The 125,415-nt window shown below is 43.3% G+C and overlaps 2 protein-coding genes across 5 annotated transcripts; both read left to right on the top strand.

Annotated features, from left to right (window-relative positions):
- The first annotated feature begins 10,710 nt into the window (after positions 1 to 10,710).
- On the top strand, positions 10,711 to 95,661 carry LOC148778126 (uncharacterized). Of its 3 annotated transcripts, XM_088835669.1 has the most exons (5): positions 83,952 to 84,145; positions 88,418 to 88,537; positions 90,400 to 90,491; positions 93,359 to 93,441; positions 95,443 to 95,661. In XM_088835669.1, exon 5 carries the CDS (start codon positions 95,455 to 95,457, stop codon positions 95,659 to 95,661), a length of 207 nt encoding a protein of 68 aa, XP_088691795.1. In that variant the 5' UTR covers positions 83,952 to 84,145; positions 88,418 to 88,537; positions 90,400 to 90,491; positions 93,359 to 93,441; positions 95,443 to 95,454. The 3 variants fall into 3 exon arrangements, with proteins under 3 accessions (XP_088691796.1, XP_088691795.1, XP_088691794.1); XM_088835670.1 differs by lacking the exons at positions 83,952 to 84,145; positions 93,359 to 93,441 and adding an exon at positions 10,711 to 10,984; XM_088835668.1 differs by lacking the exon at positions 93,359 to 93,441.
- BCL9 (BCL9 transcription coactivator) lies at positions 95,621 to 111,216 on the top strand. 2 transcript variants are annotated; one of them, XM_088835667.1, is made up of 7 exons: positions 95,621 to 95,755; positions 96,689 to 96,783; positions 98,438 to 98,627; positions 99,519 to 99,618; positions 103,346 to 105,587; positions 106,772 to 107,032; positions 108,378 to 111,216. In XM_088835667.1, exons 1-7 carry the CDS (start codon positions 95,703 to 95,705, stop codon positions 109,493 to 109,495), a joined length of 4,059 nt encoding a protein of 1,352 aa, XP_088691793.1. In that variant the 5' UTR covers positions 95,621 to 95,702; the 3' UTR covers positions 109,496 to 111,216. The 2 variants fall into 2 exon arrangements, with proteins under 2 accessions (XP_088691793.1, XP_055258028.1); XM_055402053.2 differs by having other exon boundaries at positions 96,689 to 97,005.
- The last annotated feature ends 14,199 nt before the right edge of the window (positions 111,217 to 125,415 follow it).

The following is a 125,415-nucleotide window of genomic DNA, read 5'->3' as shown; positions in this document are numbered from 1 at the left end:
GGTCCACAGCCTTTTTCTGCAAAGGGTCAGATAGAAATAGTTTAGATTTTTTAGGCCATGTAGTTTCTGTTGCAACTAGTTCACTCCAAGGTTGCAGTGTGAAAACAACTGTACACAGTATGTGGAGGAATAAGGGTGGCTGTGTTCCAATAAAACTTTTTTAACAAAAAAAAAAAAAACACTTTATTAACAGAGAACAGAATTTGAATTTCATGTTATTTGCACATGTCATGAACTATTACTCTTTTGATTTTTTCCAGACACTATTTTAAAATGTAAAAGTTATCCTTAGATTGCAGGCTGTACTGTATAAAAACGCAATAGGCTGGATGTGGCCCATGGATCACAGGGAGCAAACCAGCTTGTCATTCTGAAGCCTGGTTGAAAATTAGAGAGGCAGTGAAGTGTAGAAGTAATATCTTAATATAACCTTCCTGCCTTCTCAGTAGGAAGTACCATTTCCTCTGCTTGAAATGCATTATCCCACCAAATCCACTAAAATCCCACTCAAGGTTTAGATCACATGCTGCATCCTTGGTGAAATCTTCCCAAAATTCCCCTGAAGAAATCAATCCTGTTCCCCTCTCAGATTCTTTTAGCACTTCCTTTATAGTACGACACACTGTACTTTTTTCCCCTACCAGAATCCCTACTAGGCCTCAAAGTCCTGTGAGTTCAATTTATTTGATGAACATCTGGAACTAGTACAGTGCTTGGCAACTGAGAAGGACTGAACCAAATTACTGAGCTTCACACTCCCTCTATTGGGTGCAAGAAAAAGGAACTCATTAACACTAGTTTAGGAGGAGGGAGATGGCCTTCCCTGTGGCTCGTGGTAAAGAATCTGCCTGGAATGCAAGGGACACAGGAGACTGGGTTCCATCCCTGGGTCAGGAAGATCTCCCGGAGGAGGGCATGACAACCCACTGCAGTATTCTTACCTGGAGAATCCCATGTCCCACAGACAGAGGAGTCTAGCGGGCTACAGTCCCTATGGTCTTGAAGAATTGGACATGACTGAGCATGCATGCAGTGGGAGGGAGGGGAGTGATTTAGAATCAGGAACATTTAAAGAACTTAAGTTGAGGAAGCCACCATCAGAGCTAAAACCACACTTTCCTAGGCTAACAACCAGGGAAACTCTCTCTCTCAGGCCACATGGACTCCCATCTCTACTTCTTTGACTAGGCTGATTTCATTACTTTTCTTTTTGGGGCAATCCTCTCAATTCAACAGCTCACAGATCAGCTAGCTTCTGAGAGTCCTAATTTTAAATTTCTGGGAGAGAGAATCTTATTGGCTGGGAGCACTGGATGCATGTTGTAAACAAAGTGCCGAAGATCTGAGTGGGTAGTCCAAGAGTCACTGGCCAAGAATGGAGGGAATGTGTTGGGCAGATACCTCAAAATGCCTGTGATACTTTCTGGCTTCATTTGTCACATGATGGCTTGTGTTGTGGTTACTTGTATGCACGTCTGTCTTTTCCACTATCTAGAAAGCATGCTCCTTTAGAACAGGGACAGAGCCTCACTCATTTTCAAGTCCCCAGTTTCAATACAATGTTTTGCACCCAGCATGTATTAGCAACTGCTTATTGAATTGAAAACATCACCTTCTATTCAATCTTTAAGCATCTTTCATCTTTATGAAAGATACACATTCCATTGCTAGGTAAAAGACATGTGGCATAAAAGATAAATTTTCTTTTCCTGGCTTCATTTTTTTTTTTTTTTTTAATTTTGTTAAATTGTCTTTAGCTCAGATAATTGCATTATTTCCATTCCAGGTTTTCAGAGGTCAAAGAACCTCAGGTCCAGATGTATTATGAATGCAACTATAGTAGTTTCAGAGCAATTATCTCCTTCCAGCTCCACAGGGAGAAGCAACTCAAACTCTGGAGCCAGGCTAGCAAAAATCCTTTCATAGAGTCAGCCCAAAGTGAAGTCTAGGCCAGTGTGAGCAGAGAATTACTTAGCTGTGGTTAGTGGCCTAGGTATGTGCTATGCTTGCCATGCAGTCAGTCGTGTCTGACGCTTTGCGACCCCATGGACTGTAGCCCACCAGGCTCCCCTGTCCATAGGGATTCTCCAGTCAAGAATACTGGGGTGGTTGCCATGTCCTCCTCCAGGGGATCTTCCCAACCCAGGGATCGAACCCAGGTCTTCTGCATTTGCAGACAGATTCTCTACTGTCTGAGCCAACAGGGAAGCCCTAGGTATAGCTGCTGCCTATGCTGGCTTCTACGCAGGTCCAGGAGCAGCTAAGTGCCCCAGATCATACCTGAATCCTTCTGCCCTTTTATCAAGGCCAGGAAAGCTCAGCCTCCGCAGCCGCCAAGGTCAGTCAGGAGAGGCGGCCCTTTCCTGGCTGTCTTGTAACTGCTGGAGAGTTTCTCTCCATCGCTTATTATTTCTCCTCTGATCTGCTCCCTTGAGGGAGAAGTTGCCTCATTGTTTACCAAAACCAGTTGCTCCCACCGGTAGCTTTGCTGCCTCTTTCTGCTCTGATGAGCTGCAAGCTTCAGGCAGAAGTAGATCTCAGGGAAGAGGCATTTCAGACAGCCCACAACAGATGCACCCTGTGCTGGTTTCTGCCTTCCTTGCTTCAGATGAAATCGATTCCTGAGGCCCTTCTCAGGGTCTTCTGTGCTCCCTTCTATATCCTGGTTAGAAGGGAGAAGACTCAAGACAAAATGGCCTATCCATCCCACTAAAATGCCAGTTGTATTATTACATACATAGTCTGTTCATAACAGACAGTCTAAGACTTTCATTGTTGGGTGCTTAATGTAGTTCAAGGCTGGTCTTTCTCCCAAGAGGATGGTGCGTGGGTGTGTACATACATGGTGTCACATCTCATGAAATGCATAGAACTCCAATTTATTAATTACCCCCATTTAAATAACAGTTATAAAAATAATATACTTTGAACTCAAGCAAATCTCTGACTATCCTTGATCACCTAATCAGACTCCTTTAAAAGCACCCACAGGTCTTTGGCAACAATTAGAGGTTTTTCGGAAAGTTGCCTGGAGAAAGAAAAAAATAAAATAATTGAGCTTTAAAAAGTAGTGTTAAGATCTTCAGTTCAATCATTCAGTCATGTCCGACTCTGCATCTCCATGGACGGTAGCACGCCAGGCTTCCCTGTCCATCCCCAACTCCCAGAGCTTGCTCAAACTTATGTCCATCGAGTCAGTGATGCCATCCAACCATCTCATTCTCTGTTGTCCCCTTCTCCTCCTGCCTTCAATCTTTCCCAGCATCAAGGTCTTTTCCAATGAGTCAGTTCTTCCCATCAGGTGGCCAAAGTATTGGAGCTTCAGTTTCAGGATCAGTCCTTCCAATGAATATTCAGTACTGATTTCCTTTAGGATTAACTGATTTTATTTTTTTTCTAATTTCCTTTAGAATTGGGGGCATTTAATCTGTTGGCTGGAGAAGGCAATGGCACTCCACTCCAGTACTCTTGCCTGGAAAATCCCATGGATGGAGGAGCCTGGTAGGCTGCAGTCCATGGGGTCTGGAAGTCGGACACGCCTGAGTGACTTCACTTTCACTTTTCACTTTCATGAATTGGAGAAGGAAATGGCAACCCATTCCAGTGTTCTTGCCTGGAGAATCCCAGGGATGGAGGAGCCTGGTGGGCTGCTGTCTAAGGGGTGGCACAGAGTCGGACACAACTGAAGTGACTTAGCAGCAGCAGCAGCAATCACGTCCAGAATGGTTATCCTCTCAGCCTACCCACCTGTGAGTCCATTCTCCTAATTTATTGCTGTTCAAAAAGAATGAAGAAGCTGTATTCATTTGTTCTGAAGGAGCAAGGAATTTCTATTTCTCTCTACAATGATGTTCTATTTTTACCTGCCATCTCTCACCAGAGTTGAGTAATGTGAATCTCTTGTTAATACATGTATTTTAACTTTGTTGTTTAAACTAAGTTCTTTAAACATTTTTTTGCCCTATAAAAACTGTAGTTCACAATTTTCTGCTGCTGCTGCTACTGCTAAGTCGCTTCAGTCGTGTCTGACTCTGTGTGACCCCATAGATGGCAGCCCACCAGGCTCCTCTGTCCCTGGGATTCTCCAGGCAAGAATACGAGAGTGGGTTGACATTTCCTTCTCCAATGCATGCATGCATGCTAAGTCGCTTAAGTCGTGTCCCACTCTGTGTGACCCTATGGACAGCAGCCCACCAGGCTCCTCCGTTCACAGGATTCTCCAGGCAAGAATACTAGAGTGGGTTGCCATTTCCTTCTCCATCGCAATTTTCGACCCATCTTATAGCATCTTATAGTTTGTGGGTTACCTGGGTGCCTTATTCTTCTTTCTTCTAATCTGTAGCTTTTGAGCACTAAGTGCTCTATATTGACCTGAAGCTTAACTACGAAAAGAAGATGAAGGAATTCCCTGGTAGTCCAGTAGTTAGGACTCCGTACATCGCTGCCAAGAGACTGGGTTCAATCTCTGATCAAGGAACAAAGATTCCACAAGGTGCGCAGCATGGCAAAAAAAAAAAGAGAGAGAGATGAAATTTAAACTAATAATTTTTTTATTTCTAAAACATGAGTTTGTCACAGTGCTTTTCTGAGATGCTTGAACTATGTTGATCAACTATGTTGATCTTTTCAAATAGTATTTTTAAGTAATAGCATTACTTCTCTAAGATGCTCTGTATGGAAAATATTTTCCCTGAGTGCTTATGTTTGCAGACTAATAGTTCAAGTGGGAAGCTAATAAAGGTAAAACAAATGATGATGCAATTAGTATGTCCTTTCAGTTATCTGTGGTTCAGAAAAGTCAGTGGCAAGACAGACGATATAAAAGAACAGTAAAGAGCAAGAGCTTGGATTAAACAGAACCAGGTTTTGGGTCCCTTATGTTTACAGGCTGTATGACCTTGGGCAAAGCGCTTAATCTCAGCAAGTCTGTAAAATGAGAACTAATATGACATCTAACATTTGTTGATTACTTTTTATGTGCTGGGCACTGGGCTAATTATATCGCGTGCATTCATTATATCATTTCATCCTCAAAATAATCCTATGAGGCAGATGCTATTAATATGCTCATTTACAAATGAAGAAACTGAAACTCAGAAAGGTTGAGTAATTTTTCCAAAATCACAGAGTGGCAGAGTTTGTAACTCAATGCCATGTCTGGCTCCAGAGGCCAAGCACATAAACCATACTATATTGTGTCCCTGTAGTAGTACTCTTCTCATAAGGTGAGTTATGAGGATTAAATGAGCTAATGCATGAGAAGAGCATGGCTGGCTCATAGTTAGTGCCCTTATATTCATATTACATATTACTGCATATTAGCAGCTAAAACTTGTATTTGTTTTTGTTGTTTAGCTGCTAAGTTGTGTCTGACTCTTTTGCAACCTCATGGACTGTAGCCCGCCAGGCTCCTCTGCCCATGGGATTTCCCAGGCAAGAACACTGGAGTGGGCTGCCATTTCCTTCCCCAGGGGATCTTCCCAACCCAGGGATTGAACACTATCTCCTGCATTGGCAAACATATTCTTTACCATTGAGTCACCCCTCTTTATTAAGCTCACTGATATAGTAGCTCATTACTTCATGATACCAAGTGAAGGATCATAAAACTGTGGCTCAGAAAGGTTAAAAGTTTTGGCCAAGTTCACTTAGCTTATAAGCACACTGAAACAGGAACTCAGATCTTTTTATTCCAGAACACAGAAACCTCATTGTCTTTTAATCATGGTGGGGGCAGTATGTTTTTATATAATTAATTTAAATAGTTATTAGAAGATGTGGCTATTTCCAGATTGAGTTCTAAACTTCCCTGCCTCTACATTGCTGCTTTATCTTGGTAAATCTGAAAAATTCCTCTGTTTCTCATACTTTATGCCATCTTTTGTTGTTGTTCAGTTGCCAAGTTGTGCCGACTCTTTGCAACCCATGGACTGCAGCATGCCATGCCTCCCTTTCCCTCACCATCTCCCAGAATTTGCCCAAGTTCATGTCCATTCCCATCTTTTAGTCCCCTTTTATCTTCTCTTGCTCTGAGTGACCTCCAGATCAGGCCTTCCTTACATTAAGGAGTCCTCTAAATTCTAAAACTATCTACCTGCTCCTCTCTCATCTTTCCACTTCACCCTCTGATCTAAATGGCTATTGGGAGCTTCCCTGGTGGTCCGTGGTTAAGAATCCACCTTACAATGCAGGGGACACAGGTTTGATCCCTGGTCCAGGAGGATCCCTCATGCCTTGGAGCAACTAAGCCTGAGTGTCACAACTACTGAAGCCCACACACTCTAGAGCCTGTGCTTAACAACAAGAGAAGCCACCCTAATGAGAAGCCTGCACACCGCAATGAAGAGCAGCCCCTGCTAGCTGCAACTAGAGAAAACCCAAATGAAGCAACAAAGACCCAACAAAGCAAAGCAACGAAGACCCAACATAGCCAAACAGTAAAATAAATAAATATTAAGCGAAGACCCAACACAGCCAAGCAGTAAAATAAATAAATATTAAGCAGCTATTGTATATGAACTAAGGGTTTGGAGGAAAACAGACTAATAAAATAATTCACACTGAGGTATAAGAAGCTGATTTCCCTTATCCCTGCTAGAGGTTTGCTTTTTTAAAAGACTATTAGTTTTAGACTCACAGACATAGAGATCAGACTTGTGATTGTCAAGGGAGAGGAGGGGAGGGAGATGGATGGATTGGGACTTTGGGATTGGTAGATGCAAACTATTACATTTAGAATGGATAAACAACAAAGAACTACTGTATAGCACTGCTGCTGCTGCTAAGTCACTTCAGTCGTGTCCGACTCTGTGTGACCCCATAGATGGAAGCCCACCCGGCTCCCCTGTCCCTGGGATTCTCCAGGCAAGAACACTGGAGTGGGTTGCCATTTCCTTCTCCAATGTGTGAAAGTGAAAAGTGAAAGTGAAGTCGCTCAGTCATGTCCGACCCTTAGCGACCCCACTGACTGCAGCCTACGAGGCTCCTCCATCCATGGGATTTTCTAGGCAAGAGTACTGGAGTGGCGAACTATAATCTCCTGGGATAAACCATAATTGAAAAAATATATTTAAAAAACAATGCATACATGTGTAAAACTGAGTCACCTTGCAGCACAACACTAACTTAACACTTCAATTTTTAAAAAATATTACTAGTTGAGCATGTACATTCATCTTGCAGTGAAACAAAATAAAGTTAAAATAGCTGCTATGGAGAGGGTAGTTTGGAAGTGATGTGCCATAATACGGGGAGACCAAGCCAACAAGGTTCTTTCTTGCCCAATCCTTTCATGCCACCGACCTCTCCAGTACACATATATACACATGCATCCAAACACACATCGTATCAGCTACCTTGGCTGCTAATCTTTTCCTCATCAAATGGGCAGTTACTAGAATGATGACATTTCAGCACTGGAGAGGGTTGTAAAGCTAATGTCATTAGTTCATTATATAACTGAGGAAACCAAGCTCAGATACAAGGGCCTGGTGAGTGGTAGAATTAGCATTAGGTCTTCTGTCCAAGAGTCTAGGGTATTTTCTTCTACAATCCATGCTTAGCATTCAGAAGTCTCGCAAAATAAACTCAAGAATACTCATTGACCTTGTTCACTTATCCACTTGGATTGTCTTTTCTTTCTCTGGACTCGGTAGGTAGAAGTCATCACTGCCGGAGGCAAGGTAATCTGACCTGTTCTTCCTGCCAATATGTTTTGACCCGGAGGCTGGAGAGTCTCTGTCCTCTACCAAGCGGGGTTGTGGAGGAATTTGAAAACTGGGGCTATCCGGGGGCCCCAGTGCATGCTTTTTGCTTCATTAGCTACTCATGGAGATCATTGAAAATATGAGGATTATTACTGCCTCTTTCCCTTTTCTCTCACTGAGCAGTTAGATTTTTCACTCTCATAATTGAAACTACTCTTTTCACTTCTTCAGCAGTAACAGAAGAGTGGGGGAGAGCATGGTCTCTGGGGAGGCAGGCTGCCTGGGGCCATAGCTCAGCTAGCACTTCCTGACTGAGTGAACTCAGCCTGTTACTGAACCTTTGTGCCTCGGCTTCTTCATCTGGAAAACAGGAACAATAACAGTGTATACCTTATGGGGTTGTTTAATATACGTACCTGCTCATTACATGTTACCAGTCATCACCGTCAATATTACCATCAACGACTTGTGGGTGTTTTTAGTTTGCTTTGTATATTTTTTAAAGAAGGAAAGCCTTTCTGGTCTTAGCTGCCTTCCTCTGCTGCCTGGCAATCAGTAAATCATACAATCATTAAAGGTCAAGCTGACCCTTTATGCAATTCTTGCCTAGAAGGCCTCATTGTATATAGTGAGTCACCACCACGTAGAAGTGGTTGGTGAGTCAGTAGTCTGTTAAGGAGAGGTCAGAAGGTCCCCTGGCTCAAAGTGAGAGGATCCAAACCTGGCTCTGGGGTGCAGAAAGAAACAAGGCACTTCTATGGCTGAGTGGACTTGGGGTGCCATGGAGAACATGTGCTACCTAGATCAGAGGATATAAAGTGATGGGTAAATGCTGGAGCTTTAAAACCACACAGACCTGAGTCTGATTTCAGCTTCATCTCTACCTTGCTGTGTGACCTCTGGCAAGTTATTTAGCCTCTCTGTGCTTCATTTTTTATCATCTGTAAATAGAGATGGTCTTAAAAGAAGTGACTTCATGGTATAAATGCTTGGAAAATGCTGAGAATCAAGTAAATACTCAATCCAAAGGAATTATTTTCATTATCGTCATGAATGTGGATCGGAACAGACAGTTAAAAGCATCTGCCACAACGGAGGAAGGGAAAAGGTAGTAGGAACAAGGATGTGTCTGACATGGTAAGTTTTATGTAGTGACAAGCCATTTAGCTAGTTAAAAAAATATTTATTTATTTATTGGCTGTGCTGGGACTTCTGCTGTGTGGGCTTTTCTCTACTTGTGGTGAGCAAGGGCTAGTCTCTAGATGCGGTGTGCTGGCTTTTCATTGCGGTGGCTTCTCTTGTGGAGCACCGGCTCTAGGGCATGCAGGCTTCAGGAGCTGCTGCATGTGGGCTCCATAGTTGCGGCTCCCCGGCTCTAGCACAGAGCTCAAGAGTTGTGGCGCACAGGCTTAGTTGCTCCAAGGATCAGAGGTCGAACCCGTGTTTCCTGTATTGGCTGGCGGATTCTTTACCTCTGGGCCATCAGGGAAGCCTTATAGCTAGTTTTAAATGTAAAAAGTCATAATTTAGTTCTTGTTGCACCCCAGCAAAGGAATGAGTGATGCATGTTCACGTAATTTGCATGTGTAGAGGAAGAGTCAGAGGACTAGAGTATAAGCGACTTTCCTGCAAAGCCACAGATCTGGTAGCTCCAGTTAGGAGCGGAGCTCCCATTCAGGTCCTGCCTGTAGAAGGGTAACCATCCCAGCCCTGGCAAAGGAGACCTTATCAGGTTTATAGCTCCACAAGAGGCTAAAAATACGAATGTCACATAATCATTCTGTCCTTCTTGATCTCAACTGGCTCTCCTGATTTCATGCCATCTGCAAATTTGCACATCCTTTGTGCTTATTTTTGCTCACATTTTATGCCTTCTTTTGCCATCTCATTTACTCGGCACGTTTCAATATCTGGGCTTCCATTTTTCTTCTTCCTTTCTCATGCAGTGTTTTTTTTTTTCTCCCTCCTTTCTCTTCCCTCCTTTACACCCCCACCTTCCTCCTCCCTCCACACCAATCAAATTCCTGCTTGCTTCTTGCCATATTCATTATTCTACCTCATTCCCCCTTCATTCCTCGAAAACACAGAGCTCACAGAGACTCACCCTTCCCCCCTCCAACTCGCAATGCCCACCCTCCATAAATTCCAGCAGCCTGGCAATCAGTAACTTTCGCATCACACTTCACAGCTCTCAGAGTTTACACTACTTGTTACTATTCTCCTTGCTACCACTCTCTAGGGTTTCTGCAAAAAAAAAAAAAAATCCACTTAAAAATATCTTAGGTACAAGTTGAACCCACAGTTAAGTTTCCTCGCACATTTACACATTTCCTGGTTTTATTTTAACTAGTGGTTCAGGTTTAGGCTCCATTATGCAGTGAAGAAAGACTAGCTCCATAGGGAATACTTTTTTTTTTTTTCTGCTATGAAGAAGAAAACCATCTAAACATTTCAACAGAAACCCCAGCCCTGGGTCCACCCACTCTTATCTCCCCACTCCCCCAAGCTGCAGCTGACCGGCCGCGGCTTTTTCCTTTGTGGAGTCATTGATTGCACTGTTTCTGGAGCTCAGACTGCCTCCCAGTGTGTGTCTGTGTGCACACGTGTGTGGCCACTGCTGTTTTTGCAGGGGGCTCACCTCTCTTCTGCCATTTTACCAGGACACAGGAGGCGGCTCTACGTCTCCCTCTCTTTCTCTCCCTGCCCCCAACTCAGCCTAGGCTTTTTCCTGTCTCTTAACTCCACCAGTGCAGCAGCAACTAGCTGAGCTGCTTGCGTGAGAGAGCGTGTGTGTGTGTGTGTGTGTGTGTGTGTGTGTGTGTGTGTGTCTGCCTGCGCAGCTAGGCCAAGCCTGCGAGCCTGCCTGTCACTGGAGAGTTTTAGTTTGCATTCAGAAGAAAGGAGGAGGGGAGGCAAGGAGGGGGGAGGGAAAGGTGGAGGGGGGAGGAGTGGGGGGCGCTGAGAAGGGAGGGAGAATGTCTTGTTTGTGGCTTGTCAGCAATTGCTTGAGACAAGCTTCCATGTGTGAAAGCTACTTGGCATGAATGCCTGGGCCGTACCAAGTGTCACCGCAGCAAGAGGGGGAGTCAGAAGAAAAACAGATCAGACCAGAGCAGACAATAGGCCCCTAAAGTGTTCCCCCTAAGTTGCTTTGATGTTGTCCTAGTGTCTTGATACCAGGAGGCCAGGGATTGCAGGAAAAGGGTCTTTTTTGTCTTCACTCACTTTCCCCCCTCAGTTTCTGAAATGATTCTCCAGAATTTCTCCTCATAAAAAAGGTAAGAGCCCTAACAATTCCTTCTTCTGTGGCAGGCTGGTTCGCCCGTGCCTGGAAGTGGGGGTCTCATTCCTGCGCTGCTCAAGAGGAGCGCTGGGAGCCTGCGATTGGAGCTCTAGCCTTGCCCCTGGAAGTCTTTGCAGGCGCTCCGGGCTGGGGATGGCCCCCTCTTTCTAGGGAACCCCAGTAACACGATCTGCGCCTCTGGGTTGATGGGGGAGAAGGGGTGGATGGAGAGGAATGGGAGGAGGGTGTGAGGTTGGAGGGCGTGAGGGGGGAAAAAAGAGAGAGCAGCCTGAAAGAGAGGCAGAGAAGGGCAGAGCCCTCGTTCAGAGCAGCCCCAACCAGGAGCCCAAGGAGGGCCTCCTTGCAAGCTTGCGCTGTGCATTCTCAGGCTGAGCAGGGGCCGGCGGGGGCTCCGCCGAGTGCCTGCAGAGATTACACGGAGCTTTGTGTGTGTGCGAGTATGCTTGTGTGCGTGTGCGTGTGTGTGGACTTCCCACACCCTGCCCTGGCGTGCCTCTTCGTGAAGGGGAGGTACCCCCATCCTTACCACCGGCGCCCAGACTCTCCGGGAGGAAGAGCGGCATGGCAGGCAAGGAGGGAGGCTGAGAGAACTCTGTCGCAAGACGATCCAGAAACTTTTCCCGTCTCAGGGATCTCTCTGGTGGTAGAGACCGTGAAGGAGTTGTGGGCGGCCCCGTGCCTCAGTTTCCCCAGCTGTAAAATCCAGAGAGCCGCCCGGGGATGTTGCCCGCCTCTCTGGGATCCAGTGAAAACGGAACAGATACCCTTCTGTCTCAAACGCGTTGAGAAATCTTCGAGCTAGCAATGCTGTGGCATCACAAAGTAGAAGTGTTATCATTGTTCTTGATCGTCATCATCATGATAATAAAACCATCATTAAGACACCCTGAGACAAATAGACCGGGGAACACCGATCAAGTGTCTGAGCATTTCTAAGGAAACAAAAAGCCTTTTTCCACCTGTTGGCTTCTGTCCTTTTCTCTTGTGTCTTTTCGTTAGATTTATTGGCCGATTTGTACAGAGAATGGGTGGGAGGGGTTGGGTTTTCCCCTTTTCTCCTCCCTGGTACATATTTTTTTTTAAAAAAAAGGTCAGTGTAAGATGCTTGAGAGAGAAAATGTGTCTCCCGTTACAGGAGTTTTTTCAAGACCTTGTGTTTTCTGGCTCTAGCAGGGCATGCAGACACATCTGTAAACTCTACCTTGGAGGTTAAAGATTTTTATTGTGGCTTCTAGAGATTAAATGAGATTTATTTACAAATGCTGTTTATCAGAGAGTAAATATCTTACTGTGTGTGTGAGGGTAAGAACGTGAAGGTTGTTTACTCACTGGTGGTTTTGTGGATAAAACCTTTGCTTTTTAAAGTGACATCTTGAGAGATGGGACTAGAGGACGAAAATCAGTTCCTAATATTAATTTTAAAAATGTTTAAGAAAAAAATATGTCTGCTTATTTTCTCAAATTGTGGGTTTCCTTTCTTCTGTTCTTATACAGTGATTGTTTCAAGACTGTCAGTTGTTGCTCTCTCTGAATTCTCTGGGGGAATTTCTCTTTCTTACCTAATTCTAGGTTTTCTGTGCCTCTCCTACTTGTCCATAAAAAAAAAATCTGTAAAAGTCTGAGAGGCTGTGCTTCCTTCCATTCTAACTGCAAATGTTTATCTGACCGACTCCCTGTGATAGCTAGAGATTGAAGCAAAGCGCCAGCTCTTGTTGAGAATATTTATGTTCTTCCCATTGAGGCCTAGAGAACCTGACTTCTGGGTGTGAAAAAGGATGAAGAGAAAGTATTAACTGGCTTGGATCTGGCAAGAAGTCACCCCCCGCCCCACCCCAATAACATTTCATTGAACCAGAACTGAACTTCGTATTTTAGAAATTGTTTTCAACTTTGTAAGCAGAAGGTCTTACCATGGTTTGTCTCTGGCAAGATTTCAGGGTCCAGAAATCTTCCTAAAAGGTTAGAATTTCAGAACTGCAAGGGAAAAGAAAGATTATTTCTCAAGTCTTATATGAGGACACAAAAGCCCAGAGAAGATCATAAATGATCTGAAGGGGCTCAATGCAAGTGTAGTTGCATCTGGATCATACCCTGGGGTTCAGAGTGCCCTGAAGGTCAGTTGTTATGCCAGCCATCCATCCCTGGCCTCCACATTTGATTTTGTCTGCCCCATCATTGAGCCAGCCAAGGATGGGCACCTTTTGGAGTTTTGCCTGCTGTACTGAGTTGTAGCAGCACACTCAGCCTTGCTCATGGCACAGACGTGGCAAATATGCGTCACAACATGAATTTGCATGAATTCATACATGTATTCATTTGTTTATTCAACTAATATTCAGGGGCACTTGCTATGTGCTGAGCATCTTGCTGAGAACTGAACTGTTCTTTCTTCTTGGGAAAGAACAAGGCAGATGCACCTAGACGTCTCTCAAAAAACTTGCAGTCTTATTGGTGTAATCAACATGAACCACACAAACAAAGTAGTAATTATAATATTGATAATATACATTGAATGGCTTGCAGATTCTGTAATGCAGGGCATAAAGTTGTATAAGTCATTGACCTGAAGTTTGTAATTAGACATAAACTAACTGTCTTTTTGGGTTTGTGGCTAGGTTATTACCCCTGGCCAACTTCCATTCCCTGGTAGCATTTCTACTCACATAGAATCCAGTGTTTGTAAAGACAGCGGAAAATTACCTCTTTCTCTTTCCCTCCACCCTCCTCCACACAATACAAAAGAGTCACAAATACGTCTGCTAACCCTTTACACATGTACTATTAAATAACTTCATACTCATTGTGAGCCAGCCTATTTAACAGTCATTATCTGGGTGATTCACATTAGCTATAGCGTCTGTGCGCGGTTAAACCAAATAGGCATTGGAGGGGACATGTGTTTAGGGAGACTCTTGTCTCGTTGCACTTGTTCCATAGTTCTTCCAGTTGATACTAAACACTTAGCTGCAGGACACGCCACCATTATCACTGTCATCTTAGAATTCCAAAGACATTTGTGTACAAAATGGCTTTTCCCTTTCCTACCAACAAGCACACATATCTAAAAAGGGGGAAAAAAGTAAAGCCTCTTCAATGGGTCCACTTTGGATTGATTTGTTAAAATCTCACTGGTTTTATGAAGTCAAAGGTAGGAGAATTCCCCCCACCCCCACATTTATGGTCCTGTTCGGAAAGAATATTTTGTTGAAATGCCAGTCATTTCCTTGGAGGCAGATTTGTGTTAACGCTTATACCACCATTTTCTACATTGTGTCTTTTTCTGGTACTCACAGGTGTTAAGTCTTCAATGTTGTCAATCCATCCTTTAGTAGTTTAAAAGGAAGACAGACATGCCCACCCACACGTAAATCATAGGTTTGGCGCCTGTCCTTTGGGGACCTACACAGGTTGTGTGGTCACATCATGTTAATAAGGGGCATTTCTATGTACCCATGGTTGCTAGGCAGTGAGGTAGTCGGCACAGGTTGTAGCATCTACCCTTTCCGGAGCTGGGGTAGTTGTCCACATTTGGCACCTGTGGCCATTGCCTTCTGTATGACTTAATTTGCAAGTCTTTGATCACTTCCGAGACACTCCCCCCCCCCCACCTACTCCCTGTTAATCACTGGGGAGCTGCCTCTGGGGGAGGCAGTCTGAGTTGCCTTGGAAGAGTAATCCAAAGAGAGGAGTAATCTGAGTGGGGAGTTAAACAGTGAATAAAACAAGAATCTGGTTGGGGAAAACACTTAACAGAGCTAGGGAGCCAGACAACAGTGATCCTGGTCATCCTTAACTCTAGAGAAATAAGAAGGAAGCTTGTGATGATATTTTAAAAAGGTACAATGGGTGGATATTTGCATAAATAGAAATGCTAGAGCCTCTAGTCCTCCTGAAAGAAAAGAAAGTGAAGTCATTCAGTTGTATCTGACTCTTTACAACCCCATGTACAGTAGCCTGCACCAGGCTCCTCTGTCCATGGGATTTTCTAGGCAAGAGTACTGGAGTGGGTTGCCATTTCCTTCTCCAGGGAATCTTCCTGACCCAGGGATCGAACCCAGATTTCCTGAATTGTAGACAGACACTTTACAGTCTGAGCCACCAGGGAAGTCCGGCTGAAGGTAAAACCAATACAACATGCAAGACATTCCTCAAATGCCTTAGATACAAATACTGCTTTTGCATGTAGTTTTATTGAAGGGAATTTTGTGTCCTCCCAACCCCCAAGAGACATACATATAAGATGTAAATTGGAAATTTTCTACATTCCTTTTAAGTCTTGACATTTTGATGCAGTTTAAAATGATATCTGCTTAGATCTCTAGTAATATTTTTTTCTATTTTTGATCGCACCATGTGGCATTTGGTATCTTAGTTCCCCACCAGGGGTTGAACCTGTGCCCACTGCAGTGGAAGCACAGTGTCTTAATCACTAGACTACCAGGAAAGTCACAGACTTCTCTTGTATTAATAATATTGTTTTAACTAAACAGTACTTAACTAGTATTGTTGTTGTCCTTTTGTTTATTTGAGTAAGGTTATGTAACTCACCTAAAGACGCACAAGAAAATAAGGGGCAAGATGGCCATCTGATTAAATCTCCCCATTAGACTAAATCTCTTCAAGAGTTGAGAAGCAAAGAAGTGAGGCAATCACCGTGCTAAAATCAGGTCAAAGGTACTGTGTTGACAAGGCATTAAGATAGCTGCCTTAGTTTTTTAAATATATTTATTTAATTTTTGGCTGTGTCGAGTCTTGGTTGTATCATGAGTGCTCTCTTGTTGAGGTGCAGGGGCTCAGTTTCCCCATGGTAAGTGGTATCTTAGTTCCCCAACCAGGGATTGAATCCATGTCCCCTGCATTGAAAGACAGATTTTTAACCACTGGACCAGCAGGGAAGTTCCTGACTGCCTTAGTTTTGGCCCCTTTTTTAAAGACTAAGATTTAGAATGTTGGCCAAAAGAGAGGAATTCCCCAATGGGCTTCCCTGGTGGCTCTGATGATAAAGAATCCACCTGCAATGCAGGAGACCTAGGTTCGATCCCTGGGTTGGGAAAATTCCTCTGGAGGAGGGCATGCAACCCACTCCAGTACTCTTGCCTGGAGAATCCCCATGGACAGAGGAGCTTGGCAGGCTGCAGTCCATGGGATCGTAAAGAGTTGGACACAACTGAGTGACTAAGCACACAATTTAATAATTACTTTTTTTTTTTTTACAAAGTACATTGGACCAGTTTCTGGTGTTGGTTTTGCCAATCTGTTTCTCTGGACCTCTTATAGAATGAAGTGCTGTGCTGTGCGAAGTCACTTCAGTCATGTCTGACTCTGCCACCCCATGGACTATAGTCTGCCAAGCTTCTCTGTCCATGGGATTCTCCAGACAAGAATACTGGAGTGAGTTGCCATGCTATCCTCCAAGGGAACTTCCTGACCCAGGGATCAAACCCACGTCTCATGTCTCCTGCATTGGCAGGTGGATTCTTTACCACTAGTGCCACCTGGAAAACCCCTGTAGAATGAAGGGATTGGACTAAATCCTCTCTAAATTCCCTTCCAGCTCTGTTATTCAGTATTTCTGACTCTATGAATAGGATCTTCCATGAGTCTGGTCTTTTAGTTACCTTACACAAGGCCCAATTCAAGAATTATGGTTACCAAAAGGGGAAATGTGAATTTTGTGGGTGTATGAGATTTATTCCTGTACATCCAAAGTATGTTGACATTTTGAAGTGGAAAGCACAATAAGGAAAAGTAGGGTTTTAACTTATGAATTTCAAGAGAATTTGCCAGTCAGCATGCAGACACATGTGGAAGGAGACTTAAAAACCATTTTCAAAAGACATGCATTTTGAATACGTCTTTCTGTATAATAAGTATGAATTTAAAATGGCCGGATACTGGGTACATCTCTTAGCTTCACCATTCTTATGCTTTTTCATAGAAATTGTGTTATTCCTTTCTGCATTATGTTTACCTGTTGTTTTGAGGATGCAAGGGACCAATTTAAGCAATTACAGTGTTTATGATACATGCTGTGTGTTTAATGTTATGCTTTTGGGGATGATCTTTATAATATGCAACTCCTGAAGGGTATTGCTGAAGACTTGCTGATGTGATGACAAATAAATAAATAAATGTATGTGTGCATATATATATATGTATATATATGATATGTTTAGAATGTGAGTAATAAATTGCTTCTAAAGTGCGCCCAAGAGTGGGACAGAAAATGAGAGTAAATGACGTTTTTATTAATCACGTTTTCTATGAGTAATTCCATGCACTGTTCTTTGGAAATTGGTTAAAGATTTGGAAAGATATAATTGGAAAATTTCACATAGCAGCTTTTAATGCAATTTTTAGAATCCCAGAGTAAGTTCTTCTGCCATGTTTTAGAAATATCATCTTGGCTTGTTGCAAGAGTGACCAGTTCAAGGCTGCTTTGACAATTAGTAAATCCCTGACTCTCTTTGAATTGGTCTTATTTTCTATCTGAAAAAGAAAATAGTGTATAAGATATGATTACTTTCTAACTGGAGAAGAGAATTTTAAAAACAACATATAATGATTTTTTTCACTTATATTGTTCTTTATTCTTGGTTGCTTAAATTTTCTAATTTTGGATATTTTGCTTAATCTTACACATCAATCCTTAGAAGTAGATATATAAGAGAAAGGCATTATTGACTTTAAAGATGGAAAAACAGAAATAGGTTTGTGAAATAGTATAATGGCATGCTTTTTAGAATATAAGAATATACTCTGTAGAAATACGTGAAATGTTTGGTTATTGGTGAGTATTAAACTATTATGGAAAATAATGTTTTACATATTATTGTGGTCAACTAATTTTTAATAATATAAATGATTATCAAAAGTATTTTTGTGCTATTCACTTGAAGATTCAAAATGCCTCTAAAGTTTTGGAGAACTTTAGTGATTTCCATGAAAGCCAGAATCACTTTTTCTTGAAAAATAAATGCACAAATTCAAAATTAACAATAACATAATGACAGTTGAAAGAAGCCAGGCCATTATTTGCTCAGAAGAGAAACTTGTGAATCTTGAGGTAGCTTTATCTTGCCTAACACTAGATCTGTTGGACTATTATCCTTGGGGCTTGTGTAGTTAGTACATGTTTGAGGAGGAAATCTTTGCAGAGGGTCTGTGGACAAGGGACTTTTTGAATGCAGGTCCAGGACACACTTACCCTAAGGATGCCTAGAGTGGAGAATTATTATATAGCAATCCATGATATACTGGGCTGTTTAAGACAACCATACTCTAAAGAAGGCAGAATTTTAGTTCTTGTGCCAGTTCCCAGGTCTTCTGCCTTGTCTTTTCCAAGCCAACTCCCGCTGCTCCTTCAAGATCATACTGGCCATTTCTTCTGGAAAGTTCCTTAGTGTCTAAGGAACAAAGCACCCTACCTCTGCTCCTGGGCTGGTCGTGTACTTATATGGCCCTCATCACCCTGCACTGAAATGATCTGGCTTCTGCTCTGGGCTGTGGTCCCAACAGGGACTGGGGCCATCTTTGGTTTTTGTACCCCTAATGCCTAGTTAGGGTGAAACAGCAGATGATCCATAAATGTTGTTGAATGGGTAAAAGTTTTTATACAGAAAGAATGACAGGTAAAAAGCTTAGATTATATAATCTTATGTCCCAAGTTTAAAAAACAGGAAATTTCTTATATCAGGGTAGTTACTCTTTTCCTCCTTTGCAAATAAGTTACACATTCATAATGAAGTATTTTTCTACCCTTGAACGTTCCTATTTCTTACGTCCAGTTTTTCTCCCCTAAAGCTTGTCATGTTTCCCACTCTTAAACCTTGTGCTTCCCTTACTTAAGAGTTTATTTTTTATGTCTAAGAATGTGTGCTCAGTCACTTCAGTCGTGTCCTACTCTTTGCGACCCTATGGACTGTAGCCCGACAGTCTCCTCTGTTCATGGGATTCTCCAGGCAAGAATACTAGAGTGGGATGTCCTACCCTTCTCCAGGGGATCTTCCCAACCCAGGGATCAAACCTGCGTCTCCTGTGTCTCCTGGATTGCAGGTGGATTCTTTACCCATTGAGCCACCTGGGAAGCCCTTATGTCAAAGAATCCCTTATGGCAAATGAGTTGGTGAAGTTTGTCTTGATAGTGGTAGCTGAAGAGAAGTTTATTCTACCTCAGTACACGGAAAATAAAGAGATATTTGGGGAAGTCAGGAAAATCAGAGCATAGTGAGGTAAATGACTGTCTTCCAGGAAACTGCAGTTGTGACCCATCTGAAACAGAGAAGGGGAATAGTGCAATCTAACTTTTCTCTTCTAGAAAGGGTTTTAAGTGCTGAACCCTCTAACAAAGGCATTGTGGTTGCAAAGAACTGGACCAGTGAAGTTTCCTCGAGAAAAGGGGTTTTCATTGTGAGGATGCTCAGAGATGGAACCTGGAATTAGAACTGGAACTCTCCGAGCTGCTGAAGAAACTCTAGGCACCACCTCTTGTCTTCTATCAGTCCTGTCCTCTCAGGGTGTGTTTGCCTTCCTTGAGCTCCTTTTGCTGCCTGCTGGTTTGGTCTTCTAACGTTATTCTGAATAATCACTCTCAATCTCATAGCTTTTGTTTACACCTAATTGTTGCTTCTTTAACTTGCCAAGGACCCCCCATGTCGAGAACCCTACTCCCTTTCTCCCTTACTTGCTTCGTGGCTTCTTCCCCATGGCTTCTGTCCTTGTATCCTTTCATTTGTAGCGTTCCCTGTGAATTACTTCATTCTCTCAGAATTCCCTAATTTAGATTCCCAAGAAAGAATCCGACTGAGCCTTTCATTGCCCTGTCTTATAGGACTCTAACCAGTCTATGATTGGCGTTGCCCACAGATCAGAAGTGCACCTTTAGTTCGGGATGCTGTGGCAGAGGGTGGTGGGTAGGAACAGGCGGGTTGTCAGTTAGTATAAAACTGGATTGCCTTTTAGTCGGAACTATGGAAGGGCCATGTTCCCTTCCATATAGCTCACAACAAATGTACTTGACATATCTATTATGAGTCCATTAGGGAAGTCTGAGAAATTAAGGATAACCAGATTATTAAAAATTAAAATGTTTCATGGATGATGGTTAGTATAACTGAGATAAGAAGACCGTGGAAACAAATAGCAACTTATAACCAGGAAAGAAATTGGGAGAGGGAAGTGTATTAGAGTTAGTTCTTAGATGAGTGGCATCATTTCATACATTTATTAAAGAATGAAGGTAGATAAATAGTGAAAGTGAGACTATAGTGGCGTGAAACCCAGAGGCTAGTTTAAAAAGCAAGCATAATCCTGGAATTGAGGCCCAGAGTGAGGATAGATAGGAATACTAAGCTTTTTAGGGAGTTTCTCCCTATCTTTTCTTCCTGTATTTTATCCCTCTTCTTCTCTATTCTGTACTTGATCCCTCTTAACTTTAGCTTCTGGAACCATCTGTCATGAATTAGTGATGTGACCTTGGGCTGGTTATTTATTCTCTCTCAAACTCAATTTATTCATCTGTAAAATAGGGCTAATGATTATTATTTCAATAGCTTATTATATGAATTAAATTAGATGGCATAATATATTTAAAGTGACTGGTACACATTACTTAGAATATCTTAGGTACTCAGTCAATTGTAGCAATTACTCTAGCACAAAGGAAGGAAGGAATTGACTAAACAATGTTCTCAGCAAAATTTTGCTTGTCATATCATTTATTCCTTGTGATAATCCCACAGGACTTGTATTATTTCTACTTTTTCTTTTACTGAGGTACAAGTACAGTATTATATAGTTCATGTGTTATTTCTACTTTATGAGTGAGACTACACTAATAATATTTACTTGGTATTTGCTATGAGGAAAGTATTGAGCTAAACCTTTTCTTGTGCTGTCATATTTGAACCAAGATAGATACTGTTCCTGTCTTCATCTCCTAGTTGAGGAAACTGAGGTCTAGAGTTGGGAAGTTGGTTGGCAAGTTCAACTTGCCACAAATCATACATCTGCTACTGCTGGTGCGAAGTCGCTTCAGTTGTGTCTGACTCTGTGCAACCCCACAGATGGCAGCCCACCAGGCTCCCCTGTCCCTGGGATTCTCCAGGCAAGAACACTGGAGTGGGTTGCCATTGCCTTCTCCAATGCATGAAAGTGAAAAGTGAAAGTGAAGTCGCTCAGTTGTGTCTGACTCCTAGCGACCCCATGGACTGCAGCCCACCAGGCTCCTCCGCCCATGGGATTCTCTAGGCAAGAGTACTGGAGTGGGGTGCCATTGCCTTCTCCGAAATCATACATCTAGTAAGTGATAATCAGAGCTTGGGTGTAAGTCTATCTGAACCTAGGCCAGTCTGACCGAAGTTTTCCAAAGTCACAGAATCAACGAATGTGAGTGTGACTGAGTCAAGACTGAGGTCTTGGTGAGGGCAGTAATTCTGCAGTTCACTACCAGAGCTACACGCTGATGAAGAATAGTGGTGGCCGTACACACCCTTGTGCTGCATCCGAATCTGAGTGCCATGATTGGATTGCAAGGGCAAACTTTGGAAAGGGTACAAAGGGAAAAATTTTTTTTAAATAATTGAAATATCTTAAGTTCTCTCAGACCTGCCGAAATGATTTAACAAACATGTGTTGGAAATGTCTATTGTGTGTCAGGCAATGAAAAATAGGCTTGGCACTGTGGAAATGCAAGATGAGGAAGGCTGACTCCCTGCCTTTAAGGTGCTTTCATTCTGATGGATAGAGATAGATACTTACCCAACCTCTGTGATAAAGCAGAGGGCAATAGATGAAAGAACTGTGGAGTCAAGAGAGAACATTAATTTGGTGGTGAAGGGTATGTTGGTGGAAGGAACTTGGGAAGTCTTCGTGATGGAGATGGCATTTGCAATGGTTTTTGAGGGGACAGATATGGAAGTACTGCCTTCTATAGTTTCCTTTTTCTTCACACCAAGGATTTCATAAAGGGTGGTATAAAGAAGATAACTACTGTGGTAATACACGGCTAGATTATAGGATTTCAAAGAGTAAATTCTTTGACTAAAAGTAGAGAAACATCTACTCTGATTAATCACAAAGAATAAACAACAAGGTCCTATTGCATAGCACAGGGAACTAGATTCAATATCCTGTGATAAATCAAAATGGGAAAGAATATAAAAAAGAATATATGTATGCATATACCTGGATCAGCTTGCTGTGTAGCAGAAATTAACACAACATTGTAAATCAACTATACTTCAATTAAAAATGATTTTTAAAATTAAAGGAAAAAATCATAGAGGTATATTGGCATTTTTCTGGTCTACAATTATGTATATTTTTATTGAAGGAATCAGAATATGGAATCCTCTATTCTGTGCATCCTCAGTTGGGGATCTGTAGTTGTCCAGCCATCCAGCAAGAGCCTGCAAATCCCTCCAATGGCCAAATGGTACACCAGTAGCTCTTCTCAGCTATATTGAGTGGTATTAAGTAGGTATGAGTGCATAGGTTATTTATCCATCTACACTTTGATTAGAGATTTTTTTCTGTAGCTGGGAATTCCCAGTTTTCCTTACATACATTATCAGGCTTTTTGAATTTTTTTTCAAGACAGTCCTAATTGAAAACGTTACGTTTTGTTTTCCATAAATTTATTTGTGATTAGTAGTCTGTTTCCAAATGTTCTTTCAGGTTGTTAATTAGATGGAGTTTCCACATCTTAATCCTGTTTACAGAGGCCAAGTAGACGTCTTCCACTTATGGACCTTATCCACTTGCAGTGAGAACGTCCATATTTGTGTTTATGCTGTGAGGTAGAAACCCAGCTTCGAGAAGGCAATGGCAACGCACTCCAGTACTCTTGCCTGGAAAATCCCATGGATGGAGGACCCTTGTAGGCTGCAGTCCATGGAGTCACGAAGAGTCAGACACAACTGAGCAACTTCACTTTCACTTTCATGCATTGGACAAGGAAATGGCAACCCACTCCAGTGTTCTTGCCTGGAGAATCCCAGGGACTGCAGAACCTGGTGGGCTGCCAACTATGGGGTTGCACAGAGTCGGACACGACTGAAGCGACTTAGCAGCAGCAGCAGAAACCCAGCTAAAAAGATCTATTGTTTTGATTTATTTTGGTTCTTTGCTCAAGTCCTCTTTTCCCAAGCTCTGTCTTAATGCTCATCCTTTTTTTTCAAGGTCTGGCTCAAATGTCACCTTATGACAAAGTCTTTCTCAATTTCTAGAGCCCAAGAAATCTCTCCAACTCTATGGTAGCCATGTTATCTTGTTCTTTTCTTTGAATGGTCATAATAGCTATATGTGTTTGCTATCACAAATCCCTTAATACAAGAGGGCAGGGCCTTGAGTTCTAGTCATTTGTGTGTCCCTCAAAATACCCAACAGGGTCCCTCCTTTACAGGTGGTTGATGTTCAGAGATGTTTATTGAACTGAACTTAATTGTAGTCTTGGTTTTATTGGATTGGTTTTGGGTATGGTAACCTTGTTGTCTCGGAGAAGGCAATGGCAAGCCACTCCAGCACTCTTGCCTAGAAAATCCCATGGACGGAGGAGCCTGCTGGCTGCAGTCCGTGGGGTCGCTAAGGGTCGGACACGACTGAGCGACTTCACTTTCACTTTCCACTTTCACACATTGGAGAAGGAAATGACAACCCACTCCAGTGTTCTTGCCTGGAGAATCCCAAGGACGGGGGAGCCTGGTGGGCTTCTGTCTATGGGGTCACACAGAGTCGGACACGACTGAAGTGACTTAGCAGCAGCAGCAGCAACCTTGTTGTCTGAACCCCAGTTCCCTTTTGCAAAAGAAATGTTGCTTTAAAAAAAAAAGTATCATCTTACCGATTTTAGGATGAAAGAAATCATGTAATAAAAATAGTAATTATAATTACTATTAATAAGCATCATTACCATAGCATGGGCAGATAGGGTTATTTTCTTTACTTGCTTTTGCTGGCTGAGTGGGCAGGCTTGGTAAACTAACTGGTCTTTTCCATCTCTAATATCTATGATTCCTTGAAATTTTATGTAGACAAGTGCAAGCTAATGTATACTGGAAGGAACAATGGAAACAGCTCATACTCACTGATGGGCTCTGAATTACTCTACTTGTAAGTGCTCAGGAAAAAGATCTTGGATTCATTGTGGATTGCTCAATGGGGACATCTGCTCGCTGTGTAGCAGCAGTCAGAAGAATGAATGAGATATAATAGGCTGTATTAACTTTGAGAATGGGATAAAGAATAATGCAGAAGATAATATAGTGCACATAATTTGGCATTGACTATTTCTGTAATTACAATAAAACATTTTAATGATATACATTGATGTTATGACTTCACCTTCAAATCAGAATTCTGCATTGAGTCCTTTCATTTCCGAGAAAACAAAGCAGAAATATAAAGGATCCAGAGAAAAACAACAGACTGTCTCCAAGACATACAAGGGATTTGCCTGTAATGAGAAACTGAAATGACAAGGACATTTTAATTTGGATAAAGGGGGGAAAATGACATTGTATAAATTTATTTAAAATTAATGAAAGTTTCAGAAAATTGCTAGAGCTAGCTTCTGATTATCCCTGGTAATGGAGGTCAGAGATAGGCAGGATAATTGAAATCCCTGATAATCTGCAACCCTCATTTCAGATATTAGTTGTAGGATCCAGTCCTATGGAAAGTTTTAACAGATGAATAAATACAAGACATAGCAGCCCAGGGTTTGTCAACTAAATGGCTCATGAGAAGAACAGTGTGGGGTGTTGGGGAACACACAGAATTTGGGATAAGGTGAACAGGGTTCTATTTTGTCATTTCTGTTCATCATCCATACAACCTTGAGTGATATGCTTAACTCCTATGTTCCCTCATCTGCAAAGTGAAAGATCTGTAAAATTATAGTTTGTTGGGAAAACTACGTAAGTTCATTGAAAGCGGTTGGTGAGTGGTGATGTATGAATTTGAGAGCTGGTTGTCAAGAGTACTGTCCCACTTGATTTGCCAATCTTGAAGGCAGACATGGCTCCCAATACCAGGGAGGAGAAGCGGGGCTCACACCACTCTTCCCTTCTCTTCAATCTGCTCTCGCTTGTGCTCATGGTAGGAGGTTTTAGAAGTATGCAACATTTAATTCATCTCCAGAACCATCTGCAGCATGCCTACTTCCTTGCTTCCAGAAAACCTTAAGATAACTTTGCATATGTTTTTTATTAACACGAGATTATTTAAAGGTCATCTCCTGTGATTTTCTCAATAGCCCTGTAAGGCTCATACTGCAATTATCCTCACCTTCCAGACTGCAGATACTAAGGCACAGACACCTTGCTTAGGGACACATAGTAATGGCAGAATACAGAGTCAAACCTATGCTTTCTTGCTTCTGGGTTGATTTTAAAAGTCTAGAAAATTGTCTCATGTGACAATATTGATCCCTTTCCTGGGGAGTGGCTGGGCTGCCATTTCCTTATTTCCCTGGGAACTCCTACTCTATCCTTTGGCACACAGTTCAGGATTCATCACCAGAAGTCATCTTGTCTGCCTTCACACCCCTATCTTGTAGCTCTTAACAGGTTATTATGTTAACAACAGTAGAAATACTTTTACCCTGTTCAATGAATAGTTGGTGACTTAACTGAACAAGTTAGTTAAAGCAGGAATCATACAAAGTGATGGAATCATCCCTTAAGCCTTTATTTCCACTTAAAACATCCCTCAAGTTTTTGATGTAGGGCCAAGGCCTGTCTTTTGAGTTTAGGGCCTCCCAGTAGCACTCCTCATCCTAATTCTCATTTAAGCCACACCTCCAAGGCTTTCACAGTCATTTTGTCTCAGTTTCTTTAAAGTGGAGCTGGATCTTAAAGACATTCTGTGAGACAATCAGATTTTTCCAGATTTACTGTTGGCTCTTCCCTGGTGGTTCACTGGTAAAGAACCCGCCTGCCAATGCAGGGAACGAGAGTTCAATCCCTGGGTTGGGAAGGAAATGGCAACCCCTCCATTATTCTTACCTAGAGAATCCCATGGGCAGAGGGGCCTGGCGGGCTACAGTTCATGGGGTCGCAAAGAGTCAGACATGCCTCAGTGGCTAAACAGCAACAACCCCCACAACTTAAGTTGACAATGCATTTTTTAGTAACTCACCTTTAATGTGCTTTTCCCAAACTTTCAACTTATTGATAGATCTCATAGAAACAATTTTCTCCTGTGCACTCATATTTCATTATTTTCCGTTCCGTTCCGTTCCTTCGCTCAGTCGTGTCCGACTCTATGCGACCCCGTGGACTGTAGCCTATCAGGCTTCTCCGTCCATGGGATTCTCCAGGCAAGAATACTGGAGTGGGTTACCGTTTCCTTCTCCAGGGGATCTTCCCGACCCAGGGATCGAACCCGGGTCTCCCACATTGGAGGCAGACGCTTTAATCTCTGAGCCACCAGGGAAGCCCATTTCATTATTTTAAGTAACTTTAATTAAATTGTGGAATGATGATAGGAAGAACTAGTATAAATAGTTTTCTCCACTGGTGGGAGCAAGCAGGGTGCAGGCCTCCTGGAGTAGCCACTCTTGGCTGTGATCAGGCAGCATGCCGTGGGCCTGGTCTTTACATTGGCAGAGGGAATGGAGACCACAGATGAGTCTCAGTTAAGTGCTGGCCACTTAAGAGAGCCCTGACTCGGTATGGCTTCTGTTCCATGTCTGGCCTAGAAGATGAATACCTTGAAACTTTAGCTTTTATCTTTTTGGTTAGTTCCAAAACCCAGTACAGTGATAGGTGTGTGTATGTGCTCAGTCATGTCCAATGCTTTGCAACACCATGGGCTGTAGCCCGCCAGGCTCCTCTGTCCATGGAATTTTCCAGGCAAGAATACTGGAATGAATTGCCATTTCCTATTCCAGGAGAAGAAGGCAATGGCAAGCCACTCCAGTACTATTGCCTAGAAAATCCCATGGATGGAGGAGCCTGGTAGGCTGCGGTCCGTGGGGTCGCTGGGGGTCGGACACGGCTGAGCGACTTCACTTTCACTTTTCACTTTCCACTTTCACACTTTGGAGAAGGAAATGGCAACCCACTCCAGTGTTCTTGCCTGGAGAATCCCAGGGACGGGGGAGCCTGGTGGGCTTCCGTCTATGGGGTCACACAGAGTCGGACACGACTGAAGTGACTTAGCAGCAGTAGCAGCAGCAGCAACTCCAGGAGATCTTCCCAACCCGGGGAATTGAACCCCAATCTCTAGTATTGGCAGGCAGATTCTTTATCACTGCACCACCTGGGAAGCCCAGTGGGTGTATAGTGGACCCTCAATTAACACAGATAAACTAGCTAATTGATTACACCAACAAAAGCAAAACTCAGCTTTGTTGCTGCACATCTTATGGTGAGGGTCTTAAGCACCATCCTCTGTGCAGAAGTTGGATTAGAGAGAAAGAGTTAGCAAAAGAATTCCTAATATTGTTGTAGGATAAGATGATATATACCATTAGGAGTTGAATGGAAGGCAACTACAAAGAAGTGAATTTTGTATAATATGTAATTAACCTGGGTAACTCACTAGCACAAAATAATAGTGAGGCAGTGCACTTGATAACATCTTATAAAGGATTAGATAATAGTCTTACATGAGGAAAAATTCACACTTACAACCATAGTATCTGGCTATGAAAAGCCTCTCTGATGATTACTTTCAGAGAGTCAAGAAAAAATTTCCCTGACTGACATTTCCTTGCAACGTTGAGTTTATGATATGCTTCTTGTGACAAACTAAATCATCATGAATTGAGCACCAGAAGAGGAAAAAAGTCAGATCTGAAGGATATTAAACTTGATGGCAGATTTGGGAGATGTAGGTAGAATGTTGGTGAGGGCAGGGATATCCTCTTTCCTAAGATAAAGGAAATCAACCCTGAATATTCAAGCACTGATGCTGAAGCTCCAATACTTTGGTCACCTGATGCAAAGAGTTGACTCATTGGAAAAGACCCTGATGCTGGGAAGGACTGAAGATAAAAGGAGAAAGGGGCAGCAGAGGATGAGATGGTTAGATGGCATCACCAATTCAATAGATGTGAGTTTGAGCAAACTCCAGGAGATAGTGAAGGACAGGGGAGTATGGCCTGCTCCAATCCATGGAGTCGCAGAGTTAGATATGACTTAGTGACTGAACAACAAGAAGATAGAGTGGGCAAAAACATTTAGCCTTGTGCTCAAAAAATGTTTGAAGCAAAATTAACAGAGCAAGCATAGTTGGAAAAGTACAGAAAGTTTCTATGTTGAGTAAATGGGATGAGAAAAAGTATCAGTTCAGTTCAGTCGCTCATTTGTGTTGACTCTGCAATCCCATGGACTGTAGCACACCAGGATTCCCTGTCCATCACCACTTCCTGGAGCTTGCTCAAACTCATATCCATTGTGTTGGTGATGCCATCCAATCATCTCATCCTGTCGTCCCCTTCTTCTCCTGCCTTCAATCTTTTCCTTGCATCGAGGTCTTTTCCAATGAGTCAGTTCTTCACATCAGGTGGCCAAAGTATTGGAGCTTCGGCATCAGTCCTTCCAATGAATATTCAGGACTGATTTCTTTTAGGATTGACTGGTTTGATCTTCTTGCAGTCCAAGGGACTCTCAAAAGTCTTCTCCAACACCACAGTTCAAAAGCATCAATTCTTCAGAACTCAGCTTTCTTGTGGTCCAACTCTCACATCCATACATGACTACTGGAAAAGCCATATACATATATATATATCTCCACACTATATATATATTTACTTATTTGTGTATATATATATATATACACCCATATATATTTGCTTATTATATGTATGTGTGTATATATACACATATATATACACAAATAAGTATGTATATATATACGTATAGTGTATGTGTGTGTGTATGTATATAGTAGAAATGACACTCCATAGGATCTGATGTGAATCTTCTCATTAATTTTCCATATTGTGTACCTGTTGGCCAATTCCTATAATTAATTCTTGAGGACCTCCCTAATCTTCAAGAGGTTATGAAGCAATTATCTAGAAAAGGAAGAATGGAATTAACCCTGTATTGAGCACTCATTGTGTACCACTTATTATGCTAAGTATTTAATATAGCTTAGCAAGCCACTCCAGTACTCTCGCCTAGAAAATCCCATGGATGGAGGAGCCTGGTAGGCTGCAGTCCGTGGGGTCGCTAAGGGTCGGACACGACTGAGCAACTTCACTTTCACTTTTCACTTTCCACTTTCACACATTGGAGAAGGAAGTGGCAACCCACTCCAGTGTTCTTGCCTGGAGAATCCCAGGGAAGGGGGAGCCTGGTGGGCTTCTGTCTATGGGGTCACACAGAGTCGGACACGACTGAAGTGACTTAGCAGCAGCAGCAGCAGCAGCAGCATATTCCTTTGAATATAAGTTGCAGTTGATTTTTTAAGATCAACATTGCTTTATGTGCCACTATGAAAGAAAAAAAACAAAAACTCCCAATTAAACATAGCACACCGTCAATGTTAAAATATATCTTGATTTCAGAGCTATTCAGTTCAGTTCAGTTCAGTTCAGTCGCTCAGTCGTGTCCGACTCCCCGCGACCCCATGAATCACAGCACACCAGGCCTCCCTGTCCATCACCAACTCCTGGAGTACACTCAGACTCATGTCCACAGAGTCGGTGATGCCATCCAGCCATCTCATTCTCGGTCGTCCCCTTCTCCTCCCTCCCCCAACCTTTCCCAGCATCAGAGTCTTTTCCAGTGAGTCATCTCGTCGCATGAGGTGGTCAAAGTATTGCAGTTTCAGCTTTAGCATCAGTCCTTCCAATGAACATCCAGGATTGATCTCCTTTAGAATGGACTGGTTGGATCTCCTTGCAGTCAAAGGGACTCTCAAGAGTCTTCTCCAACACCACAGTTCAAAAGCATCGATTCTTCGGCGATCAGCCTTCTTCACAGTCCAACTCTCACATCCATACATGACCACAGGAAAAACCATAGCCTTGACTAGACGGACCTTGGTTGGCAAAGTAATGTCTCTGCTTTTTAATATACTATCAAGGTTATTAAGAAGTGAAAAATATGCATCTTAGAGAATCAGTGAGATATGCTAAGTCGCTTCAGTCGTGTCCGACTCTGTGCGACCCCATAGACGGCAGCCCACCAGGCTTCCCCGTCCCTGGGATTCTCCAGGCAAGAACACTGGAGTGGGTTGCCATTTCCTTCTCCAATCAGTGAGATATAGTATCTCATTTAATCCTCCCAATGACCCTTACATGAAGAAAGTGAGGCTCAGAGAAGTCATTTGCCTAAAGCCAAGTAGCAGGTAAGTGTAGAATTGGAGTTGAACCCAAATTTATCTGTCTCCAAATCCAGTGCCCTTTCCGTAGTTCCATAGTTCAGTGCCCTTTTCATAGTTGTATAGTTCTATGCTGCTGATGGAAACCAGTGCTTGCCCAGGATTCAGAGATTTTAAAAAATAAATAATAAAAACAATGTATTCTACTAAAAGCACTCACCTTTTAACTTGTCTCCCCAAAACCTTTCCTCAGGGGAAACCTGAGTGACACTAGAGTCAGTAAGAGCCATGGACTTCTTAGAGTAAAAGGACAATTTGAGTTCCTCGAGTTCAGTCTATGTCTTGTGGATGAACGCTGATGATAACACCCCCCCAGGTGTTCTATGAGAAGGCCACCCCCCTGTGGCCTATGAGAAGCACCAGCAGGGCAGGGCCACTTGGGCAGCTTGTTGCACCTTTGTGAGCTTTGCTTTCCTCTCTTCACTGGTCCGATTCTGTGTGTGGAGAGTTTAGAGTTGGCCTCACTGTCTTGGCACCACATGGCCCTTCCCATATTTGAGAACAAGTATGAGGGCCCCTCCAAGACTTGTCTTCTCCAAGGTGAACCTTCTGAGTTCCTTACAGGACATGGTATAGAAGTCTCTCTCTCTGCTCTTCTGTTGTCTGTATTCCTTTGAAAAAAGAGCCATTCAAAAGGGTTTCTCAGGTGGCTCAGTGGTAAAATAATCTGCCTGCCAACCCAGGAGTCACAGGAGACACTGGTTCAATCCTTGAATCGGGAAGATCCCCTGGAGAAAGGCATGCAACCCACTCCAGTATTCTTGCCTGGAGAATCTCATGGACAGGAGAGACTTGCGGGCTACAGTCCATGGGGTCACAAAGAGTTGGACACGACTGAGCAGGCATACTCAGTCATTTTGTTTCATATGGGATAGAGATCTGTCATGTCCCGAATCTGCCTTTAATGTGGGAGACCTGGGTTAAATCCCTGGGTTGGGAAGATCCCCTGGAGGAGGACATGGCAACCCACTCCAGTATTCTTGCCTGGAGAATCCCCATGGACAGAGGAGCCTGGTAGGCTCGCAAAGCATCTGACATGACAGAGAGACTAAGCACAGCACAGCACATCTCTTGGCACAAGCTGTGAGTACATTTGATGTGTGCAGAACCTCATCACAGAAGTATAGACTTCTTCCTTCTTCTTGCTCCACCCCTCCCCCCAGCCTTTTTCTTAACACCTACTGCTATGTAGGCCATCTGAACTTTAAAATTTATTTCATTAGAATTGATTAAGGATTTTTTACTTTGGGCCTGTGTTTGCTTTGTTTTGTTGATTTTTTTTTTTTTTTTTTGGCATTTGATACTCATCTCCTCCAATTTTGTAACGTCCACAAGTGAGATTTTTTTTTAAAGGTTTTTCAGAGCATTAATGAAAGCATTGCAGCACAAATTGAGCAGCGTAGGGACAAAGACAAAGCTGGCTGGGAGGTCATAGAAAATCTTTTAGTTGTTCAGTTACCAGTCCACCATATTCTTCTGTCCTATCTTTCTATGTCCTGTATTTCCCTATCTTGTTTATAAGAATATCAGGGGCTTTACACATGCCACCTCATTTCACCTGGGCAAAATGTCCATAACAAGATATGACCGTCCCTGTTTTCAGTTCAGTTCAGTTGCTCAGTCGTGTCTGACTCTTTGCAACCCCATGGACTGCAGCATGCCAGGCTTCCCTGTTCATCACCAACTCCCGGAGTTTACTCAAACTCATGTCCATTGAGTAGGTGATGCCATCCAGCCATCTCATCCTCTGTCGTCCCCTTCTTCTCCAGCCTTCAATCTTTCCCAGTATCAGGGTCTTTTCCAATGAAGCAACTCTTCACATTAGGTGACCAAAGTATTGGAGCTTCAGCATCAGTCCTTCCAATGAATATTCAGGACTGATTTCCTTTAGGATTGACTGGTTTGATCTTCTTGCAGTCCAAGGGACTCTCAAGAGTATCCTCCAACACCACAGTTCAAAAGCATCAATTCTTCGGTGCTCAGCTTTCTTTATAGTCCAGCTCTCACATCCATACGTGACTACTGGCAAAACCATACCCTTGACTAGACGGTCCCTGTTTTACAGTTAGGTAAATTGAGCCTCAGGCAGGTGAAGGAACTCACCCAGGAGTGTTTGTTAGAAGCAGAACCAGGATTTTCAACCCATGTTTTCACATCCTTCTCCTCTCCTGTGGACGTACCCATCACAAATTTTTTTTTTTTTTGCTGAAATTCAGAAATGGCATTTCTACCTCATTTTCCTGAACTACAGGACAGCATTTCTGACCTCAAGGAGCCAGATGTCATAAAAGAAGTGCCCTCTGTTCCTCCTTCCCCAGAGAACCACAGGCAAGAGACTGGATAGCTTGCTTCTCTCTAAGGATGGGAAGTTCTCACACCCTTTCCTTTCCATTGACTTCTCTTAGAAACAGGCACAAAAACAGTGTTTGAAAAAGAAGATTCTTTCCTGAACAGTACAGGGCTATTGAGCAGTATTTCAGTTCAGTTCAGTTCAGTCGCTCAGTCGTGTCCGACTCTCCACGACCCCATGAATCACAGCAGGCCAGGCCTCCCTGTCCATCACCAACTCCCGGAGTTCACTCAAACTCATGTCCACAGAGTCAGTATTTGGACCTAGAGAAAACAGAAATTTTAAGAAGCTGGTAATAGCCAGTTGCCTAAACTCTTGGTAATAAAGTCACCAGAGTTAGAAAGCCTTGCTCTCTCTCTGTCCCTCAGCACATGCTGTGATGACTTCATATTTCAAAATAAATTACAATTATAAAGTTAAAAAATAGAGAAAGAACACAACATAAATGATTCAGGGAAGATGCAGAGAGCCAGCCCTGCTGCTCAATCCACGGTGGGTGAGCATGGATGAGATGCATAAGGGGCTGCCAGTCCAGGGGCAGGTGAGTCACGCGCCGAGGTGTTGACTGTCACGCTGCTTTCTCGCTGAGGGACTGGCCTTTGGTGGATTCCTTAAAACATTCTAGGAGGAGTCTTTTAAACCACAAAATAGTAATAAAAACTGGGTACTATAGTTCATGGGAACATCCTTTTTTATACATAAATGATCTCAAATCCTTTTAAGATAATTTTCTTTATTTTGGCTGTGCTGGGTCTTTGTTGCTGCGTGGCTGTTTCTCTAGCTGTGGCGAGCCGAGACTACTCTCCAGTTGCGGTGCTAGGGCTTCTCTTTGCAGTGGCTTCTTTTGTTGGGGAACATGGGCTCTAGGGGGCGCCAGCTTCAGTGGTTGCGGCTTCCGGGTTCTAGAGCACACGCTTCAACAGTTGTGATGCACCGGTTTAGTTGCTCCGCAGCATGTGGAATCTTCCTGCACCAGGAATCGAACCCGTATCTCCTGCACTGGCAGGTGAATTCTTTATCACTGAGCCACCAGGGAAGCCCCATAGGAGCATCTTGATTCTTAAACACAATTAATAATAGATACAGTGTGTTAGTCGCTCAGTTGTGTCTGACTCTGCAACCCCAGGGCTGTAACCTGCCAGGCTCCTCTGTCCATGGAATTCTCTAGGCAAGAAGACTGGAGCGAGCTGCCATTTCCTCCTCCAGTAATAATAGATGGTTTACAACTAAGCAATAAGAATACACAGAAGACGAAGATAATCACGATAGGGTGATCACTCACCTGGAGCCAGACATCTTGGAATGTGAAGTCAAGTGGGCCTTAGAGAGCATCACTAGGAACAAAGCTAATGGAGCTGATGGAATTCCAGTTGAGCTATTTCAAATCCTGAAAAATGATGCTGTGAAAGTGCTGCACTCAATATGCCAGCAAATTTGGAAAACTCAGCAGTGGCCACAGGACTGGAAAAGGTCAGTCTTCATTCCAATCCCAAAGAAAGGGAATGCCAAAGAATGCTCAAACTACCGTACAATTGCACTCATCTCACACGCTAGTAAAGTCATGCTCAAAATTCTCCAAGCCAGGCTTCAGCAGTTTGTGAACCGTGAACTTCCAGATGTTCAAGCAGGTTTTAGAAAAGGCAGAGGCACCAGAGATCAAATTGCCAACATCCGCTGGATCATGGAGAAAGCAAGAGAGTTCCAGAAAAACATCTATTTCTGCTTCATTGACTATGCCAAAGCCTTTGACTGTGTGCATCACAATAAACTGTGGAACATTCTGAAAGAGATGGGAATACCAGACCACCTGACCTGCCTCTTGAGAAACCTGTATGCAGGTCAGGAAGCAACAGTTAGAACTGGCCATGGAACAACAGACTGGTTCCAAATAGGAAAAGGAGTACGTCAAGGTTGTATATTGTCACCCTGCTTATTTAACTTCTATGCAGAGTACATCATGAGGAACGCTGGGCTGGAAGAAGCACAAGCTGGAATCAAGATTGCCGGGAGAAATATCAATAACCTCAGATATGCAGATGACACCACCCTTATGGCAGAAAGTGAAGAGGAACTCAAAAGCCTCTTGATGAAAGTGAAAGAGGAGAGTGAAAAGGTTGGCTTGAAGCTCAACATTCAGAAAACAAAGATCATGGCATCTGGTCCCATCACTTCATGGGAAATAGATGGAAAAACAGTGGAAACAGTGTCAGACTTTATTTTTTTGGGCTCCAAAATCACTGCAGATGCTGATTGCAGCCAGGAATTAAAAGACGCTTACTCCTTGGAAGGAAAGTTATGACCAACCTAGATAGCATATTAAAAAGCAGAGACATTACTTTGCCAACAAAGGTCTGTCTAGTCAAGGCTGTGGTTTTTCCCGTGGTCATGTATGGATGTGAGAGTTGGACTGTGAAGAAAGCTGATGGCCGAAGAATGGATGCTTTTGAACTGTGGTGTTGGAGAAGACTCTTGAGAGTCCCTTGTACTGCAAGGAGATCCAACCAGTCCATTCTGAAGGAGATCAATCCTGGGTGTTCATTGGAAGGACTGATGCTAAAGCTGAAACTCCAATACTTTGGCCACCTCATGCGTCGAGTTGACTCACTGGAAAAGACTCTGATGCTAGGAAGGATTGGGGGTGGGAGGAGACGGAGACGACAGAGAATGAGATGGCTGGATGGCATCACCAACTCGATGGACATGAGTTTGAGTGAACTCCGGGATTTGGTGATGGACAGGGAGTCCTGGCGTGCTGTGATTCATGGGGTCGCAAAGAGTCGGACTCGACTGAGCGACTGAACTGAACTGAACTGAACTGAATATACTAACAATATGTATAATTTAAATAACACTGGGGACATGCAGTTATCCTCCTTCATAAAGAGAATCAAGGTCTGTGCATTAAGCAAAAGATAGGGAATGAGGAAAGGTCACCTTGTTGCTTCCCAAACAAATTTGTGCCCATTTTCTACACAAATAGAAGCCTTTGCTCCGTGAGTAAGTTCATTCAGTACCTTTCTTCCAAAGCAAAGTTGCTGAAGATAAATGAACTCACCCACACAATTGATTGAGGTAAACCCCAACACACTAATTCAGTCTTTCTGGAATGCTAGTACAGTACAGTGAAGAATTAGGGAATTAGCTGAAACTTTTATCTTTTTTTCTAGAAAGGAGCTACTCAACTCAAAATTAATTGCGAAGGGAAATTGTTCTACATTATTTCCCATAAACCTACCTTGGGGATTGAAGGACTGTGGGTAGTGGGAGCCACAGACATGAAATCTGTGTCCTAAAGCACTGTTAACTCAGTGTATGATTTTCAGCAACTCCCAAGTGACTTTTTCCTCACATCCATTCCATGTAAAACAATGGAAACCTATTTCCATGCTTATTTGTGTTTCCCAGGAGTCCTTAAATGCCATGTGAAGATTAAAGGGCTCAGTTCAGTTCAGTTCAGTCGCTCAGTCGTGTCCGACTCTTTGTGACCCCATGAATCACAGCACGCCAGGCCTCCCTGTCCATCACCAACTCCTGGAGTTCGCTAGGCCCTTCTTATTCCCTCTCATGATTATTCATAATTTTCTAAAATCGTCTTATTGAACTGCACGACCTAAAGATGAATTTTAGGTCTAGTGCAGAGTCGGACACGACTGAAGTGACTTAGCAGCAGCAGCAGCTCTGTTTGTTCATTTGTTCATTCAACTAATATTTATCAAGGTCCTCATCCCACTCCAGTATTCTTGCCTGGAGAATCCCATGGACAGAGGAGCCTGGAGAGCTTCAGTCCTTGGGGTCACAGAGACTCAGACACAACTGAGCGACTGATACTTTCACTTTCTTTCCTGTACACTGTGTTCTCTGCTAGGGACTAACAAGCATTAAAAAAAAATGAATAAGGTTCAGTCATCATCCTTAAGGAACTGTTAATTTAGTAGAGGAGTAAGACATGTACACAGATAACTGTAATACAGAGAACAAGTTAATAAATGCCTTAAAAAGAGTCAGACCAAATCCATGGGAGGTTCACATCTAGTTAGAAAGAGCAGAGAAAGCCTCAGGAAGATGGTATCATTTGACTCCAGGGATTGAACAGTAGAAGGCATCTTACATATAACTGGAGGAAGCATCGATTCAGACCCAGAAAACGGCACGAGTAAAAGCAAGCCATGTGCTGAGAAGAGTAAGTAGACCATTTGACCAAAGCATAGGTCGGATGTAGGTAAGCATGGAGAGACAGCAGCTTGGGAGACATGGTGGAGGATCTTAAACCTTGGGTTAGAGAATTGTAATTGAATTTCTTGGGCAGTGGAGAGCCATTGAAAATTCTTGAGCAAAAACAGTGACATAAGCAGGTTTTACTTCTGGAAGATTTATCTGGCAGTAGTATGTGGTGTGGAAGAGTCAGTCAAGAGTCTGAAAGACCAGTTAGAAAGCTATTAATACTAGAGTAGTTCCGGTGAGAAGTGGTGAGAACTTGAATTAGGGTGACGGCAATGGGAATGCAGTGGAGCAGTAACTTCAGAAACAGAGAGGCAGAGAACTTCAGAGAGGCTGAGTTGATAGGATTTGGCAGCAGCTTAAGTCGGGGTGGGGAGAGACTCACCCATGACAGATAACTGGTGAAGGATGATGCTCTTAAGAGAAACTGGATGTGTGCACTTATGTACTTAACATTTGTGTATTTGGGTGAGGGGATGGAAGGATTAGAAATAATCTTTTTAAAAGGCAAAATCAGATCCTATTGCCCCCTGCTTAATAATATCCAAATGGCCTTCCACTGTATTTAGAATGAAATCCAAACTCCTTACTATGAACTTGTGTAAGCACTCCATGATCTGGCCCTTATGGTTTACTGTAACCTTGTCTCTTGGCACTCCCTCCAATGCTTCAGCTTTAGCCACACCAGTCACCTTTCAGTCCCTTAAATGCACCAACTTTATTCCTGCCTCAGAGCCTTTGCATGGCTGTACCCTGTGCCCAGAGCACTCTACCCTCACATAACTCACCTTTCTTGTCAGTCAGGTCTCAGCTTCAATGTTATCTCCTCAGAGAAGACTTTCCTAACTAATTAGTTACCATACCCTTCGCCCACAGCCACTCTTTCTCACATCATCCTGCTTTTATTCTTTATAGCACCTACCATAATCTGAAATGATCTTATTTGTTTATGTTGTATCTGTTCCCCTCTAACAAAAGTCAACTCTAAGACCATGTCTATGTCATAACTATATCCCAGTTATTAGAATCAACCCTAGCACATATGAGGTGCTTCATAAGTAGTTGCTGAATTAATTAATTAATTCTCTTTGGAGAATGTTGGCTTTTTATTCAGGTGTCACATTCATAAGGGCTTTCCTGATGGCTCAGATGGTAGAGAATCTACCTGCAATGCAGGAGACCTGGATTCAATCCCTGGGTCGGGAAGATTCCCTGGAAAACAGAATGGCAACCCACTCCAGTATTGTTGCCTGGAGAATTCCATGGACAGAGGAGCCTGGTGGACTTACAGTCCATGGGGTCACAAAGAGTCAGACACAAATGAGTGGCTAACACTTTAATTTTTTCACTTTCACATTCAGGTAGAGACAGGCAACAAATACTTGGATATATGGGATTAGAGCTCAGGAGAAGGCCAGGTTTGACATCTGTCTTCCAGGAGATGAAAACTCAGGAAATGTATTACAACTCCTAGGCCTTTTTGAGCAAAGGCATCACTTTAGTGTTTCTGCCTCAATAACTAATCTTAAACCTACAATCTCTGACTTAACCTCCGTTATCCAACCGAGTGTCTTCTGTCCTCCAGAGACTCTCTACTTGGTAGACTTTAGCAAAAATGCTACTTTTTCAAACATAATTTTGGAATCCCTATTTTAGAGTTGCCCACAAAGTCTCCAGCACCTTAAAAGTAATGCAAAATGTTAATAACTTCCATTCACTGAGCTCTTGTGCCAGGTAATATACTAAATGTTTTCACATGTTATCTCATTTAATCCACTTTAAAACCTTGTAAGGTAGGCAAAAAGAATCCCCAGTTTTGCAATGGAGGAAACTGAGACTCAGAAGTATAAATCCCTTGAACCACATCAGATCTGAAGTTCAAATTCAGTCTGAGTGACTCCAAAGCCTAAGCGTGCTCTGTGCTGAAGTGGGGAGCGGGGCGGTAGAGTTTGTGGGAGGGTGAGAAGGCAGTGGGAATCTTTATTTTCCTTTGAACGCACATGTGACTTCTGGAAACATACAGGAGCTGTAGAACAGCATCCCAGTTGTGCCACTCAATAAGCATGTATTCTCAGACTAATAACTTTATCAGCAATAAAATGCTGCTGAGAATGCTGTCTCATAGAATTTGTTCTGTCAAGTACAATCTGCAAAATGCTTGGCTCACAGTGGGACTTAATTTTTCCATTTTTTTTTTCCTCACAAGAGACACACTACTAACTCTTGATTCTGTCTGGGTTGGATGATCTAGTTGGTGGATTATTGAGTCCCTTGCTTTCTTATTATCATATTGTATTGTATTGTTTAATTTGTAACCATTTCTACAATGAAGTTAGGCAAGAGGTTGGATTGGAGGTTGTACTGTCTGTTAAAGGAACTGCAGAAATGAAGTCAGAAGTGATTGATTTAAATTACTGCTTCATTTACTGTTTGACCCCGGGCAAGCATCCGGGTCTCAATTTGCTCTTCTGTAAAATGAAATAATATTACTTGTCTTCTACATCACAGGGTTTTGGTGAGGACCAAATTATACTCATGAAAGAACTTTGGAAAGCATAAAGTCATATATAATTGTGTGTGTGTGAGTGCTAAGCCATTTCATTTGTGTCCAATTCTTTGTGACCCTACGGACTGTACCCTATCAGACTCCTCTATCATGGGATTTTCTAGGCAAGAATAGTGGAGTGGCTTGCCATTTCCATTTCCAGGGGATCTTCCAAACCCAGGGATTGAATCTGGTCTCCTGCTTTGGCAGATGGTTTCTTTACCACTGAGCCACCAGGAAAGTCCCATATGATAGAATATCAAAGATCAAAAGAATGTTGGCCATCATCTATTCCAACTTCCTAATTTTATTTATTTATTTTTATCCATGCCAAGTGGCATGTGGGATCTTAGTTACCCGACCAGGGATTGAACCTGCACTTCCTGCATTGGAAGTTCAGTCTTAACCACTGGATTGCCAGGGAGGTCCCCAACTTCCTAATCTTATACACTAAAAAAATTAACCCCAAGGAAGTGAGATCACTTGCTTGAGCTCATACAACTCTTCAATGGATTTCCACCGCTCTTTGCACAGTATAACTGTGAAGACACGAGTAATAAGGTAGCATTATTTTCCTCCTGCAGGGTGGCTGATATCATCCATCTCCAAAGAAAATATGTCTGAGACAGAATTTACAGGTTGGTTGCTATTGCCATTCGGCAGCCTTCTCCTGTCTGGCCTAGTGCTACTGGTGAGCCCTCCCTAAGTCATAGTGAAGACGTGTTAAAAGCTGGCAGGCACACCTCACCCTTCCACCACTGCCTCTGTTGAGTTACAAGGGCCCTAGAAGGCTGGCTGCCTTGAGAACCAGAGTATTCTGTGGTTGAGAATTTGAATAAATTCCCCAGATCAGATCAAATTCCTTGAGATTGGCCTCACTTCCTCTTTACACTCATTTGAATCATGATAAATTGTATCTTTAAGCAAATTGCTAGGGAATTTAAAATGGGAATTGCTGTTCCCAGGGTTATACGTAATATGGATGTCAAATGGTAAACAGCTCTTGGTATTTGGTAGGTGCCCAGTAGACAGTTCCCTTCAGCTTCCCTTCCTTCCAGCTCTATCCACTTCCACTACCATCCTCTTACCAGCTGCCAGCCCTTTCCGAGATAAACAATATAACTCTAATAATTTCCAAGTTGCCAGAACCCCAAACTCCTGTGGTTTTTTTTTGTTGTTGTGGTTGTTGTTGTTTTTATTTGGTTTTGCTTTTAATTCTTATCTCTTTGGTCAACCTTTTTTGAGAGCCTACAATCAAGGGCCCTGTGTATGAACGGTTGTAGAAGTATGGGAGCAGGGGAGATAGTTCAAGATTTTTGTCATCAAGTCGAAGGATCTGATTGGTATAAAAGCATTTCTAGAGACAACAGAAGTAGAAAGTGACCCAGAAAATCTGCACTGTGTGATTGCTCTGTCCCTCCATACCTGTGTGTGAATTACACAACAGTGGGGTTCATTCTTCACGTGAAATGGCCATTGGGGCCTTATTGGAAAAGGGATTAGCTGGGTACTTGAGAACAAAATATATGTATAGGCAGAGGTGGGTCCAGGTTTGGGGGAGCTGGAAGTTTATTCAGTTTGTGGGACCCTCCTGAAGAAAAGATTATTCAAAATTAATTAGGTACAGGACCCTGCAGGTGGGCTGTGAAAGTGAGGTTAAAGCTTCATTGTCTTGTTCATAAGTTTAGGCCTAACTAAGAGGGTGTCTTCATGTTTACAACATCCCATGGGGTGGGGTGGGTGTGTAGCGGGATGCTGGGTGAAAGCTAATCAGAGAAGGATTCTGGTTATGAGAGGTTATGTATCAGGCATTTCTTCTTAACTAACCTGTATTGAAGTTAGAAAATAAAATTTGAATTGGACCCTGTGGGAAATAGAGTCTGGATGGATAGGAAACCAAAGAGTGGGCCAAGAACCTCTTCCAATGAAGGGAAGGGTCAAATACTAACATTGTCTATTTGCAGTTGTATTATGCTATTACATTACTATAATATATCTATATCTGTAATATCTATAGTTTTACAATAGAAATATCATCAGTAAGTTTAGGAAGAGAATTCTAGTCTGGCCTATTTTCACCATCATAGATGACTTATTTCCAAAGTATTCTAACTGAGTTGACATTTCACACATACTTGATATATGCCTAAGGGAAATTTAGGAGGGAAAACCAAAATGGAACCCATTCTTTTTTTTTTTTTTTCCATTTATTTCTGAGTCCACTAAGAGCAAGAAAAAAAATATTTTATTTTAAAGACCAAATATGTTCAACAATTAGTAGTACAAAAATCCATCAAACTTGGCTTATAACTGACACTCAGTAGGAAATAATGCCTAACTCTGTTAAAGGAAACTATGTGAGGAAATGAGAATCTAAGAGGTGAAAGCGAGCAGTGTTCCTGCATAATGAAACCTAAATCTGTTCCTGTCCTAGGACCCCCACCCTCACCCCAGTCTCAGGAACCAATCTCTCCTGCCTCCTAATGCAGATCTACTTTGAGGGTGGCATTGCTAGTGACCTAGCAGGTCTGACTGCCTTTCTGCTCAACTGCTGTCTATCTATTTCAAATTTTATCTTTCAGCTCTAATGGTTTTGCACTTTCAAACTGCATGTATTTAACTCTGAAATTCATTTGCACACACAAACACTAGCAAACCCCATCCAGTTTCCTTAACAAAGCCTGCTGTCTTCTTTCTTTTGGAAGGTCTTGCATATCAAGCTTTAGATATGCTAATAATCTCACTGATCCCTGTAGCCAGTTCCTTATCTTTTTAGACTTCCAAACTACCCACTCATCCCAAGAAAGTTCTAGTCATGTTACTTCTCCCAATAGGGCTCTGGTTGAACTGGGGATTTAGATGCTTGAGGGCAGAACTGTGGTCAAACGATCTCATAAAAGGTGAGTTCCACCGCCTTGAGAGCCTTTATAACGTAACATCGCAAAGTCTTAACAAACATCCTGTTTATCATCCAACCTAGAATGCTGTACTTCATGGAATCACAAAATTTCAGAGTTGTAGGGTCCAACATCTCACTGAATGCTTAAATCCCTTCTCATATTAAATATCATACCTGGGCATGTTGAACCAGAAAAGTTGTTGCAGTCAACAATTAAAACCAGGTCAGTTTCTTTGTCATTTTACTTGGTTCCAAACAGAACACAAAATAACAGCTTGTGATTTCTAGAAACCTATCTGAATGGAAATCTTTTACTTCTTTTTTTTCAAATAGAGAAACACGGATCAGATGAAATGGGAGGGCAAATTCAAGAGGACTTTGAGCAAACTTCTTTTACCTTCTTCCTTCTTTCCCATAGTCTTTTTTTTTTATTTATTTGTGTCCTATTTCTCCCATCATTTTTGAACATAGATGCAAAAATTCTCAACAAAATGCTAACCATTCATGTCCAACAATACATTAAAAAGAGCATACACCACGATCAAGTGGGATTCATCCCAAGGGTGCAACAATTTTTCAACATCCTCAAATCGGTCAATGTGATGCACCACATCAACAAACTGCAGAATAAAAACAATGATCATCTCAATAAATGCAGAAAAATCTTTTGACAAAATTCAGCACCCATTTATGATAAAAAAAATTCTCCAGAAAGTGGGCATAGAGGGTACACCCCTCAACATAATAAAAGCCATATGCAACAAACCCACAGCTAACGTCATACTCTATGATGGAAAGCTGAAAGCATTCCCGCTAAGATCAGGAGCAAGACAAGGATGACCACTCTCGCCACTTTCATTCAACATAGTTTTGGAAGTCCTAGCTACAGCAATCAGAGAAGAAAAAGAAGTAAAGGGAATCTCAACTGGAAAAGAAGTTAAACTATCACTGTTTGCAGATGACATGATACTATACACAGAAGAACCTAAAGATTCTACCAGAAAACTGCTAGAGCTCAGCAATGAATTTGGTAAAGTTGCAGGTTACAAAATTAATACACAGAAGTCTGTTTCATTTCTGCTTCTCCTATCATTTTCTTTTTTTTTAAATTTTATTTAATGAATACGTCTTGCTGTACCAGGTCTTAGTTATGGCATATGGGATCTTAGTTCCCTGACCAGGGATTGAACCCAGGCACCCTGCATTGGGAGCATGGAGTCTTAAGCCAATGGGCCACCAGGGAAGCCCCCTCCCATTATTTTTATTCATTCATTCATTTATTCAGTCATTCCCTGAGAACTTACCATTGTTCCGGGTGCTAGGGATCCCTAGGGATCATAGATAAATGTCTTCCCTTCAGGGAGCATACTGCATAGTGTAGTGATGAATAAATAGTCCAATATTAACATAAAGTGATTAAGATGATAAATAGAAGCCTGGAGGTGGGAAGGTGACCTCCGGGCAGCTGGGATAAGCACGGGAAGAAGAAAACTCTTAGACGGAGCTTTTCAGGTTTAGAGGAGTCTTTTGGGTGAACAAATAGGGAACTGAGGCAAGTGGAGGAAAAGCGTCCAGTAAGGGGGCAACAGAATGTGCAAAGTCACAGAGCCATTCCAGAACCAAACCTTCTTAGTAAATAACTATTTTCTTGAAAAGGATTATTTTTGGAGAAAGTAGAAGGAAGTGAACAAGAGCCAAGAGAGAAAGGATCTGTCCTACAAGGACTTTGAACTTTATCCTGTAAGATCATTCTGACAGTACTTTGGAGCTGGGCAAGAGTTGGCACACGAGACTAGAGTCAGAGAGATTAAATAGCAGGCTGTCAGAGTGAAATAGGAGAGAGGTGGTGAGGGTCGTTGGCAGTGAGAATGAGGAGGAAGGGGTGTATTTTAAACATTTTGGAGGAAGAATCTGAAAGACAATGTGGTAGTGAGAGAGTAGAATCTGGGATGACTCTAAACTCTGGTTTAGGCACCTGGGTATTAAAAGTGTGGTTTTCTGAAGGGAAAAAAGAAGAGAGAGAGAATAGGGGTTAAAAAGGACGATCAGCCACAGCAAAAGATTACATCTGTTTATGTTGAATCTGAAGACTCTACAGGATGTCCTGATACCTTTAAAAAAAAAGATATTCATTTATTTATTTATTTGGCTGCTCCAGGATCTTAGTTGTGGCAGGTGAGATCTTTTGTTGCCACATGTGGGATCTAATTCCCTGACCAGAGATCAAACCTGGGCCCCCTGCATTGGGAGCACAGAGTCTTAACCACTGGACCACCAGGGAAGTCCCTGTCCTAGTGCCTTAATGGAGCTTGTGGTTGAGAAAAATCTGGCTAGAGCTCAGTTAGCTTCAGCAGACAAATGTTGATTGTAACTTGCTATATGCCAACTATTGTGTTCAGCAGGATGTCCAGGCTATAGATATTGGCTTGAGAACTATCTCCTTGTCAGTGGCAACTGAAGCTATAATATCACCTAGGAAGAGTGGATTGAGTGAAAAGAGAAGTCTTGGGATGGAAGTAAAAGAAAGTTGGGGAAAAGTGAGAAGTGAGAGTAGAATTAGAAAGCTGACATCACAGAAGCTGCTGCTGCTGCTGCTAAGTCGCTTCAGTCGTGTCTGACTCTGTGCGACCCCATAGACGGCAGCCCACCAGACTCCGCTGTCCCTGGGATTCTCCAGGCAAGAACACTGGAGTGGGTTGCCATTTCCATCACAGAAGCTACAGGGAAACAAAAGGCCTCGAGGAGACAAGTGTGTGAATCCTGCAAAGCCAGGCAAGAAATAGAGTGGAAAGTGCCATCTGAGTTGACAACTTGAAGCTGTTTGTGATCTTAATTGCTTACATGAAAGCAATTTTTATTTTTATGAAGTGGGGTAGGCAGGAGTTTTGCATCATCTTCTTTGGAGCAGGGATCATGTTTTCAAATTCTATATTTATACTCTTTGTTCCTCTTCCTTATCCTATCCCTTTGCACCCCCCTCCCTAAACACAACATTGTTGTCTGATCTCTCCCCTAAATTCTAGACATGCTTATAGCTACCCAGGGACACCATGAGCAAAACGAAATGCATGCACTTTTATCTAAAAATCCGGAACCTCTTTCTGTATATCTTTTCCTAGTTGAATAATCCCACCTTTCATCTGGTCTCCTAAGCTAGAAATCTTGGCTCATTGAATTCTTTCTCTTCCTTACCTTCTACATCCAAACAGTCACAAGAATCTATTGACTCTACCTTTAAAAAGTCTTCAAATTCAGCATTTACTAGATCCAACCAGTCCATTCTAAAGGAGATCAATCCTGGATGTTCATTGGAGGGACTGATGCTAAAGCTGAAACTCCAATACTTTGGCCACCTCATGAGACGAGTTGACTCACTGGAAAAGACTCTGATGCTGGGAAAGGTTGGGGGCGGGAGGAGAAGGGGACGACGGAGAATGAGATGGCTGGATGGCATCACCGACTCTGTGGACATGAGTTTGAGTGTACTCCGGGAGTTGGTGATGGACAGGGAGGCCTGGCGTGCTGTGATTCATGGGGTCGCGGAGAGTCGGACACGACTGAGCGACTGAACTGACTGACTGACTGACTGACTGACTTTCTCCATCTAGCACTTCTGGGACTTAATTCATTTCATCATAATGTTGTGTATGTTCGTATTTCCTCCTCTAAATCCTGAGACCCTTGAAAATAAGGTCATCCCTTTCTTTAATCTTACAACTCTCTTCCTAGTGTAGTGTCAGGCACTCAGTAGATGCGCAACACATGTTTGTTGAATGAATGAATGACAAGGCCTTTTCATCCTTGACATTTGCTTGGCTGGCCAGAAGCTTCTGGAACTCTTTCTCTGCCTGTGGTCTGCCCTTTCTGCTCTCTGATCTGCCTGCCTACCTCCTTCCTTCACTTTAGCTCCAGTTGGATGACATGTGACCTTTGCATGAAGATGATCAGATGCATTAAGTTATAAATTTGCCCTCTTCACCTCTCCAACAGAGGAAAACATTTCTCAGATAAGAAGAGTGATAGATAACCTAGTCTTCAGAGGTGTGGTGTAGTCACTCAGCTGTGTCTCACCCTTTGCAATCCTATGCATCGTAGCCCTTCAGGCTCATCCAGGATTTTTTAGGTAATAATACTTTAGTGGGTTGCCTTTTCCTTCTCCATGGGATTTCCCAGACCCAGGGATCAAACTGAGGTCTCCCACATTGCAGTCAGACTCTACCATCTGAGCCACCAGTTACTCTGGAGAGTAATTACCTCTCCGTGGCAAGGATTCTATCTTTCCAAGTATTAGTTGCTCAGTCATGTCAGACTCTTTGCAACACCATGGACTGTAGCCCGCCAGGCTCTTCTGTCCGTGGAATTCTCCAGGCAAGAGTACTGGAGTGGGTAGCCATTCCCTTCTCCAGGGAATCTTCCCAACTGAGGGGTCGAACCTGGGTCTCCCGCATTGTAAGCGGATTCTTTTCCCTCAGATCCACCAGGGAAGCCCCCTATCTTCCTAAAGTTACCCTATTTTGTGGCTCAGAATAGAAATCCAGAGACTTCCCTGGTCCAGTAGCTAAAACTCCGCACTCCCAATGCAGGGTGTCTGGATTCAAACTCTGATCGGGGAACTAGACCCCATGCCGCAACTCAGTTTGTTCTCATGCAGCAACTAAAAGTCCCGCGTGCTGCAACGAAGACTGAAGACCCCACGTGCCACAACTAAGACCTGGCACAGCCAGATGAAGAATATTTAAAAAGGAAAAAAAAAGAAGAGAAAGCCAGTAAGCGCCAGTTGGACTAGTGAATAAATGAATGAGCCAAAGCTTGAAAGCAGAGAAGTGTCAATTAGACCCCCAACCTCAAGGAAGAACCACTTTCTTTCTACCAGGGAAGATTAACTGTAAGGACTTTGGGGACAACCCATTGTCAAGTTTGGCCTCATGATGAGGTTCTTACTAGGGAGACTCCAGCCCTTCAGCCCTCCCCATGTGTGATCATATTCTTCTAATGGATACTTGAAGCAACAGTGTCTCATATTTTCAGGGACAGGCATACTCCTTAAAGAGGAATGGGTGGACCTACATAGTCCTGAAGATACCAGCCCCATTTGGGGCTTTTACTGGGAGTGAAAGGACAAGACATGGTCTCCCTGACACCTCTGCCTCAGGGAACTTCCCAATACCTCTGTCATTCGTAGGAACTGGTCTGGGATTGCTCAGAGTCCCATATTTACTGGGTCATTTCTCTTACACCTTTAAATGGGAGGACTTGTTTTTTGGCAACTTATTGATTTCTGTTTTCCTCCTGTAGCAACAAATGTAAAGCATTTTTGTTTCTCTTTTGCCTCAGATGAGGAAAGCTGATATAGTTTTTTCAGGCAAACATCCCAACATGCTGTCTCCAGAGGGGCATAGTCCTCTGGACTTGGGTTCATCATGTGACCTTTCTGCACCACAGTTTTCTCGGTTGTCAAATGAAGGGGCTGGTTGACTTACCCAAGTTGTCCCTTAGACCTGCTATGCTGTGATTGGAGGGTTCAGAATATTTCACTCACCACCCTAATGACAGAGGCCCTTGGCTCTCTGTCTGGTGTGCCCTACATAGCACAGAAAGCTGAGTTATGGACACAAAAATGATACATTGAAACTGTACTCACACAAAAGACAAAATGAGAATCAGGAGAATGGCACAACCATTCCTCTTATAGGTTTCTTCATTTTACCCAAATATTTATTTATTCATTAATATATTCATTCATTTTTTATCCTTTTAAATTAATGATCTATTATTTTTAAAAACATCTTAATTAAAGTATAATTAATTTACCATGTTGTACCAATCTCTTCTGTACAGCATAGTGACTCAGTTATACACATATACCCTTTCTTTTTTTCCTATTCTTTTCCATTATGGTTTATCATAGGATATTGGAGAAGGCAATGGCAAGCCACTCCAGTACTATTGCCTAGAAAATCCCATGGATGGAGGAGCCTGGTAGGCTGCAGTCCGTGGGGTCGCTAAGGGTCGGACACGACTGAGCGACTTCACTTTCACTTTTCACTTTCCACTTTCACACATTGGAGAAGGAAATGGCAACCCACTCCAGTGTTCTTGCCTGGAGAATCCCAGGGACGGGGAAGCCTGGTGGGCTTCCGTCTATGGGGTCACACAGAGTCGGACACGGCTGAAGCGACTTAGCAGCAGCAGCAGCAGTGCCATACAGTAGCACCTGTTGTTTACCCATTCTAAATGTAACAGTTTGCCTCTACCAGCCCCAAACTCCCAGTCTATGCCTCTCCTTCCCCCATCCTCCTTGACAACCACAAGTCTATTCTCTATGTCTGTGAGTCTATTTCTGTTTTGTGGGTAGGTTCATCTGTGCTATATTTTAGATTGCACATGTAAGAATCACCTATTATATTTTAAGGCCTGTGCTAATTCCTGTTCCCTTTCAGGATTCTTTAAAATTGTGTTCTTCTCATATGTCAGACTGGGGTTCTCTGCAACCAAGGGCCTTTCTCTTGAATCCCTCACTTGCCTGGGTTGCCCATGCTCTTAGGAATGGTAAGGAACCAATCCTTGTGACCAGTGGAAAATAAGGAAGAGCTTCTTAACGCCCATAAATCTTCATCCGTAAAAATCCATCTCCAGCAAAGAAATGGAGGCCAGAAATACCATATGAGCGTTATCTGCTTCTTAGGTGTGAATCTCCAGAACCATCCTGCCAGATAAGCAGCCAAACCAATCTCTGGCAAAGACAGACTCCTGCTTGGTCTCAGGGAACCTGCCTGCACAGCTGCATTCCACCAGCTGCACGCTGTGGGGCCCACCCAGGCATCCCTGAGAACACAGTGGGTCCCAGACATTCCTGTCAGGTCCTATTACAGTTAGAGACAATTAATTCATGGGCAAGAGGTGGTAACTCACTGTTACATGACATTTGCAATGTGCAATCGGCTGTGGCATTTACTATCCCTTTTGATTCTTATAACTCTGGGTAGAGGTGAGGGTTGGGAGAAGGATGGCTCTTATCCTCATTTTACACTGGAAGAACACACACTGGTGGCTCAAGTGGTAAAGAATCCACCTCCAATGCAGGAGAGGCAGGAAATGCAGGTTGGATCCCTGGGTCGGGAAAATCCCCTGAGGAGGAACTAGCAACTCACTCCAGTATTCTTGCCTGGAGAATCTCATGGACAGAGGAGCCTGGTGGGCTACAGTCTATGGGGTCACAAAGAGTTGGACACAACCGAAGTGACTTAGGACGCACACTGGAAGGAAGTTAAGCTGCCCAGCCTGAGACTTGAGTTTCCTTGTCCCAAAAGCATTGTTTCTTCCTTTTCTTTGTGCTTTCTGACCAACCATCACTGAGGCTCTCACCTTGCAGGTGTAGAACCAACTTGACATCACCCCTGGGCAGTCTATTTCAGACTGAGGCAAGGATAGTTAAATGTTTTCCAATTTCCAGAGAGTTGGCTGCAGACAGAGACCCTCTTTTCCATCAAAGCCAACCTCCTGGGTTGGGAAATGCTTAGTGTTCTGGGCATTCAGGCAGGGTCTACCATCAGCCCTTCTGCAGGGTGATGTTGAAGTCCTTGGATGCTTCCTCAGCAAATGAAAAAGCAACCTCTTCCCTCATTCCATACCTTTTCCTCCACAGAGAGACTCTGGGGGTGAGGGAATCACCACGGGATGTAGCTGTGGGCAGCCCTCCAGACAGAGGAGTCAAAGAACAGACCACACTACTCACGGTTACTGCCTGAGGAGATGCCAGAGGAAGCATGCACCAAAGGAGGGAAGATGTACTTTTCCAGACTTCCACATGTCTGAAAAGGTGTAGAAGCTTCTTTGGTTTTATGCCCACAAACTCCTGTCCTAGAACCCAGTACTGTAGTCACTTGCTTCTGGATTGTGCTGTCATGTCCAACTCGTTGAGACCTCATGGTCTGCAGCCCACCAGGCTCCTTTGTGCATGGCATTATCCCAGCAAGAATACTGGAATGGGGTGCCATTTCTTCCTCTAGGGGATCCTGCATCTCCTGCATTGACAGACAGATTCTTTACCACTGAGCCACCTGGGAAGCCCTAGTCATTTGCTCCACATACATTTACTGAACATCTACTATATACTGATTGCAGCCAGGAAATTAAAAGACGCTTACTCCTTGGAAGGAAAGTTATGACCAACCTAGACAGTATATTGAAAAGCAGAGACATTACTTTGTCAACAAAGGTCCATCTAGTCAAGGCTATGGTTTTTCCCGTGGTCATGTATGGATGTGAGAGTTGGACTGTGAAGAAAGCTGATCGCTGAAGAATTGATGCTTTTGAACTGTAGTGCTGGAGAAGACTCTTGAGAGTCCCTTGGACTGCAAGGAGATCCAACCAGTCCATTCTAGAGGAGATCAATCCTGGGTGATCATTGGAAGGACTGATGCTAAAGCTGAAACTCCAATACTTTGGCCACTTCATGCGACGAGTTGACTCACTGGAAAAGAGTCTGATGCTAGGAAGGATTGGGGGTGGGAGGAGATGGGGACGACAGGGAATGAGATGGCTGGATGGCATCACCGACTCGATGGACATGAGTTTGAGTTAACTCCAGGAGTTGGTGATGGACAGGGAGTCCTGGCGTGCTGTGATTCATGGGGTCTCAAAGAGTCGGACACGACTGAGTGACTGAACTGAACTGAACTGAACTATATACTAAGCTCTGTTCTGGGTACTGGAGGTGAAACACGATACAAACCAATTCTGTCCTCCTGGAGTTTAGGTTCTAGTGGAGTATAGACTAGAGGCCAGCTTTAGAGCAGGCTTTTGCTGCCAAGGCCCCTAAGAGTCAGGTGACCAATGTGTCGCATTCATCTCCTCCTACAACGACAGAAATTCCTCCCAGGATAGAGTGCAAGAAGTTCTTGGTCTGCACTGACCATAGTGGACCAGCCAGCATTGCATTTTCGATCCCTTTAATACTTCTCTAGAAGAAAAAGTGGAAGGTTTCAATTTTCTCTTAATATTTAAGAACAGAGTTTGGGGCTTTGCTTATGGTTTTTGTTTCCCCCAGTAGAACAATCCGGTAAAGAATATCTGTGTATAAGTACCCAATATTTCTGGAGGCTCTAATTAGACTCTGACGATAATAGAGAACCAAAGTCCCTAGAACTTTTTTCTCTGAGGAAAAAATGTTCAAGTGCTAGAGCCTGAATAAGATAGCATAAGTAAGGATTTTCTACAAGATGGAAGTTTGTTTCATTGTTGTGAAAAGAGTTAAAATATGTAATTCTGATGGGGCAAGCATTTGTCAAAGCACGGGGACTCTAAGGGAGGTAGTCTAATAATGAAGTTCTTGGGGTGTTTGTATTGGGGAGGAGGCATCTTATTCTCCTTAGAATGCAGCATATACTAGACACACAGTAAAGACTTCATAATTGATTAGTATTGATGGCTAAGAGTAAGACTGAGGGACTTCCCTGGTGGTCCAGTGGTTAAGATTTCACAGTTCAGGTGGTGTGAGTTCAATTCCTGATTGGGGAGCTAAGATCCCACATGCCTTGTGGCCAAACAACCAAAACACAAAACAGAAGCAATATTATAACAAATTCAATAAAGACTTTAAAAACTGTCTACATAAAAAAAAAAATCTAAAAAAAAAAGAAATGTATATGTATATAAGAGGGCTCACCCCATTAGACAGAACCACAGATTGTCAGAGCCAAGAGAGACCTTGGAGATACCTTCTCCAGTCCCTTCAGTTACAAATGGGAAGGGGAAAAAAAGCGATTCAGCGTAACAGTGATTAAGAGGGTAGGCTCTGGAGTGAGATGTACATTCAATTTCTGACGTAGTCCTATAGTAACAGTGACAGATTTTGGCTTTTGTTTTTGGAAATTATTTACTTAGGTCTCAGACTCCTCATCTCTAAAATGAAGAGTATTGCTAGAAAGGTGAAGTCAGAAAATTCACATAAAACAGTCAGTACTGGACCTGGCTCAGTACATGCACCAAAAGTTATTTTCCAGGAAGGAGAAGTGACTTGCTCAAGTCACACGGCTAGTTAGAGATAAACCTGAAAGTGACTATGTTTCCTAATTCCCTGTCATGTGCTTTTTCCACCAGCACTGCACTATGCCAGAAAAGAGTAGCAAGACAGGTAACACGAGGACTTAGAAGTGAGTATGATGGTGACTTACAGGGAAAAAAGTCCTATTACTTACCGAGGGCTACTATGTGCCAAGTGGGGCTTCCCAGGTGGCTCAGTGGATAAAGAATCCACCTGCAACGCAGGAGACACCACTCAGTTCCTGGGTTGGGAAGATCCCCTGGAGAAAGAAATGGTAACCCACTCCAGTATTCTTGCCTGGAGACTACCATAGAGAGAGGAGCCTGGTGGGTTACAGCCCATGGGGTCGCAAAAGATTCGGACACGTCTGAAGCGAATTAGCACACACGCACGCGTGTGCCAAGTACTATCCTGCATTCCATATGTGTTACCTTATTAATCCTCACAGAAATGCTGCATTATTCTTATCTCTGCACTAGAGATGTAAAACTGAGAATTATGTAGAATAATTTACCCAATCGCAGGTCTGCCTGCCTGGCCCCCCAAACCCATGCCTTACTCTACACTGACTGTGATAAGCCTGGAGGAGTATGACATGCAAGTGGAAAGCAAAAAGGACTGTAAACAAGGCTGTGCATAGTCACCCTTTACCGCTGCCACTGACCTCAGTGGCTGCCCCTTCAAGGGACTATGACAGTCGTCCATGGAAGGACATAGAGTGATTGGAGTGGACAATGTTTTTACAGTATTTCTCTGTGGAGGAGAATCTGTGTAGACAGATGAGAACCTGCTGCCATCTGGGACCAGAATTCCAGAGGAGTAAACTTATCTGCTCACCTTGGTGGCAGGGGATGGGGCTTTATTTCCAGTGTGAAATGCCAAATAGTCCAAGAATGATAAAATCACCCTAGTTTTTCTTATGAACTCCTAGAAGTCATCTTTGTTGGTATAAATGAGATCATTTAGCCTAATTAGTTCCAAGCTTAATTAGCAGTAATTATCCCAACATGGGAGTAATATCCGAGCAGGAAGTGCCGAGTCCTCGATTAGATAGATCTCTAATTGGTGTTACAATATTGTAATTAAAGCGTGTTTGTACGCCTCTGCCGCAGCACGCGATTTGTTTCATGTCTGATTAAACAGGGAGACCCAGCAGCCTTTGAGGGGGCCAGGACTTTAGATCTGACTCATGCGACATGTTAACCCTGTGACAAAAAAGATTTGGGGCCCCTGCCTCCCTGCCATGGTGAGTGTGCTGCCCTGAGCCTGAGAGCGTTCCTGCCAAGAGGACGTGTACTTGGCTTGCTTATCCTGTCCCCTCCTGTGCTGCACGTGCAGGAGAACTTGAGTGTTTGGCTGAAGGTTCATTTGGTAAGTTTTATACTTTTGAGGGCCGCCTCATCTGTAAACTGGAGAAGGCTATACAGGGCGAACAAATAATCATAGCCATCGTTTATTGAGTACTTACTACATGCCAGAAGCCACACCAAATGGTTTATTTCTTAAAATACTTGTCTATTTATTTGGCTATGCCACGTGTGGGATCTTAGTTCCCAGAACCAGGGATTGAACCCATGTCCCTTGCATTGTTAAGCAAATTTTTAACCACTGGGCCACCAGGGAAGTCCCAATAATAGCTATTAAACAATAGCTAAACAATAATAGCTATTGTTTATTGGGTGTGTGGTCTTCCCAGGAGTTCAGTGGTAGAGAATCTGCCTGCCAATGCAGGAGATGCAGGTTCCATCCCTGGGCAGATACCCTGGAGTAGGAACTGGCAGCTCACTCCAGTATTTTTGCCAGGAAAATTCCATGGATAGATGAGTATGGTAGGCTACAGTCCTTGAGGTCGCAAAGAGTCGGGCTTCATTGACTGACTGAGCACGCACCCATTGAACATGTCCTATGTGCTAGGGGCTGCACCAAACGCTTTCGATGTCAAAATGCATTAAATCTTTAGAGAAAACCTCTGAGATATAATAGCAGCCATAGTCCCTGCTTTACAGACAAGGACCTGAAGATGAGGGAGTTGATTCACTTGCCAACTCCAGGTCATCCTTCTGGTCTTACCTTGAGCATGACTCCTCCAAAAGGCCACCTCTGACCCCTAGACTAGGTTAGCTGCTTGTCAGTTTCCCTCACAGACTTTAGTATAATTTAATTGTCCGTCTTCCCCACCAAATGATAAACGAACTCATTTCTCCTTTGTTCTCTACTCTATGCTGAGTTCCCAGCACCCAGCGAAGTGCCTGCAGTGTAGCAAGTATTTAACAAATAAAAGCTAAACGAATTTTCAAAGACACCCGATTAATAAGACGGGTGATTCAAACTTAGCTATGTGTGGTTCTGTGGTCTGTGTGTTTTCCATTGCATCATGCTTCCTTTTTTAAGTTTTTCAAATTCCAGGCTTAAGTCTCTTGGTAGTACAAGTGCAATGAATATGCATTGGAGGGGAGGGATAGGGGAATAGATCTGCTTTTCTCTCATTTTAAAATGCTGTATTACAATTCTGCAGTAGGTCCCTTAACGAGTCATCACATTTATCTATTCAATGCTTCAGCCTTATCTTACAATTTAGAGATTTTTGCCCATATTCAAATAATTGGTGCTGTGTGCTAAGTCGCTTCAGTCATATCTGATGCTTTGCAACCCTGTGGAACGTAGCCGCCAGGCTCATCTGTCCATGGGATTCTCCAGGCAAGAATACTGCAGTGGGTCGTCATTTCCTTCTCCAGGGGATCTTCCCAACCGAGGGATCAAACCTGAGTCTCTTATGTCTCCTGCAGTGGCAGGTGGGTTCTTTACCAATAGCGCCATGTGGCAAGCCCCAAATAACAGGTAATTGAATCTAATAAACCCAAGAGAGTTGGGGTAAACCAGATAAAATTCATGTGCATTTATGTGCCATTGGATTCTGTAAATTTTTTAAAATGTAACTAGTGCTCTCAGAATCTGTATTTCATTGATTACTGGCTGTAGTTTTGGCACACTCCAAGAATGTCCAGTTATTTTGAACAGTGACGCACGATTCTTGAGAATATTTTTTTCATAACTTTGCTGGATGTTTAAAAAGCACTAGGACACGACTGAAGTGACTTTGCACGCACGCACGTGGCACAAGAAACGTTGTGGAGGGCAGGCTAGACCAGAATGGAGCCAATGCCTTTAAAACTTTGAAAATCAACTGCTATTTATTCTTGGTCACTGCTGCAACATATTTCGGGATTAAGAAGCTCGATGAGAATATTTATTTATTCACTAAAATTTTTAAACATATTCTTTAAACAAGTAGATGATATGCAAAGTAATGTAAAATTCACAGAAAGATAAAAATGAAAAGGCCCCCTTTCACCTGGTCCCATCCCCTAGCCACTTTAGAGATAACCAGTTTTGCATATGTTTTTCTGGATATAGTCTATGAATATGCAAACTTACACTTTTTAAAAGGTCTTATTTCTTGATAAAACACCACAGTACAGACTGAATCATAAAAGTGAATTAGCTCACTTCCTAGTCTAGGCAAAGACAGGAAGTGAGAGGGAGGAATTCAATATATAGAACCCAAAAGCACAAAGCTCTTTAAGTCTATTTTCTTAGAAACTACTACTGAACATCATGGCTATTGAAATTTGAAACATGGTCCTAATGGACGAGAAATGCTGCGTGCCTTAGGACTGTAATGACATCATCAAGCATGAGTCCTGAATCAGCCTACGTGTTCTGTTCTAACTCTCAGAATGATGGTTCCATGCACCTCTTTGTTCAGTATCAGCATGACTAGGCAGAAGCTGTGGGTTCCAGTTACTGTTAGCAACTTAACTTACTGCTGATCTCTGTCTCTAGGGGAGTTAGGTGAGAAAGTGAATATGAATTCATGTAAATCTATTACCATCAAAAGAGAAATTTCTACACAAAGGACATCACCATTATATATTAGTTTTTGTGGACAGGGCTTGATGCTTATCTTGGGTGACTATTTTAGTGCAAGAATAACCCACAAATCTTCTGACAGTTATTACATAAATATTGGGGAATTTTAATTTTAACTTCTGAATAGCCAGAAATGATCTAACCGTGATATTAAAATAATTGGATTTGTATTTGTACAAGTAACCGATAAACCAGGTTAAAATTGCTATGAGTATCTTATGATGCCCAAGGAGTGCCCTGGCCAAGGTCATCATCAGCTTACTCTAGTTTATATTTAGAATTTATTGAGCCCTGCACATGTTAGGCTTTGTAGAAAATCTGGTGCCTGGAAACTGAGAGTCTTATGTTATTTATCATCTCATTTTGTTTATGAAGAACTTGCCTGTAGTTTCTCCAGCATTTCTTTTCACCAAGGCTCACTTTGGGTGGTGATAGACTCTGATGCTTCTATTAGGACGGTGGAAGGCTCTGGTGACTCTGAGTAGACTATGATTACCTTCTGAAATATGCCTTTGGCAAATGGACCAACACGGTGGCATGCTCTGGAAGCATCACCAAGGGCATCATCAAGGACCACAGTAAACTTTTATTTTTATTTTAAATGTTCTGTTCCATTAAGCGTATAAGTGCTCTTGTATTTCGTGTCCCAATTTTTGACTTAGAAAATATAAACACTGGAGCTAGAACAAAGCGGCTCTAGTTTGGGGCCTGATCCTTTTTTACTTTCCGTAGTGAAAAGGTAAGTTTTTGCATTGTTTCTCTTTACCTCAATCTTTCCATTTGTAGTGAAATGTTGGACCAAGTGATCTTGAAGGGCTCTTTTGTTTTTAACATTTTAACAGTATAAGCTTTGGAGTAGTGCTTTCAAAATTTTCTACCTATTGTCTCTCTCTTCTAAAAATTTTATTTATTTAGTTTTGGTTGCACTGCATCTTCATTGCTGTGAGCAGGCTTTTTCTAGTTGGAGCAAGCGGGGGCTACCCTTCATGGTGGTGGTTGGGATTCTCATTGCAGTGGCTTCTCTTGCTATGCAGTACAGGCTCTTGGCATATGGGCTTCAGTTGTTGCAGCTCAAGGGCTTAATTGCTCTGCTGCATGTGGAATCTTCCCAGACCAGGGATCAAACCCCTGTCCCCTCATTGGTTAGTGGATTCTTAGCCACCGCACCACCAGGGAAAGTCCCTACCTATTGTGTGTGTGTGTGTGTTTTAAATAAGCCTTCATGATATCAATCTCTGAGTGAATTTGGAGACAGTTGTATGATTTATCAAGACATTATGTCAAAAACAAAAAGAAATAAAAAGACTGTGTCTGTAGGGATAAACTCCAAAAATCTTTGAAATGTAAGTTAATTGATTATTTCCCTTTTTACCCAGCTTATATTTAGAAGTCCCCCAGCCCCCATCCCCAGTAACATGTTAATACAATCTGCACCCTCCCTCTCACTGTATATTTCCTGGCCAGCTTTTCTTTGCCATCACAATATTTCCAAGAATCTGCTTTTTCCTCCTATTGGCTTATAACTGTCTGTGTAACTTACTTCAGTCATGCCCTTCTCACCATTAATAGATTTAATTTGTACTGCTTTTAGGGCACACACTGTATGATATTCATCTTTTGGGGCTTCTTATTATCTATGCCTAGTGCTTTGTACACATTCGGCAGAAATGTGTTGACAGAAAATGGCTGTTGAATTAAACTGAATTTCTGACAATTCCTACCCAGCACATTGCTTCAGACCTTCCTCCAAACAAACCTTTCTGGACAAAATCAGGCTTTGCATTCCCTTAATTTGTCTTTCACAGTACTTCTGTACACATGGTTTGTATCATATTAACTTGTTTAGTTATTTGTTCAAGTTGTTCCTTTTGAAGTATGAGTGAACCAGAAAGGAACAGTACCCAGACCTGGAGTTATGAAATGTTGATTTTAACTCTGCTAATTTGCTAGTTGAGTGACTGAGGACAGTCAGTCACCCTCCCTAGGTTTCAGTGTTATTGTTTTTGTTTAACCTAAACGATGGAGGGAGAGTTGCAAAAGGATCAAATGATTCTAGCCTTAGAATTCTGATATTTGGCATATTGGTTCCTTAACAAGATGATGGGCATTTCTCGTGGCTCAGATGGTAAAAGAATCTGCTTGCAATTCAGGAGACATGGGCTCAATCCCTGGGTCGGGAAGCTCCCCTGGAAAAGGGAATGGCAACCCACTCTAGTATTCTTGCCTGGAGAATCCCATGGACAGAGGAGCCTGGCAGGCTACAGTCCATGGGGTCATAAAGAGTCAGACATGACTGAGGGACTAACACAAGATGATAGTTCTCAAAGGCAAAGAATTTCCTTTTTCTACATTATGCTAGAGATACACTGCCTGACATAGATGGTGCTTAATAAATTCTTCCTTAGAAAATGACTGCTATTCTACTCCTTCTGGCAAGAAAGTTAAACCCGAGGGTGCCCCTCTCATATCACAGCCCATGACCTGAAAGTGTCCTTGAATCTGCTCTGGGAAATGCTACTCCAGACTCAGACATTGGCAGCGAAGACCAGCACACTATTAGTCATGAAGTTAAGGGGTACACCTAACAGCTTTGCCTTTTTAAGTAAGTGTGTTTATGGTTTGTGCTGCTTTCCTCAGGAAGATCATTTCCTTACAAGTAATGAGAGCTGTGTGTGATACAGTTGCAATCTCGTCTCTCAGCTGGGATGGAGAGCTCACGTGATGCTGAGCAGGGCCCGTTTTCTCACCGGCACGCCCAGGAATGCTAAGTCTGGCAAATATTAACTCAGGAACCACAGCAGCAGTTAGGAGACAGCAGTCTGCCCACCTTCCTGAACCTATCACTACTTTGAGGGTATTTTCTTTTACTTGGCTTGAGCATTGTGCTTCCTTCCCCTTTCATTCATTCTTCTTTCCTCCTTTTTTTTTTTTTTAAAAAAAGCAAAAACAAAATAAGACATTATATTTCCTCCATTTATCCCCAGCTGGAAGCCCTGATGTTCTCATTCATTTCAGAGAAAGTCTTTTCCTGTTTTGCCTAAGTGGCGTACAGCACTTCTCTGGTGGCTCAGATGGTAAAGAATCTGCCTGGAACATAGGAGACCCAGGTTCGATCCCTGGGTTGGGACAATCCCCCTGGAGAAGGGAACAGCTACTCACTCCAGTATTCTTGCCTAGAGAATCCCCTAAACAGAGGAGCCTGGCGGGTTACAGTCCTTGGGGTTGCAAAGATCAGACACAACTGAGTGACTGAGCACACAACACATACACGCACACATCCACAGTACATGTATTCATCCTCCCTGCCTCCAAGCCAAGGGCCTGGGAATTGGAAGAACTCTGGAATCTTCCAGAGGTCTCTGGGAGCAGACACTCAGGCAGCCAGCTCTGGATAGAATAGATGGGTTGTGAGAACGCCTCAAAACCATTGCTGTGTGCTGGAGGAGCTTTCCTAGGAGGGAGAGAAACATATGCTATTTTTCCATATGGCAGGGAAGGGAAAGACATATTAGGTGGAAGAAAGCTAACACACATCTGAATGTATGTAAAGAAAAGACATAACTAGAAGGGTGGAGCTGTGGTTTAGGTTAAAACCACAGAGGAAGCGAAGGACGTTACCACCTTCCTCCTTGTGGGTAGAAGAGTCTCCTTTGGCTCATCTCATGGGCTCTGTGAGACTGCATCTTCCTATAGGAATACGTTTATGGCTCCTACCCTTCTGGAAAAGCACCATACGCAGTGGTTTGTGGTCTTCAGAGTTTAGACTTGATTTTTAAAGCATAAACATGCCATAAAGTACTTCCATTTCCAAACTTGTCCCAAACAGGCTTCCCTTATCTTAAATAGAAAAGCAAAGACTTAAAGCTCTCTGGGAAATAAAGGGAAGGAAAAGCCTTTTCCCAAGCCACCTTAGCAGTTTCCCTCCTTTAACTCTCCTTTGTTTTCCTAGAAGAGACCTTCTGATTAAGCTTTAACTTAACGAAGGAAAAGAGTAGTAGTTGTGTTCTCCTAATAGCAGACATTCACTGAGCACTTACAATATGCTGGCTATTTTCTTTATACTGTCTCTGAATTTCCAAAAGTTTTGAGAGATTTTAGTATCCCCCATTTTTGTAGGTGGGAAAACTGAGGATAAGAAAAATCAACTCATACCATGATCTTGAACTCAGGTGGGTTTGATGGTAACATATTTGACCTCTACCCAGCCTTTCCTTAAAATCTAGCTTTAGAAACATTTCAGCCACTGATGCCACAAACTTCAAAGTAAGATTTGAAACCAGGCTTTACCTAGATGACCCTGGGCAAATTATTTGAACCCTCTAAGGTCTTACTTATCTGGTAGGTCTTGACTGGTATGACACTTGCTTAGATCAGGGGTCCCCAGCCTCCAGGATCTAATGCTTGATCTGAGGTGGAGCTGATGTAATAATAGAAATGAAGTGCACAGAAAATGTGATGTGCTTGAATCATCCCAAAACCACCACCCACCCCTAATCTCCCCCCAACAAGTCCGTGGAAAAATTATCTTCCACAAAACCAGTCCCTGGTTCCAAAAAGGTTGGGGACTGCTGATTTAGATAGTGTTGAGGAAAGTCCTCTTTATTGGCTTCCTTTTAGAACTAAAAGAAGCAACCTATATGAAGAGGTAGCAAATGAACTGGCAAACAGTAAATTCCCCAAAAGATAGCCATGTACTCATTGTGTGTAAGTCAGCTTCTGGACCAAACTGAAAGAGCTGAAGTTTGTTTAAGGGAACCTTCCATTTCCTGAAACTGCCCTAGCTCCTCTCTCCCTTTGCAGCAAAAGATGCATCCAAGTGTAAATGGCTAGTTAACACTTGGAAGAGAGAAGCCATCCCTCTGCAAAAATAAAACAAAACAAGCTTTCCTTGAAGAATTCTGTCTTTCTAAAGCTTGAGACAATGGTTGTTTGGAGTTTATTTTGGGGGAGTGGGGTTGTTGGCAGAGAAGGAAAAAGAAGCATCTGAATGCCCCTAGCCACACTGTGCCGGAGAAGGCAATGGCAAGCCACTCTAGTACTCTTGCCTAGAAAATCCCATGGATGGAGGAGCCTGGTAGGCTGCAGTCCGTGGGGTCGCTAAGGGTCGGACACGACTGAGCGACTTCACTTTCACTTTTCACTTTCACACATTGGAGAAGGAAATGGCAACCCACTCCAGTGTTCTTGCCTGGAGAATCCCAGGGAAGGGGGAGCCTGGTGGGCTTCCGTCTATGGGATCACACAGAGTCGGACACGACTGAAGTGATTTAGCAGCAGCAGCAGCAGCAGCCACACTGTGCACAAGGATAGGTCCTTTAATCTCATGCTTTTCAAGTTACGTTCAGTAGAGGGTCAATTGTAGATTCCAAGTCTCAGCTGCTTTTTATCAGAACTTTTTTGTTACTTTGGTGGTGCTTGAGTTTTAGACCCAGGCAACTTTCAGTCTGTTTTTCATTGCAGATTTTGTCAAGATTTTATATCTAGGTTGCATTGGATAGGTTTTCTTTTCCTTCTCTGACTGTTCTGTGTAAACTAGTTTCTGGATTATGTTTTTCAGTTTATTTTAAATATAATATTAGAGTATCTTCCTAATTACAAGGGTAATAACTCCTTACTGTAGAGAACTGTTAGAAAAAAAGAATAAAGAAATATAAAAGCACTCATGAACTCAGCATCCAGGGCACTATTCACATTTTATTGTATTTCCTCCAGTCTTTTCTCTGTGTACATATATATGTATATTAATATGAACATAACCAAGGTTGTTTATTTAACCATTCTCATTCTGCTGGATGTTTAGCTGCTTCTCTGTATATATAGATGTCTGAGTTTCCTTATTTTGTTTTTCTTTGTAAATAATTCTTAGAAAGGGAATTACATGACAATTAGGGAAAACAGTACAGACTTTCCATTTTTTATTTTAAACATTATTTGTACCAGATTATTTTAATATTGGCAAGCCTGGGTATGGCCTTTTTTTAGACTCTTGATGTATAGTGCCAAACTGATTGCCAGAATTGCTGCTCTAGGACAGGGCAAACTACTATCCATAAGCTAAATCTGTCCCATGGTCTGTTTTTATCCAGTCCTTGAGCTCAGAATGGTTTTTACATGTTTCAATGGTTGGGGAAAAATCAAAAGAAGGATAATATTTCATGACACAATTAAAATTATATGAAATTCTCATTTCAGTTCCATAAATAACATATTTTTGGAACACAGTCATGTTCGTTCATTTACATACTGTCTCTGGCTGTTTTCAGCCTACAACAGCAGAGCCCAGTAGTTGCAAGAGACTTGCAAACCCTCAATGTTTATTGTCTGCTCTTTACGGAAGCAGTTTGCTGACCCCTGCTTTCGTATGTAATCCTACAAGTTGCATGTTAGAGCACTCATTTGATCACATCCTGAACATTGGGATTTTCTTATTTTTTGTTAATTTGAACAAGTCAATGAGTATTTACCAAATGTTTATCATGTGCTAGGTCTACATAGAAAATATGATTTATTTATTATATTACTTGAGTACAAGTTAGAATGAATTTTTTCATAAGTTCAAGTGATTTTTTTTTCTGTTAATTTTCTACATATATGAAGTGTTCAGCTTCAACTCAGGTATTTACATTTTGCATATTGCTTTGTGTGAGCTCTTTATATGCTAAGAACATAAACTTCTTTCAGTCATATTTGCTGAAATCTTATTTGTTGGAAATATTTTTTCATTAGGTTGTTTGTCTTTTAGTTTTATTATTTTTTAAACATACAGAATTTTACATTTTTATATAGTCACATCTATTGAATTATTTATTTTTTCCTTTGATTTTATTCTAAGAATATCTTTGCCTGTCCCCAAGGTCTGATAAATATTTATCTATGTTTTCTTCTAGTTTTTTTTTAATGTATTCATTTTTATGTTTATCACTTTAATCCCACTGGAATTTTTTATTATATGATGTGAGATAAGGATGTGAAATTTTTTCCAAAGAGTAGGACAATTATTTCAGTATTTCTTGAGCAATTCTTCCTTTTTCTACTTATCTGTGATGTCACCTTTACTAATTCTTATGTATCCTGAGGTGTGTTTCTGGCGATTATTCCAATTATCTTTAAGAATGTGTGTGTGTGTGTATTCCTTATGGATGTCCACTTTGTTGTTCCTGATTAGTTCTGTACGATGTATACATCCTGCTTGGATTTTCAAGCTTTACAGTTTTTTGTTCCTCAGGTATTTTACTCCTTCACCATTGTAAATTTCAGTAGCATCTCCCCTTCTTGTGGTCAATTCGTCAGGAATGTGGTATAAGCTTATGCCCTGAAAGTACACAAATGGTAAGGAAACTTCATACCAAACCAGAGATAAAGGCTAAAGCCAGACCTTGCACATATATGACTCGAGAACTGAAGTAATCATTTATAACCACTCTGGGTAACAAACACTTTCACATTTGTAACCTAGGAGGTTGGAGATTTTTCTGGCCTAGTAGTATCAGCTGGCATAAAAGGAGCAAGTCCCTGGAAGAGCTTCCCAGAAGAGCTGTTACATGATGTGCAGCCCCTAACCTTCTGTTAATGGCTCACCCCAACCCGACCTTGGTTCACAGTGGAGTTATTTCATTTACCAGGTGTGAAAATTGGATTTTACCACAGAGGAGGGGAGTTATTGCCTCTCAGGTCTGCTCTTTAGGGGAGCAGAGATTATGGTGGGATTTATTAAGAGATTTGCTATGCCTGGAACATATAATTAGAGATGTGGTCTTTTTAAATGGATTTGCTATCTTTGTCATTTTAGGAGAGCTGTGTTTTTTTTTTTTCTTTTCCTGACAGCCTTCTTTCCTGTGTAGGTTGCACACATCCTACCTAGGATCTGAATATTTTATACGGCACCATTCTGCCAAAAGAGGGACCTCAGGGGTGTGACAGGGAATACAGCTTAGGGGGATGGTGGAGACTGCCAGTAGTTGGGATGCTGATGTTAGTCACACACTGATACTAAGAATGGGAGGGAGAACAATGAAGTAATTTTCATGTTTATTAATTGTTATCTGGTCCAGGCCACAGCTTGATAGAGATATCAGGATCATTCTGAGACTCTCTGATGAAGGAATTCTTGAAAATCAAGAGTTTAGATTTAATTACCTGTTGTTAGAGGCTGTGTCTATTGTTAGAGATGGTCTCAATTTTAGAATCTGGTTAACCACATCTTCTTTATAGGAAGATACCTTGCTTACTATGATGATGGAGGAGGTGGCTGAATTTATAATTGTTTAGCAGTTCCAGCACACTTTGTTCTTATTGAGTGCCTTCAACTTATTTATATATGTATATTGGTTGCCCTTCACAGCACTGCCATGAGATGAGTGGGTGATACGTTTTATTATCACCTACTTTTCCATCAAGAAGGAGAATGGGAGCTCCTGAGAAGAGAAGAGACTGGGTTTATAGCTCAGAGTGCCTGTCACTTTGTTAGGGGATCCTCAGCAAAGTGGTGATGAAGGCAGCCCTTGCAGCTTTCCTCCACCCCAGCTCCCTGTTGGTCTGCGACCTGCTCTCATCCTGTATCCTGCTAGCCAGGGGCTGCTCCCTTAAAATAAAAATCATCACTATTCTTGGCCTCTGACTCTGTGGCACCACTTCACACCTAAACACCTCGCTTCCTCACGTGCTTTACAGTAAGGAAGCCTTCTCTCTTACTTTCCTTTTAAAGGCCTTTCTGTTTTCCTCACTGCCCAGCTCAAATCCCTGAAGTCATTGGTGACTCAGCTGCTCCACTCACCTCAGCTGCCCAGTGAGCCATGGAGATTCTGTCATCTGCACGTCTTTGCATTTGTCACATCCCTCCCCTTCCCCCTGTCACTGCCCTAAATCATAATACCCCTACCTGGAGTACTGCAATAGCCCTTAGGTGGGCCCTCACTTTCCATCCTCAGCTTGCCTGTCTTCCTAAGAACAGCCTTGATAAATACCACTCGCCCTCTGCCTCCATTCTCCAGAGCTCCCCAGTGTCTTCCGATTGAAGTGCAGATTCTTACTCTGTCCTGGTGGCTGAGATGGTAGAGAAGCTGCCTGCAACGCAGGAGACCTGGGTTCAATCCCTGAGTCAGCAAGACCCCATGAAGAAGAGAATGGCTACCCACTTCAGTATTCTTGCCTGGAGAATTCCGTGGGCAGAGAGGCCTGGCGGGCTACAGTACATGAGGTCACAGAGTCAGACAGTTCTGAGAGACTAACACTGCTTACCCTGTTCTCAAACCCTACCTTCCTTTTAGCCATCTCTGCTAAACGGCTTTTACTGCTCATCAGGATAGAGGAGCTTGATAACCAGGCGCCTGCGGGGAGAGGTCTGATTGCGGGCCCAGAACCCGCGCTGTTAACGAGCAGCCCCTCATATCCCTTCCCCCAGGCCCACCCCAGTCAGGTGCGCCCAGCGCGTGCCGCGCGCTCTGGACCACGCATGGCTCCAGCACTGTTCTCACCAAGGCACATGCTCTTGGCCCCTGGGCCTGGCTATGCTGTTCCTTTCGCCTGAAAAACTCCCCACCCTGCCCCATCTCCACCTGTTGAAATTTTTCTCATGCTTTCAGGCCCAGCTCAGATATCTCCTCCTTTAAGATTGTTCCAAAAGAAGAGGATGCAAGCTTCCCAGCATTAAATGTAAGGTCCGTTCACACAGAACAGCCCCGCTATACAATTCCAGTCCCGACTCCTGCCCAGGTTCCTCCGCTATCCCTAAACTCCCACTGAAAATGCATTCTCAGAACAGACTCTTTCACACATACCTCTGCCAGGAATGCGGTGCCCCTCCCCCCTTCGTCCCTTCCCCCATCTCTCTCTCGGTCTCCCTTGGAAAAAAAAAACTTATCCTACTAGGCTCAGCTCATGTGTCACTTCCTCCGTGCCACATTCATCACAACCAACAGTCTTACTAGGCTCTCCCCGCCCCCGCCGGCACTAAGGCACTCCCTCCCCTGTGCTTTCTCGACCTCCTATACCTCCTAGAGAACTCCATGCCAGTAGCTTACTTCGTGTTTTACCCGTTTAGCTTAATCCTAGGCAGTGACCTTGACTAAGGTGGTATTCCGCGGCCCTGGCACCGAGTGGATACTCATCACTCCTTCTGGAATGCGAGCACGAGGGAGTCTCTTTTCTCTTGAGGCATCCCTCCCCCGGGACGATCTTTGATCTTTGCCCTTTCCCCTTAGCATTGCTCTTCCCGTGTCTTTTCTGTGCTAGTTTTTTGCCTCCTACTAGATTGCAGGCACCCTTGAGGGAAGAAGCCTTTCAGGGTTTCCCTCCCCGTCCCCGAGTCTGGCTCCTTTACCCGTGGCAGGAACTCAATAAAATGCTTGCTTAATTGAATTGTAGGGCGTTGTGCTCAGCTAGCTGCTAAACAACCCCATTTAAGGGGTTAACTAATAACGCTTGGAGAAGTTCTTCTCCTCTGGGTGTATTTGCAATTTAATGGAAATCTTAAAAACCCAAAGGAAATGTTCACTAATGGTGGGACGGCAGGCACCCAGGGAGGCTCACTTTTGGTGGCGGTGAATGAGGACTGGGGGTGGTTTCCAGCCTGGGAGTTCTTCACCTTTTTTTGTGACATGGACCCCCTTGAGCAGTCTGGTGAAGCCTATGGACAGAATCATGATTTTAAACATGTGAAATAAAATACATAGTGATATAAAAATACTGCATAATGAAATAATTTCAATAATGAAATATCAAAAATATTCAAAGCCTCCAAATTTGTAATATAGTAATTTATGTGCTTCTCTATTAGGGCATTAATTTTTTTTAAAAAAGTCTATTGGCAGATCTAATAACTACTGTAATTTTGTCATAGTGATGAGTGTAAACAATATTCAGAATATCTGCCACAACTGTAAGATGATGTGAAAATATCTGCGATTCTATTGGTAAAAAGTCATGGGTTGCTCTGCCTTGATCTATTGCCTATCTTCATCAGTGAAGGAAATTATAAATTTCAGGTAGAAGTTAGTAAAATTTAAGTTTTATTCCCCCTACCCAATCTAAATTCTACCTCTGTGTCCACCTTGGACCCAGGATTTGGAACCCGTGGCTTAGCGGTGTGCATGGTGGGTGGTCCTGAAGCCAGTGTGGTTTCAATCTTGGGCTTCCTTTTCTATCTTGAGCTTCATGAGACTTTGAAATTTTTTTTTTCCTTTATTTTCACAGCCAAGGTCTGTAGTCTAATTTTGCTTCATTTACACCAACCAGAAATGTGAAAGAAGGAGAAACAAAGAATTGTCAGGCCTTAGCAGGGAGGGAAGGGGTCTTTAGTCCCTAGCCTGGGGGGTCTCCTCCCCAAAGTTCTAAGCTTTGGTTAGGGATGGAGTCGGGGCAGGAGGAGGAAGGGTCCACGAATTCTGAGGTGGAAAAGCAGTTGTAGTTTATCTGAGAATCTCTGCTGCCTCCTTCTAAATTCAGAAGTCAATATTGGAGCCAAAGAGCCTGATTCCAGGGGTGGTCCAGCACAGTATCCATCCTTTTGTTTGCTAGTGACTAACTGAAATATCATTACTCTTGAAAACTGCACTCCCTAATGCTGATGTTATTTCTAATTTGGGTACAAGTGTTTGTGCGGTTCTTTTTAGCACCAAAATACAGGGAACATATTCAGTCCATTCCCAGTTATCCTTGTGTATTTTAGTCACTTAGCAGCAATTTTCCCCCAAGTAGATTTACCCCACTCTTTGTCATGCTGTGTGGCACATACCTTTGCTGTTAGTGTGTGCATGCTTAGACAATACAAGTAAATTTGAATATTAGCTGGATATGTTGCTACCAGGGTGAATACCATGTCAGCCCAGGTAAGCTATTATCCCTGCCCCTAAATAGTTACACCAAAGGTTTGCCATTGGCATCTTCCTTTCTTCCTTTCCTCTTGTGTGTGTCTGTTTGTGTGTGTGTGTGTGTGCGTGAGCTCATCCATTTTTACCTCTGCACCTGAACCTCTTACCTGGTGGGACATCTCCACTTCAGTATCCAGTGGTCACCTATGATTCCAAAACTTAACTCTTCCTTCACAAACCAGCTTCACCTTTCTAAAGAACATCTTTATTGAGATGTAACTTGCATACCCTAAATTCACTCTTTTTTTTTTTTGGTAAATTTACAGTATTGTGCAACCATCACCAAAACCCGTTTTTATAACCTTTGCTTCACCCCCAAAAAGACCCCTCATACTCATTTGCAGTTGATTCCCATTTCCAGTCCCACTAATCTGCTCTCTTTTATAGATTTGCTTTGTTTGGATATTTCATGTAAATAACATTATACAATATTATAGTCTTTTTATCTGGCATCTTCCCTGGTGGCTCAACCGGTAAAGAAACCACCTGCAAATGCAGGAGACCTGGTTTCAATCCCTGGGTCGGGAAGATCTGCTGGAGAAGGAAATGGCAACCCACTCTAGTATTCCTGCCTGGAGAATCCCAGGGACAAAGGAGTACAGTCTATGGGGTCCCAAAGAGTCCGACACGACTGAGAGGCTAACACTTTCACTTTTCTTTTCTCTCACTTAGCAAGTGATTTTGAGGTGCATCCATGTTACAGTGTGTGTCAGTACTTGATTTTTTAATTGTTGAATATATTCTACAGTATTGTTAAGTGTGTGCGTACATGCTAAGTCACTTTAGTCATGTCTGACTCTTGTCAACTCTATGGATCATAGCCTGCCAGGCTTCTATGGGATTCTCCAGTCAAGAATACTGGAGTGGATCGCCATGCCCTCCTCATACCACATTTTATTTATCCATTCATCAGCTGATGGACATTTGGATTGTTTTCACCTTTTGGCTATTGAGATAATGTTGCTGTAGAACATTTACATACAAGTCTTTATAGACATGTAGGAGTGGGATTGCTGGGCTGTTTGGTAAACTTATGTTTAACTTTTTAAGAAACTACAGAACTGTTTTCAAAGGTGGCTGTGCCATTTTACCGTCCCACCAGCAGTGTATGAGAATTACAGCATCTCTCCATTCACACAACACTTGTTATTGCCTGACTTTTCAAAACTGTATCCCTAGTTGGTATGTAGTGTTATTTCACTGTGAGCCAGTGCCATTTTCAAACCACTCCTATTTCTGACCACAGTGTCCCTCTTTTCACAGATTTTATGGCTAGAAGCCAAACTTACGCTTTTTCCTTCCTCTTGTATTTTCATGCTGTAGAAGTGATACAGCATAATCTTCCTCAGATAGCCCCTGGCCTGGCCTCCTTTTCCTCCCGCCTCACACTATCCTACCTTGCTCTGCATCATCTCCCATTTACTACACATTAGTCTTCCAGCTGCTTTCCTTGCTGGTTGTAGCTCCCTCTTCAAATTGTCCTTCCTGTAGCTGCAGACTCATTGTTAGTATCATAACATGAAAAGGATATTTCGTGGATATGGAATTGGGGGATCCGTGCTCTAGTCCAGGAATCACACTCGTTATCACACGACCTTGAATTAGTTCTGTAACTTCTCTGCACCCAGTCTCCTTCATTAAGTTACTTAACCTCTCTTGACACCAGTTAGGAGAGTCCCCATTTCCTCATGGGCAAGGTAAGGGTAATAATAGAGCCTATCTTACAGAGTTGTTGTGAACCAACCATGTAGTCCATTTAAAGACCTTAGCACAGTGCCAGGTGTATGGGGAACATTCAGTCAGTGCTGACTAAGGTTATTATTTTAGTGATAACTATTTCTACTATTATTATTCACTATGATGGAGGTATCGTCTGAACCTTATCACATGGTTATTGGAAGAGTTGGCTGTTGCTATGAATATGACAGTGCTTTGAAAGACACGATGTAAATTGCAGGGGTGTTGCTTTTTACACAATTTTTCCCTTGCTCAGGAGAGAGGTTGTGTAGGTTAGTAGCAAGGGCACAGGTGTTGCCACCAGCCTAGCATTCAAATCTGAAATGTACTGTTTAAGTTTTGTGAGGCTTGGGCAGTCATTTAACCTCTGCATTTGGGTTTTCTTGTCTATAAAATGGGTGTAATTATGAATCACATTCAGGATGATGCTGTAAGGAAGGTGCCTGTTCCGTAAGCAGTGTTCAGTACACTGTGACTTTTTTTTATTAATAAAGATTTATAATGCTAGTTATTTAGGTATATAAACACATATATACATCAGTGGTAAAGAATTCGCCTGCCAATGCAGGAGACACCGGTTAGATCCCTGGATCAGGAAGATCCCCTGGAGAAGGAAATGATAACCTATGTCAGGATTCTTGCTTGGGAAATCCCATGGACAGAGAAGCCTGGCGGACTACAGTCCTTAGAGTCACAAAAGAGTCAGACACGACTTGGCAAATAAACAACAATGGTGACATGCATACTTTGGTTCTGTTTTGATAAATACAGACATCTAATGCAATATTTGTTAGTATTTTCAGATACACATATTTTTGTTAAATGGCTACGAGTAAATAACAGTATAAAATTATTCATCAAAAAGTTGTAAATTTTTAAGCATGTTAGCTTTTTGTGCAATATTGTTTTATTTAGAATGAACAATCTTTTAGTTGAAAGTTACTAATAGAATAAACCATGAAGAAAACGTAGGCATGTTATTTTTTAATATTAAGGTCTTCATTACTCTTTTTATTGAAGTATAATTGCTGTATAATATTTCATAAGTTACAGGTATACAACATAGTGATTCATAATTATTAAGGTTACATATATTCCATTTCTGGAGAAGGCAATGGCAACCCACTCCAGTGTTCTTTCCTGGAGAATTCCATGGACAGACCATGAGCTTGCAAAGAGTTGGACACGACTGAGGGACTAACACTTTCTTTTTCTATACTCCATATATAATTATCATATAATATTGGCTATATTCCCCATGTTGTACAATATATCCTTGTAGCTTATTTTATCTGGCCTTTTTAAAAACTCACCATGTATCCCTCTTGTATGCTTTCTCTAAATTATATTTTGTGTAATGAATTCCCAACTTATTTAACCAATCATATGCCTCATTGCTTCCTAACACCCGTGCTGAAGAGAGGCTGTAGTGTGGACTGGTTAAGAGCTTTTACCTCAGGCTGACTTGGGTTTTAAACTCAGCTCCCACTTAGCTGCGTGATTTAGGACAGTTACTTATTCCTTGAAGCATCTGGCGCCTCAACTGTAAAATAAGAATAGCAGTTCGTATCTCATGACGTTATTATGTGTATTAAATGAGACAATATAAATGTAGTGTTTAGAATAGTGCCTGGTACATGCAAATACTAAATACTCAATAAATGACAGCTGTCATCTTGTTTGTTGGTAATGACCTTTACTGTTATCATTTTCTGTCCACACATGTGCTGTGCTCCTTTCAGTCCATGGCTTGCTCCTTGTCTCTCTTCCCCTGAGGTCATCAACCCCTCTTAGAACTGCCCAAAACCTATTCTTCAAGGCCCAGTCAATTTGATCCTACAGATTATTGCTTGCTACTCCAAACTCTACTCATTGCTTTTTTTTTTCCCCTACAAATCTAGAGTTTTGTGTCATTTGTGTTATACAATTTAGGAATTCAGTTCAGTTCAGTTCAGTCGCTCAGTCGTGTCCGACTCTTTGCGACCCCAAACCACAGTACGCCAGGCCTCCCTGTCCATCACCAGCTCCTGGAGTTCACTCAAACTCATGTCCATCGAGTCGGTGATGCCATCCAGCCATCTCATTCTCTGTCGTCCCCGTCTCCTCCCACCCCCAATCCTTCCTAGCATCAGACTCTTTTCCAGTGAGTCAACTCGTTGCATGAGGTGGCCAAAGTATTGGAGTTTCAGCTTTAGCATCAGTCCTTCCAATGAACACCCAGGATTGATCTCCTTCAGAATGGACTGGTTGGATCTTCTTGCAGTCCAAGGGACTCTCAAGAGTCTTCTCCAGCACCACAGTTCGAAAGCATCCATTCTTCGGCGATCAGCTTTCTTCACAGTCCAACTCTCACATCCATACATGACCACGGGAAAAACCATAGCCTTGACTAGACGGACCTTGGTTGGCAAAGTAATGTCTCTGCTTTTTAATATGCTATCTAGGCTGGTCATAACTTTCCTTCCAAGGAGTAAGCGTCTTTTAATTATTAGTCCCCTTAATAATTAGTCCCCTTTTCATTATAGGGGACTGGAATGCAAAAGTAGGAAGTCAAGAAACACCTGGAGTAACAGGCAACTTTGGCCTTGGAGCACAGAATGAAGCAGGGCAAAGGCTAATAGAGTTTTGCCAAGAGAACGCACTGGTCATAGCAAACACCCTCTTCCAACAACACAAGAGAAGACTCTACACATGGACATCACCAGATGGTCAACACCGAAATCAGTTTGATTATATTCTTTGCAGCCAAAGATGGAGAAGCGCTATACAGTTAGCAAAAACAAGACCAGGAGCTGACTGTGGCTCAGATCATGAACTCCTTATTGCCAAATTCAGACTTAAATTGAAGAAAGTAGGGAAAACCATTAGACCATTCAGATATGACCTAAATCAAATCCCTTATGATTATACAGTGGAAGTAAGAAATAGATTTAAGGGTCTAGATCTGATAGAGTGCCTGATGAACTCTGGACGGAGGTTCGTGACATTGTACAGGAGACAGGGACCAAGACCATCCCCATGGAAAAGCAATGCAAGAAAGCAAAATGGCTGTCTGAGGAGGCCTTACAAACAGCCGTAAAAAGAAGAGAAGCGAAAAGCAAAGGAGGAAAGGAAAGATATAAGCATCTGAATTTAGGAATTAGTTGTTATTAATTTTTATGCCTCCTCATTTTGACTCTAAGGTGCCTGAAAGGGACTATTTCTTCAGCCTCTAATGAAATTCTTGCTCTCTTTAATTTGGCATTAAGACAATAGTAGGTGTTTTATTAGTTTTTGATAATACAGAAAGCAAACATGTAAAAGTCGTTATGAAAATTTAAAACCAGGGGTTTCTTGATCACCTGTATGGTCTCCTTCATTAATATGAATCAAGATTTATCCTGAGAAAAATTATTTATTCTTAAACACAGCACAGAGAAGAGAAAGGCGTGGTGATTGAAGAGTTCCAAAGTCAAAATCAGCACTGTTTGTTAAGTTAGTGTCTTTTCTGACACGAATGACCTTATTTTTGCTTTCCTCATCACTTCTTGGCCTCTCTCTGCTGTCTCACCTTTTTTTCCAATCCCAGAGGACCTGCTGTCCTCGGGAAGCCCTCTGAGTATCTCCTTCTAGCTTGAGTTTCTGAGGAAAAAGTTTCTCCAAGTTTCAGAATTAGCCTTTTCTTTGTTCTCCATATTTCCTCAGTATAGTTGGCAGTCAAGAAGGATAGCGGTCTGGCCAGATAAAATTTTAAAGTGACAAAGGGTTGACCCCTTATTATGTTCCTTCCCAAGGTATTGGGAAAGTGACATCTCAAATCCAAAGGTATGAATGTCTAATGACCGAATTTAAAGGAGTATATTAGGAGAGTTGAAGAGATACCAGTGAGTGAGATGTGATGTGACAGTAAGTGAAGTATTGAGGAGATGGCCTTTTCAGTGCTCCTAAAATCTCTCTTAAGGCCAACCCCATTGTGGATAATCCAGAGATGCACAAAAGTACTAATAATAACCAACATTTATTGGGTACCTACAGTGTGCCAGGCACTCTTCCTACATGTCTATATGCAGTCATTCATTTGTTCCATACACTATCATTATTCCATTTTATGGAAGAAAAAACTCAACCTAGAGAAGTTAAGTAATTTTTCTAAAGTCACACAGCACTCTAATGGAAAGCTGGGATTCAAGCCAGGCAGTCTGACTGAGAGGCTGTCCACCCAGAAATGCTTTTTTGATTCATGATTCTCCCCTTGTAAACAGTCTGGAAAGAGGCAACTTCATGATAAAAACCTAGATATCACCACCATCATCATAATCATCACAGCAAACAAGGTCCTATGTCACTGTGTACAGGGCACAGCACAGAATGCTCAGAAGACAAAGAGGCATCCGGCCCCACTGCATGTCTGAACTTGACCCCTTAACCCTTCAGATTGCTTCAAATGCCTCCACTACCACACAGCAGTTTCTGCTCACCTCATCCAACTCCCAAGCATGTACCTCCTCTTGACTGCCACTTTTTGCCTCTGCTCTGCCACTTATTTATTACTTTCTATCTTGTATTGCAGTGATTTATATACATTCTCATACAGCCAAGCCTTTGCTCATTCCTGAGTCTTTTGTCTGGTTGACTGCTACACATTTTTAAAGATTCTGCCCAGGTCTTATTGCGTCCCCTGACTCTCCTGTCTGAATTAGATACCCCTCCTCTGTGTGCCCCAAATGCCTGGTATGTATCCATATCATAGCATTTACTATGTGCTGTGCTGTGCTTAGTCACTCAGTCATGTCCAACTCTTTGAGACCCCATAGACTGTAGCCCACCAGGCTCCCCTGTCCATGGCGATTCTCCAGGCAAGAATACTGGAGTGGGTTGCCATGCCCTGCTCCAGAGGATCTTCCCAACCCAGGGATTGAACCAGTATTTACTATATTTGATTATAAATGTTTGCTTATCAGTAGGTCCCATCACTTCATGGGAAATAGATGGGGAAACAGTGGAAACAGTGTCAGACTTTGTTTTTTGGGGCTCCAAAATCACTACGGATGCTAATTGCAGCCATGAAATTAAAAGACGCTTACTTCTTGGAAGGAAAGTTATGACCAACCTAGATAGTATATTAAAAAGCAGAGACATTACTTTGCCAACAAAGGTCTGTCTAGTCAAGGCTATGGTTTTTCCAGTGGTCGTGTATGGATGTGAGAGTTGGACTGTGAAAAAAGCTGAGCGCTGAAAAATTGATGCTTTTGAACTGTGGTGCTGGAGAAGACTCTTGAGAGTCCCTTGGACTGCAAGGAGATCCAACCAGTCCATTCTAAAGGAGATCAATCCTGGGTGTTCATTGGAAGGACTGATGCTAAAGCTGAAACTCCAATACTTTGGCCACCTCACGCGAAGAGTTGACTCACTGGAAAAGACTCTGATGCTGGGAGGGATTGGGGACGGGGGTAGAAGGGGACAACAGAGAATGAGATGGCTGGATGGCATCACCCACTCGATGGGCATGAGTTTGAGTGAACTCCGGGAGTTGGTGATGGACAGGGAGGACTGGCGTGCTGCAATTCATGGGGTTGCAAAGAGTAGGTCACAACTGAGCTACTGAACTGAACTGATCCCTAACTGGATAGATCCCAGATTCTAATGTCAGGAAACAGGTACCTGGCAAATTAAGCATTTTGTCTCCCCACCCCACACCCGGCCCGGTTGAATGAATCTTCCATGTAAGTCTGATTATACTTTGAAAACAAAATCGTGTACCTGATTCATTTTTTGTTCCCCTCAAGATGCCCTACATCTAGTAGATGCTCAATAAATGTAGCAATAACTAAATGACTTCAAAACACAAAGAGGTGCCAGATTCTTCTCTCAGGATATAGGGAAGGACTGGCAACTACAGCAAAAGGTAGGTGATACCATTATTGGGCTTCCCTGGTAGCTCAGCAGTAAAAAAAATCCTCCTGCAATGCAGGAACTGCAGGAGACAGAGGTTCGATCACTGGGTCTGGATGATCTCCTGGAGGAGGGCATGACCGCCCCCTCCAGTATTCTTGCCTGGAGAATTCCATGGACAGAGGAGCCTGGTGGGCTACAGTCCACAGGGTCACAAAGAGTTGGACAGGACTGAAGTGACTTTGCACACATGTACACACGCTATTGATATTAAACGTTTGCATATCTAAGTTGTGTTCTAAAACAGATGATATAAACATCTACTACTGAACTTAATGATAAAGAAAATAACATTTTTTTCTATGAAGTTTGAAGTTATTTGGCCAGTGAAATGCAGTCTAATATTCAAATCCAGGTCTGGGTAACTCTAAAGCCACTGTTTTTCCTGCTATACTTTACTGTGGAGATGTTAGGATAGTTGGGCCCAGAAGAACAAGTAGGGCTTAAGTAATTAGAGAGGAGCTAGCGCTGCACAAATGATTATACACACACACACATACACACACACGTATGTACATGTATGAATACACAGACAGGTCTTTCAGAAAGATCTATTTAGGAAGAACGTGGAGAATTGACTGAGAGGAGAAGCTGGAGGCAGGAATGTCTATTTAGAAACTATTACAACAGTCCCAACTTGGGAACAGAAAACAAGAAATTGATTTAAGGAGGAATTTGTGGACACTGATGATTGAGTAAAATACAGAGCAGCTAGAAATTTTAAGTCAGGATTACTCCAAAGTTTCGAGCCTAAATGAGAGAGAGTGTATAATTTTGAAAGAGGGTGAGTTTGTTTTTTGATGTATTAAATTGACTCCTAGATGGGTAAGCTGAGTGGATAGAAATGCAGGATTTAAGCTCAAGAGAGGCCTGTGTTAGACCTGCAGATGTGTTGATCAACTGCAAAAAGGTGATAGCTAAAGTTAGGAGAGTGAGAGAGAGAAATCCTAGGGAGAAGTGGAGAAAGAAAAGATCAAAGAACCAAGGAGTTTAAGGAACATTCAAGAAATGTTCAGGTCAAGGAAGTATTTAAGTCAATAAAGAAGACAGACCTCTAGGAATCTATTAGAAGAAAATGAAATCACGATCTTGAAGTGATAGCTGCACCCCATGTTGACAGCAGCACTGTTTACAATAGCCAAGTAATAGATGAATGGATAAAGAAGATATGCTATATACATACAGTGAAATATTACTCAGCCATAGAAAAGAAGTTATGCCATTTGCCATTACTTGGATTTGAGGGTATTATCCTGAGTGAAGTAAGTCAGACAGAGAAAGACAAATACTGTGTGATCTCACTTATATGTGAAATCAAAAAACCCCAAACTCACAAAAACGGAGAACAGATTGGTGATTACCAGAGGCAGAGGGTAGAGGGTTGGGGGAAAGTTATGAAGGTATTCAAAAGCTGGCTCAGTGGTAAAGAATCCGCCTGCCAATGCAGGAGATGCAGGAGAAGTGGGTTCAATCCCTGGGTCCAGAAGATCCCTTTGAGTAGGGAATGGCAGCCCACTCCAGTATTCTGACCTAGAAAATTTCATGGACAGGGATCCTGGCAGGTCAGACGAGACTCAGCATGCACACACACACATGCATTCAAAAGGTACAAACTTCCAGTTATAAGATAAATCGGATGTGGGGGTGTAATGTACAGCATGGTGACTATAACCAACAATACTGTAGTGTATATTTGAAAGTTGCTAGGACAGTAGGTCTTAAAAGTTCTCATCACACACAAATCGTAACTATGTGAGATGATGGATGTTAACTAAAGTTAAAGTGGTAATTATTTCACAATATATACATATATTGAATCATTATATATACCTTAAACTTACACAATGTTATATGTCAATTATATCTCAATAAAATTGGGGGATGGGGGCTAGACAAAACAAGAATATCATTGTATCTTGGAGTTCTAACCATAAGAGAGTAAGGGAAGGATATTCATTGGATGGATTTGGTGATTAGGTTTGGCCATATTGAAGAAAGGATTTTGGTTAAATGGTTAGGTTAATTACAGAGGAAGAAAAGGAATTGTGATGGGAGAGAATGTAGGTTACCCTTTAGATAAATTGGGAATGAAAAGAAAGGGGAGAAAAGAGTATTTGTGTAAGAAAGATTTTACTAAAGATTCTAAAGAGTAAGTAAATGAAGAAAGACAGATAACTGAGCAAAACCCTTCCAAGCTAAGATGAGATGACAAGGTTGGTCTTGCAGTGTAGGAGAAGTAGGAGACAAAGTTTGGAATAATTGCTGTAGGAAATGATATAGGAGGCAATGAGGATGCATAAAGGGATTGCCAAGTAAAACCCAATAAAGTTCGATTGAAGTTTCATCACCTGAAATTTGATTGAGATCCATTTTTTTTTTGGTTTCATGGGGTTTTTTCCTAGTAATGTCTGCCAGCCCGGGAGTGAGAACAAATGTGGGTACATCTCAGCCATAGGAATTTCAACTGCTGGAATGATAGGTGGTCAAGGATTCCAAAAGGCAGTGTGGCTAGTGAGAGCAACCTGGACTGAAACCATGGAAGTGAGGTCATCATGGAAGTGGGTACCATCTCCAGAGAAGCTGGGAAGAGACTGTGGGAAGTGGGAAGATTTTCGTAGTGAAGGCAGAACCCAGGAAAAATAAAAGAGGTGTATCTGATGGGCAAAATTCCTGGAGAAATGTCTAGCAGAAGAAAATGAAATTAAATAGTAGAAATACTTGCAGAGAATTATTCTTGGGAAAGAGGTTAAGAATAAAAAATGAAATAGTAAATTAGTGGAAATTGAAGAAGAAAGGAGACATGAGACTGTAAGGACAAATGTGAAGAACCGACCTGAAGACCAAGACATCTAGGGGAGAAATGGTCAGAGCATGCGCAACATATAGGTTGTTTCTCATTGAGCCATGATGGACTATGGCTAAACTGGAAAGCTGGGGAAGGGGAATTAGCATTTCTATATTGATCAATTAGGGCTTAGGAATTTGCAGGCTGGGTGTCACAAAGTTTGGCAGGCAATGAGGGTAGGAGGCACAACCCTGTAGGTTTGAGTGTGGAAATAAAGAAGAAACATCGGTGGTACCTTCTAAAGGGAAATGAGTGTCACATGACAGATCTGTCAGAGCTTTTACCGATAGAGTGCCTCTGATGCCTAGGTTGTGGAAAGCAGATTTGTGGGGACATAGAACAAGACCCAAGCTCACATCAGAGTGCCAATGGCCCCAGGTGGAGCTGCAGGAAGGAAGGAGATGGGAACTTTTATTTCTTCCTTACGAAAAGGACAGTTAGTCCTCAATATTCCTGCTGGGATGAAGCTCTGGAACTTCCCATTGGCTTAAATGGACTGGTGAAATCTACTTCATGGGCAGCCTAGAGAAGAAATCCCTTCTTGACTATTTTACTACAGCATTGGGCAGCACCTATGAAAGTCAAGATGCTGTTCCATTCTAACCCCTCATTTTCAGTCATAAATGACTATCGTGGTAGTATTCCTCTGTCCATGGGATTCTCCAGACAAGAATACTGGAGTGGGTTGACAAACCCTCCTCCAGGGGATCTTCCCTACCCAGGGATCAAACCCGCGGCTCTTGCATCACAGGTGAATTCTTTACTGCTAAGCTACTGGGGAAGCCCAGATAAATTGGTAAGAAACAGTTTAAGAAGCAGGAAATCATGAACAAATTAAGGACTTTGAACAAGGCCAAGAATTTGTTAGGGCCTCTTATAACCCTTGCTGTCCTGGGTGGCTCAGTGGTAAAGAATCTGCTTGCAATGCAGGAGACTCAGATTCGATCCCTGGGTTGGGAAGACCTCCTGGAGAAGGAAATGGCAATCCAATTCAGTATTCTTGCCTGGGAAATCCCATGAACAGAGGAACCTGGTGGGCTGCATTCCATGGGGTCACAAAAGAGTCGGACATGACTTCTGAACTAAATAGCAAGAAGCTTCTAACTCTAGCACCAGGTGACTGAGTGGGTTCAGCCTTTCCGAGTCTTGATTTTATTATCTAATATTCTCTCCTACAATAGTAAATATTGTTAGGAGTGAATAATCCTCAGAGGTTAGAACAGTGCTGTAGAGTGTTGGACTTAAATTCTAGTCCCTAAAAATGGGCATAATTTTGGCAAGTAATGAAGCTTCTATGTTTCAGAATTCTCATCTGTAAAATAGGATGTGGTTCTTTCCACCTCAGAAATTTAGGTATATGTTTATCAAAAGCTAAGAGAACAAAATCATTTTGAAGGTGGAGTTTACAGGTAAAAATGACTCAGTTCAGTTCAGTTGCTCAGTTGTGTCCGACTCTTTGCGACCCCATGAATCACAGCACACCAGGCCTCCCTGTCCATCACCAACTCCCGGAGTTCACTCAAACCCATGTCCATCGAGTGGTGATGCCATCCAGCCATCTCATTCTCTGTTGGCCCCTTCTCCTCCCGCCCCCAATCCCTCCCAGCATCAGAGTCTCTTCCAGTGAGTCAACTCTTCGCATGAAGTGGCCAAAGTATTGGAGTTTCAGCTTTAGCATCAGTCCTTCCAATGAACACCCAGGAGTGATCTATTTTAGAATAGACTGGTTGGATCTTCTTGCAGTCCAAGGGACTCTCAAGAGTCTTCTCTAGCACCACAGTTCAAAAGCATCAATTCTTCGGTGCTCAGCTTTCTTCACAGTCCAACTCTCACATCCATACATGACCACTGGAAAAACCATAGCCTTGACTAGACAGATCTTTGTTGGCAAAGTAATGTTTCTGCTTTTTAATATGCTATCTAGGTTGGTCATAACTTTCCTTCCAACGAGTAAGTGTCTTTTAATTTCATAGCTAGTGACACACAAATAACAGGTGCGGTGATTAGTTGAAGAACTAAGCCAGACATACCATCCATGTTTGTATCACAGTGAGTGCTTATCATCATTAGGAGAAGCACATTTCAGAAAGTAAAAAATCAAACCCAGATCTCTTTAGTGTTGAAAGCTTTTATTTTTAACAATATTACCATTTGGATTTTTTTAAAAAATGATTTCTCTTAGAATTTCTACAGTAAGAGAAATAGTTTGAAGCTTTTATTTAAAGGATGCTTTTCACAATGACATCATCATTATCAATTAGTATTTATGTATAAACAGTATGCTAGATTCCTATCCAGTAAAATAGATAGAATTCTTAAGTGAGATGGAGATGCATGAAAGTTAGAAAATTCAGGGGAAAAAAACTAATACAAATAGATAAACTATTTCATTACGGAAATACTATTTTAAATGCATTTCTATCCCATGTGCAATGTAGCAAAATTACCATTACTATGGAGTCTCTAACCTTTGAATTTCATGACTTTCAGCTTGCTTAAATTCTCAGTATTTGCTCTTTTAGCCTGGTGTTGCACATTTAATATTCATTTTCTTCTGGTTCAGTAAATAATTCCAAACTTTGACATATGTAGTTAAGTGAGGGTGTAAGGCCTTGTGAAATGGTTAAGACTTTTTTGCATGTGTATTATTGTTATAATGAGCTTCTTTTTTTTTACCTTTCTGGGCAGAGGTGATCTGGTCTGGAACACCCTAGCCCAGAGTTTATTTTAGTAGTGGTTTTCTCTTACAGATAAGTCTGTGAATCCCTTCTTTCCATCTACCTTAGTAATTGTAAATGTCTCTTGCATATTTCTAGATTTAATTATCTTTTCATATGTCCAGACCTGACTTTCCTCCTACCTTTTTTTTTTACAGAGGTCCTTACTATGTTTCATCAAATATACTACCACCAAAACTTGACAAAAAGCATTGTAATATTTTTCCATTAGGAATCCTTCAATTGATCTTAAATTTATATTTAAACCTGCTTTTGCCTTTTTCCTGCAATTTGGGAGACCTGGGTTCAATCCCTTGGTTGGGAAGATCCCCTGGAGAAGGTCATGGCAACCCACTCCAGTATTCTTGCTGGAGAATCCTCATGGATAGAAGAGCCTGGGGGGCTACAGTCCATGGGGTCGCAAAGAGTCAGACGCGACTGAGCGACTAAGCACAGCACAGCATGCTCAGTCATAGCATAAGACAAAGAGAAAACACCTGCTATGAAAAAAACAGTTTTTCATAGACTCTAAGCTGGGGAGCCATGATATAGAAACTTACATGACCAGCCCAGAGTTTTAAATTGTTTCAAAAGCTTTATCATTTAGGGCTCTCCTGTATCATCCTTTTGGGCTTCCCTGGTGGCTCAAAGCTAAAGAACCCACCTGCCAACGCAGGAGACGAGGGCTCAGTCCCTGGGTCAGGATAATCCTCTGGAGAAGAAAATGGCAACCCACTCCAGTATTCTTGCCTGGCAAATCCCATGGACTGAGGAGCCTGGCGGGCTACAGTCCTTGGGATCACAAAGTGTCAGACATGACTGAGGATGTACCATCCTTTACCACCAGCACCATTCGTTAAAAGATTGCCACAAGGAACGTTTCCTATTTTCTAGACAGGGAAACTAACATTTCTTGGAAATAAGTACCTGGTTAAAACTTGGTGATGGACGCCAATACAGAAGAAAATTTTATCAACTTCTCTTGGCCATGTTGCCTCCGTCTATCTTCAGGGAGAATAGGAAGTACAGTATAACATAGGCAGTCTTCACTTAACTGATTGAGAAAAGCTGTGGGGCCAGTGCACATAGTTACAGAAACATCTTAGATCAAGACTCTACAAAGCACAAACACAGAGGTTTAAACAGTGTGTTCTGGGGAGGGCTGTGGAGCAGACAGGTCTGTAATAGCAGCTGGGCACAGCAGCAACAAGGGCCACAAAGATAAAACAGGAGTAGTCGGAATCTGAGCTTTATTCTGCAACATGCGCTCACCATGATGCCGTCATTTTTCCTTCTGAGAAAAGTGCAATCTAATGGGTTACCCTCTCACTTCACAGAGGGCAGTGCCGGAATGCCTGGGGTTTGAGCTCTCCAAAGCACAGGCCTTCCAAAAATCAGGGAAGTGATTAAAAAAGCGGTTATGAAGCGATTCTAGGATCTGGGCAGAGGTTCTCTATGGGCACTAGATAGCGATGCGTGAGTGGGGCGGGGGCGGGCTCCATAAGGAAGAAGAGACCCTGCACTACCCCACGTGTCTGCAGGACATGGCTAGAACGTGCTTTGGAGAAGGTGGAGGAGAGTGCAACCCCGAAAGGGGCCTGCACTCTTGAGAGGGGAGAAAGCCGGCAACAGCAAAGGCAGTGCAGAGATTGAGGGGCGAAGACCAGAGACGGGAGAGGGGATGGGTTAGGGTGGAAACGCATCCTGGAGGTGGGCAGGGGTCTCCTTGAAGACTGAGTACTAGGCCGGGACCAGGACAGCAGGGAAGTGTGAGGGAAGGACCCCTTCCTTTGGCAGTTCCCAATTCTTTTCTGTCAAAGATGGCCAAATTCCACATTGCCCTTCCCCCCTCCGCGCCTTTTCCACCGTGTTGCTCCCCGGTGCTGCCGGAGGCGGTGGGGAGGTCCGGTGAATGTGAACGTGAAAATAAAGGTGCAAGACAGAAGAGCCCCTCCCTGGCCGCACCTCCCACCCCGCCGGCCCTCTGGGAGGTTCTTTTAGTTGAGAAGGGGGGGCTCTGCCGCTTTAAGGTGGGGAGTAGGCGTCGCCTCTGGCCGGGTGACGAACTGGGGAGGGGACCTGGTAGGCGTGTCCATGCAAAGCAGGAGGTGGTGCCAACGGTGGGCGGTTCCATAGTAAAATATTGGAGGGAGGGGCGGGGTCGAGGAGGCGAGGCTAGTTGGTGGGCGGGGCCCGGGGGCGGGGCGTCTCCGGGAAGGGGGAGGAGGAAGCGGCCGGGTTGGTACCATTACGCGCGTTCGGAAGGGGGACAAGTGACCTTCCCTTGGAGTGGGGCGGGCCCTTCCCGGCGGCTGGGCCTAGCGTTGAGGCGGGGAGGGGCAGTTCCCTCTTCCCCCGCCGGGCGGGACGTCGGAGCGGCGCGGGAGGGGGCACTTCCCCGCTCGCGTCCGAGGCGGGGCCGGCGGTACCTTCCGTGGCGCGGTGTGGCTGGGGGAGGGCCGAGGGGAGGGGGAAGGGGCGGTCCTGGGAGGGGGGTGCCGGAAAGGGGGAGGCGCCGGCGGACAATGGAGCCTATGTGTGCCTGCGGGAGTGGGCCGGCGCCGCCGCCGCCGCTGCCGCCGCCGGGGGGAGACGCTGCGCCGCCGCTGCCGCTGGCCCCGGCCCCGGCCCCCCGGGGCTGAAAGCCGCCCGGGACCGAAGCCCCCTCCCCTGCAGCGCTCCTCCTGTCCCCTCCCCCACTCCTGCCTCGGGGGTAAGTGGCACTCAGGGGGAGGGGGAGGGGAAGGGCCGGCGCCGGGGGTGGGGGGGCCGGGTCCGCGTCCGCGTGTTTTGAGCGGGTTGAGGGCAGGGGTAGCCAAAGCCACGGAGGGCTGGGGGCTGGGGTGAGGGGAGAAAAGGGGTGGGGGTCGAGGTTGTGAATTTAAGAGTTGAGTCCAGAGAAACCTGTGGGGGGAGGTTTGGGGGGCGTCCTCTGCCCACCAGCGGTGGGGAGAGACTGAGGCGTCCGTCTCTCAGCTTTTTAGATGTTGTGTCCCAGGCGGTGTTTGGAGAGACTAAACGAGGACATGGGACAGGTCCCAGGGTCCTGGGATGAATGGGACATCGTAGGGACGAGATGGAGAGCTGAATTCGAGTTGAGTTTGGTGGGGTCTGTTAGACCCAGGAGATGGAGAGAGAGGTAAAGAGGAGTTTGCAGGCCAGTGACTTGTTGGAGGTTGGGGGAACCCGAAACTAATAGGAATGTTCCTGTAGTAAAGGGCTCCAGCAGGTGAGGTGGTGCTGTCTAGGTCACTGAGTCATTGTGGGGGTCGTGGACACACCAGTGATTTCCAGAATGGAGCTGTAGTCATTGACCTTTGGAAGTTGCAAAGACTATTAAAGATGTCACTGGTTGGTGTTGGACCTGCCTGGTGAAATGGAGATATTCTATGGAAATAAACAGCAGTCTTGGTTATTATGTTCAGAGGGAAGGGCCAGAGGCCTATAATAGTGTTTCTGGGGGCCTTATGTGAAGGCTCCCAAGCCTGAAGGAGGAGACCTGAAACCTGTCTCCCGGCTCCAGATCCCTGCCTGCCATAGAGAAGAGTGATTTGGAGCCTAGACTGCAGCCCAGTTGGAGACTGATAAACTTACTAGACAAAGTAGAGAAGTGGATGTAACTTTGTGTCAGTAGTGAGACTGAGGTGGGGTAGAATTGGTGCAAAGTTAAACTTTCCTTAAGGCAAACATATTCAGATCCCTGGGCAGTAACTTTAGAGGGAAAATGAATGAGTGGCTATGTAAAGAGTTACGTTTTGATCAGTGGTGTGTAATGGAGTGTTTGTTAGCATTTAATGTGTTCAAGAACTAAGTGTTCATTCTTGGGTGAGAGATTTGGACTCTTGTCTACTGCAATGGAAGTGATGAATCAGAATTAGCAGGTAGGAAGGATAAGTAGTTGAGAGTAAGGGGTAGAGGGTGCAGATGGGTATTGGTAGGTAAGACCCCTGTGTAGGTTAATTTCTCACTCTTCATGGAGATTGTACAACATGATTATCCCATTGATTTTGGTTTTTGATTGGATGCTCGTGATTTGTAAAAAGAAGTTAATGTTAAGTGTGAAAAACTTTACGGTTCTAAGTACAGATTTAGAAGGATCTTGCTAACTGTTGAAAAAGATCCAATCCATAAAAAACAGAAATGGGTTAATAAAAGGAACAGTTAGTTAGATGGCATAAGGATGCTTTGGGAAATGAGGGTTCCATTAATTGGTGGTTTGGGTAAAGAGGAAATTTAACGCAAAGTTGACACCTTTCATAGTTTTAGAATCTAGGATCTGATTGTATTGAATCATTAGGATATTATTTTGTAATAACAGTGTTGAATGTAAGGTGATAATAGTTCCTAAACATGTGGTAGATGATAAGGAGGTCATTGAGTAAAAGATGAAGAAACAATTTCCATACTGTTCTCTTCTTATAAGGCAAGTTTTATGTAGTAACTTGGCTGTTGAGCTAAGGATTCCTGACCTGGATTCCTCCATGACTAGCGTAAGTGAAAAAGCACTTACGTACATTGGAATTTATTCTATGGGATATTTTTCCCATAGCCTTCAGAAGTGTCTGGTCCTGTGAATCAAAAGAAAATGTTCTCTGGCTTGTGGGGGGCGGGGGAAGTACAGAGGTTTCACAAGCATTGTAATCAACTAAATATTTGATCATGATGATTTGGTTGAGCCTTGAACTTGGTATTGGAACGCTGGCTATCCCATTGACTTATATATGACTTCAAACAAATCTCTCATATTTATTCTCCAGTTTTCCCTTTTATAAAGCAGGGTTACCACTGCCCTCATCAGTCATAATGCACTGTGGCACCAAACAAGTTAATGATTATCTGCAAAGTGCCTTGGACACATCTGGGAATGAAAGTTTGTGTAGACCAACTTTTTCCTCACTTCTGAAAAACTGCTATCTCAAGAACAGAGCAAATTCAGCTTCTGAAACATGCCCTGTGCTTGATCAGGAAACAAAAAGGAGTACCTTCTACCTCTGCCTTGTTCTATTGTCTGGGTTTGGGTTTTACATGAGTTTTGAAAGGTGATACCTCTTCCCCATTTAGTGGTAAGACAGGAATAGTGATGACAGTTGTAGAAATGTAAGCAACAGTCCCCATGGGAGAGTGGAACTATACATGCTGTGAGTGCTAACCTCAGCTGATGCTGACCCTCAATTTGTGTGACCTTGGACATGTTGCTTGTCTTCCTGGTGGTTTGCGTACGTGCTAAGTTGCTTCAGTTGTGTCTGACTCTTTGCGACCCCATGGACTGTAGCCCGCCAGGCTCCTCTCTCCATGAGATTCTCCAAGCAAGAATACTGGAGTGGGTTGCCATGCCCTCCTCAGGGATCGTCCCCACCCAGGGATTGAACCCGTATCTCTTATCTCACCTGCATTGGCAGGCAGGTTCTTCACCACTAGCGCCACCTGGGAAATCTAGTGGTTTAATTTTCTTCATCTATGAAGTACTGCTGGTGGAATGACTTGTCTGTCTGCCTTGGTAACTATGTTGGGGTCTATAGAAACTTTATTTGCTCTAGATCAGAAGTTCTTAATCTTCTGTGCCACATGTTTTCCTTTGGTAATTTAATGAAGCATAGGACCCCTTCTGAGAATCATGGTTTTTTTAATCTATAAAGTATATAAAATAACAAATGACACAGAAACAGTTATCAAAATGCTAGAACAGTTGTGATACAATAGTTTATATGTTTATAGCTCATTAAATAACAAAATGTAGCTGCAGATACTATAGTTTTGAAGTAGTGATGAGTGTAAATACTATGTTGTGAGATCTGCCATAACGGTAATGTGATGTGAAGTGTCTTGTGGTTCCTTTTGGTGACATAGTCGCAGAATAGCTAATACTTCTGTGGGTTGTTACCTGCATTCATTGTTGAAGGTGGTGCTAACTTTTACTTGGAGGTTCAGTCAGTTCAGTTCAGTTCAGTCGCTCAGTCGTGTCCGACTCTCCGCGACCCCATGAATCACAGCACGCCAGGCCTCCCTGTCCATCACCAACTCCCGGAGTACACTCAAACTCATGTCCTTCGAGTCTGTGATGCCATCCAGCCATTTCATTCTCTGTCGTCCCCTTCTCCTCCCGCCCTCAACCTTTCCTAGCATCAGAGTCTTTTCCAGTGAGTAAACTCGTCACATGAGGTGGCCAAAGTATTGCAGTTTCAGCTTTAGCATCAGTCCTTCCAATGAACACCCAGGATTGATCTCCTTTAGAATGGACTGGTTGGATCTCCTTGCAGTCCAAGGGACTCTCAAGAGTCTTCTCCAGCACCACAGTTCAAAAGCATCGATTCTTCGGCGCTCAGCTTTCTTGATCTAATCTCTGCCTAAACATTCAGTCCATAGCACAGGGCTAGAGCATGCTATTATGATACAATGAATTGAAGCTGTGGTTCTGTTGAAGTTTGTGTCTGTCCAGGTTAGTGAGTATGAAAATCAAAATATTCTCCAGCCAAGTTCACAGAGGCCTCCCCTCCTCTGAGTCTTTCTACAGACTGCTTAGGAGGTCGTGGATCCCTGGATAAGAGCTCCTGCTGTAGACCGGCTGATTTTTGAAAGGTCAATTATCTTATGGCCACTCGCCTTAGAAGCCTCAATATCTTCACCATGCTAAGAACAAGGACATAGAGAGGATATGAAATAAAAGTCTATTTTGCAACTTGTGATAACTGTTCTTGGTTGAGGAGAAAGTTAAAGCCAGTGACTAGAATGAGGCTTTTGTGTCTGATGGATTTTGCTTTTCTAGACTTCCCAGTGTTCAGTGGAATAGATGTGGGCTAGAGTGCTCCAACTTCTTGCATTTTGAGTTTTAGTGGTTTTGCCTGCCTTCCCCATTTTTGACCTAATTTTTTTCTTACTATTCTTTCTTCCAGATATTGTTTTGGTCACAGAGCCTTGGGGAATGGTGGGGGTTTTTTGCTGTTGGTGTAATTGGGTATGAACTTTTCCATTCTTCTCATTCCTGTAGGACTGAATGTGGGACTAGCTGGTGTCACTCCACTTTGACCTAAAAATTCCTTTCTGTTTGGGAGGCACAGATCGCTGTGTCCCAATGTCAGAAGAAAGAGCAAGTTGGACATCTTGAACGGTAAGAGCCCAATTATGAACATGTAACTTCTGTTATTCAGTCAGTGTACTTTGGATTTTCTTTCTGCTTCCGTAGGGTCTCTTGTAAGTTAAAACTATATTTGTTCATTATTGTAGCAGTTCCCAAGGCAGCGGTCATCAAGTTAAATGCAAATCATAGCTGTTAGTGCAATTACCTTGTACTTTTCTGTGAGCAGGGACTTCTGCAGTAACTTATTTCCTAGGAAAGGCAGATGGTGAGAAGTTAAACAAGTATTTCTTGTGTCCTCATTGCTGTGTGGGGATTCCAAGCAGAAGTAGCAGTACACAAGCCCCCAGCTCATTATCATACATAGATCAACTAGCATTTATTGAGTTTCTTCTTTTGGGCGCTGAGATGATGACCCTTTCCTCAGGAGGTTCCCTGGCTGTACATAACAAGGATACAATTTTCAAAGGGTTTTAAAAGTGTCATGAATATAATGCTGTGGGGCTATGTAGGACATTCCTGAGGATGGTTTGGAGTCAAGGAAAGTTTCACAAAGAAGGGACATTTGTGCTGAAGTTTTACTTTGGGTAGCCATTATTCTAAAGGGTGATAGATGATGTTCATTTTTTATTAGTTACATTTTATCAGAACCCTTGAGCTTGATGCAAATTTATTTGCTTGCTTAAAGTCTGTTAGCTTGAAGGACATTAGATGAGTTTTTACGCTTTGCGTATGAAAACATATCTTAGCGTTTTGTTAGGACCAAGGTTTTCTACATAAGACTGTAGTATAGTGTTCTTTTCTCCACATATTTGGGAAAGATTGGTTCTTCCTATTGTGTACTTTTTCTGAGAAGGAAGCCTTTTAGTAGCTGGTATGCCAGAACTTAAGAATGAGCTTGGAATGAAATCCCAGGGCCTTTTAGTTCCACATTCTAAGTTTGATACTATGCCTTTTATGGCGTAGTGGTCATAGCATAGAAATGAAATTTGTTAAACATGACATACTTGTAATAAACTTGACTTCTTAGAGCGGGAGAGTGGGAAAGGATCATTGGAAAGTTGAAATTGGAATTGTAGAGGTGATTCTGAGCTAAGTTAGACCAAGTTGTGGATTTATTGACAGCTTCATGGCAACCTTATAGAATCTCCTTTTAAAGGTTCCTAAGAAATTTGGCCTTAGGACAGTCTGGAACTTGGTTTTTCCCTGCCATTTCAAAACTATAAATTCTGGGTGAAGGGGGAGGCTCAGCATTATCATTGTAGTTTACAAGGACTAATGTTGGAAATAGTTCTGCCTGCTGAGTTACTTAGTGTTTTACCGATTTCCCTAGCTCAGCTTAGTATAGCACTTCACACACAGTAGGCTCTCAAGCAAAGGAGATCTTGTGGTCCTGTAGTTCAGTCATATTTTCTGCCAAAAGTGTGTGAAAATAAAAACCCTTGCTGAATGCTTGCCATGTAAAGTTACAGTTGAGAGCAGGGAGGAACTGTGAATGGTATGTGCTTTGTGAATTCAAAAGTGTGTCTGGAATTTTGTCTCTTTCACCTTTACAGTCAGCTCTCAGTTCTCTGTACTAATTAGGAATGGGAAGAAGCAAAAATATGAGGATTTTTTTCCCTACTAAATATTCAGAAAAGTAGACAGATCGATTTTCTTTGCCCTTAAGAAAATATACACTTTGGAAGGAGGGAAAGTTATAAGGGCCTTGAGGTATCTGCAGGTTGGATGATATACCCTGAAATAATTGGAAGCTGATGCTGTTTACATGGGAGACACCAACTTTAAACTAATATTCTGTAGATAGGAAACCGGGTCTTCAGATAGTAACTAAGTGGCACTGATGATTTTGTTTTCATTCCTTAGAAACTCTTCTTTCCTTTATCCTCATCCAGGTGAGGGTCACCTCTGAGACAGGGGTTCCTGAACTCCCCAAGCTCCCCACCTCCAGGATGAGCACTGCCTTATCGTGACCCTTGGGGTTTTGGTGAGTAGCCTGATGGATGGATGGGGGCCCTAGGAAGCAGGCCTGGCTTAGGAGATGATCTTGGGGAAAAGCTTCAACTTTTGTTCACCAAATAGTTTTTGAGCAGATAGCATGTATCCGACACTATAGAAAGTACTAGGAATACAAGGATGAGCAAATCAGTCTTTATCCTTTACGGATCCTCCTACCTTCATGGAGCCTAGCATGACAGATGAATGTTAATGCAAATGACCACATAATTATACAACATGAGAAATGTTGTGAAAGAAAAACATAGGATGCTATGAAAAGAATGTAATGGAGCATTTCGTCTAGATTAGTGGCTTTACAGTATCCTTTATCTCTGAAGAAGAAACAGTGAAACTGAGATTTTGTTCACTCAGCAAAAATATTCAAACTTGACATGGGAAGGTTAGGGGTGAGGGAGAGAGGTGTCAAGAATGACTGCAAATTTCTGGCATGAGCAGCTGGGTGGATGAAGGTGCCATTTACTAAAATGTAGAAAACTGAAGGGGAAATACTTTGGGGAGGGAGGCTATATAGGGATGAAGAATTCATCTTTGACCTTGTTAGGTTTCAGACATCTAGTGGGATGCCAAGTTGGCAGTTGTGTATACAGGTCAGCAGAGCAGAAGCTGAGCTGGCTGGAAATTTGGGAGTTCTTGGCATGGAAAGAACTTACAGAATGAGAAGTGAATAGGACCTGGGGTAGAGCTGTGAGGAGCTTGAAATTGTAGAGATTGGGTAGAGAAGGGGTCAGCAAAGGAAGCAGATGAAGAGTGACTTGAGAGGAAGGAGGAAGACTGGGAAAGTGTGGTATTATAGAAGCCAAGAGAGAGGAGTTTCAGGAAGGAGTGCTCAACCGGCACAGTCTACGAGATGGAGTAAGATGAGGTTAGAAAAGCGGTCAGTGGTGACCTTAACAAAAGTTGTGGTTTTGTGATCTGTGGGTAGAAGTTGGTTTAAGATGGTTAAAGGGTGAATGGCAGGCAAGGAGATGAAGACTGTGTCTTGTCAACTCTGTAAAGAAACTTGACTTCAAAGGGGAATAGAATGCCAGAGCCAGGTTGTTTTGCTTTATCATTATTATTTCACCTGGAAGGTAGAATAACATGTCTGAAAGCTGATTGGAAGTATCCAAGAGCTGCAGGACGTAGAAGGATGGTCATGGAAGAGAGTGAGTACGCAGTCAGCTGAAAGGGATGGGGCTAGACCACCTGTGGTAGGACTAACCTTTGGGGGAGAAGTGGGCTTTTTTTTTTTTTTTTGATTGCAGTAATAGAGAAAAAAGAGGGGATAGGCAATGATAAAAAGAGGCTTGAAGATTTGGTGGTAAGGAGTCCTGCCTGGTGACTTCTCTCCTCCCTGTTAAGTCCTGGGCAGGGCCATGCAGTGGGAGAGGAAAATGATGGTTGGCAGTGGTGAAGGTCTGAAATTCCATTGGGCAGGACAGGTAGTGAGCTTGCTAGAGGATGGTAGAAGTCATGGTACTAGTTTACATAAATGCTAATATTGTGCTGCTAAGCATTTTCTGTGTGCTGGCTCACCTTGTCCACCAAGTCCATGCTTTTCACGAAGTACTGCAGTGATGAAGAGCACAGCCTGAGTGTCTGGCTGACCTCCAGCTCCACCGCTTAACTAGGGTGTGACCAATTTACTTGGGCAAATTACATACTGTCCCAGGAGCCTCAGTTTCCTCGTCTCTGAAACAGGGATAGGGTATATGTATAACTGATTCACTTGGCTGTATACCTGAATCTAACACAGCATAGTGAATCAACTATACTGCAAATAAAATCAAAAAGAAAAAGTAGTAAAATAAAATAGGGATAGTCATGGGACCTGCCTTCTGCAGTTGTTATGAATGAGTTAATACGTATGGAGAGTGTTTATAAGGGTACCTGAATCACAGTTAGTAAATATTTTAAGTGTTATTTACAGAGAAAAGAGAGAAACATTCTATATGAAGATCTTAGAGTTAGAAGATTTAGTTATATTGGGGAAATATCTCTCTCTGGCTAAAATTAACCATTCTGAGGAAGATCTTCTCTTTTTTCAGTCCCGAAAGGTAAACAGTTGAGCACTAACCTGAACACGCAGGAACTGAAAGAGTCGCATTTTATTCTTTAGGGTTATCTGATAAGATACTTGGCGGATTTCTTGCTCAGTTGTTTTTGGTGTCAGATAGGCTAAAGCTAGGGTGACCTATTTCAACAACTCCTTTGGATTAGGGGTTACAGCTGGATTTTATTCCCATCTCTAGTGAGCCCATGTACTTGTTTCAACCTTCTGTGCTGTTTCTCCACTTATAAAGTAATGGCAAGGAGATGGTTTAGAGGAAAGAGCAGGTCAGGGAGCACTGATTGGAAACCTGGGTGAAGGCATTCACGCCCGTGTGTGCCATCTATTCATCTATAAAATGCCATTGGTCACGGTATAGTGAGTTTAAGAAACTGTGTGGAGATACTTTGAAAATAAGTGTTTTCTGTTTACATTATTATTATTTAGAAATAATCTTTGCTACCAGCTCATCAGAAATGCCTGGCAGACTGAGGTGATTTGGTACTTTTAATGATTAGAGTTTCTTTAGAAGGAGTGTGACACAAGTGTCAGGCGTTTCTGCTCTGTAACTCACCTAGGGTCCAACCCTAGGTACGTTATATTGAGTATTGGAGAAAAACCAAAGAAATTTAAAACAAGGTTCTTGTCTTCAAAGAGCATAGTCTTCATAGGGAGGTAAATCATACACATGGGACTATTCAGTTTGACACATGATTGGAGTGCTCAAATGTGTGATGCAGACAGAAAGTACCAAAAGAAATTACAGAAGGGACTAAACAGGTGATAACTTCTTTTCTTTTCCTGAGGTGAGTGTTTTCTATTGGCTTTGTCCATGGAAGATTCATTGACTGCTTCCGTTTTACCAGTGATTCCTGATGTTTAGTGAGAGGTACAGTATGGTTTATGATCATATATTACGTAACAACCATAATCAGTTTTAGAATCTAAACGGGGAGGAGGGAGCTAAAGATGGTAGGGAATAGACATACAACCCTAAATATAATTGAGATTCAAATGTTTTTAGGATGCTTTTTCCTAAGGTCAGTGTAGAAATATTCTGTAGCATTTTACTCTAGTTTTTTTTCCTGCCTTCTTCATTTAAAAGAAAAAAACGTGATTGTGTGTACTCAGAACATCCATAAATTCCTCTCATGGTCTCAGGTGAAATAGCTGGGACTATTTCTAAATGAAGAAATAGACATTTAATATTTGAAAATGATCATACTCATTGCTGAGTCCTAGAATATAAGGGTTTCTCCCAATTTTAGTCCAGTTCTTGAACCTCTTGTAGTGTATGTAACACTGAAGGGATTTCTAACTCCTTTTGATTCTTTAGCCTTTAATCCTGCATCTAATATTCTCCTTCAGTCCTGTCAGTTCAGTTCAGTCACTCAGTCATTCCGACTCTTTGCGACCCCATGCATTGCAGCACGCCAGGCCTCCCTGTCCATCACCAGCTCCCAGAGTTCACTCAGACTCATGTCCATCAAGTCAGTGACGCCATCCAGCCATCTCATCCTCTCTTGTGCCCTTCTCTTCCTGCCCCCAATCCCTCCCAGCATCAGAGTCTTTTCCAGTGAGTCAACTCGTCGCATGAGGTGGCCAAAGTATTGGAGTTTCAGCTTTAGCATCAGTCCTTCCAGTGAACACCCAGGACTGATCTCCTTTAGAATGGACTGGTTGGATCTCCTTGCAGTCCAAGGGACTCTCAAGAGTCTTCTCCAGCACCACAGTTCAAAAGCATCAATTCTTCGGTGATCAGCTTTCTTCACAGTCCAACTCTCACATCCATTCATGACCACTGGAAAAACCATAGCCTCGACTAGATGGACCTTTGTTGGCAAAGTAATGTCTCTGCTTTTTAATATGCTGTCTAGGTTGGTCATAACTTTCCTTCCAAGGAGTAAGCGTCTTTTAATTTCCTGGCTGCAATCAGCATCTGCAGTGATTTTGGAGCCCAAAAAAATACCTCATCAGTAAAGATAGCAGGAGGGAGGGAGGTGAAGGGACCATGGTTACCAAAAAAAATCACATTGGAACTGCCCTGGAAGGAGCAGTAACTGAAAGTGTATCTTGGTTTTCCCTGAACCAGTTTAGGTTTCTCTAAATAAAGGGCTTTCTCATTTGTTCTCTTCCTAGGTTGGGAAATATTTTTTTGACCTTTATGCTTCAAATTAGCCTTGCAAATTGGCTCAAAAAATATCTTAGTCTTCAAAGATGTTCTTTCACCTCCGCATTATGGATCATTCTCTTGCTTACCCATGCCTACAGCTCCTGTCATTAAGCAGTGAGAACATAGGACATATACTCAGCATAATTTAATAGAAAGATCATAGAAATCAGGGGGCAGAACTGATTGTATTTGGTATTGGCTCAATAGTTGATTTCAGAAGTACCTCCTTTAATGTCTTCCCCACCCTGAGGCCCTGAGAATATAAACAGAGAGTAATTTGTTTCATGGTTTGAAATTGGGTTGGGTTTGATGCATTTCAGTGCCATCAGAGGTGAAACATCAGATAGTTGCTATGGATTTGGAGTACCCAGTGGTTTCAGAGCATTATTTTAAAGAAAGAAGAACCCAAGTTTTTGAGGGTTTTGTATTTGGAAGTAGAGAAATGTAAGGGAGAATACACAGCTAAAGATAAAAATGTTTTTCTCGTCTGCTTACAAACGACTGGTATATGATGCTTGGGTGGGAGGCTTGTATGCCTGGCAGAAACTCTTAGTCACTCTTTCTCTGCTTTAGCACTAGAGCCTTTTGGCCAGAATATGAACATCGCCCTTTCACCCTGAGGGAGGCTGAGGAACCATCTGCCTCTGCACTGTTGAGGTGGGGCTTTAGCCTTGGTCCTGCTGTAAGGGTGTTGGATGTCTCTGTTTCTGTTCCCAGTGTGCCCTGGAGATGCGAGATTTTCCTTTGGCAGCCGGAGGCACACACCCAGAGAATGCTGGAGCCGCAAGGGGACAGGACCCACTTCCACAGCAGAGAAAAACAAAGAGGAAAAAGGCGTGCAGGCAGCCAGCGCTAAGGGACGCACCCAGCACGCAGTGGGCCCCTGCCACTGCCCCCAGCAGCTGTTTCTGCTGCAGCCCGAGAGGAACTCGGTGAGCCCGTCCCTGTTTGTGGCTGCAAGCTCAGGATTTCAATCAATGCATTCCAGTAACCCTAAAGTGAGGAACTCTCCGTCAGGAAACACACAGAGGTGAGGCCTAGGGCCTGGCCCAGCTGCCCCTTGGGGACATCATAGTGGACCCTGAACACGTGGAACAGTATGTTGAATCATGAGACCCAAATGGGAAAAGGAAAAGACTCAAGTCAACAGTGATAGAATAGTGAGTCAGAGTTTAGGTTAGTGTTCTCTTATTCATTTGTCCATCGTTACCTGACTGCTCCTCGTTATAGCCCCCTTCCTCAACAAAGCATTAAAAACCATCCAGTACAATGTGCTAAACTTGGCAAATGAGGAAACTGAGACCTACAATGCTGAGGATTCCTAAGGTCCTAGAACTAAAACACCAGCCCCTGACCCCCACTGTGAAGCTTTTTCCTCTGTTCCACAAAATTGATATCTTAAAAGATTTCTTCCTCTGTCCCTGGAGGCAGTGGTTAGCGTGTCTGCTCTGGTATGATCCTTCTTATTTGGTGATTAGTGTCCTGGAGGGTTTCCCTAACCTGCCAGTCCCCAGCGGGTTTCCTCACACTCTCCCAGACCTGCTCGTATTTTCCAGCAGGGAAGCCAGTCTCGTGTTACAGCTGTTCCTTGTTCATCAGCCGAGGGTTGGGTAGTATTTTGATCTTAACGATGTCTGTTTGTTTACTCTGAGCTAGTCTTAGTGTGAGAGTCATTTCTCTATGTACATAGAAACCGTTGTCCTTTATTGACAGAAGCCCTAGCGATGGGTCCCCATGTGACTCTAGGGTTCCCGAGACGAGGCAGGCCACTCTGCCCAAATCCTCCTCTCTGTTGAGAGCTCTGAGATGAGAATGGGGAGAAGAGAACAAGCAGGGTGAAAGGTGGGGTGGTTACTTTAGCTGTCCAGGTCTCCCTGACGTGTGATAGAAATCAGACCTCTCTGATTTGTGCTGCCCAGTCTTGTCTGGTGTCTGATCTCCCTTTGTTATTTGTCTCTTCTAGTAGCCCTAAGTCAAAGCAGGAGGTGATGGTCCGTCCCCCTACAGTGATGTCCCCATCTGGAAACCCCCAGCTGGATTCCAAATTCTCCAATCAGGGTAAACAGGGGGGCTCAGCCAGCCAATCCCAGCCATCCCCCTGTGACTCCAAGAGTGGGGGCCATACCCCTAAAGCACTCCCTGGCCCAGGTGGGAGCATGGGGCTGAAGAATGGGGCTGGAAATGGTGCCAAGGGCAAGGGGAAAAGGGAGCGAAGTATTTCCGCCGACTCCTTTGATCAGAGAGATCCTGGGACTCCAAACGATGACTCTGACATGAAAGGTATGTCTATAAGATCTTTGAGACTCAGAGGGAAGTAGGTATTCCTGAGGGAGGGCCTCTGACATGGACGGATGCCAGAGAGCCTAATAGTAGCCAAGTGGGGAGAGTAGGAATCAGATCCAGGAGTTCTCAGAGTTTCAGATGAAACTTTCTGGTCATTTTCCTACGAAATGAAGAATAGTTTGGAATGACCTTGTTGAGTTCTTGCCCTTGAGGATGCAAGTGTTTGAGGATGTTGCGTGACCCTAACTATGTACTTATGGATGTTTCTGGTTTCAATGCTTTTGTGTACTTGAGTGTCAAGCCAGTAGCTCTAGTTTGTCTATGCCAGAACCCACACTGGAGCAGTTTTTATGACAACTCTTCCTCTTCTCCATGAAGTTAGTCCTTCAAGACTTGGGTTGCATGCGCTCTGGCTGCCATTTTGCCAGTCGTAGGTACAAGAGGCCGCCCTGGCACAAGTCCAGATTTGTCCCAGCCAGTTTCACCGTGGCGGGAATGAGGGGCTCCATGTGGTAGAGATCCACTAGGCACCACAGTGGAGTGAGCCACGAAGGGGATGGGATCCCTGGCTATGCTCTTAGGCTTTCCCTCACTTAGTGTAAAATAAAACATCTTAACTGTAGGCCAGAATGTGAAACTAATATTCAAGGAGTGGAACGGTGCCTCGCCAACCCAAATTTGAAATGGGCACCTGGGTAATTGTTCCCCTGCCTTTCCTTTCTTCTTCAGGTTGTTTGTGGGAGGCCTGTTTTGAGCACCAGCACAATGCTGGGTGCTGGGGGTGCCATGGTCAGCAAAACCGAGACAGTTGCTATCCTCAAGGGTTCAAAGGCACCTAGATAGCAGATCATTTTAAAAATTACAGTAAAATTTGATAAATGCTGAAGTAAGGGAAGTTAGGGGGCTATGGGTCTAACTAGCAGGGACATCCAGCCCGGGAGGTTCCAAAAGGGTTTCCAGGAAGGAGGGACATTTATGCTAATATCTAAACCCTGATGGCTTAGATGGTAAAGAAGCTGCGTGCAGTGCAGGAGACCTGGGTTCAATCCCTGGGTCGGGAATATCCCCCGGAGAAGGGAATGGCTACCCACTCCAGTATTCTTGCCTGGAGAATTCCAGGGACAGAGGAGCCTGGCAGGCTACAGTCCATGGGGTTGCAAAGAGTTGGATACGACTGAGCAACTAACACTTTCACACTTTTCAAAGAATGTGTAGTAGAGCAGTAAGGATGTGGGGAAGAGCGCTTTGTACTTAGTCATTTAAATGGGAGAAATGTATTTGTATTTTTACGAATAGAAGAATTTCCTCTTAGCAAGGTACTTCCTCCTTGAAATTTTCAAGGTGTTTGCATTTTGATGCTATAAATGCTGGCAGAAAAAAAGAAAGCTTTATACTTTCTATAGCATGAATCTTCTTTTTATTTTTTTAGAATGTAATTCTGCTGACCACATAAAGTCCCAGGATTCCCAGCACACACCACACTCGATGACCCCGTCAAATGCCACAGTCCCCAGGTCTTCCACCCCCTCCCATGGCCAGACTACTGCCCCAGAGCCCACACCCGCTCAGAAGACTCCTGCCAAAGTGGTGTATGTGTTCTCTACTGAGATGGCTAATAAGTAAGTTAATGGCTGTGTCTTGCTGCTGGTGTGGCTTGCGTGTTTGGGCATCTAAATTCTTACTCCCTTTGAAGATTGACCTTTTTTTGGCCACTTGTACTATTACTTAAGGTTAACACCGCAGAAAGTGGTAAAGTAAAATATAAAGCCCCCACCCCTCTACTCCCAAGGCAGCCGTTGATGGTAGCTCCTTGGCTTTCCTTTCAGAGAAACTTTTTATGCTTGTACAGATAAACATCTATACACTTTTAAGCAGAAAAAGGATCAATGGCACAGTACCCACCTTTCTGCAACTCAGTATTCTTTTTAAAATGGCATACATAAGTAATACATGTCCATTTTAGAATAGTTAGAAGATGTAAATAAAAAGTTTCAAGAATTTACAGAGATAACTATTATGAATGTTTTGGTACATGTTTCTAGTGGACAGATGAATCATTGGATATTTATTTAAAATGTGAATACCCACTACATAGTTTTCTAACTTTTTTCATCTAACATTTTTAAAATTAAGATATAGAGTGAATCTTGGCAACCTTTAATTATGATAAGGTGTGAGAATTCATTTTACCCTTCTTGGGTTGGGATTTTGAACTAGGATTCTCTATAAAACAGCTACTAGAGTGGATGGGTTTAAAGGAAAAACCTGGAGTTTTTTAATGCCTCTTTTGAGATTTGCTAATGGCTGTTTTTAAATTTCAGAAGAGTTACAGTAAATGACAGACAAGTAATGAAAACCTTTTTATCTTGATTTCTTCTCACTGGGCATTGCTGGTGGTTCTTTATACTTCTTCCTCTCTCATACCAGTTCCGTCTGGGGTTAAAATGCTTTAGAATTTCAGTTAGTGAAATCGAAACAAGTCCTAGTGTGCATCTCTTCTCTCTTTGCAGGGCTGCAGAAGCCGTATTGAAGGGCCAGGTTGAAACTATCGTCTCTTTCCACATCCAGAACATCTCTAACAGCAAGACAGAGAGAAGCACAGCCCCTCTGGTATGTCATCTTAGAAGTGGAATAATGGTTTAAAGGTTATACGGTGACTCTAAAGGTGGGAGATGATGAATTCACTGATAATCTTTTTTCCCTCTTCCAGTTTTATTGAGATGTAGTTGATGGACAGCACTGTATAAGTTAAAGTGTACAGCCAACTGTACTGTATACTTTAACTCACATACATTACAAAATGATTATCATCTCATATACATACAAAATTTAAGACAAAAAAATTTTTTTTGCCTTGTGATGAGAACTCTTAGGTGTACTTCCTTAACTCTTATGTAGAACATACAGCAGCATTAATTGTATTTATCATGTTATACGTTACATTCCTAGTACTTGCTTATCCTATCACTCGAAGTTCATACCTTTTTGCTGCCCTCCTCCAATTCCCTCTCCCCCAGTCCCCCCACTTTTGGTAATGACAAATCTGTTTTTCTGTGAGTTTGTTTGTGACGTTTAACTGACCTAAACTGTGTTAGTTTGTGGTATACAACATAGTGAAATGATCTTTCTATACATTTCAAAGTGATCACAAGTCTAGTCACCGTGTATCACTGTACAGAGATATCTCACAATTATTGACTATATCCCCCACACTGTACATTTCACACCTATTACTCTCGTTTTGTAACTGAAAGATTGTACTCTTGATTCCCATCACCTGTGTATGTCCTCCCTTCTCTTTAAACAACCTGTTTGTTCTCTATATCTGTGACTCTGTTCCTGTTTAGTTATGTTTAATCATTTGCTTTGTTTTTTTAGATTCCACATGTTTGTCTTTCTCTGACTTATTTCACTTAGCACAATACCCTCTAGGTCCATCCATGTTTTTGAAAATGGCAAGGCTTCATTCTTTTTTAATGGCTAAGTAATACTCCATTGTGTGTGTGTACATACCATATAGTCTTTATTCATCTATTAATGGGCACTTAGGTTGCTTCCATGTCTTGGCTATTGTAAATAATGCTGCAGTGAACAACATAGGGATACGGATATGTTTTATAATTGGTGTTTTTGTTTTCTTCGGATAAATAGCCAGGAGTGAAATTGCTGGATTATATCTTAGTTGTATTTGTAATTCTTTGTAGAATCTCCACACTGTTTTCCATAGTGCCTACACCAGTATACATCCCCACCAACAATCCACGAGGGTTCAGTAGGGAGATAGTCTTGGTATCAGCTACATTTTGAGCATTTAACCTAGTTGTGTAGTTTTAGGCACATCACACTGGCCCTTTCTGCTAGCATGCTGATATATTGATGAATTACTAGAAGAGAAGAGGTGCAAAATAAAAAAGGAGACATATGGGTATCTTAGAATTTCCTTAATGTGGCCATCTCTGGGAAATTCTGAATTCAGACCCTGCATACACAGCAGAATTAAAAAAAAAAAAAAAGATACTCTTGAGTTACTTAAAGAACAGAGAAAAAGCAACAGTTAAGGATGGACACTGGTTTCCTATAGACCGTGACAGAAGAAGCAGTTTACTGCCGCCCTGCAGTACTGGAGTACATGCTGATAATTCCATAATTAGAGTCTCAGTGACTTTCACAATGATTCTTATTTATTTCAGAGTGAGAGAACCATTGAATGTTTTTAATTGCTTGATATTTTCAAAATTATAGTTAATGTTTGTTTCCTCTCTGGAACTTAAGCACCTGCTGTAAGCTACATTAGAACATGCATGCAGTGGTTGTTTCAATATATGTAGTGTCTCAAATTGAACCAAATGGTATTTCTTGTGTCTCAGATTGTCACGGCATTGCACCCAGTGCTATGGGGACACTAGAGGTTCAAGACACAGTCCCTGCTTTCAGGAAGCATAAAATATAAAACTGGGATGAGTCTTAAACTTGGGAAAGGTTAAATGACTGAAGTGACAATTCAGTATAGAATAGATGACATTTTGTCCATGTTGTATGAGAACCTAGGATGCCTCCCCGTGACATAGCAGGGCTTGGGCTTTCCTAGACCAAGCAAAGGAATTTCATGTCTCTCTGTATCTCCACAACTTAAGGGTAGAAGAATTGTATATATAATATTTTAAGTGTATATATTTTTAATTTATACTTTAGAAGTATTTATATTTTATATTGTTCTGGAATATATAGGGCACATTGCAGCTCAAACCAGTGTTTTATTGACTTAATGACAGATCTTCATACAGTTTTTACCTCCACTTCCTCTAGTACTAAAATGAAATCTGAAGAGGAGTTAAGGAGGGTATTGGGAATAGTCCAGTCACCATTGCTCCAAATCTAAAATAAAAAGAGTGGTACTAAACCATTTCTTCTGTCACAGTCACCCTTATAGGAAATGAGTATCCACCCTTAACACACAAACACAGCCTGGCCAACAAAACCAAACGTAAACTGGCTCTGGAGAGAAAATTAAGGTGACCTACAGACTCCAGTTAAATAGAGACGCCGAGGACACTGTGATGTCCAGAGTCATCTAGGTTCAGCCAGTCTGCCCCACCTCAGTCTGGGTCTGCAGGCATAGATGCATGGAGAATACCAGCAAGTGGAGCATACATGTCCATAGAACGTGAGCTGTTCGTGTGCAGGGATACATGTAATGATTTCTGTACAAATTTGTACCTCGAGAAACATTCCAGAGAATAGGTGGGGATGTAAGTAAGAGCCTTAGGGGTTTGGAAATACAGACTGGATTAAGTGAACAGGTAGAAGGAAATGAACATCCAAAAGGGATCCTGCAGCTCTCGAGATCCCTTGATGGAATGGTAGGCTGGGCCCTTCTGTTCTTCAGTACCGCCCTTCTCTAGTACCTGAACCTTCAGCAGGGCCAAGGCATAGATGCAGAACATTTTATATCCCTTTTCCAAACACTGACAACATCCATGTCACCTCTTACAGGTGAGCCTGCCTTTATCCAGGACTTAAATGTGGCATTGGTACTTAATAAATAATAATAAGACACTTATCCAGCCTGTAGAAAGGGCCATGTGCTGTCTATTGGAAAGAACAGATCAAGAGACACCACAAGCTAGCCTTAGATTTCTCCACAGATGTTTCTTGCCTACAGATTATCTTACTGCAGTTAATGTGCAAGTTCTTATCAAATATTGAATCAGTGATCACAAACCGAAAACAGAAATCGGAGATGTCAGGCCGCTTGGAAACTAAAGGAGAGGAGTGCTTCACTAGTCACCGTGCCAGGGGAGACAGTGAAGTGGAGCGGCCTCACCTGCCTCCTCTGGCTGGTAGAGTACTGAGCTGGAAGTGACAGGGACTTTCTTTTTCAGTTGAAAACGTCAGACTCTTTGATTGACAGTGAGAAGTCTACATACCCATTTATACTTTCAGGGAAAGAAAAAGGTGTTAGGTACAGCCTCCCACATACCAAGAAACTAATCTCTCCCTGAATCAGAAACACGTAGTAGACATGTGACATCAAACCTGTTCCTCGAAATAGATACTCAGATGTATTCACTCAGCAGAGTGGCTTTCCCTTGGCATGCTTATGAAGTTATTGAAACCTAATCTTCAGCTTGGGAAAGAGGATACCGTTTGACAGTAGAATGTGAGGGAAGAAATCAAAATGTCTTCTTGTCTATGGGGTTTGTACATGAGCAGTTTCTACAGCAAGTGTCAGTGTAGATTTATGTGGCTGGGACCAGTCCTTTATAACATATCATGCTCTTTTCATTGCCCTTTTGTTCAATTTACCAATGATTTTTAAAATCTCGTTTATCTTCAGAACACACAGATATCTGCCCTTCGAAATGATCCGAAACCTCTCCCACAACAGCCCCCAGCTCCAGCCAACCAGGACCAGAATTCTTCCCAGAACACCAGGCTGCAGCCAACTCCCCCCATTCCGGCACCAGCACCCAAGCCTGCTGCCCCACCGCGTCCCCTGGACCGGGACAGTCCTGGGGTAGAAAACAAACTGATCCCTTCTGTTGGCAGCCCTGCCGGCTCCACTCCACTGCCCCCAGACAGTACCGGGCCAAACTCAACGCCCAACAACCGAGCCGTGACCCCTGTCTCCCAGGGGAGCAATAGCTCTTCAGCAGATCCCAAAGCCCCCCCGCCTCCACCGGTGTCCAGTGGAGAGCCCCCCACACTGGGGGAGAACCCTGATGGACTATCTCAGGAGCAGCTGGAGCACCGGGAGCGCTCCTTACAAACGCTCAGAGATATCCAGCGAATGCTTTTCCCCGATGAGAAGGAATTTCCAGGAGGACAGAGTGGGGGACCCCAGCAGAACACTGGGGTATTAGATGGACCTCAGAAAAAACCAGAAGGGCCTATACAGGCCATGATGGTTCAATCCCAAAGCCTAGGTAAGGGACCTGGGCCCCGGACAGACGTGGGGGCTCCGTTTGGCCCTCAAGCACACAGAGATGTGCCCTTTTCTCCAGATGAAATGGTTCCACCCTCCATGAACTCCCAGTCTGGGCCCATCGGACCCGACCACCTGGATCACATGACCCCTGAGCAGATAGCGTGGCTGAAATTGCAGCAGGAGTTCTACGAAGAGAAGAGGAGGAAGCAGGAGCAAGTGGTCGTGCAGCAGTGCTCCCTCCAGGACATGATGGTCCATCAGCACGGGCCGCGGGGAGTGGTCCGAGGGCCCCCCCCTCCGTACCAGATGACCCCTGGTGAGGCCTGGGGGCCTGGGGGCACAGAGCCCTTTGCCGACGGAATCACCATGCCCCATTCTCTGCCCCCAAGAGCCATGGCTCCCCACCCCAACATGCCAGGGAGCCAAATGCGCCTCCCTGGATTTGCAGGAATGATGAATTCTGAGATGGAGGGACCCAATGTCCCCAACCCGGCATCGCGACCAGGCCTTTCTGCAGTCAGCTGGCCAGACGATGTGCCAAAAATCCCAGACGGTCGAAACTTCCCGCCTGGCCAGGGCGTCTTCAGTGGTCCTGGCCGAGGGGAGCGCTTCCCAAACCCCCAAGGATTGTCTGAAGAGATGTTTCAACAGCAGCTGGCAGAGAAGCAGCTGGGACTGCCCCCAGGGATGAGCGTGGAAGGCATCAGGCCTGGAATGGAGATGAACAGGATGATCCCAGGCTCCCAGCGCCATGTGGAACCAGGGAATAATCCCATCTTCCCGCGGATACCAGTGGAGGGCCCACTGAGCCCTTCCAGGGGTGACTTTCCAAAAGGAATGCCACCGCAGCTGGGCCCCGGCCGGGAACTCGAGTTTGGGATGGTTCCCAGTGGGATGAAAGGAGATGTCAGTCTAAATGTCAGCATGGGATCCAACTCTCAGATGATACCTCAGAAGATGAGAGAGGCTGGGACAGGGCCCGAGGAGATGCTGAAGCTCCGTGCGGGTGGCGCGGACATGCTGCCTGCTCAGCAGAAGATGGTGCCCCTGCCGTTCGGCGAGCATCCGCAGCAAGAGTATGGCATGGGCCCCAGGCCGTTCCTCCCCATGTCTCAGGGTCCAGGCAGCAACAGTGGCTTGCGGAATCTCAGAGAACCCATGGGGCCCGACCAAAGGACTAACAGCCGGCTCAGTCATATGCCACCACTACCTCTCAACCCTTCCAATAACCCCACTAGCCTCAACACAGCTCCTCCCGTTCAGCGCGGCCTGGGGCGGAAGCCCGTGGATATATCTGTGGCAGGCAGCCAGGTGCATTCCCCAGGCATCAACCCTCTGAAATCTCCCACGATGCGCCAAGTCCAGTCACCAATGCTGGGCTCACCCTCGGGGAACCTCAAGTCCCCCCAGACTCCGTCGCAGCTGGCAGGCATGCTGGCGGGCCCAGCTGCCGCTGCTTCCATTAAGTCCCCACCCGTCTTGGGGTCTGCTGCTGCTTCGCCTGTTCACCTCAAGTCTCCATCACTTCCCACCCCGTCACCTGGATGGACCTCGTCTCCAAAACCTCCCCTTCAGAGTCCTGGGATCCCTCCAAACCACAAAGCGCCCCTCACCATGGCCTCCCCAGCCATGCTGGCAAGTGTAGAGTCAGGTCAGTATGTTCGCATCCTCACAGTTGCACTTATCTCCAGAGATTGTGAAAGCCTGGTTTGCGTACTTTAAGAAAACTGGTGTCCTGATTATGCAGCCAGAGGAGGGGGCTTTTGCCAAGATGGATGTATGTGTGGCAAGGTGCAGAGTCGGTACTCACATGGGTTATGCTCAAGTGTCCAATCCTGGTGAAGATAGGCTTTAGTGCAAAATATGTTTATGAGATAGGACTGGGAGGAGAATGGGAAATGCATATCATTTCACTGAAAATGTCTTAACAGTGGATAAATGTGTTTCCTTTAAACACCAGCCCCACTCATTTCAGAGGTCTGCCTTCGTGTTAAGAGAGTGTGAGTGTCATCCCAAGCAAAGAGGGGAGACTGCTGAGAGACTTGAGTGGTTCTCGTAATATGTGTTGACCATCAAAACAGTTTCCAAAACCTTCTCCTTGGTAGACTGCTATTCTCACAGATCAGCTGCAATTTATTAGTATTTTCTTCCTGGGAAAGTTCTCACTGATGATGGTGGTTTTGTGAACAGGACCAGAGGCGGTCAGTAGATGAGCACTGAGGTGTAAATACTAGGTCTGTGCTGTCTCCACTTGAGAAAGACTAGAATCAGGATGAGATAGGTTTATCCTACCAGGTTAAACACCAGTGTGTCTCTCTGGTGGGTAGCAGTTCTCTATAAAGCAGTCCAGTGGAGCGGCTCCCTCAGACCTTTGGCACGCAGACATCTTGGTGGCGGAAATCAGTCAGGAGCACGTGTAGGGTGCTTTGGTCAGTACCCAGGGTGGGATGGCTCATCTGGCTTCCAGGCACACTAACGCCATAGGCGAATTCTGAATTGTGATTGGCACGGGTAAGAGATATACTTATTCCCATTGTTTTCAGTGAAGGAGTTGTTTGTGAGACGCGGTTTTCCCAAGTTTGAGGTAATATTTCTCACGCATCCTTGGTGCGATGTCCTCCCATCTGCTGAGCTGTCACCTCCATCGCACGCTGCCATCTCCCTCTGCACACACAAGGAGCTTGACTAGAAGACTGATGGTTCATGTCCTGGGTCTAATAACACTGTCCCATTCATCTCTCTCATTCCTGGCCCTGCTAGTTCATAATCACAGGCCCAAGAACCTTTAGGAGAATCTAATTCCCTGCCCTTTTTTATTTTGCTTTCTTCTCCTAGGTGGCCCCCAACCCCCTACAGCCAGCCAGTCTGCCTCTGTGAGTATCCCAGGAAGTCTTCCCTCTAGTACACCTTACACCATGCCTCCAGAGCCGACCCTTTCCCAGAACCCACTGTCTATTATGATGTCTCGAATGTCCAAGTTTGCAATGCCCAGTTCTACCCCGTTATACCACGACGCCATCAAGACCGTGGCCAGCTCAGATGACGACTCCCCTCCAGCTCGTTCTCCCAACTTGCCATCAATGAATAATATGCCAGGTAAGAAATCAGGAAGATAGGATATGGCCCTATTGCTGTTGACAAAAGTAAAACATCTTGAGGTGTTTTCTTTATCTGTAGATCTCAATAAGCTGGACGTTCAGCAGGTTGAAAAAGTGTACCACCTAAGTTAGTTTCAGTAAAACTAAAATGTCTTGCCTAGAGGAGGAGAGTAACGCTTTTTTGGATTAGCTTATTTAATTCTGTCTTTGTGGATAAGAAAACAAGTTTCTTTAGTGTTCTTGTCATTTTCTTAGAGAAGTTCTGATGCTTCTGTGTACCTCGATGTGCTTATTTTTAGGCGATGGCTCCTCCTGGAGCGAGACTGAAAGCAGTATCTTTTTAATATGCTGATAGGAATGTCTTGAGTCCTCAACTGTTCCTGAAAGGGCAGCCTCAAACCACAAGCAGCCACAGGATTTCAGACAATGGAAAACCTCTATTTCCTAGAGAAGCACTTTCTTTAGGCCCAGAGAGAAAATAAAATTCCTCCCTTCCCTCCTCATTTTGTTCTCCTTCACTCCTACACCTCCCATCTCCCCAAATCTCACTAACAGGAAATGATGTGGGAGGGCAAAGGTGGTCAACAAAGAGACCATAATAACTTCAGCCATGGGTTTCTGGTTCCAGTTCCATTCTGATTGTTAAGAATGCTTTTTATCATCAGTCGGGTTAGGCCATGCTCCGTGGATGGCATAAGCATCATTCTTACCATACTCGGTGGTTAACTTCATGGAGAAACCAAATATTTAAATGTCCCAGAGGCCATGGTAGAACCTGCGTGTTTTCCTTTTCCATTAAAAGTTAGCTTTTCTTCACCATTTTATATAATCTAGAGTTTGAAATGCTCTCCCTGTAAGGCAGTGTAAAATAGTGATGCCATGGATCAATTGAAAAAGGCCTGTTTGGTTTCCTCGTTGCTGTTACTTCTGATTCTTGGACCTGTAGGACTGATGAATCCTCTTTCTCCAAAAAGGATCGTACTACTGGTCATCTAGGCAAATTGTTTTCTTCCGAATTAAATACCTCCAGTGAAGAAGGCTGTACTCATTTGTGTGTTAACTTGTAGCTTTTCATTCAGGAGACTTTCTTTCTAGGTGTCTTCTATATACATATATGTCATACAGTTTAAAGCTCAGTAATACATTGTCTTGTGGAGCTGTTGGTTTGTGTGCCCCAAAATGTGTTATAATCTTCCTGAGGGTAGATTGTCCATTGTGTATTTTCTCAGCACAGTCCCATGCACATTTGATGCATAGCAACTTTTTCTGTTAATTTGATTTATAATAGTTTTTCTGAGTGACTTTTGGTGAAATTGATTCCTTTGATATCTTTATTTTTCTAGGAATGGGCATTAATACACAGAATCCTCGAATTTCAGGTCCAAACCCCGTGGTTCCAATGCCAACCCTCAGCCCAATGGGAATGACCCAGCCACTTTCTCACTCCAATCAGATGCCCTCTCCGAACGCCATGGGACCCAACATACCTCCTCATGGAGTCCCTATGGGGCCTGGTTTGATGTCACACAATCCTATCATGGGGCATGGGTCCCAGGAGCCTCCAATGGTACCTCAAGGACGTATGGGTTTTCCCCAGGGTTTCCCTCCAGTTCAGTCTCCTCCACAGCAGGTTCCGTTTCCTCACAATGGCCCCAGTGGGGGGCAGGGCAACTTCCCAGGAGGGATGGGTTTCCCAGGAGAAGGGCCTCTTGGCCGCCCCAGCAACCTGCCCCAAAGTTCAGCAGATGCAGCACTTTGCAAGCCTGGAGGCCCGGGGGGTCCTGACTCCTTCGCTGTCCTGGGAAACAGCATGCCTTCAGTGTTTACAGACCCAGATCTACAGGAGGTCATCCGACCTGGAGCCACCGGAATACCTGAGTTTGACCTGTCTCGCATTATCCCATCTGAGAAGCCTAGCCAGACACTGCAATATTTCCCTCGAGGGGAAGTCCCAGGCCGTAAACAGCCCCAGGGTCCTGGACCTGGGTTTTCGCACATGCAGGGGATGATGGGCGAACAAGCCCCCAGAATGGGACTAGCATTACCTGGCATGGGAGGTCCAGGGCCCGTGGGAACTCCAGACATCCCTCTTGGTACAGCTCCGTCCATGCCAGGCCACAACCCTATGAGACCACCAGCCTTTCTCCAGCAAGGCATGATGGGACCTCACCATCGGATGATGTCACCAGCACAATCTACAATGCCCGGCCAGCCCACCCTGATGAGCAATCCCGCTGCTGCCGTGGGCATGATTGCTGGCAAGGATCGGGGGCCTGCCGGGCTCTACACTCACCCTGGGCCCGTGGGCTCTCCAGGCATGATGATGTCCATGCCGGGCATGATGGGACCCCAACAGAACATCATGATTCCCCCACAGATGAGGCCCCGGGGCATGGCCGCTGACGTGGGCATGGGTGGATTCAGCCAAGGACCTGGCAACCCAGGAAACATGATGTTTTAAGCTGCTAAGACTGGATGTGCCCATCCTTGTTGAGATGAGATTCCAGGTCCTGAGAGCTGCTATGAGGGCGTTCCAGGAGCACTGTTGGTCATGCAATAGGAGAACAGAGACCCAAGGGCTGCTTTGGGGGCGGGGGGAACTTGAGAATGTATGGATCTATGTGAAAACAAATTATTCATTTAATCAACAGGTGTGTTTTTTTTAAGATTTATTTTTTAAAAATTATTTTTGTGGACTTGGGTATCCCGTGATGGCACCTCCTTTTGGGAATCTGTAGCCGTGCTTTGAGAATCGCCATGGGTCACGTGTTGCACCGTTCTCTGTATGTTTACGTCCTTTGGACTTGGCTTCTCCCAGGATTCTTTTCTGGTTTTGTTTTTGCTTGGGGCTTTATTTTTTTGTGTACTGTACTATATTGTAAAAGGGATTTTAGCAGAGACTTTAGTCTTTGGGACAAGAGGAGAACAGGAATGCTGGGCTGTTTACTTTAGGTGGAGAATCCATCTTCAGACCTTTGGACTATTTTCTTTCAACTCCAGTGTATAGAAAAACCAAACTACAACCTCAGAGCAGAGTATTAATGAAAAGCACAAAAAAAGGAACTAAGTTCAGCGAGGGGTGGGGGGAGGGGGAGACTTTTCTTTTTAAAAATAATAACGCTTAGGACATTGGTTTTCCGGTTTAAGTGCTCTTCAGCACTGTCCACCTCTCCCAGTCTACAGAGCCACCTGCACATTTTTCTCTCGTTTTCCCTCCCCTCTCCTTCCCCGTCTCTTGGTTGAGTGAGTTTCCCCCTGTTGTATCCCCCACCGGTGACCCCCTGCTTCCCTCCTCTCTTTCCCTTTGGCAGCTGCAATACACGGTGATACTTTGGGGAAATAAATCTAAGCAAGCTTCACCTTCCATGCCGAGCATCGTCCCGGCTCCAGGAGGGAAAGGTCTGTCTTTGGGATGCTTGACCGTCTTCTTTGCCCTTCGTCTTTTCTTCCCCATCTTACCCTTCCCTGCCCACCTTGTTTTCTGTTCTCCTTTTATTAGGAATTCCCAAGTGAATTTTATTAATGTGGGAGTGGAACAGATGCTAAAAGCTATCCAGGATTTTGTTTTTCTGTTTTTAATTTTGTGGTTCCTTCCCTTTCCTCCCCCTCCCATGCGTAAAACGTTCTGTGTAACCTCCATTAAATTTGGTACAAAACCACTCACCAGAGCTGTGGTGTCAGAAAAATAAAATATATTGTTTCTTACAAAATTGGATTGCCTTTTTTTTGTCCATTTGGATTCCTGTTTGCTGAGTGTTAGGCATAGTGGTTGCCATGTGACCCGGAAATGTAGCACCGTTGTATCAGACTTGATCAACAGGTTAGGGAAGGTATAGAAAAGTGCTTTTGCAGATGAAACGTATTGCTTGCTGCTGAGAAGTAACTGCTCTTGTAGATTGATCCAGTGCTATTCCTGTCTCAGGCATGAAATCTTAGCTGTAGGCAGAAGAGCAGCCCTGGTCCCCATGGCCTCATCTCTGGAGGCAGCTCATGGTCTTTACTAGGAATTTTTGTGAGGGCCAGTGTAATGGTGTGCGGTATTTAAGAAGGCCAAAGTTATAGTCATTTGAAAAGCTATGAAATGTCCCTAGAGCTTGTTAAAGTAAAATATTATTACTGTGTGTGCAAACGTGGGTTTCTGTGGTCCGTTCTGCCTCCCCACTTCCCTGCCTACCCACGGCTCGCTTCTGCCAGCCCTGCTCAGTCTATACAGTTCACTTCCACGCACACACCTTGAGCACGTCCATGTATGAGCCCTGCAAGGTAAGCATCTAAGGACCGGCTGTTTGTGTTTTCTGTGCAGTTAGGTTTCTGGTGTATGTATTTCTTCTGAGTTCTAGGCATCTTCAGCTGAGCAAGTGGGCGTCTGTGTGCATGTTTCTTCCCAGGTGAGGGAATCTAAGTGAGGAGCAGCAGGTGCAGTCATCTGCAGACAGACTCGTACAGAGTGGGCTCTGCCGGAATCCCACACAGTCTGAGTCTGACCTGTGAACGTTTCTCTCTGTGAAATGTTTTTGAGAGTCACTTTCTCTTCTACCCTCAGCAACCCTGTCTTCTCAGTAACAGAAGAGCCCCAGACCACAAAAGTGAGATTTGATTTGAGCACCTCCTCTACCAGCACCTCCACCGCACATGCATTCTCTTGCGAACTTTTGAGGGGCCATAGGAAGCAGGCAGTAAATCATCTCATTTGGAGAAGAGAATGCCAAGCTCACTGGTTTAAGAATTGTGACACAATCAAATCTTTACAGATGAACCTAAGCAGTGAAATTTTTACATTGTGGAGAAATTAAGAGTATAAGGATTTTGTTTCAGGGATTTTGCCCTATCCCTAGGTTCTCTAAGCTTTGAACTAATAAAAAAGAACAGGGAAACAGCTAAGCGTGGGGCACGCGAGATGAGAGCCCTGAAAGGAAGGCTGGGACCTGGTGCTGGTCCACTGGTCTGGCTTCATGGGCAGCTCCACTCCCTGTTGCATCTCATAGTGTTGTGGTCACTGATGCTGTGTGGTCCCTTTGCTTCTGTCCCAAGGAGGGAGACAAAGGCAGGTAGGAGCTTTGTAGACCCCCACTGGGAGAGGCTGGACATGTGGCACTATGCATGTCGTTCCCCTGCTGGAGAACTTGCAGCAGTGCAAATCAACTTAACCAGTTCAAAGTAGTTGGGTTTTGAAAAGACCATAAATCTTCATTCATTTACATTAGCCATATATGTTTCATCATGAGCCATCTGATATGATAAACTTCATTTAGGGGTTAAATGTCACAATTTCCAATTTGCTAATCGTGCTATGAAATAAAGTCACGTTTGGCAGATTGGATGCTTTTGCATGAAGAATAAGTGATGCAAGGTTTTTTAAAAAAAAATCCACAAAGGGTGATAGAAATATTTCATGTTAACATAATCTCATGAAAGCCAAGCCGGTCTCTCCCGCACCCTGCCCCTCCTGAAATTCTGGGATTAAATGAAGGAAGTGCAATAATATGTTGCTTCATTCTAGGCTAAGTGGTAAGGCTGTGGATCATAGCATTTCTTAAGAACTAATGAAGCACATGTGGTATTTTCCCTAAAATAATGTGAAACAAAGTGATTTACTTTTTAAAAGAATCTGCACTTGTAAATGAAAACAAGCAAACAAAACTGGAGATGCCTTATGAAGGGGCAAGAAAAATAAGTTTTTAAAACAATTTTATATATTTTAAAGTTATTCTTTAAAAAATTGATCCAAAATTTCTCCCATCCTCCCTACTCTCCTGTACTTCTAGATGTTGTGATCATAACACAACTTCTGTCACTGGGGCAGCTGCACAGGCCCCAGAGTAGTTTAATGCTCTGCTGTCACGTGTTGACTTTCTTAATAATCTTTGAGCAGGGGCCCCATATTTCCATTTTTATACTGGGCCCCACAAATGAAGCAGCTGGGCCTGTTAGGAATAAGAGAATTCTCAGCAGCTCCAGAGCAGTGCTGGGATCCGGGTCTCTCTTTGTGCTTTCTCCATCCCAGTGGCCAGGGGTGACCCCAGACAGGGTGGGTGCTGTGTTCCATTTAAACAGTCTACCCTTTGCTGCTGCTAAGTCGCTTCAGTCGTGTCCGACTCTGTGCGACCCCATAGTCGGCAGCCAACCAGGCTCCGCCGTCCCTGGGATTCTCCAGGCAAGAGCACTGGAGTGGGTTGCCATTTCCTTCTCCAATGTGTGAAAGTGAAGTCGCTCAGTCGTGTCCGACCCGTAGCGACCCCATGGACAGAAGCCCACCAGGCTCCTCTGTCCATGCGATTTTCTAGGCAAGAGTACTGGAGTGGCTTGCCATTGCCTTCTCCGGTCTACCCTTTAGTCACTTCCTTTTCCTTTTCTGAGTGACTTCAAAGTGCTCAGAGGAGAGGAAAGCTGTATTTAAACTCAAAGATTCATTTATTAGCAACCACTTAGACAGCATCTCGGAGAAGGCAATGGCAAGCCACTCCAGTACTCTAGCCTAGAAAATCACATGGACAGAGGAGTCTGGTGGGCTGCAGTCCACGGGGTCGCTACGAGTCGGACACGACTGAGCGACTTCACTTTCACTTTTCACTTTCACACATTGGAGAAGGAAATGGCAACCCACTCCAGTGTTCTTGCCTGGAGAATCCCAGGGACGGCGGAGCCTGGTCGGCTGCCGTCTATGGGGTCGCATAGAGTCGGACACAACTGAAATGACTTAGCAGCGGCAGCAGCAGCAGCAGACAGCGTCTTGTGTGTCAAGAACTGCGCTAAGACAGGGGCCAGGAAACAAGTGTTGTAAATCGACATTCCATACTCTGATCGCTGCCACGGGGAAAGTGGCAGCTGAGTGCCACTGGCCAGAGGAAGGTCCAGGGAAACCGCCATGAAAGGTGGTTTTGAACTTAACTCTTGAAGGAGGAAGCACTTCCCAGTGGAGGGTGCTGGTGGGCTTTTAAACAGGACATGGGGGCTGCAAAGGCCTACTTGTTGCAATGGGGGGCTTTTTAAGGGAGGGAGGTGGAGAGAAGAAATGAGCTCAGAGAGAGCAGGTCGTGGGAGAACCCAGGGTGGCCCAGGGAGTTTACCTTCACAGATTTAAGCAAGGGACTCTGGTGATCAGATAGGTTCTGCGGAAAGATTTCTGCGCTGGGTGTGAAGGACAGGGTGGGGATGGAGTGAGAGAATCACAGGAAGATTTTGCAAAAACTTGTTTATTCTACAAAATCTTTAAACTCACAGACTCATCTCTCTTGCTTTAAAAAAACATCAAATTGGATCATATTTCCTCTGCTGCTTAATAACTTGAGCCTACTGCCACTTTCTTTTCTCTAACCCAGACGACTCATATTTTTCAAAGTCACAAACACATATTTAAGAAAAGTCAGGGAGCTTAATTTGGTTGTAAAATTCTAATGACACATTTAAAGCAAACAATTTATAGAGCACAGAAACCAGTTTGTGACCCAATATTTTATATTGGAGAGAGTTAAATAATAAACTAAGTTGAAAAGAAGATACACTCTAAGGGTTGTATAAATAACAAAGCATCTGACATGGCTCCTTATCTGGGTTACTGTAACAGACGGGATCTGTTTTCTGCCTGCAGGTAACCACACTTCAACTGTTAACTTTCTGGCCCAGTGCTTAGTTGTGCTTGGCAACCAACACTGCCTGGGGAAGAGGGTAAGTAGATGATCACAGAAAGAAGATAAAGAGAAGGTTCAGAAATGAGTGCCTCACACATATTTAAAGCATGAAAAAAATCCAGTTATTTCATCAAACATACAAGAACTCAGGCTTCTCTTGCAAAACCCCACCTCAGAGCCCGAAGCAATTATGAGGGACCTGGGGTTCCAAAGAACAGGTTTAAAAACGCAATCCAGCCCTAAGAAAGTTCAGGTCTGCCCTGTGGCGGGAGGGGGACAGGACAGGACATGATGTGTGATTCTGGGAAGTCTGGTTCTTCATACTGTACAGCCTGCCCACAGCTCTGGGCTAGCCTCCCTCTTCCTTTGTCCTGTGGCTGGAGCTAGGGTCAAAGGTGAAAGGGACTTAGAAATCTTAATGGTATTTAATGTCCCATTAATTATTGTTGGGGCTTCCCTGGTGGCTCAGCAATAAAGAATCCACCTGCAAATGCAGAAGATGTGGGTTCGATCCCAGTTCGATCCCTGGGTCCGAAAGATCCCCTGGAGGAGGAAATGGCAACCCACTCCAGTATTCTTGTTTGGAAAATCCCAAGAACAGAAGAGCCTGGTGAGTTACAGTCTATGGGGTTGCAAAAAATTGGACACAATTTAGCAACTAAACAAAATTACTGTACAGGGTGGATTTAACTTTTCAAGATTTTTTTTTTTTTTCCACAGCTTAAGTTCTGTTGAAGACTCCTGGGAGCCTGTTTTTCCTCTTTGCCAGTCTTTCAGGAGCTTTTATCTTCCCCATTTCCCACATAGAAATCCCACAGTACAACATGCATTTCTTCTCCTGGAGCTCCCACCCACCCCCATGAGTCAGTCTGATCTAAGCACGTGCTGTTGGATGTGCTTTATGAGCTCTGGGGTGCTGGCCTCTGGCTACCTAGTTCCTAGCACCAAACACAGTCCGGCCAGGCCCAGCACCTTGCTAGATACTGAGTCATCACCACTGCGTTCACTCAAAATGTATTTGGTTACAGGGAATCATGGATTACTGTGATTTATTTTGTTCTCTAAACAGCAGGAGTTCTCCCACGCTTTGGTGAAGTTCTCTATTTTAGCTGTCAGTAGTTGAGCTATTAAAATTTTTTATATACACACACACAGATTTACTTATACAAATGTATATGTACTTTTAATATACTGCTGCTGCTGCTAAGTTGCTTCAGTCATGTCCGACTCTTTGCGAGCCCATAGATGGCAGCCTACAAGGCTCCCCCGTCCCTGGGATTCTCCGGGCAAGAACACCGGAGTGGGTTGCCATTTCCTTCTCCAATGCATGAAAGTGAAAAGTGAAAGTGAAGTTGCTCAGTCATGTCCAACTCTTAGCAAGCCCATGGACTGCAGCCTACCAGGCTCCTCCATCCATGGGATTTTCCAGGCAAGAGGACTGGAGTGGTTTAATATATTAGAGTATGTAAATAATTAAATGCCAGTTTTGAAATGTCAGTACACTGTTGTAAAGATGAGTTGGTTTTTCCCTTGTCAAGGAAGCTACACAATCCGTAGGATTTCTTTATTTCTCTTATGCTTACTGTTTGCAAGAGCTTTAAAATATAACCATTATGATTTAAATGTAATAATAACAATAAGGAAAAACAGGGATCGCAGCCATATGAAGTATGAAGCAGGCATCGCTTGGCCCAGGAAAGAAACAGTCTTTAGCATTATGTACCAGGTTCCATGGTTTCAGCAAGGGCCTTATAAGAAGCACTGAGCATTTATCTTCTATCCTGAAAGGAAAGTATAACGGCTGCCTACAAGGAACCTACATGAACTGAAGAGATATCCCACTAGCAATAATGGCAAAATAGGACCACATTCTATTCTCAGTGTCACCATATTTCATATTCATAGACCATACTAAAATAATTATTAAGTTAGCTAATAAAGACAGACTGGAGCCACCAGGGAAGCCCCTAAACAACAAAACATGGGCCATATAGAATGCAGTTATTGGTCTTATGATCATGCCTCTGACCCCCTTCCTGCATTATTAACCTCTCCCCATCCTTTAGATTATTCCCATCAGTACACAAACATGCCCTGGGCTCGGCCCTGGGCCTTCTGCTCACTCTTCTAATCCATCAAATCACAAGTCACTAAATACCATCTGTGTAATCATAAGTCTAGAATTTCTGTCTCCCTCTCAGCCTATCCATAGGCGTTCTAGACCTAGTCAACTGGCACCTTCAAAACTGTCTTGTGTCTTGCTGGCACCTCAAACTTAAGTCCTAAACTTTTGTATTTCCCCCAAATCGAATCTCCATACCCTATTTCCCCACCACAGTAAATGATACATATCCATCCATCCAGTTATCATGTCAGACACACAGGAGTCATCTTTCATCCTTTACTTTTCACGTAAAACCATAAGCAAATCCTTTTATGTCTATTGCCAAGAAATATCTTAAATCTACTTCTTCCATACCTCCAGATGAAGTCACCATCTTTCACATAGTCCATTACATTCAGTTCTTAACTGCTACTTCCACTCTTGTTCTCCTTCAATCTGTTCTCCAGAGTAGCCTGAGTCATCTTAAAAAGTGTCTAAATCATATACCTCAGTTCCTTCCTTAAAACCCTCCAATGGCTTTCCAATATAACTCATATAAAATCCAAGATCTTTAACAGTGCCTACCAGGCCCCAGGCATTCTCCAGTTTCACCTCATGCCCTTCTCCTCGCACTCACTATGCCCCAGTCAAACACTCTAATTCCAGCACCTCCGATGTGCCACACTCTTCCTGCCTCAGGACTCGTAATTACACACACTGGTTTTCTGTACTGGCATGCTCTTGACTCTGACCTTCCCCTTTCCCAATGGCTGACTCCTTCACATCCTCAAGGTCTCAGCTCCTCAGAAAGGCCTTTTCTGATTACCCCAACAAAATACCACTCCCCCATCCCCAACACACATACACCATCATTTTGTAGTACAACATCCTACTTGTGTCCTTTATAGCAATTATTTATTCTATCTCACCTACTCCACGAAGTCAAGAACCAAAGGAAGGATCAGTGTGAGTCTGGGTGGCCAGGAAAGATTTTGTATAATCTTTCCTTCCTTTCATTCAACAAATATTTACTGATTGCTTTCAGAATGCAAGTATGATGCTAGTTGCTGGTGAACAAGTGATAAACAAGAAAAATTCGGTTTGACAGATGAATGAGTACAGAAGCTGTGATAGGTTCATCAGTACATCTTTCTAGAGTCCATAAATGTGCATTAATATATGATATTGGTTTTCTCTTTCTGACTTCACTCTATATAATAGGCAGTGGACACTTGGTTACTTCCACCTTGCGGCTGTTGTGAATACAGCTGCTAGAAACATAAGTATACAAATATTTGTCTGAATCCCTGCTTTAACTTCCTTTCCCTTTAGCTTTTTTTTCTTTAAGTCTTTAATGTAAGTTAACTTCATTAACTTACAGAAGTGTAACTGCTGGATCATATGGTAATTCTAAGATTGATTTTTTTTGAGGAATTGCCATAGTTTTCCACAGTGGCTGTACATTTTACATTACCACCAAGAATGTACAAGAGTTCCAATTTCTCTGCATCTTTGCCAACACTAGTTATTTTCTGTTTGTTTTTTACAATAATAGCCATCCTAATGGGTATGAAGTGGTTTGGGTTTGCATTTCCCTGATAACGAGTGATGTTGACCATTGTTTCATGTGTTTATGGCCATTCATATATTTTCTTTAGAGAAATATCTATACAGGTCTTTTTTCCATTTTTGAATTGGACTGTTTGTGCCTGTTGAGTTGTAGGAGTTCTTTACATAGTCTAGGTATCAATTCCTTATCCAGTACATGATTGTATCTCCCACTCCATAGGCTACATTTTTGCTGTAGATAGTGTTCTTTGAAGCACAAAATTTTGATCATGTCCAACTTACCTATTTTTTTTCTTTTCTTGCCTTTGCTTTTGGTGTCATATCCAAGAAATCATTGCCAAATCCCAAGTCATGAAGATTTCTCCCTGTTTTCTTTTAAGAGTTTTACAGTCAGAGTTAATCTTTAGACTGACACCAATTCAGTAATTCAATAGTATTTTAAGCATACCTTCACAATCCCAAGTCCACTATCATCCAGCTCACATTTTTCATCTTCCTATTAAGCAATTAGTTGTCTAATCTATTCTTTTAATGAGTACCTACAAAGCTAAGAACTATGGATACAGCAATGAAGTGGTCAGAAATGGCCCCACCCTACTCTCACCAAGTTCACAGTCTATTGATTAGAAGTTAGACACTGAACAGGTGATTACAAACATAGGTATAATATGAAAGAAGAAAAGGAAGCTGCCAACATGTAAGACTGAGAAACATAAAATGACCCCAAAGATTTTATCAATTTCTTGGGAATCTTTGACATATTGGCTTATTAATCTAAGTAAAAGAAATCACTTAGTTAACTGCTGATTCCTAGTGGGAATTACTGCTTTCTTCCCTAAGGGCTCACAGACTTCTACATAAGAATCCATTCTAGGCTCTACTGGGGCCAAGGAGCTCTTGGTTTTCAGATTGTAGAGTCCAACATTTCACGCATTTTAATACAAGGACCACATTTGCCTTTGTATTTTGGCTCTCTGAGACTAAAAATCTGAGAGTATCTTGGGACTTCCCTGGTGATCCAGTGGTTAGGAGTTGGTCTGCCAATGCAGGGGACATGGGTTTCATCTCTGATCCGGGAACTAGGATCCCATATGCTGTGGGGCAATTGATCCCATGCACCACAACTACGGAAGCCCATGTGCCCTAGAGCCAATGCCCTGCAACAAGAGAAGCCGCCACAAAGAGAAGCCCATACAGTGCAATCAGAGAGCAGCCCCCGCTTTCTGCAACTACAGAACACCCATGCACAGCAACAAAGAGCCCTGTGCACTGCAATGAAGAACCAACGTAGCCAAAAAAAATCTGAGAGCATTTCAATTTATCATAGATAATTCTCTGAAGTAACATCTATACCTTATCTACCTTGGGATATTACTCAATGGATATCAATAGCTGAAGTCATTAAAAGCAACTGGAAGTTATATCCTCACCTCTTTCAGGTTTTGATTCCTCCTAACAATGTTTGTTTGGCAATTTTTGGCTTGAAGATTGGTTCTCCTTATAGGAGAGACTTCAAGCCTTCCCTGGTGGCTCAGACAGTAAAGAATCTACCTGCAATGCAGGAGACTAGGGTTTAATCCCTGGGTCAGGAATATCCCCTGGAGAAGGGAATGGCAACTCAGTCCAGTATTCTTGCCTGGAGAATTCCATGGGCAGAGGAGCCTGGAGGACTACAGTCCATGGGGTCACAAAGAGTCAGACACCACTAAACGAACTAAAAGTAAAAATAAGTAATTTCTTATTGTTTTTCAGTTGCCAAGTTGTGTCTAAATCTTCTCAACCCCATGGACTGCAGAAGCACACCAGGCTTCTGACAAAATGTGATCCGCTGGAGGAGAGGATGGCAAACCACTCCAGGATACTAGACATGAGAATCTCCTGAACTGTATAAAAAGGCAAAAATAAGTACTAGGAAAGACTTACTAGTAAGGAGAGCAGAATTTGGAGTTAAATGATTTTGTCCTGTCTCTCTCCTTTACTAAATCTTTTCCCCCAGATATTGGGGCCTATATTTGATTTTTTCATTATATTCTCAGAATATAGTTTAAAAGTCTTAGCTTCCCCTCCACACCTCACCTCACCCAAGCCTTAGGTGTCATGGATTAAAAATTGCGAGAGTTGAGGAGAAGTGCTTGTTGGGGGTTGAGGAAGTGCTGAGTGTAAAGTGATGATGTGGCAGCTACATGTGGACAGTTGGAAATAAAGGCTGAGACGTTTGGACTGGTTATAAAGATGTGAATTCCTCTATGAGGAATTGAGATGAGTATGGATTATCTCTCAATGGAAATGAGAGAAGAGAGTCACATGGAAGGCTAAGAAATAAGTCATGAAGGACTGGCACAATCAGAAGGGGGGAGAAGTTCCAGCAAAAGAAACTGAAATCCATTGATTAAGAAGAAATGATCTTCCTAGACCTTTAGATCTAACTCACCTCTCTCACATAACTGATGAGAATATGGTTGTCCATATAAAAAAGAATAAGTCACTGGAGTAGCTACAAAAGTATAGAGCTGATAAATCCTGAACGGGTGAGAAATTGGCTTTTAAGCAGTAGGACGTGGTCCACAGGGCCCAACGGTACTAAGGAATTGAAGAATGTGAGGGTACTAAGAATGGGTCTCAAAATTAATTAAATGATGTTTTGGTCTTCTAGCAGACAGTTTTGGTAAAGGAAAAAAAGAAAAGGAAGCCAGACTGCAATGTAAGTATCAGGGGAAAGGGTTTGAATGTGAAAGAGACAAGGAGATGGTGAGTTATATACACTCAGCTTGACAAGGGAAGTAAGATGATAGCTAGAAGGAAAGGAGAAATAAAGTTTAAGATAATGGAAATATTACTATTTTAAGACAGAAAGGAAGGAATCAACTGAATGAGAGGGCTATAAGAGAACTCCTGCCATCCTTGGCAGGAAGATCACAGAAGCAGAAAAGAAGCCAGAGCACAAGTGGAGGTAAGCTTTGGAGGAAGGAAGATACTGGAAGGTGAAGAGGAAGGTACCACAAGTGGTGAAGGAGACAAAGCCATACCCCAGAGGACAGGTGTAGGGGAAAGGGGAGAAAACCAAGCTAACCTCAAGGTCAACAGTGGGAATCTGAGTCCAGCCTCTGCCTCTCCCTGGATCACTGACTTTGATCACTCTGAGCCAGCAGCTTTACTGGCTGGATGTCAGTCTTCATATGAGGCTGGTATCAGTTAACACAGGTGCATATGCCCAGTACAACCTAAATTATCAGAGCATTTATGAGATTCATCCCAGGACTCACAATGCAAGAGAGAAGGTCTGAAATGGCTGCTCCAATGAGTAAATTCAAAAGCTCAAGAAAGGTGTACAGGCTGGGCAATCGGAAGGTTCCAGCTTGAAATTCCTTATCTTCTTTCAGAAGAGAGACCCAGGAAGCCCTGCTGTTGTTCTCCTGGGCTCTAAAAGGCAGCACAGAAAAGCCTTAAAGAAAGAAGCACCAGAGCGGAAATTTCAAGATGGGATGGTGGGAGCAGTAGCAAGAAGGTGCTTTCAAGAGCTACTCATCCTTAGAGTCTCCAAGCCCAAGCGGCCCAAGGTGATGGTAGCAACACTCTTAACAGGATTATACTGAGGTCACCGGATTCCCAAGCACTCCTCTCTTCTTTAAAAAATTCAGAATCATCAAATTAGAGGGCCAAACCCCAGCCCTGACCATATGAAAGACAAAAGGAGGCTTGCCTCTGACTCAAACTGTTCACAGGGAATGAAGGATGCTGTGGAATTATAGGACTGCAGGTTCTTAAGAGTGGGTAGACTTTACAGATCATTTATTCCAGCACTTGGCTGGTGTGAGACCCTTTCCCATAGCCCGTGTAGCTCAAACTCCTGCAGCGACAGGAACCCTCACACATAGCCCAGTTCATGCATGGAAGCTCTGACTATTTCATGGATTATCCTTATATTGCTCCGTATGTCCCTGTAGCTTACATACTGGCCTGAGTGTGGTCCTTAAGACATACATAAATGAAAGCTTTGATGTGCTCTGAGCCCTTCCATTCCTCCCCGAGATGGTCCATCTCCAGTTGATCTGCTTGTCTGTCTCTGCTCTCTGAGCACAGCTCTCTGGGAGTGCTCTGAGCTGGGCAGGACAGGACCATCACCTCCTTCATCTCAGGGACCAGCAGAGACAGAGCACATTTAGAAATTTGAGGAATGCATCATATCATTGACTCACATTGAATAGATTGCTCACTATCTATCCTGTTGTGGGCAATTGATTGTGAGATCAAGAACTTAGTATTTATCCCCAGTAAATTTCACCTTGCAATATTTGGCCCAGAATCCAAAAAAAAAAAAAAAAAAAAAAAGATACCAATATGTACATTTAACACACTTATTTATTCACTCATTCAGTCATTCAATTACCTACTTCTTCCAGTTTTATGCTTTTAATAAATGTAATTAGCCTATACTCTATATATTTATTCAGTTGTGTTGTTTTTTTGCAAACCATTGAAAACCATGTCTGAAAGGACAGAGCCCTACCATACAACACGCAACACCTCCTTGAAGAATGACTGACTGCTGCATTAGTTGTTTTATTAATTCAGCAAATTTATTCATTTAGTATGTGTCAACACAGTCTGTGCCAAGGCATGATCTCTGTGCTGGAGAAACAGAGAAGCAAACAAACCAGACAGAGGTCCTACTGATTATAGTGGGAGAGACAGAGGATAACACGAGTACTACTGCTAATACTAGCTAACATACATTGAGCATTTCCAACATCCCCAGCATTGCTCGAAACACTTCGCATGTTTATTCTTCACAAAATCTTATAAGTAAATACAGTACTGTCATTATTCCCATCTTATTGATTAGGTATACTGAGGCAAAGAAGAGTTAAGGCACTTGCTCAGGACCACACAGATCCTAAAGGATGGAGCATCAGTGCAGGCAGTCTGGCTCCAGAGCCTGTCTGTCTAACCATTGAGTTTCTATTGTGTCTCTGCAAAAACAAAACTAAATTAAACATATATATTAACATGCAAGGAAATATCCTCATATGAAAAGGAGTGACATTTAAACTGAGGTCTGAATGACAAGAAGGAGTCAACACATCAAGAACAGCAAGCCCTCAACAGGGATGAGGGCTTTCCTGGTGGCTCAGTGGTAAAGAATCCGGCTGACAATGCAGGAGACACGGGTTCAATCTCTGGTCCGGGAAGATCCACATGCCACGGAGCAACCAAGCGAGTGTGCCACCACTTTCGAGCCTGTGCCCTAGAGCCTATGTGCTGCAACTACTGAAGCCTGCATGCCCGAGAGCTAGTGCTCTGCAACAAGAGAAGCCACCTCAATGAGAAGCCCATGCACCGCAACAAGAGAGCAGCCCCTACTCACCATACCACAGGAAAGTCCAAGCAGCAATGAAGACACAGCACAGCCAAAAAAATCAATAAGTTAAAAAAAGAGGTAGGGGATGAGGCTGGAGAGGTGAGCAGACGGCCTATTACGAGGGGCCTTGTGTACTAGGGCCTCCTAGGGATATAGCTCTAGGAATTCAAGCAGTTATGAATATGCACAATTGCTTTAGTATCCAGCCTACATGTGTGCTAAGTCACTTCAGTCATGTCCGACTCTTTGTGACCCAGTGGACTCTAGCCCACCAAGCTCCTCTGTCCATGGGATTCTCCAGACAAGAATACTGGAGTGGGTTGCCATGCCCTCCTCCAGGGGACCTTCCCGACCCAGGGATCGAACCTGCATCTCTGACGTCTCCTGCATTGGCAGGCAGGTTCTTTACCACTAGCACCACCTGGTCTCCATGTGACCATTTTGTCCATGAATACGCCATGAATGATTTCCTGTCCTAATCCCCATGCAGGATCCAAGACGCCCCCTTTACGCCCTGGCAGCTCCCCGTAGCTCACTGGTGTACGTCAAGACACACTCTGGACCCACAGTCGGGTCTCAGCATCCACTACCTCTCCAGTGTGCCGTGTGATCTGGCCACGCCATAGCCTCTCTGATCTTCAGTTTCTGGGGATTTTCCCACTGTTTCAGAACATTACTCACTCCTCGCACTAAGGTATTAAGCATCTGTGGACACTTAGATCTACAGAGCAGTCACTCTTTCAACCCTTCCCCTTCCTGATCTCTTCCATCCTTCTCCCCACAAAGCCCAGGTAAGCTGTGTCTAACGTTATGCATCTGGCTTCCATTACTAACGGCTCCAGGGACTGCTCTCTCATCTCCCAGAAGCCCTGCTGGTTTGACCCCATCAAGTTCTACTTACCCAAGTGTTATACAACCCTCCCCTTAATTACACACTCAATCAGTTCCTCCGAGCTCAGCCATTTGTGGTCTCTGGGCATCCCCCGGCTGCTCTTCCGGAGGGAGCTCCCAGGCTGGGCCTTGGCAAGCCTCTGAAACACCGACTGGATTTCTAAGGCCGTGGTGCCCAGAGTTGAAAGCCTTGCTGCTATTTCACACTCTATTTCCTTCCAAATTAATTCTCTGATGAATACTGTCCTTTGCAGTGATTCAGTGCAGGCCATTTCCTTACATCTTTCCTTTTACCTTTGAGATTTTTTAATCTCTCTCTCCAATCCAGATTTTCCTCTGCAGAAAGCCTGCCTCAGGGAAAAATGCCCTGCTTTCCAACCAACATAAACAGCCCTACCCCACGGCACACTTCCTTTACTGGTTTACCTAGGCCCTACCTTTGATTTCAAAGCCCATGCTTGCACTCTCTAAACATCCCTGCACCACAAGGAGCGACTCATTTTAGGGGCATACAGTGAGCTGTTGAATTCTAATTTCTTTAAGCCCCAAATACATGAAGATGAGGATTCTAAGGTTTATACGTAAGCAGTTACCACATTCCAGACCCTTTTACATAGTTATTTTGCTCTACATTCTCTACCACTTGCCCCTTCTAACCCAGAGATAGCATCCTCATCCTCAATACACAGATAAAGAAAGACTTGATCATGTTGAGTTACTCAAGGTCACAGAGTCCAAGAAAGTGGTAAAGCTGGAATTCAAGCTCCTGGCCCTTTACTCCAAGGTGGGTGCTCTCACCACCCCACAAGAGTGCTTAAGCACCTCTAGAA

The sequence above is a fragment of the Moschus berezovskii genome, chromosome 4 (assembly GCF_049115385.1).
Source record: "Moschus berezovskii isolate FMDL1 chromosome 4, NW_MosBer_1.0, whole genome shotgun sequence".
Taxonomy (NCBI): Eukaryota; Metazoa; Chordata; class Mammalia; order Artiodactyla; family Moschidae; genus Moschus; species Moschus berezovskii.
This window is presented reverse-complemented; position numbering and strand designations above follow the sequence as displayed.

Bases quoted from the DNA above. Each gene is read 5' to 3' on its own strand.
- LOC148778126 (XM_088835670.1), top strand. From the start codon at position 95,455: ATGCGAGATTTTCCTTTGGCAGCCGGAGGCACACACCCAGAGAATGCT.
- BCL9 (XM_055402053.2), top strand. From the start codon at position 95,703: ATGCATTCCAGTAACCCTAAAGTGAGGAACTCTCCGTCAGGAAACACA. The intron at 99,619-103,345 runs GTATGTCATCTT...GTTTATCTTCAG, and splicing joins AGAGAAGCACAGCCCCTCTG to AACACACAGATATCTGCCCT. The intron at 107,033-108,377 runs GTAAGAAATCAG...TTATTTTTCTAG, and splicing joins ATCAATGAATAATATGCCAG to GAATGGGCATTAATACACAG.